Source organism: Oncorhynchus keta, chromosome 37 (assembly GCF_023373465.1).
Source record: "Oncorhynchus keta strain PuntledgeMale-10-30-2019 chromosome 37, Oket_V2, whole genome shotgun sequence".
Classification (NCBI taxonomy): Eukaryota; Metazoa; Chordata; class Actinopteri; order Salmoniformes; family Salmonidae; genus Oncorhynchus; species Oncorhynchus keta.
In genome coordinates, this window is record NC_068457.1 from 7,364,723 (window position 1) to 7,481,238 (window position 116,516).

The 116,516-nt window shown below is 43.2% G+C and overlaps 2 protein-coding genes across 7 annotated transcripts; both read left to right on the forward strand.

Annotated features, from left to right (window-relative positions):
• Positions 1–40,448: 40,448 nt before the first annotated feature.
• Positions 40,449–77,012, forward strand: LOC118370119 (sodium- and chloride-dependent GABA transporter 2-like). Of its 6 annotated transcripts, XM_052498987.1 has the most exons (16): positions 40,454–40,798; positions 41,824–41,993; positions 42,949–43,196; positions 45,727–45,861; positions 50,245–50,385; positions 52,241–52,328; positions 52,675–52,807; positions 57,519–57,653; positions 66,199–66,302; positions 67,351–67,475; positions 69,526–69,638; positions 69,881–70,018; positions 70,959–71,061; positions 74,139–74,239; positions 74,499–74,669; positions 75,022–77,012. In XM_052498987.1, exons 3-16 carry the CDS (start codon positions 42,980–42,982, stop codon positions 75,148–75,150), a joined length of 1,833 nt encoding a protein of 610 aa, XP_052354947.1. In that variant the 5' UTR covers positions 40,454–40,798; positions 41,824–41,993; positions 42,949–42,979; the 3' UTR covers positions 75,151–77,012. The 6 variants fall into 6 exon arrangements, with proteins under 6 accessions (XP_052354946.1, XP_052354943.1, XP_052354949.1 ...); XM_052498983.1 differs by lacking the exon at positions 52,241–52,328 and having other exon boundaries at positions 40,450–40,781; XM_052498989.1 differs by lacking the exon at positions 50,245–50,385 and having other exon boundaries at positions 40,451–40,798.
• Positions 77,013–89,020: 12,008 nt separating this feature from the next.
• LOC118370121 (A disintegrin and metalloproteinase with thrombospondin motifs 5) lies at positions 89,021–112,569 on the forward strand. The gene is made up of 8 exons (XM_035754927.2): positions 89,021–90,516; positions 98,755–98,887; positions 99,474–99,641; positions 100,018–100,301; positions 104,933–105,116; positions 105,366–105,541; positions 108,290–108,465; positions 109,968–112,569. Exons 1-8 carry the CDS (start codon positions 89,422–89,424, stop codon positions 110,635–110,637), a joined length of 2,886 nt encoding a protein of 961 aa, XP_035610820.1. The 5' UTR covers positions 89,021–89,421; the 3' UTR covers positions 110,638–112,569.
• Positions 112,570–116,516: the final 3,947 nt, after the last annotated feature.

Here is a 116,516-nt window from a genome sequence, read left to right on the forward strand (position 1 = left end):
TGTTAAAGAGTTTAACTATTGGCAATTGGAATTTCTGGTCTGTATATTTGATCATTTTATGTAGGATACCATCAACATCACAGGCCTTTTTGGGTTGGAGAGTTTGTATTTTGTCCTATAGTTCATTCAATGAAATTGAGAATCCAGCTGGTTCTGGTAGTCTTAAATAGCTGATTCTAATATTTGTAAATGATCATGTACAGCAGGGGTGTCAAAGTCAAATGGACGGAGGGCCAAATAAAAAATTTAGCTACAAGCCGAGGGCCGGACTGTTCGAATGTTCATTGAAAAATGTTTAAATGACGCATATAGTCTAGTGAACCTAATTGAACCTACTGAAAACCTAACAAATATATTCCAATATGATCAGATAAATAAAGCAATATTTTCTTATGGCTCTGTCAGTAATCTTTAATTTTCAACAGACACAAAAGACAAATTTCCTTTATATAAAAATCCCCATAACATGAACATTAAATGAAAGAAACCGGTATTCAAGGCACCATCAGTAGCCTATATTTTCTATTTTAGCAAAAGTGGGCTAAATTTACTTCAAAGAAAAAAACAATAATAGCAATTTTCTATCATCCACTCAACTGAAATATTTTTAAAATATAATTGGATTGAAATACAATAAAATAAAGTGCAAAAATCTATTAATCAAAAACAACACTTTGTTTAAGGAGAAGTAACATGCAGTGAAAACAAATATTAAGCTTTAACTTTTAAACTTGAACTGAGTAAAAACTCTAAATATGTGATTGCACAGTAATGTTCACTTGTTTGAGGTTGAGGGTGATACTTGGTGGTGTCCCATCTTTTCCACAAGTTCATCAATGTTCGGGGTAAGGCTCTGAGCTGAGGAAATCCTCAGAATTGAGTGGAGGTGTTCAGCAGTAAGTCGACTTCTGTGTGATGTTTTGTTCAAGTTCATCAAAGAAAACAGTTGTTCACACAGGTATGTGCTGCCAAACATAGACAACGTTTGAGCAGCCTGGATGCGCAGCTGGGGCATTGTGTCGGGAGGAAACGGGCGAACTCCGCAGCACCCACTGCCGCATATTTTGCCCTCAGTGCATCATTGCATTGGAGGTCAATCAACTCCATTTGGAGGTTTGGTGGTGAGCTTTCCACGTCAACAGCAAATGGGTTACCGAGCAGTTCCAACCTGCTTTTTTGTGCTTCAAAGTCAGCAAATCGGCGTCGAAAGTCAGCGGCAAGCATACCTATTTTATCAGCCAACTGTGCGCTCGGGAACGCACTGGTAGAGAGCTTCTCTTTCATGGTCTGGCAGCTGGGAAAGTGGCTCAAATTTTCTTTCCGCATCTGCGTCTCCCACAGAGTCAGTTTGGTTTTAAATGCCTTCACTGTACTGTACATATCAGAGATGACACGATCCCGACCCTGCAGCTGCAAGTTCATTGCATTCAGATGACTCATAATGTCACACAGAAAAGCCATTTCACACAGAAACATTTCGTCTCGGAGTTGTGTTGTGTCTTTCCCTTTGCTGTCCAAGAACAGACAAATCTCCTCACGAAGCTCGAAACATCTTTGAAGCACCTTTCCCTGGCTTAGCCATCGCACCTCTGTGTGATAAGGCAAATCACCATGCTCCGTTTCTAACTCCGTCAGAAATGCCTTGAACTGGCGGTGATTCAAACCTTTGGCTCTGATAAAGTTAACTGTGCGCGTGATGATGCTCATTACATGCTCCATTTTCAAGGCTTTACCGCACAACGCTTCCTGGTGTATGATACAATGATAAGCTGTCAGCTCACCTGTCGCGTTTTCCTCTTGCATCTTTTCCCGTATCTTCGCCACCAGTCCGCTCCTGTGTCCACACATCGCAGGTGCTCCGTCGGTTGTCAAACCCACGAGTTTTTCCCAAGGCAGCTCCATCTCATTTACACATCTTGACACCTCTTCATACAAATCATGCCCCGTAGTTGTGCCATGCATAGGACGTAAAGCCAAAAACTCCTCTGTCACGCTTAGGCTGGAGTCCACTCCGCGGATGAAAATTGACAACTGGGCAATGTCAGAAATGTCGGTGCTCTCATCCACAGCCAAGGAATATGCAATGAAATCTTTTCCCTTTTTCACAAGCTGCTCTTTTAGATTGATGGACAACTGGTCTACTCTCTCGGCAATGGTGTTTCTGCTCAGACTCACATTTAAAAAGAGTTGCCTTTTTTCTGGGCAAACTTCGTCACAAACTTTAATCATGCAGTTTTTGATGAAATCCCCCTCCGTAAATGGCCGGGCTGATTTAGCGATCTCTTCTGCCAAAATAAAACTGGCCTTGACAGCAGCCTGGCCTTGTGATTTGGCTTTTTTGAACAGAGCCTGTCGAGATTTGAGGCCTCGTTTTAATTCCTCTGCCTTTGTAGCCTTTGTTCCATGTCCATATTCTTGTTTTTGTCCGCGTGTTTCGTTTCATAATGTCGTCTCAGATTATACTCTTTCAGTACCGCCACACTTTCTCCACACAGAAGACACACAGGTTTTCCAGCTACCTCCGTGAACAAATACTCCGACTCCCACCTTGTTTGAAACCCCGGTTCTCAGTGTCCACCTTCCGTTTTGCCATTTTTGATGGGTATCTGAAAGTTAATTTTACTGTGATGCTGACAACTGCTGTGCCAATAAATATTGAAATGAAGCAGCCTACTGCTCGGTGCGTCACCGTTGCATTGTGGGAAATGTAGTATTGGTGCGTGTAAAAGATCTGCGGGCTGCCGGCTTGCTGCGGTCTGCGGGCCGGTTCTAATAATAAATCAAGATCATCCCAGGGGCCGTAAAAAACCTTCTCGCGGGCCGGATGTGGCCCGCGGGCCTTGACTCTGACATATGTGATGTACAGTATATGTTTTTGCTTTTTCTTCTTTGTTATAGAGCCAAAAATATTAGAGAAGTGGTTTATCTACAAATCTTAGTTTTGGATAGATAATTATTCGTGTTGTCTTTGTGTTCCCATTTTTCCAGTAGTGGTTATATTCTATGGATTATTCAATTACATTGATCTGATTACTGAAATGCTGTGCTCTCTCTCTCCCTCTCCCTCTCCCTCTCCCTCTCCCTCTCTCTCTCTCACACACTCTCTCTGACATAGCCTCTCTCTAGTGGTGGTCGGCGGACAAAGCCTCGCCTTGTAGGCCAATATCTGTCTGTCTCTCTGCCAGGGGGTCTCTGTACATCTGACCTCGATGCTAGTGCCCAGCAGGCCAGTACTTGAGAACCACTCGAAGAGGGGGATTCTAAAGGAAGCATGCCAGGATAAGAAACAAACCATCCCTTCAGTAAGCAACTGAAGCACTCAAAGCACCTATTGTGTTGAAGTTAATATGACTGGTGTTGTTCTCATTCACTGGCAGTGATGACGAATAAACAACGTCTATGATGGGTGATAAAGCACATTGCCCCACTGTGATGTTTCTCACTTGTTTGGGGTGAAGTCATCACTGAATGATGACGATCAGTTTGCTGCAATTGATCTTGTCTCCATCCCAAATGGCACCCTATCCCCTTTATACTGCAGTACTTTTGAACAAGGCCCACAGGTTTCTGGTCAAAAGTAGTACACTTTGTAGGAAATAAGGTGCCATTAGGGATGGAGACAAGATCATTTACAGCCAACCCTTGTTGTCATGGCATACTCTGGGTTGTTAAGTGTTGATGGGCCTTGTCACTGCTGGCAATAGTGAGAGAGAGTGAGAGAGAGTGAGAGAGAGTGAGAGAGAGAGAGTGAGAGAGAGTGAGTGAGAGTGAGTGAGAGAGAGTGAGAGAGAGTGAGAGAGAGTGAGAGAGAGAGAGTGAGAGAATTATAATCATCATCAGGCTAACAGGGTCAACTTTTAGTCAGAGGGTGTAACATAGACCTGGCATAATGTCCACTATCTACCACCATCCATCTCTGTTAAACACTGCATTGATTGGAGCTGTGTTTACAGTATTTAGTATTTATAGAGCACAAGTTGATATCGACTGACTGATAAACACAATCATATGTCATTTTACATGATAGCTACTCCGCATCATTTGTGAAGCAGCAATGACAGCCTGGTAACAGATTTCCGTTTACATGGAGTCATGGACAATAAAGTTGTATTTATTCAACACAAAGTGTAGTTTTACCGCTCAGAAAGTTTGAGGTTTTTTTTAAAGGATTCCCAAAAAACTAAAATTAACTATTTTAACGACACACATAGCATTATCGCTCACGAGCGACATCCCAGTGCTATTTCCTCGCTAATCAAAGTGGTTTGGGGACTTTTTTCCTCTTTTGATGAAAAAGATCATTGATATGCCCCCGGTTTCATTTTGCACCCAATTGTAAACAGCTGTTGTCGTAAATATATTAAAGGGGCATATAAATCCAAACTTGCAGAGCACTCGACTCAGGTAATAACTTCCTTATGTTTTACATCGGGTTCCACACAGAAATAGCATAAACAAGAAAGAAACAAATCTTAGCTAGTTTCACTCAAAAGCACGTTTGACGCAAACCATGCATGTATTCAGCACACAATGGAGTCCTTCGGTGTGTGTCCTTGTAGCCTAGTTTCCTGGTATGTAGGGGGAAAACACACTGTGCCACGGTAACTAGTAATGACTGGCCCGGCTGGAGGGGCTTCACAAGTGTAACACACCTCACATGACATCAGAGCTGTCTGCTGAGCATCTGCTGTGTTTCACTGACCTGTTCTGTCTATTACATTACATTACACTACATGAATGCTTTTGGCTCCTCTTCAGCCAAGTGAGTCAGTGGCCCTATCCAGAAGCCCTTAGCCCTTAGCCACTAGCCCCTAGCCCTCTTTGTGCTTGTGTAGTTCCGAAAGAATGGGATTGGTATAAGCAATAAGGTAGTAGCTACACCTATCCCTCTGATTTAGATCTGACTGGATGGAATTTTCGCCATTTTGTTTAAGCCTAGCGACACAAGTGCTTATAGGGCGTAGCAGCTAGTTTCAAGTATGTAAGCAACTGAGTATCAGGGTTGGGGTCAAGTCAATTTAGAAAGTAAATGAAACTCCATTTCCACATTTTCCTCAATAAAATGCATTGAAGTGAATTGAAATTGGAATTTCAGTGTACTTCCTCAGCTGACTAATTGAAATGGAGTTGACACAAACCCTCTGGTGCTATGGGGAGTGTGTATGGGGTCCAAATGAAACAGTCTGGTTACAGAGAAGAGGCCGGGAATGTCCTTCATGATGGGATCGGGGACAGGAAGCCATACACATGTGTTCTTGGTTCCTCCCCAGCCCTCCTGTAACATGCTTCTTAGAAAGAAGGCTGTGGCCAGGGGTCCTCAAGCTCTGTTTATTGTGTTACAGGGCCTGTATGAAGGGCCTGTAAACAGCTTGCAAAGTGACACATACGGTACTGACAGACACATACGCACACATACATTGTTTCATCAAAAACTCACAGGAACACACACACAGAGACCTACGTTAACATGCATAACAGGCCTACTGGATGAAGTACATTGTTTCTACTGTGCACACACATACACACACTCACATATACACACACGCACACACACACACACGAATGCAAGACCTCTTGAGACATAGTAGGCCCAGCAAATGGAAGTGCACACCCTAAACCAAAACACTGCTGGACGACCGAGAGAATAAAAAAAGAGAAGAACTTTAGAGGGTTAAAAGACGTTCACAGTCTGTCTTCTGATCAGCTGTCTTGAACACACAAAGGCAAGATATACTGTAGCCTATTTCATGATGACTTGTCCTTTGTCCTGCAAACAATATCAATCATAAGTCAGTGATGTGTCACACAAAGATGAGGTCAAGATTCCCCCTTCCACTTGTCATAACTGGACACCGGAGACATAACAAAGGTCAGAGTTAACATGCACCACCCTTGGTAAACCCCAAAAAGAGAGGGACTGGTTACTTTGGCAGAAGACATTTTTCAGTGTGTAAATGTACAAGAATGTGTGATGAAGTGCTACATTTGGAATTCATTTAATTTTCACACTCCACCCAGTTCTTATATAAGAAGCCCTCGTAACTGCAGCGAGGGTTCACTGGATAGAACCAAAAACATCTCGGGATCAGGCCTACTCGAGTTTTCCACTGGCATAAAATGGTTGCAAGCAGTTCGTCTTGCTTTGCTCAGATGTGACATGGGCCAGTCGACATACTGTATCTAGCCTTTGTAATCCTTATGTCAAATGTACACAATTGGAAGAGCATGGTTTGTTATTGCTTCAAGGCACAAGTAGTATTGTTTTTTTGTATTCTGAGCCTTAGTACAAAAGTGTCCAATGTGCAAATGAAGCCACTAGAGGATTTCATCACACAGTATGTCCATGGGTTTCCTTAATTATAATAATTTTATTTAAGGGCTTGGTGGGGGTAGATCTGTAGATTTGTAGCTTCCATCAATGTAATTACCTGCATCATTTCCAATCCCACCATATATGTTTTTGTCAATTATACAGTGCCTTAAAGTATTCAGTCCTGCCACGCCCTGGTCGAAGTATTTTGTGTTTTTCTTTATGTATTTGGTCAGGCCAGGGTGTGACATGGGTTTTTGTATGTGGTGTGTAGCTTAGTGGGATTGTAGCTTAGTGGGGTGTTCTAGGAGAGTCTATGGCTGTCTGAAGTGGTTCTCAATCAGAGGCAGGTGTTTATCATTGTCTCTGATTGGGAGCCATATTTAGGCAGCCATATTCTTTGGTTGTATTGTGGGTGATTGTCCTGAGTGTCTTGATGTCCTTAGTCTGTCTTAGTTTGCACCAGTTAAGGCTGTTTCGGTTTTTACTACGTTTATTGTTTTGTAGAGTTTGTGTTTTGGATTCGTGTTACGTTGTGTGATTAAACATGGATCGCAATATACACGCTGCAGTTTGGTCCGACTCTCCTTCACCACATGACAACTGTAACAGAATCACCCACTGTAAACGGACCAAGCAGCGTGTCAACAGGCAGGAGCAGCCCAAAGAGGAGCTGCGTATTAAGGATTTCTGGACATGGGAGGAAATCCTTGACGGGAGAGGACCCTGGGCTAAACCAGGGGAGTGTAGCCACCCAAAGGTGCAGCAGGAGAAGAGGAAACAGGAGCAGCCCAAAGAGGAGTACAGTATGGACTATACGACGGCGCGGACGGAAGCCCGGGAATCAGCCCCAAAAATTTCTTGGGGGGGGGCTTACAGGGAGTATGGCAACGCCAGGTAGGAGACCTGCGCAAACTCCCTGTGCTTACCGGGGGGCTAGAGAGACCGGGCAGGCACCATGTTATGCAGTGGTGCGCACGGTGTCCCCAGTGCGGGTGCATAGCCCGGTGCAGTATATTCCAGCTCCGCGTATCGGCCGGGCTAGATTGAGCGTCGAGCCAAATGCCATGAAGCCGGCTCTACGCATCTGGTCCCCAGTGCGTCTCCTTGGGCCGGCTTACATGGCACCAGCCTTGCGCTCGGTGTCTCCGGTTCGCCCACATAGCCCAGTACGGGCTATTCCACCTCGCCGCACTGGCAGGGCGACCGAGAGTATTCAACCAGGTAAGGTTGGGCAGGCTCGGTGCTCAAGAGCTCCAGTGCGCCTGCACGGTCCGGTCTATCCAGTACCATCTCCACACCCCAGCCCTCCGGTAGCAGCTCCCCACACCAAGCTTCCTGTGCGTGTCCTCGGCCCAGTACCACCAGTGCCAGCACCACGCATCAGGCCTGCAGTGCGCCTCGCCTCTCCTGCGCTGTCAGAGCCATTCTCCTCTCCTGCGCTGCCGGAGTCTCCCGCCTGTCCGGCGCCGCTGCCGGAGTCTCCCGCCTGTCCGGCGCCAGAGCCCCTCTGCCCAGCGCCGCCAATCTGCCCAGCGCCGCCAGTCTGCCCAGCGCCGCCAGTCTGCCCAGCGTCGCCAGTCTGTCAGGATCAGTTAGATCCACCAGTCAGCCAGGATCCACCAGTCTGCCAGGATCCGCCAGAAGTGCCAGTCAGCCAGGATCCGCCAGAAGTGCCCGTCGGCCAGGATCCGCCAGTCGGCCAGGATCTGCCAGGATCCGCCAGTCAGCCAGGATCCGCCAGTCAGCCAGGATCTGCCAGATCTGCTAGTCAGCCAGGATCCGCCAGTCAGCCAGGATCTGCCGGAACCACCAGCAAGCCAGGATCTGGTAGATCCATCAACCTGCCTGAGCTTCCTCTCACTCCTGAGCTTCCTCTCACTCCCGAGCTTCCTCTCACTCCCGAGCTTCCTCTCACTCCCGAGCTTTCTCTCACTCCCGAGCTTTCTCTCACTCCCGAGCTTTCTCTCACTCCCGAGCTTTCTCTCACTCCCGAGCTTTCTCTCACTCCCGAGCTTTCTCTCACTCCCGAGCTTTCTCTCACTCCCGAGCTTTCTCTCACTCCCGAGCTTTCTCTCACTCCCGAGCTTCCCCTCAGTCCTGAGCTGCCTCAGTCCCGAGCTGTCCTTCAGTCCCGATCTGCTCCTCAGTCCAGTGGGGTTCTGGGTGAGGACTACTAGGCCATGGTCGGCGGCGAGGGTGGTCTATCCAGGGACGCGAGGAGAGGGGACGAAGACAGTTGTGAAGTGGGGTCCACGTCCCCCCCCCCCGGAGCCGCCACCATGGACAGACGCCGTGATTGTCCTGAGTGTCTTGATGTCCTTAGTCTGTGTTAGTTTGCACCAGTTAAGGCTGTTTCAGTTTTCACTACGTTTATTGTTTTGTAGAGTTTGTGTTTTGGATTCGTGTTACGTTGTGTGATTAAACATGGATCACAATATACACGCTGCAGTTTGGTCCGACTCTCCTTCACCACATGAAAACCGTAACAAGTCCCCTTGACATTTTCCACATTTTGTTACATTACAGCCTTATTCTAAAATTGATCAAATAAAAAAAATCTTCAACAATCTACCAAAATACCACATAATGACAAAGAGAAAACAGGTTTTTAGAAATATTTTCAAATGTATTAAACATTAAAAAACAGTATTCAGATCCTTTGCTTATGAGACTCAAAATTGAGCTCACGTGCATCCTGTTCCATTGATCATCCTCAAGATTTTTAGACATCATGATTGGAGTCCACCTGTGGTAAATTAAATTGATTGGCATGATTTGGAAAGGCACACACCTGTCTATATAAGGTCCCACAGTTGACAGTGCATGTCAGAGCAAAAACCAAGCCATGAGTTCGAAGGATTTGTCCGTAGAGCTCCGAGACAGGATTGTGTTGAGACACAGATCTGGGGAAGGGAACCAAAAAATGTTTGCAGCATTGAAAGCCCCCAAGAACACAGTGGCCTCCATCATTCTTAAATGGAAGAAGCTTGGAACCACCAAGACTCTTCCTGAACTGAGCAATCAGGGTAGAAGGGCCTTAGTCAGGGAGGTGACTAAGAACCCAATGGTCACTCTGACAGAACTATAGAGTTCCTCTGTGTAGATGGGAGAGACTTCCAGAAGGACAACCATCTCTGCAGCACTCCACCAATCAGGGCTTTATGGTAGAGTGGCCAGATGGAATCCACTTCTCAGTAAAAAGCACATGACAGCCCACTTGGAGTTTGACAAAGTCAACTAAAGACTCTCAGATCATGAGAAACAAGATTCTCTAGTCTGATTATACCAAGATTGAACACTTTGGCCTGAATGCCAAGCTTCACGTCTGGAGGAACCCTGGCACAATCCTTATGGTGAAGCATGGTGGTGGCTGCATCATGCTGTGGGGAAGTTTGTCAGTGGCAGGAACTGGGAGACTAGTCAGGATTGAGCGAAAGATGAACAGAGCAAAGTACAGAGAGATCCTTGATGAAAACCTGCTCCAGAGCGCTCAGGACCTCAGACTGGGGCGAAGGTTTAACTTCCAACAGGAGAATGATCCTAAGCACATAGCCAAGACAACGCAGGAGTGGCTTCTGAATGTCCTTGAGTGGCCCATCCAGAACCCGGGCTTTAACCCGATCGAATATGTCTGGAGAGACCTGAAAATAGCTGTGCTGCAACGCTCCCCATCCAACCTGACAGCATTTGAGAGGATCTGCAGAGAAGAATGGGAGAAACTCCTCAAATACAGGTGTGCCAAGCTTTTAGTGTCATACCCAATAAGACTCGGCTGTAATCGCTCCAAAGGTACTCTGGTCAGAGGCCACTCAAATTTTGCTTTTTGACCATCAAGGAAAACGCTATGTCTGGCGCAAACCCAACACCTCTCATCACCCCGAGAACATCTTCCCCACAGTGAAGCATGGTGGTGGCAGTATCATACTTTGGGGATGTTTTTCATCGGCAGGGATTGGGAAACTGGTCAGAATGGAAGGAATGATGGATGGCACTAAATACAGGAAAATTCTCAAGGGAAACCTGTTTCAGTCTTCCAGAGATTTGGGACTGGGACAGAGGTTCACCTTCCAGCAGGACAATGACCCTAAGCATACTGCTAAAGCAACACTCAACTGGTTTAAGGGGAAAGATTTAAATGTCTTGGAATGGCCTAGTCAAAGCCCAGACCTCAATCTAATTGAGAATCTCATACCACGACTTGAAGATTGCCAGCGGAACCCATCCAACTTGAAGGAGCTGGAGCAGTTTTGCCTTGAAGAATGGGCAAAAATCCCAGTGGCTAAATGTGCCAAGCTCATAGAGACATACCCCAAAAGACATGCAACTGTGGTATTGCTGCAAAAGGTGGCTCTACAAAGTATTAACTTTAGGGGGGTGAATAGTTATGCAAGTTGAAGTTCTCATTTTTTTAGCCTTATTTCTTGTTTTTTTCACCCCCCAAAATATTTTGCATCTTCAAAGTGGTAGGTATGTTGTGTAAATCAAATGATACAACCCCCCCAAAAAAAAAAAATGAATTCCAGGTTGTAAGGCAACAAAATAGAAAAATGCCAAGGGGGTGAATACTTTCGCAAGCCACTGTTCCGGTTCCATGGCACACGGTTTATGAACTGATACACAAATCAAGACCGGATTCAAAACTTTTTCTTTTAAAATGATTATACAAATTTCTTGCAACCAATAGAATGTTATACACTGCTCAAAAAAATAAAGGGAACACTTAAACAACACAATGTAACTCCAAGTCAATCACACTTCTGTGAAATCAAACTGTCCACTTAGGAAGCAACACTGATTGACAATAAATTTCACATGCTGTTGTGCAAATGGAAGAGACAACAGGTGGAAATTATAGGCAGTAAGCAAGACACCCCCAATAAAGGAGTGGTTCTGCAGGTGGTGACCACAGACCACTTCTCAGTTCCTATGCTTCCTGGCTGATGTTTTTGGTCACTTTTGAATGCTGGCGGTGCTTTCACTCTAGTGGTAGCATGAGACGGAGTCTACAACCCACACAAGTGGCTCAGGTAGTGCAGCTCATTCAGGATGGCACATCAATGCGAGCTGTGGCAAGAAGGTTTGCTGTGTCTGTCAGCGTAGTGTCCAGAGCATGGAGGCGCTACCAGGAGACAGGCCAGTACATCAGGAGACGTGGAGGAGGCCATAGGAGGGCAACAACCCAGCAGCAGGACCGCTACCTCCACCTTTGTGCAAGGGGGAGCAGGGGTCTACTGAAACGGTCAGAAACTGACTCCATGAGGGTGGTATGAGAGCCCAACGTCCACAGGTGGGGGTCGTGCTTACAGCCCAACAGCGTGCAGGACGTTTGGCATTTGCCAGAGAACACCAAGATTGGCAAATTCGCAATTGGCGCCCTGTGCACTTCACAGAGGAAAGCAGGTTCACACTGAGCACGTGACAGACGTGACAGAGTCTGGAGACGCCGTGGAGAACGTTCTGCTGCCTGCAACATCCTCCAGCATGACCGTTTTGGCAGAGGGTCAGTCATGGTGTGGGGTGGCATTCTTTGGGGGGCCGCACAGCCCTCCATGTGCTCGCCAGAGGTAGCCTGACTGCCATTAGGTACCGAGATGAGATCCTCAGACCCCTTGTGAGACCATATGCTGGTGCGGTTGGCCCTGGGTTCCTCCTAATGCAAGACAATGCTAGACCTCATGTGGCTGGAGTGCGTCAGCAGTTCCTGCAAGAGGAAGGCATTGATGCTATGGACTGGCCCGACCGTTCCCCATACCTGAATCCAATTGAGCACATCTGGGACATCATGTCTCGCTCCATCCACCAACTCCACGTTGCACCACAGACTGTCCAGGAGTCGGTGGATGCTTTAGTCCAGATCTGGGAGGAGATCCCTCAGGAGACCATCCGCCACCTCATCAGGAGCATGTCCAGGCGTTGTAGGGAGGTCATACAGGCACGTGGAGGCCACACACACTACTGAGCCTCATTTTGACTTGTTTTAAGGACATTACATCAAAGTTGGATCAGCCTGTAGTGTGGTTTTCCACTTTAATTTTGAGTGTGACTCCAAATCCAGACCTCCATGGGTTGGTAAATTTGATTTCCATTTATCATTTTTGTGTGATTTTGCTGTCAGCACATTCAACTATGTAAAGAAAAAAATATTTAATAAGAATATTTCATTCATTCAGATCTAGGATGTGATATTCTAGTGTTCCCTTTATTTTTTTGAGCAGTGCATATAGAGGTCTCTTTTGCTGCGAAGACACCGAATCACTAGATCACGACAAGTTAAAAATATGTCGTACTGCCCCCGAACAAGGCAGTTAACCCATTGTTCCTAGGCCGTCATTGTAAATAAGAACGTGTTCTTAACTGACCTGCCTAGTTTAATAAAGGTGGTAGGTATGTTGTGTAAAAGAAATGTGAAAGAAAATGTGAAAGAATATGGCATAACAACAAACCTGCCAAAACTCATGTACCAGGCAAGGAGAGCATTAATCAGAGGCAACAAAGAGACCAAAGACAACCCTGAAGGAGCTCGACAGCGGAGATGGGAGTATCTGTCCATAGGACCACTTTAAGCTGTACACTCTACAGAGCTGGGCTTTACGGAAGAGTGGCCAGAAAAAAAGCCACTGCTTTTTATAAGCAAACACGTTTAGTGTTCGCCAAAAGGCATGTGGGAGACTCCTCACACATGTTGAAGAAGGTACATGCTAATAATGGTCCTCTGAGTATATTAAAAAAGGTTTGGTATACCTCCACTGGTATGCCATCCAAACCTGGATTTTTCCCGGACTTAAAGACTTTAATTGCATCAAGAAGTTCCTCCTCTGTAATGTGGCCTTAACAAAGGAAATGGAATGACTAATAGTACAGATGGATAGCAATAAAAACTGTACCATAGAGGCACAGAATAAATTAGAGGAAAAACAGAAAGAAATGGAGGAACTTATTCAAGAAAGATTAAGTGTAATATATTCTTTTTTTTAAATAATGGATGGAATATGGGTAAATATTTGCTAAATAACTGGATGGAATATGGGTAAATATTTGCTAAATAACTGGATGGAATATGGGTAAATATTTGCTAAATAACTGGATGGAATATGGGTAAATATTTGCTAAACAACTGGATGGAATATGGGTAAATATTTGCTAAATAATTTCTTAATTTTCAACTTAACAAAAATAATTGACTGAATTAACTTGTTACAAATGATGGAGTCACCCATGATTCACCAAGCGATATTTTGAAAGGTGGAAGAAAGGATGTGTTTTCGTTTCAGTCTCCTTCATCTCCAATAACCAAAGATAATTGTATGGATTTTTTTCTATTAATAATGTAAAATTAACAGCTGTATAGAAAGTCATGTTAATTCAGGATTGGTGGGTTATCCGGTGGGACGGTTGAGCTAACGTAGGCTATTGCGATTAGTATGACGTTATAAGTAACAACAACATTTACCAGGACATAGACATATCTGATATTGGCAGAAAGCTTAAATTCTTGTTAATCTAACTGCACTGTCCCATTTAGAGTAGCTATTACAGTGAAAGAATACCATGCTATTGTTTGAGGAGAGTGCACAGTTTTGAACATGAAAAGTTATTAATAAGCAAATTAGGCCTATTTGGGCAGTCTTGATGCAAACTTTTGAACAGGAATGCAATAGTTCATTGGATTAGACTAAAATCGACCTAAATTGCACCTGGGCTGGAATAATACACTATGGCCTTTCTCTTGCAAACGGTTGTTTTTTCTTTGTATTATCTTTTACCAGATCTAATGTGTTATATTCTCCTACATTCCTTTGACATTTCCACAAACTTCAAAATGTTTCCTTTCAAATGGTACCAAGAAAATGTATATCCTTGCTCCAGGGCCTGAGCTACAGGCAGTTAGATTTGGGTATGTCATTTTAGGTGGAAAATGAAAAAAAGGGGACGATCCTTAAGAGGATTTAATATGCACTCTTTTGACCTAAATTGCTTTTGTTTTAGAGATGAGTACTGAATTGCATGGCCTCTAAAGGCATGAGTTTTCTTTCCAGTTTGCAATGTTCTTTGCAAGTGGTCAGCAATATTGGGTTATTGTGTATATTGTGTATATTTGGGTTTGTGTACGTACACTGAACAAAAACATTAAAGCAACGTCTAAACTGTTAGTCCCATGTTTCATGTGCTGCAATAAAAGTTCCCAGAAATGTTTCATACACAGAAAGAGCTTACTTCTCTCCATGTGTGCACAAATCTGTTTACATCCCTGTTAGTGAGCATTAATCCTTTGCCAGGATAATCCATCCACCTGAGAGGTGTGGAATATCAAGTAGCTGATTAAACAGTATGATCGTTACACAGGTGCACCTTATGCTGGTTGACAATAAAAGGTCACTCTAAAATGTACAGTTTTCTCACACAATACCACAGATGTCTTGTGGGAGCGTACAATTGGGATGCTGACTGCAGGAATGTCCACCAGAGCTTTTGCCAGAGAATCGAATGTTAATTGCTCTACCATAAGCCGCCTCCAACATTGTTTTAGAGAATTTGGCAGTGCGTTCAACCGGCTTCACAACCACAGACAACATGTAACCACACAAGCCCAGGACCTGCACATCCGGCTTCATCGCCTGTGGGATCATCTGGGGCCAGCCACCCAGACAGCTGATGAAACTGGAGGTTTGCAGAACCAAACCATTTCTGCACAAACTGTCAGAAACCGTCTCAGGGAAGCTAATCTACATGCTCGTCATCCTCATCAGGGCCTTGACCTGACTGTAGTTCGGCATCGTAACTGACTTAAGTGGGCAAATGCCACTTCGATGGCCACTGGAGAAGCTGGAGAAAGAAGTGTGCTCTTCATGGATGAATCCTGGTTTCAACTGTACTGGGCAGATGGCAGACAGCGTGTATGTGTGGGCGAGCAGTTTGCTGATGTCAGTGCCCTATGGTGATGGTGGGGTTGTGGTATGGGCAGGCATAAGCTATGGACAACGAACACGATTGCATTTTATCAATGGCAATTTGAATGCACAGAGATACCGTGACGAGATCCCGAGGCCCATTGTAGTGCCACTCATTTAAAAAAAAAAAAAAAACCTTTATTTAACTAGGTAAGTCAGTTAAGAACAAATTCTTATTTTCAATGACGGCCTAGGAACAGTGGGTTAACTGCCTGTTCAGGGGCAGAACGACAGATTTGTATCTTGTCGGCTCAGGGATTTGAACTTGCAACCTTTCGGTTACTAGTCCAACGCTCTAACCACTAGGCTACCCTGTGACCATCGACGTGTACGACAGCGTGTTCCAGTTCCCGTCAATTTCCAGCAACTTTGCACAGCCATTGAAGAGGAGTGGGACAGCATTCAACAGGCCACAATCAATAGCCTGATCAACTCTACGCAAAGGAGATGTGTCACGCTGCATGAGGCAAATGGTGGTCACACCAGATACTGACTGGTTTTCTTATCCACGCTGATTTTCCTGTCCACGACGTGGATGGCCGGCAGGCGGATGCAGTCGATTGGGACGCAGCTTAAACTGACAGATTTTGATGGGATTTTTTTATTATGCCATTATGTTACTTAGATTGGGTGCGTCAATAGACTCTTACTTTTTCTGATGTTCACAAGGATATTCCCAGAGGGTTTCCCACAGGCAGTAAAGCTGTCCCGAATGGCTGATTGCACATAGGCCTTTTTTACTGTACAACTACTTAATGTATATCAGCTTTACCATTTACTTGCTAGTTGTTGTATATTGTGTATTTCTTGCTGTTTGTATGCTGTTTGTATTATCAGAGCTCTGCTGAGTACTATAAAGCTCTGGTGACTTTCAATATATTTATTTATTACACATGAACCCTTTGCTCCAACACCATAAAAACGCAGTGAACTTAGATATCCAAGATGTCTGGAACCTCAAGTTGGGAAAATGTTGTGCTGACAATTGAATACAAAAAATTATTCTGCTCAGTCTGAGTTGAACTTGAAAAACAATGTTATGTGAAATGAAATATGATTTGCCTTTGCAACACAAATATCTGAGTTATGGATGTCTAGTCCATTAATTGGACCATGACTGAAACTGGAAAGGAGTCAAATGGGACTCTAAGTACAACATTAACATTATTTGTCTCAAGCAAAATAAAAAGACTATGGCAACCATCTTAAAAAACAAAACAATTTCCATAGTTAAAACATCTAACAAAGGGATAGTGTGACATTTTGGCATCTGAGACTTATTTCTACTTACCCATAGTCAGATGAACTCATGGATGCCATTTTTATGTCTGAGTGCAGTTTGAAGGACGTTGGCACTGGCATTAGCACAATGACTGGAAGTCTACAGGAACAGCTAGCATGTTAGTTGTTCCTTTAGACTTCCAGTCATTGCGTTAGTTGAATAAAATATTTATAATAATAATCATAGTTGACTCAACAAATCTTTTTTTACAGTGCACTGGGAGCTGAAAGGAGTAAGTCAACACATGGCAAATGAACTTTAAACTTGATGATGGACTCTATAAAAAAAAAAAAACCAACAGACAACCACACCTTGTAGCTGACTTCAGTAAAAGTGAAAAAGATGTGGCAGGCACTTTATTCAATCTGCACCCTACCCAGTGTAGCTCAGTTGGTAGAGCATGGTTAGATTCCCATGGGGGAACAGAATTTAAAAAGTATACAAATATATGCACGCATTACGGTAAATTGCTCTGATTAAGAGTGTCTGCTAAATCAAAATACCCCAAAAATACATGGGGCCAAACAGTAGCTATTAACCCACAAAAAAAAATACAAAAAAAACTGAAATGATAATTACAGAGAGAGTGTGAATTTCAGATACTTTCTTGTCTTCTGACATCACAGGAAAGTCTGTGAATTATACAGTTGAAGTCGGAAGTTGACATACACCGTAGCCAAATACATTTAAACTCAGTTGCGGTCACGTTCTCCTGCAACAGGGTGCTCAAATTAAGATCTTTATGGAGCATAAGCATGTTTTGATATTTGGATAAGAAGACAGTGCTGTTGTCGAGGAAATTATAATGTGTCACGTTCTGACCTTAGTTCCTTTGTTATGTCTTTGTTTTAGTTTAGTCGGGGCGTGAGTTGGGGTGGGTAGTCTATGTTCTTTTTTCTATGTTGTGGTTTTGTGTTTGGCCTGGTATGGTTCTCAATCAGAGGCAGGTGTCGTTCGTTGTCTCTGATTGAGAATCATACTTAGGTAGCCTTTTCCCACCTGTGTTTTGTGGGTGATTATTTCCTGTTTAGTGTTCTTTCCATTCACCTTACGGGACTGTTCGTTTGCCGTTTATTGTTTTGTTCAGTTATTTTATAAAAAATATGAACACTTACCACGCTGCGCTTTGGTCCTCACCATCTTCCACCACAGACGATCGTTACATAATGATTTTACTGCGGTACCAGGTCATTTATTTAGGGCGTGAACTGTAATTGTAAATAATGTCCATGTCATAACCACACACACACATACCAGGGGTTGGAACCTGTTCAGGGAACAATACTGAAAAACGGAAAATAATACATCTTTTAAGGAACAGATACAGAACCTGGAACGAAAGTGAACCCGTTATTTTAAATGTGGTTAATTGTAATGTTCCCCCATAGAAGCTGCCGCTGTTAGATATAATTCTGAGGACCTAATTCATATAATGTATGTCATAACAAGATGCACAGCCCTTCAAACCTCTTCCTCAACCCTCTCTCGCTATCTCCCCACTCGCAAAATTGAAGTTGTCTCTTGCTTCATAGGCTATACTTGCCTGTCCATATAAACAACTAGCTTGCCTGCTCTATCCACACTGACTGGTGAATTCATTTAATGAGATACATGTAAAAAAACATTTAATTTCACAGGTTAAAAAAGGAATAATTTAAATGATATAAACCGGTGCTTGTTTTGGGTTCGAACCGGCTCAGAGCTGGTCGATTGGGGGATGTGGTTCCAACCCCTGACCCATACACACTCATACTGAGAGAGCACAGACTGTCAGTGAGGCAGGGGCCCCGTAAGGCTGTGGCTTTTTTACTGGAAAACCAAATGTCAGTCGAGGGAGAGTTGGATTAGACCACCGTGGACCTTATTTGATCCCCCAGCATATGACCACCCATCTTATCTAGCCTTATCTTGGGGCTTGACAATCTCCAGATACAACACATCAGCAGCATAGGATTTTTTTGGGGTCACACACAAAGACACAGACACACACACACACACACACACACACGCTCCTTTCATCACTGTCTGGCCAAAGGAGGCCCTTGAACTTGAGGAGTGAGGTGTATTGTATAGCATGTAGTATCGGAGTCTGACAGCCATGTCTCTAAGACGTCTTATCTTGGGTCTTGTGAAACCGAATTACCAGAGGGACGTCAAATGGCTGAGTCATTACCTGGCCCCTCAGCGACCGTTTTGGCTCCAGTTCAGCCCAGTGTGAGATGAACGATGAGGAGATCCCAAGCTCTCTACTGTCTCTGGCCTAGCATGTGGCTCAAGTCTCGTTCCACCTCATTGGGGCGGCAGGTAGCCTAGTGGCTAGAGCGTTGGACTAGTAACCGAAAGGTTGCAAGATCGAATCCCTGAGCTGACATGGTAAAGAATCCCTGAGCTGACAAGGTAAAACAAATCTGTTGTTCTGCCCCTGAACAAGGCACTGTTCCTGGGCTGTCATTGAAATTAAGAATGTCTTATCAACTGACTTGCCTAGTTAAATATAGGTAATTGAAGTTGTGTATCTTAGAGAGGGAAACATGATATCTAGATTATATTCCTTTCTCTATACATTTAACATTTTGTCAATGGATTGTCCGTAGGGAGACAGCTTGGGGGACAAAAGGTGGTAAGTAATGTATAATGTATGCTTAATGTATGTGAAACAAATCAATGTTTTTCCTGCCCTTGTAGAGTGTATGGTGTTCAAAACGTTCAACCTTAGCCTTAGTAAGGGTAAGAAAAAACACTGCAGTAGTACTGGTTTAAGGCATAGAACGAAATGTAATATAATCATGAATACGGGCTGTAACCACAAGCATGGCCGCGGGAACATGTTTTGGGTTGGGGGTGATGTTGATGGTGGGGCTGAGTAGTATTCTTCTCCACTCTGCTAAGGAGTATTTTTCACCGCTCATAGAGGAGTACTAAAGGCCTAGTTCACACATTTTGTGTAAGGAAAAAGGTGTTGCGGTACCCTCAGCACACCTACTTCTCACGGCTGCGATCACAAGCTGGCGTTCCCAACAGTGACCTATGGCTGCTTGCCTATTCCAAATGGCCAATTACCATACACAATACATGTGCATTACACATAAAATCGAATGACTGCATGGATGTGCCAAAGCAGCATTTTCACCCCCCCCCTCCTTCCTCACAGTGCTATTACACAGTGACATAATTTTGTCTTACAGCATGTGTGTTTTATTTGTGGTCCTATTTAAGTTCTCTGAGCCAGGATCGAGAACCAACCACGGATGTTTGGTTAGAGCGACTTTCCATTGGGTTTTATTTCTTCTCTTTCTTCTTCTCTTTCTTAAACCCATACTGCTGATTCAGCTCTTTGGCTTTTGCAGGCACATGCTCCGTGTTGGCTCACTTTGCTATTTAGTGGCCTAGTGTAGTGGGACCCTGGCCAGCAGTGGGCAAGATGCCTCTTGAAACGTTCTCTTTGAGCGTTTATGGCTGAATCGTAAAGTAATAACTGAAAGCGATGGAAGCTGAGCCCTTCAGCTAAAAAATCTGGTCTCCTGTTTGGAAGTGCAACCAGAATGGAAGGGAGGACAATGAATGCGTAGATCTTTTGGAGGCATGGGGTTCCCTTGGGGACCATGTTGAGTCAAATGCTGGAGCTATTTTCAACTTCTATCCTTCCTACTGAATTCAATGGTAACGGTATTATTATGGTTTGGCTGCCTTGAGGGTCATAAACTCAGCAAAAAAAGAAACTGCCCTTTTTTCAGGACCCTGCCTTTCAAATATGATTCATAAAAATCCCAACTTCAAAGATCGTCATTGTAAAGGGTTAAAAACACTGTTTCCCATGCTTGTTCAATGAACCATAAACAATGAATGAACATGTACCTGTGGAAAGGTCGTAAAGGCACTAACAGCTTACAGACAGTAGGCAATTAAGGTCACAGTTATGAAAACTTAGGACACTAAAGAGGCCTTTCTACTGACTCTGAAAAACACCAAAAGAAATATGCTCAGGATCCCTGCTCATCTGTGTGTATGTGCCTTAGAAACTTTTTTTTTTAAACTTTTGATTTTGACTCCCCCCCTTTGTTCAAATCAAATCAAATCAAATCAAATTTATTTATATAGCCCTTCGTACATCAGCTGATATCTCAAAGTGCTGTACAGAAACCCAGCCTAAAACCCCAAACAGCAAACAATGCAGGTGTAAAAGCACGGTGGCTAGGAAAAACTCCCTAGAAAGGCCAAAACCTAGGAAGAAACCTAGAGAGGAACCGGGCTATGTGGGGTGGCCAGTCCTCTTCTGGCTGTGCCGGGTAGAGATTATAACAGAACATGACCAAGATGTTCAAATGTTCATAAATGACCAGCATGGTCGAATAATAATAAGGCAGAACAGTTGAAACTGGAGCAGCAGCACAGTCAGGTGGACTGGGGCATTGTGTCAGGTAGTCCTGGGGCACGGTCCTAGGGCTCAGGTCCTCCGAGAGAGAGAAAGAAAGAGAGAATTAGAGAGAGCATATGTGGGGTGGCCAGTTCAGGGACACATTATTCCATTTCTGTTAGTTTCACATCTGTGGAACTTGTTCAGTTTATGTCTCAGTTGTTGAATCTTGTTATGTTCATACAAATATTTACACATCTTTAAGTTTGCTGAAAATTAACACAGTTCACAGTGAACGGACTTTTATGAGGTTGTGTTTTGTTGCTTTAGACAATATATTTATTTTAGGGTTAAGGTAAGGGTTAAGTTTAGGTGTTAGGTGAAGGTGAGGGTTAGCGGAAGGGTTAGCTAACATTCTAAGTAGCTAAAGAAGTAGTAAGTAGTTCAAAAGTTTCTAATTGGCTAAAATGCTAAAGTTGTCAGTGATTAGATTCAAACTCTCTACCTTTTGGGTTTATAGACGTTTGCATTTAAGGCTAACCCATTCACCTCGACCAACCACCCTACTTTAGCTTTTGACTTAAGTAACCATCTGTCTTGTGTAACCATACCAAACGTAACATATCATATTAATTTTGAGTGTCCCAGATGTTCATTTACCATGTTACGCCTAGTCTATCAGACCAGGCTGCTGGCCCAGCTCCAACTCTGAAGCCGGCTCTGCTTTCACTCGTGCCTTGTTTTTGTTTGTACATTGGGCCGGAGGACGTGTTATTGTATGGCAAGTAAGAAATCTTCTAACGAGACCCAAGTTCTCCAACCCAGCTTGGAATAACAGACAAAGCCCAATTCCTTGTCGTCTCCCACTGCCTTTCCATGACCCCCCTACCTGGTTCCTTTATCCTAGGCCTTAAGCCTCGGGCCTGACACGCTGCTCCATTCACCTCCACTTCCTGGCCCCAACAACAAGGTCTTGTTCGTGTTTTTCTGTCTGGAGGGAGAACTGAGAGTGAAGACATTTTATGTCAGACCCAGGTGTGACTCTCATGAAATCCTAACCCTCCATTCTCTTTCCAAGAAAAGTAATATACTATACGCAGGGTTATTCAACTCTTACCCTACGAGGTCCGGAGCCTGCTGGTTTTCTGTTTTACATGATAATTAATTGCACCTACCTGGTGTCCAAGTCTAAATCAGTTCCTGATTAGAGGGGAACAATGAAAGAAAGGACTGGAACTGGCTTTGAGGTCCAGAGTTGAGTTTGAGGGTACTCTTGGGTGATCACATGGGCAATAATAGTGGAAAGCTCAGGAGGCATGATCATATACTGCAGGCAGGCTTATGGCCACACAATGTTTTGATGTTTTGTTTGCTCTCTAAATCACATGAAGGACACCCCCCCAACACGCACACTGGACTGGGTTGCACACACACATACACATTTGACCAGAGGCCATGACTCAGCCTTTAGCTTTTTTAACAGTCTGAGTGCCCCAACCTCAGCGAACCTCTCAACCTCTGATGAGAGAATGTTATTGTTTCAGCCCCTAGTCAACAAGGCCACAGGGGCTCTCCAAAAAAAAAAAAAAAAAAAACCCATAACTCAATGGGGCGACTCGCCAAAAGCCCTTGACCAAGGTGCTTAGCCTCAGTTAAGGTCCTGGTATCCAGGCATATCAATAGGCTCTGTCTGTGGAATGTTAAAACCAAGGCGAACCTGCAAAGCGAGCCGGAGACGATAGCCACGCAATAATGCAATAACACACTAACGCAGGGTTTCTTAAACTATGGGTCGGGAAAGGTGGGTCACGAATACATCTATAATTACACACTATTTATTCTTAATTTGGGTAGTTGGAGGGCAATTTGGATCATGGGAGGAGCCGTCAATTTCTCATTTGGGTCTTGAAGAAAAAATAATAAATAACCTGCTCTAATGAAAGAAAAGTGACGATAATTAAACTATTTATTTATTATATAGGAACCCCCCACATCTTGTTTACAGTATGGAAACGCGAGGGCCAACAATAGTTCTTATTGAATTAGAATAAGGACGTTAAAAGTATGCAGGTTACCAAACGTTTCTTTGGGAATGGGGATGCTGGTCTGGTTGAACATTGTAGACTCAAATTCCCATGGTCCTCCTTGGTTGCCCTAACACTGGTTCTCACGGCGTCGGTGTTGGCACAATCAGAAGGCTTTATCTACTCTCCATGTTCACCCATTATGAATGACAAACAAACTCTATTCACTGGCGGCGGTGGAAGCTGGCCCGAGAAAGGGATTATTGTTTAATTACTCGAGATAATCAAATTGCGCTCGGAGGAGTAGTTCTGCATTCCTTACCATACCTCCAGACCTAACCTCAAGATCTCTTACAAACCATCATCCAGACCCCCAGAGACCTCCAGTAGGCCTGCACCACATCTTCTGACCCATTCCTGAACAGGTGTTTGGGGGGGGGGGCGTTGTTGAGGCTGTGTGGGTGAATATTGCTAGAGGGATACTGTAACAGCTGTTGGAAGGAGTGGAGGACCAAGGTGCTGCGTGGTACATGTTCATCTTTATTATTTGAACTGAACACTGATTAACCAAAAAAAAAACGAAACCGAAACAATTCTGTCTGGTGCAGAAAGACACAAAACAACGACCCACAAAACACATGTGAGCAAGAGCTTCCTAAGTACGGTTCTCAATCAGAGACAACGATTGACAGCTGCCTCCGATTGAGAACCACACCCGGCCAAACACACAGAAATAGAAACACATAGAAAAAGAACACAGAATGCCCACCCAAATCACACCCTGACCAAACCAAAATAGAGACATAAAAAGCTCTCTACGGTCAGGGCGTGACAGATACAACATGTATTTGGGTGAAACATTCATGTTAGCATTAGCAAATGGGCTTTTGGGACACGTGTGATGTGTTTTTATTGAGGACACAATGTCTCTGGTGGTCGGTTGCGTTGTACAGTACGTGTGTACTGGTGCAGTGAAAGGATATTGGCTGGTCATGTGTAGTAGTATTAGTTCATGGTTGATTTGTATTTGTGTGAAGGGATTATGTGGTTTAATGCACCTGTTGCTTCGTCTTGTGGGCAACAACGGGGAGTTGTGCATTGCTAAACCAAGATACTTGGCCGTGTGTGTTTGGTTTACAAAGAGCAGCCCTCGTTCAGTTTTATTTGTCAAGTACAGTGAAATGCTTAATAACTCGCAAGCAGTATTCAATATCAAAATAGTATAACTAATAAAATATAAAAAAAATAAAACATGAGAAATATGAAATTAAAGAGGAAGCTATATTCAGGGTCAGTGCAACTACCAAAATTACAGTGTGCAGGGATACTGGAGTATCTGAGGTAGATATGTAAACAGTATGGCATGAGCAAAACTAATGGGTGGGTGTATGGTGGTGAGTGTGTGGGTGTTAGTCTAAGTGTGTGGAAGTGAGTGTGTGGGTGTATGTGTGTGTCGGTGTAAGTGTAAGTGTGTGGGTGTTAGTGTGAGCGTGTGGGTGTGAGTGTGAGTGTGAGTGTGAGTGTGAGTGTGAGTGTGTGGGTGTCAGTGTTAGTGTCCGTGTCCGTGTAGGTATGATAGGCGGATATACACTGAACAAAAATATAAATTCAACATGTAAAGTGTTTATTTAATTTCTTTAACCTTTATTTAACTAGGCACGTCAGTTAAGAACAAATATTTACAATGACGGCCTACCAAAAATCAAAAGGCCTCCTGTGGGAATGGGGGCTGGGATTAAAAATAAAAATAAATTAAATAGAAATATAGGACAAAACACACATCACGACAAGAGACAGCACTACATAAACAGAGACTTAAGATAACAACATAGCATGGCAGAAACACATGACAACAAAATGGTAGCAACACAACATGGTAGCAGCACAAAAAATGGTACAAACATTATTGCGTACAGACAACAGCACAAAGGGAAAGAAGATAGAGGCAACAATACATCACACAAAGCAGCCACAACTGTCAGTAAGTGTCCATGAATGAAAATTAGATAAAACTGTCCAGTTTGAGTGTTTGTTGGAGCTCGTTCCAGTCGCTAGCTGCAGCGAACTGAAAAGACGAGCAACCCATGGATGTGTGTGCTTAGTGAGCATTTCTCCTTTGCCAAGATAATCCATCCACCTGACAGGTGTGGGATATCAAGAATCGAATTCAACAGCAAGGTCATTACACAGGTGCACCTTGTGCTAGGGACAATAAAAGACCAATCTAAAATGTGTAGTTTTGTCACACAACACAATGTCACAGATGTGTCATGTTTTGAAGGAACGTGCAATGGGAATGCTGACTGCAGGAATGTCTACCAGAGCTGTTGCCAGAGAATTGAATGTTCATTTCTCTACCATAAGCCACCGCCAACGTCATTTTAGAGAATTTGGCAGTTCGTCCAACAGGCTCACAACCGCAGACCACGTGTTTGACGTTGTGAGCGGTTTGCTGATGTCAATGTTATCAACAGAGTATCCCATGGTGGAGATGGGGTTATAGTGTGGGCAGGCACAAGCTGCAGACAACGAACACAATTGCGTTTTATCAATGGCAAATTGAATGCACAGAGATACTGTGAGGAGATCCGGACACCCATTGTCGTGCAATTCATCCGCCGCCATCACCTCATGTTTCAGTATGATAATGCACAGGCCCATGTCGCAAGGATCTGTACACAATTCCTGGAAGCTGTAAATGTCCCAGTTCTTTCATGGCCTGCATACTCACCAGACATGCCACCCATTGACCTTGTTTGGGATGCTCTGCATCGACGTGTATGACAACGTGTTCCAGTTCCCACCAATATCCAGAAACTTCACACAGCCATTGTTGAGGAGTGGGACAACATTCCACACGGCCAAAATGAACAGCCTGATCAACTCTATGTGTTGGAGATGTGTCGTGCTGCATGAGGAAAATGATGGTCACACCAGATACTGACTGGTTTCCTGATCCACGCCCCTACCTTTTTTAGTAAGGTATCTGTGACCAACAGATGCATATCTGTATTCCCATTCATGTGAAATCTGTACGTTAGGGCCTAATGAATTGATTTAAATTGACTGATTTTCTTTTCTGAACTGTAAAATTGTTGAATGTTGCATTTTATATATTGTTTTCAGTAAATATGTCAACAGGGTTGAAAATTGACTGGTAGCAGGAATGTATGAACACTTATGGTAATATATGAATGGTAATACACACTGAGTGTACAAAACATTAAGAACACCTGCTCTTTCCATGACAGACTGACCAGGTGAATCCAGGTGAAAGCTATGATCCCTTATTGATGTCACTTCAATCAGTGTAGATGAATGGGACGAGACAGGTTTAAAGAAGGATTTTACATGTAAACTGGAGTAATAGTGACCAGCACCAGGATAAATAGATAGATAATCAATGAACAGCAGCGCAGTGGTAGTAATACATCTAATCAATCGTTATTTTAGCAGAATCGTACACTGTAAAAACCATGAAACACGTGACACATTTACAAGCTAAACATCTTTAAAACGTAAACATTTGGCATGTAGATGAGCAAATAAGTGCTCTCGTCTTAGACACAGTGTTTAGAATGTAAGAATAAAACATACTAGTCAGGATTTTCCTGTCCGTTTCAAAGCAGGAGAGCACCTACGGTATACAGTATCTCCTACGTTTTCAGATTTTAAAACCAGTGTTGACTTTCCCATCATCCTGTTGAGAGTGTATTTAGTCGTTACAACTGGATGTGACTTCCCTTACCTTTGATTCAGATCAGTGTTAGGTATGTCTGTCACCTTACCAACATTTCAGCACAACTGAACAGGACATTTGATTCAAGAAATATTTTCAATCGTGTAGTGTTGTTGTTGCTCCTGAGTGGCGCAGCGGTCTAAGGTACTGCATTTTAGTGCTAGACGTGTCACCACAGACCCTGGTTCAATCCTAGGCTGTATCACAACTGGCTGTGATCTGGAGTCCCGGTAGGGCGGTGCACAATTGGCCCAGCATCCTCCGGGTTAGGTGAGGATCATTGTAAAATATGAATTTGTTCTTAACTGACGTGCCTAGTTAAATAAAGGTTCAATAAAAATTAAATACTACTTTCTGTTAACTCAGAGAGAAAACGAAGTGGGAGGGGGAACATTATCATATTTCCCAGCGTGCTTTGTTGCACGTTGCTTTTTAGAATAGTTTGTTATAATACAGTATCTACATTTCCTCATGCTCCTGGATCAGTGGTGTAAACTACTTTAAAGTACTACTTAAGCAGTTTTGGGGGGTATCTGTACTTTACTATTTATATTTTTGACCATTTTTACTTCACTACATTCCTAAAGAAAATAATGTACTTTTTACTCCATACATTTTCCTTGACACTCAAAAGTACTTGTTACAATTTGAATGCTTAGCAGTACAGGAAAAGGGTCCAATTCACGGACTTATCAAGAGAACGTCCCTGGTCATCCCTACTGCCTCTGATCTGTTAGACTCACTAAACACTAATGCTTAGTTTGTAAATGATGTCTGAGTGGTGGAGTATGCCCCTGGCTGTCAAATAATAATAATAAGGAAACCGTGCCATCTGGTTTATATCGAATTTGACTTATAGCTTTTACTTTTTACTTTCACTCAAGTATGACATTTGGTATATTTTCCACCACTGTACTTAAGTTAATTTAAAACCAGATACTTTTAGACTTTTACTCAAGTAGTATTTTACTGGGTGACTTTTACTTTTACTTTTTCTATTTTCTATTAAGGTATCTGTCACGCCCTGACCTTAGTTCCTTTTCATGTCTCTATTTTGGTTTGGTCGGGCGTGAATTGTGGTGTTTCTATGTGTTTGGCCTGGTATGGTTCCCAATCAGAGGCAGCTGTCTATCGTTGTCTCTGATTGAGAACCATACTTAGGTTGCCTGTTCGCACCTGGTGTTTGTGGGTAGTTGTTTCCTGTTTTGTGTTGTGTCACCTTTCAGGACTGTTTTGATTTTCGTTGTTTCACTTTGCTATTGAGTTACATAAAATTTAACATGGACACTTACCACGCTGTGTTTTGGTCCGATCTTTTATGTTCCTCAGATGAAGAAGATCGTTACAGTACCTTTACATTTACTCAAGTATGATAATTTAGTACTTTTTCCACCTCTGACTTTGATTAATTGATCTTATACTATAGAAAGAAAGAAATACAGATAAATAACTTTATAAACGAATCCAATCTGTAAGGGGTTGGCTTTATTACACTCATTACTGAGATGGTTCTTCCAGTTTAGGTGGTTTAGGTAGTCTTAGTTAAGTCCACCGTAGCAGTCATTCTGAGTGCACGTTGTGGGTGATAACATTTAAACATCGATGGATATCTTCCCTCTGGCTTGATTCTGATAGGAATTACTAAGTATCAAAAATAATCTTAAATTTATATAAAGCAAACTAGACGGCACCATTGTGTTGTTTTTAAAATGCACGGATAGCCAGTGGTACACTACAACAGACATCATTTGCAAACAATGCATTTGTGTTCAGTAAGTCTGCCAGACCAGAGGCAGTAGGGATGAACATATGTTCTCTTGATAAGTGCGTGAATTGGCCAGGACCATTTTCCTGTCCTGCTAAGCACTCAACATGTTACGAGTACCTTTGGGTGTCAGGGAAAATGTATGGAGTAAAAAGCACATTATTTTCTTTAGGAATGTAGTGAAGTAAAATGAAAAAGTTGTTTCAGTCTCCTGAAGGAGAAAAGGCACTACCATGCCTTCTTCACAACTGTGCAGGTGGGACAGGACCATGTTAAGCCCTCAGTGATGTGGACACCGAGGAACTTTGTGTGTGTGTGTGTGTGTGCTTGCGCGCATACTTGTGTATGTGTACATGCTTGCGTGCATGCATGTGTATGTGTGTGCGCGCATGTGATGTGTATGTGTGTGCGCGCATATGTGTGTGTGTCAGTTCGTAGCCTGGTCTCGTGGTTAGACCGTTTAGACCTAGGCTCCAGGATCAGTGAGCAGTAGGAATCTATGTTTGTTTGGCTTGTCTGGATCCGTCTCTTCCCAGCTCGGATCACTGGAGCATGGGATGGGAATTTGACCACCAGGTGGGTCTGTGGTCTGTACATGTTGCCCCATCCATGGTCTTCCTGATCACTAGCGTTCCTGAGAATCCTATAGGATTCCATATAATGGGAACTGGGAATGCTGACTCTTGTCCTCATCCATCTTGCTTGTGCAGTGTCTCGACACAAAGTGTTTTTTCAACACAAACACACTTATGTCCACACAGACACATGTACACTAACACGCAAACACATACTGTACACAAATACACACTACACTCATGTACATAGACGTACACACACATGTACACAGACACACATGTACACACTAAAACAAACACACACATACCTCCATCATCCATGTTGATGTTATTGTGTATGGCCCCATTGACTGTGTCAGTATTTGCACTGTGCAATGTATGGTCTTGCTGAAAGCTGTGGCCTTGTGTGCTACAGAAGAGAGTGGAAGAGAGGAGAAGAGATGTTGACATGACTGTACTCCTTGCTTTGACAGTTAGAAGCAACTGGAACCTAAGAGATCAACACCCGTAACTCCTAACTTGAGATCAACACCTGTGACTCCTAAATTGAGTCCGACACTCATGACTCAGACTGTGAATCATGCTTTATGTCAATGGACGATTTGCATGGACATTTGAGTAATGCACACAGATTTTTTTTTAAAGTTAACATCTGGTCCTCTCTCTGTCCCTACCCTATGTACTTCCATAGAGAGAGAGTGCATCATTATTTCCTACTCGCATGTCTCCAGCCTATAGGCCGGCCTGCTTAGTCTCGCCTCATTAAACTAGCTCCTAACCCCAATTAGCCCTCTTGGATGGAGGATGGGGTGTGGGAGTGGGTTTGTCCACTCTAATTCAAGGAGAGAGAGAGAGACCATTGTTTCAGAGGGACTCCAGACTGGGAGTAGTAGTCAGTCCCCCTCCTTCTCAGCCCAGAGCACATAAAATCCCCAGGAAGGATTATTAGCATTAAAGCGCCATTCACAATAAATACAACATTAAATGGCCTCCCTCAATCGCCTCAGGGGAGCCCTGCCCAACGGCAAACTTTTAGGGCAAAATGCTGCAAGGCAATATTAGATTAGTGCTCTCCCCCTGGTGTGTTTGACATGGAGGTCAGGGGGGTTGAGGGTAAGCTGTATTGGCCACATCCGGGAAAGAGGAAATGTGTGAAGGGGTCGTAGACAGGGGCGCAGTGGTGAGGGGAAGAGCACGGGCCTGTATCCACAAAGCATCTCAGAAAAGGTCTTAGGAATCCTGTTTAAAGACTATAAACACTCCCAGCTCAAGAGTATGTTTTAGAGTGATGTTAAGACACTGCCCAGACAAACTCTGAGACAGTAAAATCAACACATAAAAGTTTATCTCGGCTGGTAATCACAACAGTTTGAGATACTGCAAAGGAAAGATAGTGATGACTGCTCATTGACATGGTTGCACATTGAGAATAAACCAGCTAGCATCGTCAGCTGTGAACTCTATAGCACGCTTCAAACAACCACGATGAATGTGATTTTTATTTTTTATTTTTTAACAGTAATCATCATTATTTAGACACACTCGTCTCGGCCAGTTTTAACAACTCTATATCGCTTGCAACTCTAAATCACTTGCCGATAACGTTGCATACAACCTTGCGTAAAATGTTGGAAAGGCAGAGCAGCGGGAAGTATGGGTGCTGCAGTATCACTTGAAAAATCTGAAAAGAAAATACATTGAAATATTTGATTGTTTCACAAATGCGGACCGATATCCGTGCCAAAACTGTTTTTCTTGCCCCCACCCTGTCGGTGATAAAAATCGCATCAAGCCCCACCCCCCAAAACATCTTCCTGCAGCTATGTTGAAAGGTCTATAATTTGAACACAATCAAAGTCAACATAAGCCCCAGATGCCTTTTCAATTGTCCAATTCAGACAGTTTTTAACCACGCGATGTTGCGCTCCAAATGGATAACTTCAAATAACATGATAATTAAATCATCAAAAGAAAAATGTGTTTATTTATTCGCCGAGTGGTTATAAGTATTCATGCATATCCTGTGAAATGGGCCTAATGTGAAGTCATTGTCCAAAGGCGCAAGAGATACTTTTTTGCGTGTAGGTCTAGATCATTTATGGATTGATCATAGGCCTATAGAAATATCAAAACATTATTTGAACAACAAAGCAATTGAATGTGGCGCAAGGGACCCCATGACTTGCTGCATTTTTCTATTATCAGGACACCTGCTGGTAACTCTTAGACTGGTTAGGACAGCTCATGAGCATGGCCGCGTGAAGTAGGGTTGCCGAGGGTGCTGCAGCACCCCTGAAAAATCTGAATCAAAACAAAAGTAGTGTACTGGGCCTTTTCTAGTCCTGTGTCAGCAGAACCGATATAGTCATCTGTAGGCGGTCCAATCGGCATCGGCCATGATTACTTTCAAGGTTTAAATGGTTGGCTAAAATAACTGCCAATCTAAAAACTTGTTCACCGACATGGCTAATTTAGTCCTGTCAGTGACTGACATAACAAGAGGAAAATTGTTGAATAATGGACAACCAAACATCAAAATGGAGTATTCTAGTGTTTTTAGTGTCAATAGTAAGACTGAGTTCCCCCACAAAATAAATCCGATTTTGTCGCTTATGCGTGGTACAGCCTGGTACTCTGCTAATGTCAGTAGTGTCTGCGTAGATCTCAGACCACCAGTACAGTGCCTTCGGAAAGTATTCAGACCCCTTGACTTTTTCCACATTTTGTTACGTTACAGCCTTATTCTAAAATGGATTAAATTAAACATTTTCCTCAGCAATCTACACACAATACCCCATGAAGACAAAGTGAAAAAAATGTTTTTTAGCAATTTTTGCAAGTATATTAAAAATAAAAAACAGATACCTTATATACAAAAGTATTCAGACCCTTTGCTATGAGACTCGAAATTGAGCACAGGTGCATCCTGTTTCCATTGATCATCCTTGAGATGTTTCAACAACTTGATTGGAGTCCACCTGTGGTAAATTCAATTTATTAGATATTATTTGGAAAGGCTCACACCTGTCTATAAAAGGTCCCACCGTTGACAGTGCATGCCAGAGCAAAAACCAAGCCATGAGGTCGAAGGAATTGTCCGTAGAGCTCCGAGAAATTATTCTCTTGAGTCACAGATCTGGAGAAGGGTACCAAAACATTTCTGCAGCATCGAGAGCCCCCAAGAACACATTGGCCTCCATCAGTCTTAAATGGAAGTTTGCAACCACCAAAATTCTTCCTAGAACTGGCTGCCCGGCCAAACTGAGCAATCAGGGGAGAAGGGCCTTGGTCAAGGAGGTGACCAAGAACCCGGTGGTCACTCTGACAGAGCTCCAGAGTTCCTCTGTGGAGATGTGAGAACCTTCCAGAAAGGCAACCATCTTTGCAGCACTCCACCAATCAGGCCTTTATGGTAAAGTGGCCAGACAGAAGCCACTTCTCAGTAAAATGCACAACAGCCCGATGAAACCAAAATGTAACTGTTTGGCCTGAATGCCAAGCGTCACATCTGGAGGAAACTTAGCACCATCCCTAAAGCATGGTGGTGGCAGCATCATGCTGTGGGGATGTTTTTCAGCGGCAGGGACTGGGAGACTAGTCTGGATCGAAGGAAAGATTAACGGAGCAATGTACAGAGAGATCCTTGATGAAAACCTGCTCCAGAGCGAAGGTTCACCTTCCAAGAGGACAACGACCCTAAGGACACAGCCATGACAATGCAGGAGTAGCTTCGGGACAAGTCTCTGAATGTCCTTGAGTAGCGGATTTGAACCCGATCGAACATCTCTAGAGAGACCTGAAAATAGCTGTGCAGCAACGCTCCCCATCCAACCGTACAGAGCTTGAGACGATCTGCAGAGAAGAATGGGAGAAACTCCACAAATACAGGTGTGCCAAGCTTGTAGCGTCATACCCAAGAAGACTCGAGGCTGTAATCGCTGCCAAAGGTGCTTCAATAAATTTGCAAAAAAATATGTTTTTGCACTGTCATTATGGGGTATTGTGTGTAGATTGACGAGGGGGGGAAACATTTTTTTTTTTAAGGCTGTAACATAAAATGTGGAAAAAGTCAAGAGGTTCCGTATGCACTGTATGTAGCAAATGTAACTTAAGCAGATACAGTGGCTCAGTGGGTTGGACAGAACATAGTGCGAGCATCACATGTTGAATCGGGACCAACAAAGAGCAAATACATTATGTCCAGCTGTGACCAACTGTATTCAGTATTTTTGTTGTTGTTATTATACTTTGTTTGTTTGCTTGAGTCTGCCTGGAGTACCAGATGGGCAGGCGTTTGCACTTTTGGGACTATTCCATTGGTTCAATTCATCCAAGCAAACTCAATCAAGCACTGCTACAGTTCGCGCAGAGATTTCAGATACACTTTTTCAGGTCTAGTATTAACACGAAAATCCCTCATACACAGCTACCCCTCCCGACCCCAAAATACCGCAATACCCCAATGACTAGACCTCTGTGGTGATAGGGCTGAATCCAGGCGAATGGTGTGTGGTGTATAAGTGAGTGATGCTGGGGGTCTAGTAGTGTCAACATGGGGAATGTGTGAACCAGTGCCCTGCCTGCCAGACATCAGTTAAAGGCACCATAAAGCATGCTACTGGACACCGACGTCAGTTCAACGTCTAGTTTTGATTTACATTTGGTTGAGTTGTCAACTAATGTGAATTCAACATAAAATCAACAAATAAATTCATCATGTCATTGGATTTAGGTTAAAAGAGAACATTCCTTTGTTGATGACTTTTTGCAAATCCAATTAGTTCTCCACATTGATTCAATATCATCACATTGAATATATTGTTTGAAATGACTTGGAAACAACGTTGATTCAACCAGTTTCTGCCCAGTGGGATGCTAGTAGAGGCCTACGATTGTGCCTATGCTGAATTCTGCAACTAATTTACTGGGACTCCAGGTCTGTTCTGCACAGAACAATGGCCACTGTGTGAAAAGACTCTTACGCTGGTATTTGATTTGTCCCAAGTAACTGAATGGAGTCTGGAGTTGGGTTTGGAATGTGGATATGAAAAAGTGTGTGGGGTGAGGTCAGTGTGTGTTGGGGGGGAGGGGATTTATCTGTGTGTGTGTGTGTGTGTGTGTGTGTGTGTGTGTGTGTGTGTGTGTGTGTGTGTGTGTGTGTGTGTGTGTGTGTGTGTGTGTGTGTGTGTGTGTGTGTGTGTGTGTGTGTGTGTGTCTTTCTGTCAAACAAATGTTTAACAGGTACATAACTATTAACAGAAACGATACATAGTCCCTTCTTTCACTTGCCAACGGAGTCTGAAGAGGATCTTGAATTACCAACCTGTGTGTAAGTGTGTGTGGATTTTTAGACTTCCTTACTCTTGACCCTCAGTGACCAGCCCAGTGCAGACCAGCCTGTGTAGGTCGGTAGTTAGCTTTGCTGTGGATGAATGGCATTGCCACTGAGTCGTGTTATGGTAGTACGTGTTGTTGTGATTTGCTGGTTGACTCACAACTGCAGAGCGGGCAGGTTTAGGGTCATTATATATTGTGGGGATGAAGGACGGGTGGGTTGAATAAAGAGAAAACAATACCTTACAAAATCTTGTAAATAAGAATTTGTTCTTAACTGACTTGCCTAGTTAAATAAAGGTTAAATAAAAATAAATACATGTATAATTTTTGTACAATTTATATCTATAGGCTACATTGAGGTTTTTATTTCATTATTTTAAGCTATCTGGCATTAGTGTGTAAGTCTAAGCTTCAAGGCCTAACTGTACATGCACCAAATAGCCTACACAGCAATCGCCAAATGCTTTGGGGAACAGGCAGAAAAATGTATGCATGGAGGCAAAAAGGACACTGGCAGAGTTGAATTCAATAAGAGAAAAGCTGCGAAATGGATTTGAAAATAAAGAGATAGGAGGGACTGAAAAGTAATATTTGGGAAAGATATGGTGAAGAGGTAATAGAGGATGATAACAGTGCCTAATATGTTAGTATAGTTTATTAGGATCCCCATTAGCTACTGCACATGCAGCAGCTACTCTTCCTGGGTTCCACATAAAACGTACAAATACATGACAAAGTACAGAACAGTAATAGATAAAAAGAACATAAGATAACATAAGATATAACATTCAAAAGTTGTACGTATATGGGAAGGACACCAAGACACAACAAAAATACTATTGGCACACTATTCATATATACATATTCATATATCCAGTACAGTTCAATTTGATCTTTAGAAAGAGGAGAGTTTCTGCGATACTGTAATGTGGTCTGTGTGTAGCTTGTGTAGAGGAGTCAGGCGCAGGACAGCAGATATGAGTAAATAAACGTAATTTACGCAAAATAGACAAATACAATACAATAAAGAGAGCCCACATATAGGGGAGACCGCATTACATACAAACAATTATTCACAAACAAACGTGGGGGAACAGAGGGTTGAATAATGAACAAGTAATTGGGGAATTGAAACCAGGTGTGTAAGACAAAGACAAAACAAATGGAAAATGAAAAGTGGATCGGCGATGGCTAGTAGGTCAGTGACATCGACCGCCGAACGCCGCCCGAACAAGGAGAGGGACCGACTTCGGAGGAAGTCGTGACAGATACAAGATGTTTTTAAAAGCTACACTTGCTTTTTGCCTGAATAACCTCTGGTGGCAGAGCATTCCACCATGACATGACTGTATAAATAACTGAGCGTCGCATTAAATCTGTTTTTGGTTTGGGTACCCTGAAGAAACCCATAGTGGCGTGTCAGGTGGGGTATGTCTGTTTGAAGTGTATGTGAAAAGATTATACAAGTGGTTAGGCATTTTTAACACACAAATGTTTCTTTAACCTGTTGCGACGAGCAATCCCGTATCCAGGATCCTATTTATAGCCTTAAGCTCATTACCATAACACAACGTTAACTATTCATGAAAATCGCAAATGAAATGAAATAAATATATTTGCTCTCAAGCTTAGCCTTTTGTTAACAACACTGTCATCTCAGATTTTCAAAATATGCTTTTGAACCATAGCTAAACAAGCATTTGTGTAAGAGTATTGATAGCCTAGCATAGCATTTAACCTTAGCATTCAGCATGCAACATTTTCACAAAAACAAGAAAAGCATTCAAATAAAATAATTTACCTTTGAAGAACTTCAAATGATTTCAATGAGGAGACTCTCAGTTAGATAGCAAATGTTCAGTTTTTCCAAAAAGATCATTTGTGTAGGACAAATCGCTCCGTTTTGTTCATCACGTTTGGGTAAGAAAAAACCAGAAAATTAAGTCATTACAACGCAATTTTTTTCCAAATTAACTCCATAATATCGACAGAAACATGGCAAACGTTGTTTAGAATCAATCCTCAAGGTGTTTTTCACATATCTATCGATGATAAATCATTCGTGGCAGTTTGGTTTCTCTTCTGAAGAAAATGGAACGCGCATGGACCTGGAGATTACGCAATAATTTCGACGGAGGACACCGGGCGGACACCTGGTAAATGTAGTCTCTTATGGTCAATCTTCCAATGATATGCCTACAAATACGTCACAAATCTGCAGACACCTTGCGGAAACGACAGAAAGTGCAGGCTCATTCCTGGCGCATTCACAGCCATATAAGGAGACATTGGAACACAGGGCATTCAAACTCTGGACCATTTCCTGTATGAAATTTCATCTTGGTTTCGCCTGTAGCATTAGTTCTGGGGCACTCACAGATAATATCTTTGCAGTTTTGGAAACGTCAGAGTTTTTTTCTTTCCAAAGCTGTCAATTACATGCATAGTCGAGCATCTTTTCGTGACAAAATATCTTGTTTAAAACGGGAACGTTTTTTATCCAAAAATTAAAAGAGCGCCCCCTATCTCGAAGAAGTAAAAAAACTAGAAGAGAAGTAGTGAATTTTTCCTCAACCCTCAACTATGAAAGACTATCGTGCATGTTGTTGATGTTGGTTCTGTGTGTGCAGTTAACGGCAAGGCGTTCTGCTTTGTTTTGAGCCAGCTGCAGCTTTGCTAGGTCTTTCTTTGCTGCACCAGACCATATTACCGGACAGTAATCCAGATGAGACCATATCAAAGCCTGAACATTTAGTACAGTTGATCTTTGTGTCAAAACTGCTCTCGTTGCAAGCGATTAGAACCCTTTCTGGTCCTACAAGGATTTTTTTTCTTCTAAGAATGTAGTGTAAACTAACCTGGCCCAGCTCAACCTCAGGAATGTAATTTTCTGAATGGAGACTTGGAGCAGATTATGGGCGGGAGTCTTGGTTTTACGGTGCATATAAAAAGCAGGCTGAATGAGCACAGACAATGACACAGCCTGTTACCTTTTTGAGAATTGCCTGGGATGGCCTAAATGGCAAAAACGCCATTTATAGAACGACAGACTCCACAATAGCCAAAACTAAGAGCAACGTATTATTTATATTTAGTTTATAGCTAGCTTTGTCTTCCCAGATGGATGACTCTTTATTCTCAACCTACCAGATTGGAGATGGTGTTCCTCGCTCATCAATTTGGCTTCTCTGCTGTCCTAATATTTTGCTTTTGAATTATTTAATTTTGGGTCCCCCGAGTGGCGCAGCGGTCTAAGGCACTGCATCTCAATGCCAGAGGGGTCACTACATACCCTGGCTCGATTCCAGACTGTATCACAACCGGCTGTGATTGGGAGTCCCATAGGGCGGCGCACAATTGGCCCAGCGTCGTCCAGGTTAGGGTTTGGCCGGGGTAGGCCGTCATTGTAAATAAGAATTTGTTCTTAACTGACTTGCCCAGTTAAATAAAAATAAATAGGAATGGAGACAGTTTTAGCACTGAGGCAAGCAATTAGCATCCCAGGCAAACTGAAAGCTTGGGATGGTGAGACGATAACAGCTCAGAATGTTAAGGGTCCCATATGACAGATCCCTGTTGTAAACAGCCAATGATCTAACCGAGTATTAAACAGTAGATGACAGACTTGTACCAAGAAGCCGGTGACAGATCAGAATAGTGATGTGTTAATGACAGAATGATGGTGTAACACATCTAAGGTGGTCAGTGTCTTGTCTGTGGGTGCATGTGTACGTGTGTGTGCATGCATGCGTGTGGGTGCATGTGTACGTACGTGTGTGTGCATGCGTGGTTTACAAGCAAGTCTACCCTCACACTACAAGCAAGTCCACAGGCCTGCACTTTGTAAGAGCAGGCAGATGGAATTTATGAAACTATGTGTGCTTTTCCAAAACAAAAACCAACTGACATGGAAATAACAACTGCAATCGAAGGTGGAAGTGCATTTCGGTACATTGGTTCTCACTCTCTCTTATGTTCTTTCAGTCCCAGGAGGAAGGAGGACAGTGTTGACATTGGGGATGGCGGTAAGCAGGAGGCCGTGGCAGCCGCTAAGGTCACCTGTATGTAGCTGTGGCATGTTATGCTAGGTGCACTAGGGATGGAATGTGAGATCACACTGAAGCTAGTATACTGAACACCAGACATGACTCAGCTTAGAATCATCATCAGCCAAAAGCACTTGACAAATTCAGTAGGGAAAGTGTGAATGTAAATTTGGAATGGCAGATATTTATGTTGTTAAAAACAAAGTTGTTTGTTCTACTCAAATGGGTAATGGGTGTCTCGGAAGTCTTACACACGACTGGAGACACCTGGAGGAATGCCGTTGACTCTAAAAATGTCTACCCACTAGCTAACCTACAACACTCTAGTCTAGTCAGAGCCTTATGTTCATTTCTGATGCAGGTGCCCAAAGTGGCACGAACGGGATAAAGCTACAGGAGGCAGCGACCTCACTTCCTTTTAGCCTTAACACTTCGTTCAGCTGTTGCTCAACCTACATCCATCCACCAACAATCTTGTACTTTTTTTGATGGCTTTTGGGTGAGCAATGATTTATTCTGAATTAATAGAGCGGTTGTCGTATACTGTTACTTTAATATTGAATAAACACACTAGATTACATGTGGACTTTGAGTCAAGAAACTAAGTATTCCATTTAAGGTCTTCATCTTGGATGAATAAAATGGGTAAGCTATGCACTGGTCAATACATTTTAGAGCCTGCAAGGCTATAAGCTTTGCCTGCTTGGGCAATGAGGAGGGAGTGCAAACACAGAAATGTTTGAAAGGCTTAGAGTTCAATCCACTCAGTGCACAGTTATTCAGGCCTTTTCACACTGCATTGTTCTTAGCCCCTGGCTTGCCTTAGCCCTTGGCTAAGACTGACCCTGGGCTAGCTTAGCATGTGTTCACATAAGCAGGGCTAACTGAAACTGACTGTCATTTTTCTGGAGTAGAATATTCAAATTAGGGGACTGTGATTGGCTCACCCTGGGCTAAGGTTGGCGCTATCCTAGATTTAATATGTGCAAGTGTAAGCAGTCGCTTAGCCCTGGGTATAAGCTCTCTTAGTCCAGCCCTAGGCTAAGTGCAGTGTGAGCACTATTGACAATTGCATGACAACTAGAATAAAGGGGAACATTTTGAAAATAATATTTGATTATTTAAAAAAAAAAACATTTTGATTACTGGCCGAATACTTTTAACCACTAGGCTACCTGCCTCCCCCTGTAAAAAAAAAAAAAAAAAGTTCGGAAAACCATACACTATACACCGAACAATGCCTCATTTGGATTGCGAAGAGGATCGTGAATTGCCAAAGTACATATTAGGCGACTTAGAGAAGCCTGTAGACGAGAAGGACATTAAAGATGAGGTAGAGTCCCAGTTCCAACAGGGGTTTAATTACAGGGGGGTTCGGTTTTACCAAGAGTAGAGTGATCATAATCTACCTTTGGCATTACATAAACAAGTTCATGCTCAGTCTTGTATCTATTGGGGGTATTATTGTGTGTGTGTGTGTGTGTGTGTGTGTGTGTGTGTGTGTGTGTGTGTGTGTGTGTGTGTGTGTGTGTGTGTGTGTGTGTGTGTGTGTGTGTGTGTGTTCATGTCTACAATAATAGTATCAGACTAGTTGTGTATTCACTTATGGTCCATAGAAAATCACCTGTGCTGTCTACTGCAGTACGTTTGCAAGTCAACTGTACTTCAACTGTGGTCATTTTGCAGATAGACTGCAATACTACTGTAGTCATATTCTGTTACTGTAACTTCATAACTACAATATTTTTTATTTTAGAGGAGAATTGAAAATATAAAAAATATAGCAGGCAAAAGGAACCCCAGCAAGACGCATTATTCCCTGTGTAACACTCAGGCCTTTCGCCTTGAAGGGTTTCTAGCATTGGCGACTGTTCTTTGTGACAGAGGTGTAAGTGCTGTAGGACCCGCTACTGGTGAACGTCTTTCGGCGTCTAATGCTGCGTTCAAGGACCAGTCGGAAACTTGAAAACTCAGACAAACCCGGAATTGTTACTGGTTGAACGCGGCACGCGTATAACTACAACCAGTTAGCAAGTCGGACATTTAAGTGTTTCCTAGTTCCGAATAGCACGTGAACGCGGCAAATGTATAGGCTGCTCTTCGGAATTAGGTAGGCTAAAATAACCGCGGTCGTAATCCTTGTGAAATGCTAAATGTTGACCACGAAAAACGCATTGTTTTTAGGCTATTTATTTGTGTGGTTTCATCTACGCTGTTCTATGGCGTATGAAAGTTTTCGATTAACCGTACCAACTGAAACCTGATTATTATAAATGATTAACCCAGTAATTCTAAAGTTCACCGTTTTACATCCGTCCGCATATGCTCACAACTATTTGTGTTGCCCGTGAGGTGTGTTATGAAAGGCATGTTGTGGAGATCCGTCTCTACATTCATTGTAAGCTATCATACCAGGTACAAGTACGTTTTTTTCACTAACTACTTTTGCACTTGATAGGAAAGCTAAGCAACTGTCCTCGTTGTGTATCGTTAATGGCCAAATGCGAACTGTTACAGATATTAATAGTGTAGCAACAGCGGCCACACTAGTCCAAAAATCATTGCAAACTACGCCTCTAGCCTAATAGTGTAGGTTCAGCGACTACACTGTAGCCCAAAAAATAATTGCAAGCTACGCCTCTATCTAGCTCTGCATCTTGATTGCATAAAAGGATGCAAAAATGGGACTTGTGTCTTCTGACTAGGCTATTGCATATCCGTTGTAAACGGTGAAATTCCTCCTTGTGTTGAACATGTGCCTTTGCTCTCTCTGTCCCTCAACCTATATGAATCCTGGAAAGGTTACATGAGAGACCGTAAAAAGCAGGGTTATATAGGTACTTGACTATCATCACTATCTCACTAGACACACGTAACAACCAAAGGCAGTGGTAACATGACAGTTGCAGTTTGAGTAACCCAGCTGACAACAGAAAAAGCAATGTAATGTCCAAATCAAATGTATTTATATAGCCCTTCGTACATCAGCTGATATCTCAAAGTGCTGTACAGAAACCCAGCCTAAAACCCCAAACAGCAAGCAATGCAAGTGTAGAAGCACGGTGTCTTTCCTAGGCACTAAGTCTAGGCAGTAAATCGGGGAGGCATTATAGCCTAGTGGATCGAATCCTGGAGCTGACGAGCAATGTTGCCAACTCCAACAGTAAGGAAAGTAGCTATTGGTTGTCCTAAAAGTCGCTCGAAGTCGCCAAATGACGTCATTGCCTAATTTGCATAATTGGCCATGTGCATGTAATTGTGATGGACGCTGTAGGAGAGACAAAAAGTGAGTAAAAAACACCCTAAATAGTTTATTTGTAGTTCTAAACATTTCTTCTGTTTTTTTGATGTCACAATTCCAACCCTCCTTTTTTTTATCCTGGCAAAGAGACACTGACGGAGTTACTTCGTTTTTAAATGTTTATTTTATTTACATTTAGGGCGGGGTCAGCCGCAGCGGCTTCCCGCATGCGCGATTCATTTGCAGTCTGGATGTGGAGGGGTGAACATCTCCTGCTCTGACTGCAGCTGGGAGGGACTGGTGCGAGAGGACTGGGCCGCCTGTGATTGCTTTGGGACTCCTGGTAGAACCCGCTGCTCGTTGAGAAGAGTAAGAACGATACATGCTTTCACGTCAGAGTCCCAATAACACCAGAAAAAGTCGCTAGATTTGGCGCTAGTCTCTTTTTTGAAAATGTGTTGCTAGAGGGGTCTGAATACTCGCTAAATATAGCGACAAAGTCGCTAAGTTGGCAACATTGCTGACAAGGTACAAATCTGTCGTTCTGCCATTGAACAAGGCAGTTAACCCACTGTTCCCCGGTAGGCCGTCATTGTAAATAATAATTTGTTCTTAACTGGCTTGCCTAGTTCAATAAAGGTTAAGTAAATCATTTTTTTGAAAGTATGCCATGGTTCGTTAGACAAAGCCTATTGGAAAATGAAGGGCTTTATAATTATTAAAGATCATGTTCTGACTGATATTTTCTCATAAGAACTTATAGGCCTGTGTTAATATTATAATATTTGCCATTTAGCAGACGCTTTTATCAAAAAAGGGACTTACAGTCACAGGTGCATGTACAAACACGTACAAACACCTTCTAGACCTTGTCTGCGTCACAAATGGCACCTTATTTCCTACATAGTGCGCCACTTTTGAATAAGGTGCCATTTGGAACGTAGACCTTGTGTAGCCTGAGGAAGTCAGATAGCAGACACACACCCGACACAGGGCGGGCCATGAGAAGGGAGGTACAGATAAGTTACGCAGGCAGGCCCAACCGTCAGAGAAGCGCCCCACTAATAAGGTTGTTGGTCTCTCCATCGCAGGCCGCAGAGATGTAAGCACTCATGTTAACCCTCTCTCTCTCTCTCTCCCATTCTGTAGCCAAATTTGTATCTTTACTTTGTTTTCCCACTAATGGCTCCTCAATGGTCATTCATCTTCACTGTTAGAGATGCAAGCTCCCTGCCATCTCTCTATCTCACTAACTCTAGCCTAATTCATGTTTTTCCCATCTGTAGGAGTGTGTGCCTTATTATCATCCATCCCCTCTCTGTAGGAGTGTGTGTGTATCTCTACTGGATCCCGTCATGTCGACCCAACCTGCTCCGGAGCAGGGAGGTGTGTTGCTGAACAGTGGCCTGCACATGAAGAGCAAGAAGGGTCTGGAGGCCGGGAAGGTGGAAGGCCTGCAGGCCCGGGGCCAGTGGGCCAGCAAGGCAGAGTTCCTGCTGGCTGTGGCGGGACAGATCATAGGCCTGGGCAACGTGTGGAGATTCCCCTACCTGTGCTACAAGAACGGAGGAGGTGAGAAACTACGTTTTCAAATCAAATGTATTTATATAGCCCTTCGTACATCAGCTGATATCTCAAAGTGCTGTACAGAAACCCAGCCTAAAACCCCAAACAGCAAGCAATGCAGGTGTAGAAGCACGGTGGCTAGGAAAAACTCCCCAGAAAGGCCAAAACATAGGAAGAAACCTAGAGAGGAAGAAACCTAGAGAGGAACCAGGCTATGTGGGGTGGCAGTCCTCTTCTGGCTGTGCCGGGTGGAGATTATAACAGAACATGGCCAAGATGTTTTGAAGGAAAGACGTTACCACAGATGTCAGAGCTAACTGTACTCTTTTTAATCATAACATCAACGGAACAATACAGAAAATGGGCGCCGTAAAATAACCCTAGGGTCAACCACTGTAAGAATGACATCTCACGTGACTTCCTACTGTACAGACATAACACTATGTAGACCTTATCTTGGAACCCAGAGTTAAATGTTAGGGTAAGAGTCTGTCACGAGACTAAAGTAGACCTACATGTACAGTTGGTATGATAAGTGTTCACCCACCTTGGATTTTTTCACATTATGTTGCGTTACAAAGTGGGATGGAAATGGATTTAATTGTGATTTTATTTTTTGCAAGTGATCGACACAAAATATTCCACAATGTTAGTGGAAATAAAATTCCATTGATTTTTTTTTTTACAAATTAATACAAATTAAATAACTAAAATATAGTTGTTGCATAAGTATTCACCCTCTTTTGTTTAGGCAAACCTAAATTAGTTCAGTAGTAAAATTTGACTTAATAAGTTCCATGGACTCACACTGTGTGAAATAATAGGTGTTGACATTATGTTTTTATGACTACCCCTTCCTTCCTTCCTTCCTCTGTCTCCCATACTGTGGGGCAAAAAAGTATTTAGTCAGCCACCAATTGTGCAAGTTCTCCCACTTAAAAAGATGAGAGGCCTGTAATTTTCATCATAGGTACACTTAAACTATGACAGACAAAATGCGAAGAAAAAAATCCAGAAAATCACGTTGTAGGATTTTTAATTAATTTATTTGCAAATTATGGTGGAAAATAAGTATTTGGTCAATAACAAAAGTTTATCTCAATACTTTGTTTTATACCCTTTGTTGGCAATGACAAGAGGTCAAACGTTTTCTGTAAGTCTTCACAAGGTTTTCACAAACTGTTGCTGGTATTTTGGCCCATTCCTCCATGCAGATCTCCTCTAGAGCAGTGATGTTTTGGGGCTGTTGCTGGGCAACACAGACTTTCCACTCCCTCCAAAGATTTTCTATGGGGTTGAGATCTGGAGACTGGCTAGGCCATTCCAGGACCTTGAAATGCTTCTTACGAAGCCACTCCTTTGTTGCCCGGTCGGTGTGTTTGGGATCATTGTCATGCTGAAAGACCCAGCCACGTTTATCTTCAATGCCCTTGCTGATGGAAGGAGGTTTTCACTCAAAATCTCACGATACATGGCCCCATTAATTCTATCTTTTACACGGATCAGTCGTCCTGGTCCCTTTGCAGTAAAACAGCCCCAAAGCTTGATGTTTCCACCCCCATGCTTCACAGTAGGTATGGTGTTCTTTGGATGCAACTCAGCATTCTTTGTCCTCCAAACACGACGAGTTGAGTTTTTACCAAAAGGTTCTATTTTGGTTTCATCTGACCATATGACATTCTCCCAATCTTCTTCTGGATCATCCTAATGCTCTCTAGCAAACTTCAGACGGGCCTGGACATGTACTGGCTTAAGCAGGGGGACACGTCTGGCACTGCAGGATTTGAGTCCCTGGCGGCATAGTGTGTTACTGATGGTAAGCTTTGTTACTTTGGTCCCAGCTCTCTGCAGGTCATTCACTAGGTCCCCCCGTGTGGTTCTGGGATTTTTGCTCACCGTTCTTGTGATCATTTTGACCCCACATGGGTGAGATCTTGCGTGGAGCCCCAGATCGAGGGAGATTATCAGTGGTCTTGTATGTCTTCCATTTCCTAATAATTGCTCCCACAGTTGATTTCTTCAAACCAAGCTGCTTACCTATTGCAGATTCAGTCTTCCCAGCCTGGTGCAGGTCTACAATTTTGTTTCTGGTGTCCTTTGACAGCTCGTTGGTCTTGGCCATAGTGGAGTTTGGAGTGTGACTGTTTGAGGTTGTGGACAGGTGTCTTTTATACTGATAACAAGTTCAAACAGGTGCCATTAATACAGGTAACGAGTGGAGGACAGAGGAGCCTCTTAAAGAAGTTGTTACAGGTCTGTGAGAGCTAGAAATCTTGTTTGTAGGTGACCAAATATTTATTTTCCACCATAATTTGCAAATCAATTCATAAAAAATCCTACAATGTGATTTTTCTGGATTTTTTTTCTCATTTTGTCTGTCATAGTTGAAGTCTACCTTTGATGAAAATTACAGGCCTCTCATATTTTTAAGTGGGAGAACTTGCACAATTGGTGGCTGACTAAATACTTTTTTGATCACTGTATATTATATGTCTCTTTATCTCTGTTCATCCATCCCCCTCTCTCTCTCTCTAAGGTGTGTTCTTTGTGCCCTACCTGTTGTTTCTGGTTCTGTGTGGTGTTCCTCTCTTCCTGATGGAGACCTCTCTGGGTCAGTATACCAGCCTGGGAGGGGTCAGTGCCTGGAGGAGCATCTGCCCACTGTTCGGAGGTACAAACACACACCACCCCAAGGTATACATCCACGCACAAATAGGGCTGTTGCAGTGACCGTATTACCTTCACAACAGCGGTCACGAATCACGACTGCAGTCAAATTCCATGTGACTATTTAGTCACTGTAATTAGGCTTCTCCGAGCTCTGATGCTGCTGATGGACATTAGTAACCTACCAAAGTTGCTAACTGCTGGGTATTCAGCACTCTATTGTCCCTCTAATCACTCTGACAGCAATGCAAATGTCATTGCAAATCGAATCAAACATAATGAGAGCCAATGAGCTGATGTTGCGCAACATTTTTATAGGCTATGCAATTGTGTGAGAAAACAGAGTGATGGCCTCTATTAAAAAGAGGAGGCTCCCATCAGCTTTCTAATGGCTTGGCCTACTATATTTATTTCTCAACTTTCCTAATATTAAGCACATTGCTTCTCTTCACAACAGGAGTATAGCCTACCTGGCTGGCATGAAAATGAACCATGGGAAATGCATCCTCCATTCACTATTTAATTGGATAGATGACATGTATTTTTTCCCCCTGCCCCTGTTTCAAGACAGGTGGATGATAATGGTCCATTCTAAAGAAAAAGCGTATATTATTTAGTATATGTAAAGATAAGATTAAATCATGACTAGTCTGATGGGTGACAATATTAGCCTATCACTTGTGAATGATGCCCAGGCAAGAAACAGCGCATTCCTTTTAATTTGTGACGTTTTGTTCAAATCATAGTCACACACCTCATGTAGCCTATCCCATAGCCTATCCCCCTATATATTTTAATAAGGTTTGTATCACAACTAAAGTGGCCAAATAAATTAAGCACACTAATGCGATTTACAAGAGGTGTAGAGTAGAGGTCGACCGATTATGATTTTTCAACGCTAATACCGATTATTGGAGGGCCAAAAAAAGGCGATACTGATTAATCGGCCGATTTAAAAAAAATAAAAAAAATAAAATAAAAAAAAATTATAATAAAAAAAAAAAATTATACATTTTTTTAATATATGTATTTATTTGTAATAATGACAATTCCGACAATACTGAATGAACACTTATTTTAACTTAATATAATACATCAATAAAAATCAATTTAGCCTCAAATAAATTATGAAACATGTTCAATTTGGTTTAAATAATGCAAAAACAAAGTGTTGGAGAAGTAAAAGTGCAATATGTGCCATGTAAAAAAAAAGCTAAAACAAAGTGTTGGAGAAGTAAAAGTGCAATATGTGCCATGTAAAAAAAAAAAAGCTAACGTTTGAGTTCCTTGCTCAGAACATGAGAACATATGAAAGCTGGTGGTTCCTTTTAACATGATACCTCAATATTCCAAGGTACGAGGTTTTAGGTTGTAGTTAATATAGTATTTTATAGGACTATTTCTCTCTATACCATCTGTATTTCATATACCTTTGACTATTGGATGTTCTTATAGGCACTTTAGTATTGCCAGTGTAACAGTATAACTTCCGTCCCTCTCCTCACCGCTACCTGGGCTCGAACCAGGAACACATCCACAACAGCCACCCTCAAAGCAGCGTTACCCATCGCTCCACAAAAGCCGAGGCCCTTGCAGAGCAAGGGGAATAACTACTCCAAGACTCAGAGCGAGTGACGTTTGAAACGCTATTAGCGCGCACCCTGCTAACTAGCTAGCCATTTCACATCGGTTACACCAGCCATTAGGCTGATAGGCTTGAAGTCATAAACAGCACTGTGCTTGCGAAGAGCTGCTTGAAAAACGCACAAAAGTGCTGTTTGAATGAATGCTTACAAGCCTGCTGCTGCCTAACATCGCTCAGTCAGACTGCTCTGTCAAATCATAGACTTAATTATAACATAATAACACAGAAATACGAGCCGTTGGTCATTAATATGGTGGAATCCGGAAACTATCATTTCGAAAAAGAAAAAAAACGTTTATTATTTCAGTGAAATACGGAACCGTTCCATATTTTATCTAACGGATGGCATCCGTAAGTCTAAATATTACTGTTACATTGTACAACCTTCAATGTTATGTCATAATTAGGTAAAATTCTGACAATTTAGTTCGCAATGAGCCAGGCTGCCCAAACTGTTGCATACACCCTGACTCTGCGTGCAATGAACGCAAGAGAAGTGACACAATTTCACCTGGTTAATATTGCTTGCTAACCTGGATTTCTTTTAGCTAAATATGCAGGTTTAAAAATATATACTTCTGTGTATTGATTTTAAGAAAGGCATTGGTGTTTATGGTTAGGTACAGTCGTGCAACAATTGTGCTTTTTTAACAAATGCGCTTTTGTTAAATCATCCCCCAGCGTTGCATCGATTATATACAACGCAGGACACGCTAGATAAACTAGTAATATCATCAACCATGTGTAGTTAATACATGCAAGTATTATGTAGAAATTAGTTTAAGATCTTCAATTAATCCATTTTAGTTTGTGACCCCCTACAACCCCCGTTCTCCAATGGGAATGGCGCCTCACCAAATGATTTTGTTTTACAAAAGTTGTTCCCTCTTAAATATTAGTGACTAACACTGGTCTAAACTGTTCCACCTGGGGCATGTTCATGAGGGAACACCATAGTGAAACTTTTTTTTTGTGCCGTTCTGTCCCGTTTCGTAACCTGGGTACTAGTCTGTTTGTGCCATCATGCCACGCCTTGCCACTCCTTGTCATGCCAAACATGTTTTACATGACAGGGAGGGGCATGATGGCTCAAATAGACTGGTACCCCGGCTCTGCCTACTGAACACAACCTGGGTGTGGTACTTTCTACAGGTGCAGCCAGATGACTAGCTTCTTAGCAAAGCCACCTGGTCGACACATTGTAAACGTAATCTATCTTGTAAACGAGCTGGTGTTAGAACTCTCTGCCTCTGGATAGCTTTCCGGTTCACGTAAACATGCCTCTTCCTCCTCCTCCTCTCCCCCTCATACAGACAGCTGCTGTTCTCTGTCCATATGGCCAACAGCTGCACAGACACACTTACATGCTCGTACACACACACACACACACACACATACAGTGCATTCGGAAGGTTTTCACACCCCTTCCCTTTTTCCACATTTTGTTACGTTACAGCCTTATTCTAAAATGTATTAAATAAATAAAAATCCTCATCAATCTACACACAATACCTCATAATGATGAAGCAAAAACAGGTTATTAGACATTTTTACTAATGTATGGAAAAAAAACCAATAGTAATACTTTATATACATAAGTATTCAGACCCTTTGCTATGAGACTCGAAATTGAGCCCAGGTGCATCCTGTTTCCATTGATCATCCTAGAGATGTTTCTACAATTTGATTGGAGTCCACCTGTGGTACATTTAGTTGAATGGACATGTGGAAAGGCACACACCTCTCTATATAAGGTCCCACAGTTGACAGTGCATGTCAGAGCAAAAACCAAGCCATGAGGTCGAAGCAACTGTCCGTAGAGCTCAGAGACAGGATTGTGTCAAGGAACACATCTGGGGAAGGGTACCAAAACATTTCTGCAACATTGAAGGTCCCCAAGAACACAGTGGCTTCCATCATTCTTAAATGGAAGAAGTGTGGAACCACCAAGACTCTTCCTAGAGCTGGCCGCCCAGCCAAACTGAGCAATCAGGGGAGAAGGGCCTTGGTCATGGAGGTGACCAAGAACCAGATGCTGTGCAGTGCTGCTCTCCATCCAACCTGGACTCCACAAATACAGGTGTGCCAAGCTTGTAGCGTCATACCCAAGAAGACTCAAGGCTGTAATTTTCATGCTCTTTTAGTGTGTCCTAAATATTAAGGGTGAAATCTTATCTTAAAAGCTATGCAAATGTATGTGCCCGTTTACCTGTACCCTTGTAAATCCATGATCTACATGGGAGTTAAAGTTTTGTGTGTCTGTTTTTAGCGTTTTTATCAAGCGGTTAGTAACGACCACTCAAGGTGATTGGTTAAAAGCCAAGTTGAGCGTTGTTCACGAAATAGCACAGGGAATGCACACCTAACGGTTTTATTTGAATCATAGCTGCGTATCCATTAGAATGTATTAGTGTTTTTTTCCCCCTGTGCCTGCGTGTTGTCTGTGTGCCTCTGCCTGTGTTTGAGTGTGTAGGTTTTGTTTGTCTGTGTGTGTGTGTTTTGTTTTCTTAGTGCCTGTGGGTGTGTAACTACATTTATTCATGCAGTAAAGGTCTGACAAAGTTTTAGACACTTTTGGTACTTTTGTATCCATGAGAGTCCATGTGACTTTAAAAAAAAAAAGTTTTAATCCTTGATTGTAATGTTTTATTCATTTATTTAACCAGGTTAGTTTCAAGAGAGACCTGGACCTGGAATGTGATTTGTAGATCTAAATAAAGTATTTGGAATGTGTTTCCACAGGTCTGGGCTTTGCCAGTCAGGTGATGATCCTCCACGGGTGTGTGTATTACATTGTGGTCCTGGCCTGGGCTCTCTTCTACCTGGTCCACAGCTTCCAGTCAGAGCTGCCCTGGGCCCACTGCAACAACACCTGGAACACAGGTACACCATGTACCGATACCATTTTCACACTACTGAGTCAAACTGAGCCAAGCTGTACTCGGCTGGCCTGTTTATGCATACAAAAATATTTGCTGGAACCATACTGGAAGATGGGGATGTTGATGGGGATGTTGATGGGTTATCTTATTTTCAGAGGTAATATCAAATAGGCCTACATATATCAAATAGGCCTACATATGTCAAATAGGCCTACATATGTCAAATAGGCCTACATATGTCAACTAGTGTCAAATATTTGAACGCATTGGAGATGTGTTTGATTAGGTTGGTGTTTGCATTTTTGGGACTATTCCAATGGTTCCATTGTACCAGAAAAACTAAATCAGCTCAATCAGCTCATGGCCAAGACTAAAGAGCCCTCCAATGATGTCAGGGAAAAGATTGTAGACCTACACAATGGGCTTTGCTGCAGGAGGGCCTGGTGCCCTTCACAAATAGGGAAAAACTGTAAACCAGTTTTTTTTTTTTTTTTTTTGGAAGAGAAAGAGGTATGGGATGATTATGAGTCGAGTTGAGCTAAGGTGAGTTTAGTTGAGCCTCTAGTGACTCCCCATCCCGCATGCGGGAGCATAATCATCGCCTGACACTAATTAGCATAACGCAACGGACATAAATATCCCTAGAAAATATTCCTATTCATGAAAATCACAAATTAAATATATTGAGACACAGCTTAGCCTTTTGTTAATCACCCTGTCATCTCAGATTTTCAAAATATGCTTTCCAGCCAAAGCTAGGCAAGCATTTGTGTAAGTTTATCAATAGCATAGCATTTTGTCCAGCTAGCAGCAGGTAACTTGGTCACTGAAATCAGAAAAGTGTAACGGATGTGAAACGGCTAGCTTAGTTGGCGGTGCGCACTAAATAGCGTTTCAATCGGTGACGTCACTTGCTCTGAGACCTTGAAGTAGTGGTTCCCCTTGATCTGCAAAGGCCGCAGCTTTTGTGGAGTGATGGGTAACGATGCTTCGTGGGTGTCAGTTGTTGATGTGTGAAGAGGGTCCCTGGTTCGCGCCCGGGTATGGGCGAGGGGACGGTCTAAAGTTATACTGTTACAAAAGCAATCAAATTAAATCGTTTACCTTTGATGAGCTTTGGATGTTTTCACTCACGAGACTCCCAGTTAGATAGCAAATGTTACTTTTTTCCCCAAAAAAATATTTTTGTAGGCGAAATAGCTCCGTTTGTTCTTCACGTTTGGCTGAGAAATCGCCAGGAAATTGCAGTCACGAAAACAGCGAAGAATATTCCAAATTAGCTCCAGAATATCGACAGAAACATGGCAAACGTTGTTTATAATCAATCCTCAAGGTGTTTTTCAAGTATCCATTCGATAATATATCCATCGGGACAATTAGTTTTTCAGTAGGACCGATTGGAGTAATGGCTACCTCTTGTTTTTTACACGAGAATCTCTGGCAGCATCAGGTGACCACTTGCGCAATGTAGCCGCTTACGGGTATTCTTCAACGTAAATGCGTAAAACTACGTCACAATGCTGTAGACACCTTCCGGAATACGGAGAAAGAGTAATCTGGTTGATAGCCCATTCATTGGAACGCAGCGCTTTCAAAACATGGGGCACTTCCGGATTGGAATTTTCTCTGGCTTTTGCCTGCAACATCAGTTCTGTTATACTCACAGACAATATGTTTACAGTTTTGGAAACGTTAGACTGTTTTCTATCCTAAACTGTCAATTATATGCATATTCTAGCATTTCGTCCTGACAAAATATCCCGTTTACTACGGGAACGTTTAAAAAAAAATGAAAATACTGCCCCCTAGTCACATCATTAAGGTGACCGTGTGTTGAAGTTCTGTCTGTCTTGTAGATACCTGTGTGTTGTTTGACTGTCAGAACCTAACCTCTGGGACCGGCCTACCAGAGAACGCTACCTCGCCTGTCATCGAGTTCTGGGAGTGAGTCTCGCCCACGTTCCTTACAACACGACTGCATTTTGTTTCCTTAGAAATGAAGTAAAGGGGCATTATATGCAGCTTTTTGGCTGGCATTTTAAAATGTGAGGTATTAACAATGTCGTGTCCGTGACTTGCCAAAGTCCGTATTAGGGGACATAGAGAAGACTGGAGATAATGTAGATGAGGTAGGGCCACATTTCCAACAGGGGTTTGGGTTTAAGGGGGTTCAGTTTTACCAAGAGTAGAGTGATCATAATCTACCTTTGGCATTACAGTGGCTTTAAACAGGTTCATGTTTAGCCTTGTATCTATTTGGGGGTATTATTAATTGTGTGTGTCCGTCCAGGCGGGAGGTCCTGCAGCTGTCCAGTGGACCAGATGAGCTGGGGCCAGTCAGCTGGAGGCTGGCTCTGTGTCTGCTGCTAGTCTGGGTCGTCTGCTACTTCTGTGTGTGGAAGGGGGTCAAATCCACTGGCAAGGTGAGCACAAATACACATACATACCGTGGGGTCTGAAATTATTGACACCCTTGACAGAGATTAGCAAAAAAAATGATGTATAGAATAAATAATTAAAATACTGATCTATATTGTATTACATTTTTTGGGGGGGAATTATAATATTTTATACTAACTTAATTGCTGAGAGGAAAACTATTTTGTTTACCAAGTAATATTTTCTCTGCAAAAAGGTAGCAAAACCATTCAATACCTCACCTGGCGAAAGGATACCACCAATGGGGATTTTTCTAAAATGTTTTATGAGATTGGAGAATACATTGGGAGGGATCTGAGACCATTCCTTCATACAGAATCTTTCCAGACACTTGATGTCCTTTGTGTGCTCTTATTGACTGCCGTCTTCCATTGAAACCACAGGTATTCAATGGTGTTCAAGTCCTGAGACCATTGCAAAATGTTAATTTTGTGGTCAATGAACCATTTCTTCGTGGATTGATGTGTGCTTATATATACAGTACCAGTCAAAAGTTTAGACACACCTACTCATTGAAGGGTTTTTCTTTATTTGTACTATTTTCTACATTGTAGAATAATAGTGAAGACATCAAAACTATGAAATAACACATGGAATCATGTAGTAACCCAAAAAGTGTTTTATTATGTATTTGAGATTCTTCAAAGTAGCCACCCTTTGCCTTGATGACAGCGTTGCACACTCTTAGCATTCTCTCAACCAGCTTCACCTGGAATGCTTTTCCAGCAGTCTTGAAGGAGTTCCCACATATGCTGAGCATTTGTTGGCTGCTTTTCCTTCACTCTGCAGTCCAACTCATTCCTAAACATCTCAATTGGTTTGAGGTTGGGTGATTGTGGAGGTCAGGTCATCTGATGCAACACTCCATCACTCTCCGTTCTTTGTCAAATAGCCCTTACACACCCTGGAGGTGGGTTGGGTCATTGTCCTGTTGAAAACGAATGATAGTCCTACTAAGCGCAAACCAGATGGGATGGCGAATCGCCGCAGAATGCTGTGGTAGCCATGCTGGTTAAGTGTGCCTTGAATTCAAAATAAATGAATGACAGTGTCACCAACAAAGCACCCCCACACCATCGCTCCTCCTGCTCCATGCTTCACGGTGGCTACCACACATGCGCAGAACCTCCGTTCACCTACTCTGCAACTCTGAAAGACACAGCGGTTGGAACCAAAAATCGCAAATTTGGACTCATCAGACGAAAGGACTGAATTGATTGCAAATAAATTCATTAAAAATCCTACAATGTGATTTTCTGGATTTTTTTCTAATTTTGTCTGTCATTGTTGAAGTGTACCTATGATGAAAATGACAGGCCTCTCTCATCTTTTAAGTGGGAGAACTTGCACAATATATATATATATATATACGCCTCCCACACCAACCCTCAAACACACCCCTCAGCAATTCCAGACTCAGATACCGCATAGAAAGGCTTGACCAAACTGATTTTCAGCAACCACCTCAAGAAAACACTCACCAATGAGCTTGACCAAAAGCCATCACACACAACACCCATTCTGGCTAAATTGTATGGTTTTCATCCACTCCTTCTAATCAGGGACTGATTCAGACCTGGAACACCAGGTGAGTGCAATTAACTACCAGGTGGAAACCAAAATCAGAAGTGTTTCAGCCCTCCAGAACCGAAATTGAACAACCCTGCTCGACCAACAGTAATCATAGCCTCAATTTTGAATATAGTTGCAGAGAGACCCTGTAACCCTAGATACAGATCATTCAGGTGAGAAAAAATATCACCCAGATAGGCCAGTCATGTGAGAAACTCGTCATCATGCAAGAGGTCAGACAAGTGAAAATTAGGGTCAGTAAAGTGAACTTTAAGCTCGTCTCACAATTCAAAATAACGTGTCAATACTTTTCCCCTTGATAACCAGCGCACTTCTTTATGTTGTAAAAGCGTTTACATGGTCGCTGCCCATATCATTGCATAATGCAGAAAATACACGAGAGTTCAGGGGCCTGGCTTGAACAAAGTTAGTCATTTTCACTGTAGTGTCCAAAACGTCTTTCAAGCTGTCAGGCATTCCCTTGTCAGCAAGAGCCTTTCGGTGGATGCAGCAGTGTACCCAAGTGGCGTCGGGACCAACTGCTTGCATGTTTATTACCACTCTACTATGTCTCCCTGTCATGGCTTTTGCACCATCAGTACAGATACCAACATGTCTTGACCACCGAAGTCCATTTGATGTCACAAACTATCCAGTACTTAGAAATATCCTCTGTTGTCCTGGTTTCCAGTGGTTTGCAGAAGAGGATGTCTTCCTTAATTGACCCCCCCATAAACGTAACGGACATATACCAGAAGCTGTGCCAGGCCCGCCACGTCTGACTCATTCAGCTGTAGTGCATATAATTCACTGGCTTGTATGCGAAGCAATAATAGTTTCAAAACATCTCCTACCATGTTACTGATGCATTTTGAAAAAGGTGTTGTTTGATGAAATCATTGTCTGTATAATTTTTTGGGCCTTTTCCCCCAGCATTGTCCCAGCCATATGCGCAGCAGCAGGAATAATGAAGTTCTCCGCAACAGGGCTTGCCTGTCCAAGCCACTCGGGTAGATCACCTTACAAGATGCTTTTAGCCCCTTCTTATTAATGGTATCTGGTGCTTTTACTACTCGAAAGTCATCTTTATTCTCGCTCAAACTCCAGTGGCTTATTTTTTTTAAATTGTCATGTTTCATTTCTAAACGTCTTCGCAAGAGTGAACGTTTCCCTTGAGAGGGTTAATGTGATTGGATGTTAATTATTTGACTAGGCTACCTGTATTTGACATTGTGTTGTTATTTCACTGAACACTAGATGGTTTAATTTTATATTTGGCAGTGCAACGAGGCTACTCAGGCGAGAAAAAATCCTCACACAAAATGTATAGCCCCGTCGGAAGAAATGTGCTGTTTGAAAATGCGAATCACATTTTTATTTGGCGTACCCCCGACGGCATTGCGTGTGCCCCTGGGGGTACCCCAGTTTGGGAATACCTGGGTATACCCCAGTTTGGGTATACCTGATATAGAAGATGAACTTGGCAAAAAAATAAACGTCATCTCACTGTCAACTGCATTTATTTTCAGCAACTTAACATGTTATGTTCATACAAATACTAAAACAAGATTCAACAACTGAGATACAAACTCAACAAGTTCCACAGACATGTGACAATCAGAAATGGAATAATGTGTCCCTGAACAAAGGGGGGGTCAAAAATAAAAGTAACAGTCAGTATCTGGTGTGGCCACCAGCTGCATTAAGTACTGCAGTGCATCTCCTCATGGACTGCACCAGATTTACCAGTTCTTACTGTGAGATGTTACCCCACTCTTCCACCAAGGCACCTGCCAAGTTCCCAGACATTTCTGGGGGGAATGGCCCTAGCCCTCACCCTCCGATCCAACAGGTCCCAGGTGTGCTCAATGGGATTGAGATCCGGGCTCTTCACTGGCCATGGCAGAACACTGACATTCCTGTCTCGCAGAGAACGAGCAGTATGGCTGGTGACATTGTCATGTCAGGATGAACCTGCAGGAAGGGTACCACATGAGGGAGGAGGATGTCTCCTTGTAACGCACAGCGTTGAGATTGCCTGCAATGACAACAAGCTCAGTCCGGTGATGCTGTGACACACTGCCCCAGACCATGACGGACCCTCCACCTCTAAATCGATCCCGCTCCAGAGTACAGACCTCGGTGTAACCTTCATTTCTTCAACGTTGAACGCAAATCCTGCCATCACACCTGAGAGAAAACCGCCACTCATCAGTAAAGAGCACTTTTTGCCAGTCCTGTCTGGTCCAGCGACGGTGGGTTTGTGCCCACCGGCAATGTTGTTGCCAGTGATGTCTGGTGAGGACCTGCCTTACAACAGGCCTACAAGCCAACAGTCCAGCCTCTCTCAGCCTACTGCGGACAGTCTGAGCACTGATGGCGGGATTGTGCGTTCATGGTGCATCTCGGGCAGTTGTTGTTGCCACCCTGTACCTGTCCCACAGGTGTGATGTTCGGATGTACCGATCCTGTTGATACACGTGGTCTGCCACTGCGAGGATGATCAGCTGTCCGTCCTGTGTCCCTGTAGCGCTGTCTTAGGTGTCTCACTGTACAGACAATACAATTTATTGCCCTGGTCACATCTGCAGTCCTCATGCCTCCTTGCAGCATGCCTAAGGCACATTCACACAGATGAGCAGGGACCCTGGGCATCTTTCTTTTGGTGTTTTTCAGAGTCAGTAGAAAGACCTCTTTTTAGTTTCCTAAGTTTTAATAACTGTGACCTTAATTGCGTACCGTCTGTAAGCTGTTAGTGTCTTCACCACCGTTCCACAGGTGCATGTTTCATTAATTGTTTGTGGTTCATTGAACAAGCATGGGAAACCATATTTAAACCCTTTACAATGAAAATCTTTGAAGTTATTTGGATTTTTACGAATTATCTTTGAATGACAGGGTCCTGAAAAGGGGACATTTATTTTTTTTGCTTAGTTTAGAAGGTATTATAGCATTTTCGAATGAATTGAAATGTACAGTATAGATGTGGTTGACATAAGGTATCATAGATGTACAGTTACATATATGTGATTGATATAGAATCTAGATTCTAGAACTTATCACGCCATTTTCGGTTGGATTTCAGATATTATTGATCTAGAAGCTATCCTACTGTTGTTCCAGGTGGTCTACCTTACCGCCACGTTCCCCTACTTGATGCTGGCCATCCTGCTGGTACGTGGCATCACCCTGCCTGGAGCTGCCCAGGGGATCATCTACTATCTCAATCCCAACATCACCCGCCTGGCAGACCCACAGGTATGTGCGACCCACCCTCCTACCCGCCCACTACCCACACCCATACCCGCCAACATACTGGGTCTTTTTTTGATTAGGCACAAAACTGAACAAAACTGACTGAAACAGGGAGAGACTACCAGACCTTGTCCCATAAGAAAAGTTTACATTGTGAAACGTTTTAGAACGTTTTTCAATGTGTGCCCTAATAAACATGACCCTGGTAATTTCTGAGAGGATACTGATTGGACTGGCTGCTTTTTAGCCAGTCCCAAGCGCCCCTCTATTGGAGTAGGTCTAGTCTGAATCAGTCTATGTAGGGTGTCAACCCACTCGACCCAGAGTGGTTGAAAACCACTTTGGTGTTGACATTTCTCTTCCTTATGTTATAAACACATTTTACGAAGACAAATATGATTATTCGGCTTGGGCGACATACCAGTTGCGGTCGGTGCCATTTAAGATTAGGGAGGACGATTTAGTTCTTCTTTGAGCATGGCCTTATTTCTATTACAGCATATTGGATGACTGATGTTCCATTTACTCAACTCAATGTAACATAGGTTTAGGCTACTATATGAGACTTAAATTTGCTCTATACCCATCATGAGGTTGCTACAACCTAGCCTACAAGTGAAAGTTTATAACGTAGGTGCACAGGTTGAGAGTAATCAAGGTGACAGACAGTGACACATTCAATACCATCTTGCACCCTCTTGCCTGCATCAAGCTGATCTTGTGTGTAATCATTTGTCCAAACGGTTGCAAAACCTTCCACTTTGCAACTGAAACAAATTCAGCTCGGTTCATCCCTGTTTCATTGCGTTTTCTTCCATTTAGGAAACATTTTGCAACAGAATCTGCGGAATAAATATACCCCTGATCACCCGCGCAAACAGTTCACTTTCTTAGCAGCCATATACAGCATCATCACTTTCCTCATTGTATAAATCCTTCTCGCATCTATGCGCTCTCCTCCTCTCACTTTTTCCCTTTGCTAGTGGACTTCAGTGCACAACACAACAGCTGTCTGTGACCAAGTGAAAAAACCTCTCCAACCTTCATACCATAACCATTAACCACTACACTGCCTACATCGTTGTCACCATATTATCTAATGTCATAGTCAACATAGCTACTAGAACTGACTCATTAGTAAACCCACAATCGAATCCATATGTACAATCACACAGTACAGTGTACAGCAAGCTGTTTAGCAGTTACGCTGGCCAGCTCCGTTGGCAATAAATGAATATGACTAAAAGCTTACTTTCACTTGGAAGAGTTGCCGTGTTGGATAGCCTTAGCCAGCTAGCTAACATAAATTGCATTCGTCTCACTGTTTGATTCACGTTGTTGAGTATGCTAAATTAGCTGCATTAGCTAGCTAAGTAAGTGAAAGGTAAACTAAAGAGAAACCAATACAACAAAACATAGCTAGCTCTCCCTCTGCTGTGTCTCCTTTTAAATTTTGGGAATAAAGTGTTTTTTCAAAACTGTACAACTATTGTCGTTCTCTCTTTGAGTCAACTACTCACCACACACTATGTACAGCAGTGCTAGCTAGCTGTAGTTTATGCTTTCGGTACTAGATTCATTCTCTGATCCTTTGAGTGGATGGACATGTCAGTTCATGCTGCAAGAGCTCTGATAAGTTGAAGGACGTCCTCATAATTAGGGCTGTGGCGGTCATGAAATTTCGTCAGCCCGTGAATGTCAAGAAACTAATTGTCGGTCTCATGGTTATTGACCGTTAATTAACATCAACACATTTAGCATCTCCTGATTTCCCCTACAAGCCACTGATGCAGGCCTTTGGAACATCTACATTTTAATAACTCTAATAGATCCATGTAAAATAGCCTAAACCTTAACAATAAATTTATTGTATTTATTATTTATTTATTTAAAAAAATCGACAGGTCTAAAGAAACATGATATGAAGAAAACGTTGTCTATTTCAGAAGAAAATAATAGCACACTTGTCCATATGTTAGGTCCTCATTTTTATAAATGTATTTAACTACGCAAGTCAAATAAGAACAAATTCTTATTTACAATGTTGTCCAAGGAACAGTGTGTTAACTGCCTTGTTCAGGGGCAGAACAACAGATGTTTACCTTGTCAGCTCGGGGGATACAACCTTTCGGTTACCGGCCCAACACACTAACCACTAGGCTACCTCACCCTGATCGGGCTATGCCATATGGCTGTGGGCTACACTAGTTCATTTAGCACACAAGTTTTGGTTAGAATTCCATGCCATTATTTTATGGTATGAAGAATACAATTGAACATAGCTGAATAAAATAGAAAGGATATTTTCTCCAAATGATTTGAGTGCACACATGCGGCTATTCTGTGTTGTGCGGTTAGCAAAGAAACAGGTACTCCTATATGCTTAATTTAAGTTATCAATATAACTTTAGTTGTTCTACAAACACTGGGCTCTATGTTTTGGGTTTTTAATACATTGTAAGGCTACATGAAGCGTCTCTAATGATGATTTGAAAAAAGTAGCTTGAAGGCATGAGCTCTGCTTTGTTTTCTTTTGCGCAGGCTGTACACACTTCATCTGTCTCTCATTTTCAATTTGACAAGCACTTGATAATGTCTCGAATTTCCCGGCGGCAATTTTCCTATGAGAAAGGTTCAGAACTTTTGTGAAACAGTACAGTTGAAAAATATATGGCAAGTGGAAAACTGGATTGTGTTAAGAGGTAGATGGGAGGGGTTGAAGGATGGGAGTAAACCAAATTACTATTGTAAAATGCATTGTGTCCGTAAAATTCATATAGTATGTATAAGCTGGAAGTAGAATCCTAAGTGTTGTCCATTATTTGACTCCAATTAGGGGAGGGGTGTAAGGGTTAGGGGAATATAATAAAGGAAAGATATATACACAGTACCAGTCAAGAGTTTGAGTAGGTGTCCATTCAACAGTTTTCTTTATTTGTATTATATTCTACATTGTAGAATAATAGGGAAGACATACACTACCGTTCAAAAGTTTGGGGTCACTTAGAAATGTCTTTGTTTTCCATGAAAACATAAATGAAATTTAGTTGCAAAATGAATAGAGAATATAGTCGTTGACAAGGTTATAAATATTGATTTAAAAAAAAATTGAAATAGTAATTGTGTCCTTCAAACTTTGCCTTCGTCAAATAATCCTCCTTTTGCAGCAATTACAGCCTTGCAGACTTTAGGCATTCTAGTTGTCAATTTGTTGAGGTAATCTGAAGAGATTTCACCCCATGCTTCCCGAAGCACCTCCCACAAGTTGGATTGGCTTGATGGGCACTTATGTACCATACGGTCAAACTGCTCCCACAACAGCTCGATAGGGTTGAGATCCTGTGACTGTGCTGTCCACTCCATTATAGACAGAATACCAGCTACCTGCTTCTTCCCTAAATAGTTCTTGCATAGTTTGGATCTGTGCTTTGGGTCATTGTCCTGTTGTAGGAGGAAATTGGATCCAATTAAGTGCATTGCGTTGCAAAATGAAGTGACTTCTTCAAGATCTCTTTTACCCTGTACGAATCTCCCACTTTACCACCAGCAAAGCAGATGGCGTCAAGCACTCCTCCCGCATCTTTTCATTTTTTTTTCTGCGTCTCACAAATGTTCTTCTTTTGATCCGAGCACCTCAAACTTAGATTTGTCTGTCCATAACACTTTTTTTCCAATCTTTCTCTGTCCAGTGTCTGTTCTTTTGCCCATGTTAATATTTTATTTTTATTAGCCAGCCATGTAGCTTTTTCTTTGCAACTCTGCCTAGAAGGGCAGCATCCCGGAGTCGCCTCTTCACTGTTGACGTTGAGACGGGTAGTTTGTGGGTACAATTTAATGAAGCTGCCAGTTGAAGACTTGTGAGGCATCTGTTTCTCAAGCTAGAAACTATATTGTACTTGTCCTCTTGCTCAGGGCCTCCCACTCCTCTTTCTATTCTGGTTAGTGCCGGTTTGCGATGTTCTGTGAGGGGAGTAGTACACAGCGTTGTACGAGATCTAAAGTTTCTTGGCAATTTCTCGCATGGAATAGCATTCATTTTTCACAACAAGTATAGACTGACGAGTTTCACAAGAAAGGTCTTTGTTTCTGGCCATTTTGAGCCTGTACCGTTATTGCTGGACTATTAAGCGCACCTGAATATAAACCGCACCCACTGAATTATTAAAAAATATGTATTTTGTACATAAATAAGCCGATAAGCCGCAGATTCCTACCGGTACATTGAAACAAATGAACTTTACACAGCCTTTAAATGAAACACGGCTTGTAACAAAAATAAATGGGCTTTAACGAAACACGGATTGTAACAAAAATTAAAACAGTAGCCTACCAAGAAAGTCATTGGTCACTAACTTCCTCCTGTGCACTGAAACCGCTGAAGTTATCTCCTTCGGTGTCGGAGTTGAATAGCCTCAATTGCTTCATCCGATGTTGGTTCGTTTTCATTGTCGCTCTCGTCACTTTCATCCGGAGGCAAATACCCCGCTGAGCTCATGCTGCCCCTTCAACACGCAGTAGTCCAGCCTTTCGAAACCCGTTGATGATAGTGGATTTTTTGAACAATGCTCCACGCTGTCAGGACCCACTGGCAGACTTGACCATAATATGCTCTTCGCCTGCGGCCCGTTTTAGTGAAGGATTTCTCCCCACTTGTCATCCAAGCCTCCCACTGAACAAGGAGCGCCACCTTAAATGCACGATTTGCAAATACTTTGGGCCATCTGCTTTTCTTCCCTCTGAAAGCTTTTGTTGTCTTTCTGCACTGAGTCAGTTCCCCACGCTGCAGTTTCCAACGTCTTATCATCGACTCATTAAGGCCAAGCTCCCATGCAGCTGCTCTATTTCCTTTTCCAACAGCCAGATTTATCGCCTTCAACTTGAAAGCTGCATCATATGCATTTCTCTGTGTCTTTGCCATGATGAGGGTGACAAAATGACTACCGTAATCAGAATGATGAAGTTTGAGCGCGCTCGATTTACGTCACATTATGTGACGGTGCTCAGTTTTTTGGCGGCATGAATCTTGTGAAAGCGGGAAAAATCCATAAATTAGCTGCGTCATTGTATAAACCGCAAGGTTCAAAGTGTGGGAATAAAGTAGCGGCTTATAGTCTGGAATTTACGGTAATCGAACCCACAAATGCTGATGCTCCAAATACTCAACTAGTCTAAAGAAGGCCATTTTTATTGCTTCTTTAGTCAGGACAACAGTTTTCAGCTGTGCTAAGATAATTGCAAAAGGGTTTTCTAATGATCAATTAGCCTTTTAAAATTATAAACTTGGATTAGCTAACACAACGTGCCATAGGGACACAGGAGTGATGGTTGCTGATAATGGGCTTCTGTACGCCAATGTAGGTATTCCATAAAAATCTGCCGTTTCGAGCTACAATAACAACATTAATAATGTCTACACTGTATTTCTGATCAATTTGATATTATTTTAATGGACAAAACAAGGAGCTTTTCTTTAAAAAACAAGGACATTTCTAAGTGACCCCAAACTTTTGAATGGTAGTGCATGTGTTTCCTTTTTTTCCAGTCCCAGCTCTGCTCAAAGAAAAACATGCAGGAGGGGGGAAAAAGATGTTCATTTTTGTTTAACACTTCTTTGATTAATACATGATTCCATATGTTCTTTCATAGTTTTGATGTCTTTCCTATTATTCTACAATGAAGAACATAGTAAAAATAAAGAAACTCTTGAATGAGTAGGTGTGTCTAAAATTTTGACTAGTACTATACAGTTGAAGTCGGAAGTGTACATACACCTTAGCCAAATACATTAAAACTCAGTTTTTCACAATTCCTGAGATGTTTATCCCAGTAAAAATTCCCTGTCTTAGGTCAGTTAGGATCACCACTTTATTTTAAGAATGTGAAATGTCAGAATAATAGTAGAGGGAATGATTTATTTCCGCTTTTATTTCTTTCTTCACATTCCCAGTGTGTCAGAACTTTACATACACTCAATTAGTATTTGGTAGCATTGCCTTTAAATTATTTAACTTGGATCATACATTTTGGGTAGCCTTCCACAAGCTTCCCACAATAAGTTGGGTGAATATTGGCCCATTCCTCCTGACAGAGCTGGTGTAACTGAGTAAGGTTTGTAAGGCCTCCTAGCTGGCACATGCTTTTTCTGTTCTGCCCACAAATTTTTGATAGGCTTGAGGTCAGGGCTTTGATGGCCACTCCAATACCTTGACTTTGTTGTCCTTAAGCTATTTTGCCACAACTTTGGAAGTATGCTTAGGGTCACTGTCCATTTGGGAGACCCATTTGCGACCAAGCTTTAACTTCCTGACTAATGTCTTGAGATGTTGATGCTGCCACCGCTGTGCTTCACGGTTGGGATGGTGTTCTTCGGATTGCAAGCCTCCCCCTTTTTCCTCCAAACATAAAGATTGTCATTATGGGCAAGCAGTTCTATTTTTGTTTCATCAGACCAGAGGACATTTCTCCAAAAAGTATGATCTTTGTCCCCATGCGCAGTTGCAAACCGTAGTCTGGGTTTTTTATGGCGTTTTTGGAGCAGTGGCTTCTTCCTTGCTGAGCGGCCTTTCAGGTTATGTCGATATAGGACTTGTTTTACTGTGGATATAGATACTTTTGTACCTGTTTCCTCCAGCATCTTCGCACCAAAGTACGTTAATTTCTAGGAAACAGAATGCGTCTCCTTCCTGAGCGGTATGACTGCTGAGTGGTCCCATGATGTTTATACTTGCGTACTATTGTCTGTACAGATGAACGTGGTACCTTCAGGCGTTTGGAAATTGCTCCCAAGGATGAACCAGACCTGTGGAGGTCTACAATTTTTTTTCTGAGGTCTTGGCTGTTTTCTTTTGTTTTTCCCATAATGTCAAGCAAAGAGGCACTGAGTTTGAAGGTAGGCCTTGAAATTCATCCACAGGTACACCTCCAATTGACTCTAATGTCAATTAGCCAATCAGAAGCTTCTAATGCCATGACATTTTATGGAATTTTCCAAGCTGTTTAAAGGCACAGTCAACTTACTGTATGTAAATGTCCTAAGTGACTTGCCAAAACTATAGTTTGTTAACAAGAAATGTGTGGAGTGGTTGAAAAATGAGTTTTAATGAATCCAACTTAAGTGTATGTAAACTACTTATTCAACTAGATCTTCTTATAATTCTTCTGAAGATGAGTGTATGTAAACTAAGTGTATGTAAACCTCTGACTTCCACTGTGTGTATGTGTGTATATATATATATATATATATATATCTCTATATCAGTGCCTTGCAAAAGTATTCACCCCCTTGGTGTTTTTCCTATTGTGTTGCATTATAACCTGTAATTTAAATGGATTTTTACTTGGATTTCATGTCCAAATCAAAAGCACCATTAAATCCATTATAAAACATGGAAAGAATATGGCACAACCACAAACTGCCCACCAAAACTCATGGACCAGGCAAAGAGAGCTGCAAAGCTCCACAGTGGAGATTGGAGGATCTGTCCATAAGACCACTTTAAGCCGTACACTCCACAGAGCTGGGCTTTACGGAATAGTGGCCAGAAAAAAATAAGCAAACACGTTTGGTGTTCGCCAAAAGGCATGTGGGAGACTCCCCAAACATATGGAAGAAGGTACTTTGGTCAGCTATTTGACCATCGAGGAAAACGCTATGTCTGGCGCAAACCCAACACCTCTCATCTCCCTGAGAACACCATCTCCACAGTGAAGCATGGTGGCAGCATCATGCTGTGGGGATGTTTTTCATCGGCAGGAAATGGGAAACTGGTCAGAATTGATGGAATGATGGATGGCACTAAATACAGGGAAATTCTTGAGGGGAAACCTGTTTCAGAGGTTCACCTTCTAGTAAGCATACTGCTAAAGCAACACTCGAGTGGTTTAAGGGGAAACATTTAAATATCTTGGAATGGCCTAGTCAAAGCCCAGACCTCAATCCAATTGAGAATCTGTAGCATGACTAAAAGATTGATGTACACCAGCGCAACCCATCCAACTTGAAGGAGCTGGAGCAGTTTTGCCTTGAAGAATGGGCAGAAATCCCAGATTCTAGATGGCCGACGCTTATAGAGACATACTCGAATAGACTTACAGCTGCAAAAGTTGGCTCTACAAACTATTGATTTTGGGAGGGTGAATAGTTATGCACGCTGAAGTTCTGGTTTTTAGTCTTATTTCTTGTTTGTTTGCATCTTCAAAGTGGTAGGCATGTTGTGTATCAAATACTTGTTCTCCCCACTGTACATACATACAATATGTGTGTGTATTTACAAAAATGATATATGGGGGATTGGAAATGATGCAGACAATTACATTTATGGAAGCTACAATCTATCTGCAATATTAAAGTTGATCTTCCCCCTAAATAAAGAAATATAATTTTACCCATTGGTAAAAATATGCAGTCTATCTATGCAGCCATGCTCTCTCTGTCTTTGTCTTTCTTCTCTTTCTTTCTCTCTTTTTGACTTGCGTGCTCTCTCTCTCTTTTTTTTTCCCTTTCTCTTTCCCTCATTTGTACTTTTTCTATCTGTCCATCTCTGTTTAGGTATGGATGGATGCGGGGACTCAGATCTTCTTCTCTTATGGCATCTGTCTGGGGAGCCTTACCGCCCTGGGCAGCTACAACAAATACAACAACGACTGCTATAAGTGAGCCACACACACACACACACACACACACACACACACACACACACACACACACACACAGTAGATGATAGAAACCAAATACACACACAGTGGTAATAATTTCATCAACTTAGCTCACCAAGACAAATAAAGCAAAGGGAGAATTTCACCTTTCAGTTTTCATCTCATGAATTGGCAGATTTATCCGTAGAACTTTTGCTTTCTTAAGGTACTCCCTGCCTTTGTTCCAAATGGCACCCAATTCCCTATGTAGTGCACTACTTTTGACCCGGGGAATAGGTAATAGGGATTCATTTAGGATGCATCCCCCAACTCCCAGTCCCCAGATATTTTACAAAAAGAATGCCAGGAATGACAGGGAAAACACTGACACCGTACCCCACCTAGAACAAAATCCCACACTGTCTGTTTCCCACACTGACATGCAGGTCCTGGCAATTACAAACCCAGGGTCGTGTTCATTAGGGAACATAATGGAAACGTTTTAAAGCACTTTGCAACGGAAAAACAAAAATGTGCGTTTCTTATTGGACAGGGCCAAGTAGTCCCTCCCTGTTTGTCTTTTTTTTGGGGGGGGTGCACAATAAACATGACCCAGGCTCCTTTTGTAGCTGGACAGCTCTTTGAAAGTTGAAGCTGGCGCCAGACCATAAAGATAATTGATTACTCTTTTGAACACGATCCCTTCTTTTTATGCCACTGGAATGACTCATGTTTTGATTTGATTGATCTGTCTTGATTGATTGATCAACCCAATTGTATGAGGCTGTATAGTATTGTTTGAAAGATTCATTTATTCAGATGTATTGACTGACGGACAGTCTTCTTGCCATTGTGCTTTTTAACATTGTCTCGTTAATCAATTTATCGATTTTATTTAGCGGATCAGATTTTTTGATTAACTGACTGATTGTGTTTCTTTTATTTATTGATTGTTTTATTGATTAATTGTTATTTTTTTAGTAGTTTGAAGTCAGTGATTGCTTGAGATTGTCTGTTCCCTATATTTACTCAGTGATTGATTGTGATTGTCTGTGTGGTTTGCCAGGGACTGTTTATCCCTGTGCCTGCTGAACAGTGGCACCAGCTTCCTGGCAGGCTTTGCCATCTTCTCTGTGCTAGGCTTCATGGCTCAGGAGCAGGGCGTGGACATTGCAGATGTGGCCCAGTCAGGTACATTATGGGGGGGATCTTGGGTCAATACGTATTCAACTCTTTTGTTGTGCAAACTTAAGGAGTAAATATGTGCTTAACGAGTCACATAAGTTGCATGGACTCGTTCTGTGTTCAATAACAGTGGTTAACATGATTTTTAATGACTGCCCCATCTCTGTACCACACACATACATTGTGTAAGGTCCCTCAATCGAGTAATGAATTTAAAGCACAGATTCAACCATAAAGACCAGGGAGGTTTTCCAATGCCTTGCAAAGAAGGGCATCGATTGGTAGATGTGTAAAAAAAGTATGCTTGGGGTCATTTTCCATTTGGAAGACCCATTTACGACCAAGCTTTAACTTCCTGACTGATGTCTTGAGATGTTGCTTCAATATATCCGCACAATTTTCCTTCCTCATGAAGCCATCTATTTTGTGAAGTGCACCATTCTCTCCTGCAGCAAAGCACCCTCACAACACGATGCTGCCACCCCCGTGCTTCACGGTTGGCATGGTGTTCTTCGGCTTGCAAGTCTCTCCCTTTTTCCTCCAAACATAACGATTATTAAGACCCATTATGGCCAAACAGTTCTATTTTTGTTTCATCAGACCATTGGACATTTTCCCAAAAAGTAAGATCTTTGTTCCCATGTGCAATTGCAAATCGTAGTCTGGCTTTTTTATGGCAGTTTTGGAGCAGTGGCTTCTTCCTTGCTGAGCGGCCTTTCAGGTTATGTTGATTTATAGGACCAGTTTTGCTGTGGATATAGATACTTTTGTACCTGTTTCCTCCAGCATCTTCACAAGGTCCTTGTCTTTACGTATACTAAATAATGTGTGACATTCGTTTGATTGAGAATGGACCAGTATCATGCACCTGTATTGAACCAGGGGCAGAGGAAGAAATACATGTCATCTATGCACTTATATAGCGAATGGAGGATGCTTTCCCCCGTGGTTTATTTTTATGCCAGCCAGGTAGGCTATACTCCTGTTGTAAATATAAGCGATGAGCTTAATATTAGGAAAGTTGAGAAATAAATATATTAGGCCTAGCTGGTGGAGGCGATTTAATACGGTCACCTCAACATCCCTAGTTGTGATATGAGAATTGAAGATGGATCAACAACATTGTAGTTATTCTACAATACTAACCTAAATGACAGTGTGGATGAAGGAAGCCTGTACAGGATAACACATATTCCAAAGAATGCATCCTGTTTGCAACAAGGCACTTAAGTAATAGTTCAAAAATTGTGGTAAAGAAATGTACTTTTTGTCCTGAATACAAAGCGTTATGTTTGGGGAAAATTCAACACAACACATCACTGAATTGAACACATTTCTTCAAATTTTCAAGCATGGTGGTGGCTGCATCATGTTATGGGTATGCATGTCATGGGCGAGGACTAAAGTTTTTTAGGATAAAAAAGAAATACAGGAGTACAGCTAAGTACAGGCAAAATCCTACAGGAAACCCTGTTTCTGTCTGCTTTCCAACAGACACTGGGAGATTTAATTCACATTTCAGCAGGAGAAATAAATCACATCTTCACTGGAGTTGCTAACCAAGGTGACATTGAATGTTCCTGAGTGGCCGAGTTACAGTTTTGACTTAAATCGGCTTGAAAATATTTTGCAAGACTTGAAAGTTGCTGTTTAGCAATGATCAACAACTAACTTGACAGAGCAAAGAATAATAGGCAACGATTGTACAATCCAGGTGTGCAAAGCTCTTAGAGACTTACCCCAAAAGACTCACAGCTGTAATTGCTGCCAAAGGTGTTTATAACATGTATTGACTCAGGGGGTTGAATACTTATATTATCAAGATATAGTAGTGTTTTATTTTTTATAATTGTTTTACAAATGCTTTTTTAAATTCCTCCACTTTGACATTACAGCGTATTTTTGTGACAAAAAAAATACAATTAAATCCATTTTAATCCCACTTTGTAACAGAACAAAATGTGGAAAAAGTCTAGGGGTTTGAATACTTTCTATATGTGTATGACTCTGTGTTGTATGGCTGTGTTTGTCTGACTGTGTGTGTGTTTCTCTCCAGGCCCTGGGCTGGCCTTTATAGCTTACCCTCGGGCTGTAGCCATGATGCCTTTCCCTCAGCTCTGGGCTGTGTGCTTCTTCCTCATGATCATCATGCTGGGGCTGGACACACAGGTGTGTGTATGGCACACACACACACACACACACACACACACACACACACACACACACACACACAGGGGCTCTTCGACACATGCATCCAGGGTGTAAACAAATAATAATTACACTGTAACAAGCATCGTATCCACATGCACACACAGACAACACCCACACAGTATGCAACAGACAAGCATTGCAATGTAACAGCCATCTTACACACACCAACCTACCCTGTTCCCCTTCCACCCCCTGTCCAGTTTGTAAGCCTGGAGGCCCTGATGACCTCTGTGACTGACCTCTACCCTACGGTGATCCGGCGGGGTTATCGACGAGAGCTGCTGCTGCTGATGGTGTGTGTCGTCTGCTTCCTGGTTGGCCTGGTCATGGTCACCCCGGTGAGTCTGGTTGGATGGATGCACGGGTAGATGATTTCTTGGCTCCCCAGACTCCTTGCTCCGGCCAAGTGCTACCCCACGCCCTTGGAAGTTAGTTTCTTCTCTGGGAGTCTGAATCTTGAGTGCCTCCCCAACCCTTCACCAAATGCGAACACATTCAGGGCCGTCTGATTGGTCAAGAATCTGATGGGTTGGGCCACAGCCAAAGCACACGTGGGTAAAGCCAGGACAGCGGAGTCAATCACCACCTTTCGGAGACACCTGAAACCCCACCTCTTTAAGGAATACCTAGGATAGGATAAAGTAATCCTTCTCACCCCCCTTAAAAGATTTAGATGCACTATTGTAAAGTGGCTGTTCCACTGGATGTCATAAGGTGAATGCACCAATTTGTAAGTCGCTCTGGATAAGAGCGTCTGCTAAATGACTTAAATGTAATGTAAATGTAAAGCGGAAGTTTGAAAATTCATCTTTGGCTTTGATACCCCGATTGGTTAGAGAAGATCCAATCGCTGATTACTTTGTTTTATAAAGTGCCCCTTGTGCCCCTAAAGTCTGTAGCGAATGACAGAGCAGCAGAAGAATTTAGTGTGAGTTGTCAGGCTAGATGGATGGATGGTTGTCTGTTTTACTGGCCACATGACTGGTTGGTTAGCTTGGGTGGCTGTCTACGTGACTGGCTACATGGCTGGCTAGCTGACTGTCTGTCTGTCTCAGTCTGCTTGCCTGTCTGTCTACATGATTGGTTGTCTGTCTGTCTATTTGACCTAATGCCCGACTCGTTGACATATCCACCTACTGTTAGACACTCTGTTACAATTAGTACATTATCCAAATGTCTTCTCCCAATGAAATGATCTCCCTCTGTCTTTACAATTGTGTAGATCTATGATGTGGTGATAAATCTGTGATGTCATGTTCTCTCAATCTCTTTGGATAGGGTGGTCTCTATGTGTTCCAGATCTATGACCACTACTCCTGTAGTGGGGCCAGTCTGCTGCTCCTGTCCATCTTCCAGTCGGTGGCCGTGGGCTGGGTTTACGGTGAGTCCAGAGGTTGTGCACAATTAAAAACCTTATCACAACCTTAACACAACATCTTTCAACCTAATGTAGACTTAACACTGTACACTGAACACATGTGTGCCTCGAAACACTGTACTTTCTGTTAGCCATAGCAAGATGTATAGATATCTCTCAATTGTGCAAATGTGGTGTTGTTTAACTATGCACAAATCTTGTATGTCCTCTCACCGTACCTTTCACATTCCTATTCAGGTCAACACTATATGAATCTGGAGTAGTCTATTGCGGGTGTGAGCTGTAGTGTAGTGGAGACCGAGCCAGCGCCAGATCTATTCATGAGTCACTGTCTTCCCAGACCCTAAATCTTCCCGCTGAATGTGTCGCCACACAGTCTCAGCTATGGGGCCCTGGGGAGCCCACAGTAGCTGCCTCGGATACTAACACACAAAAAGCATAGGCAAAGAAAAGCTCAGGCATGAATCTCCCTTAGATGATAACATGCTAGCGCTAAGTCACTAAGGCAGGAAAAACTCCGGTGATAGAAAAACCTGAGCATAAATCTTCTTAGAAACGCTAACATCCCAAAAAGTTCCAGACACAGAAAAGCTTGGGCATAGATCTGCCTCAAATGCTAACACGGAGTCTCTAACATAGACAAGCTCAGACACAGGAAAGCCAGAGTGAAAATCTGCAGAGTCTACAGTGGAACTGCAGAGGGATTTTGGGTGATCTACTTTAATTTGTTTCCATGTAAGTTGAGAGTGTAAGATAGGATTGTTGTTTTACGCTAAGAGCCCTAGCCAGAAGGTAGAGACTCGGGCTGTAGATAGGAATGATGATGGGGATTGGAGCAGTCTGTGTGAGGTGGGAACCTCTCTGCTCTGGTGGATTCCTAAGGTGTGTGTACGTGTGCGTGCGTGTGTAACTTCATACATGCATGCCTACAGTGCACTCGGAAAGTATTCAGACCCCTTCACTATTTTTTTTACGTTAAAGCCTTATTCTAAAATGGATTGAAAAAAAACATTTTCACATCTATCTCCACACAATACCACATAGTGGCGAAGTAAAAACAGGTTTTTAGAACATTTTGCTAATATATATAAAACATGTTAAACTGAAATATTACATTTAAGTATTCAGACCCTTTACTCAGTACTTTGTTTGGAAGCGATTACAGCCTACAGCAATTACGCTACAAGCTTGGCACACCTGTATTTGGAGAGTTTCTCCCATTCTTCTCTGCAGATCCTCTCAAGCTCTGTCAGGTTGGATGGGGAGCGTGTCTGCACAGCTATTTTCAGGAACCTTTATTTAAGTAGGCAAGTCGGTTAAGAACAAATTCTTACATACAATGACGGCCTACCCCGGCCAAACCCTGAAGACGCTGGGCCCATTTTCCGGCACCCAATGGGTCTCCCAATCACGGCCGGATGTGAAACAGCCCAGGATCGAACCAGAGTCTGTAGTGACACCTCTAGCACTGGAATGCAGTACATTAGACCGCTGCGCCACTCGGGAGCCCGGTCTCTCCAGAGGTGTTCGATGGGGTTCAAGTCCGGGCTCTGGCTGGGCCCCTCAAGGACATTCAGAGACTTGTCCCGAAGCTTCTCCTGAGTTGTATTGGCTGTGTGCTTAGGGTCATTGTCCTGTTGGAAGGTGAACCTTCGCCCCAGTCGGAGGTCCTGAGCGCTCTGGAGCAGGTTTTCATCAAGGATCTCTGTCTACTTTGCTCTATTCATCTTCCCTTGATCCTGACTAGTCTTCCAGTCCCTGCCACTGAAAAACATCCCCACAGCATGATGCTGCCACCACCATGCTTCACCGTAGGGATGGTGCCAAGTTTCCTCCAGACGTGACGCTTGGCATTCAGGCCATATCTTGGTTCTTCAGACCAGAGAATCTTGTTTCTCATGGTATGAGAGTTCTTTAGGTGCCTTTTGGCAAACTCTAAGCAGGCTGTCATGTGCCATTTACTGAGGAGTGGCTTCCGTCTGGCCATTCTACCATAAAGGCCTGATTGGTGGAGTGCTGCAGAGATGGTTGTCCTTCTGGAAGGTTCTCCCATCTCAACAGACTAACTCTGGAGCTCTGTCAGTGACCATTGGGTTGTTGGTCACCACCCTGACCAAAGCTCTTCTCCCCCTGATTGCTCAGTTTGTCTGGGCGGCCAGATCTAGCAAGAGTCATGGTGGTTCCAAGTTTTTTCCATTTAAGAATGATGGAGGCCACTGTGTTCTTGGGGACCTTCAATGCTACAGACATTTTTTCGTACCGTTCCCCAGATCTGTTCCTCGACACAATCCTGTCTCTGTGCTCTACGGACATTTCCTTCGACCTCATGGCTTGGTTTTTGCTCTGACATGCACTGTCAACTGTAGGACCTTGTATAGACAAGTGTGTGCCATTCCCAAATCATGTCCAATCAATTGAATTTATCACAGTTGGACTCCAATCAAGTTGTAGAAACATCTCAAGGATGATCAATGGTAACAGGATGCACCTGAGCTCAATTTCGAGTCTCATAGCAAAGGATCTGAATACTTATGTAAATGTAGAAGCATTTCTAAAAACCTGTTTTCGCTTTGTCATTATTGTGTGTAGATTGATGAGAACAAAAAAGTGAATTCAATTTTAGAATTAGGCTGTAACGTAACAAAATGTGGAAAAAGGGGAAGGGGTCTGAATGCTGAATACTTTCCGAATGCACTTGCGGTAGCCATGCTTTACTACTCTCTGAGCATCCCCGTGGAGATGGAATTTGTCCGTGGTCGTTTAGACTGCGGTCAGGTCTCCAGTAGTTCCTCTATGGTCATTACGACCATGGGATTTAAAGGTGGTCTGTTCAGGACCTTAGACAATATCCTGTGCTATAGTTCTACCGTCTTATATGGGTCTCGGATTTAAGTGGTTTGGGGCCTCGAAGACCATTTTCTAGTTTTCAATTACTGGTCTTTACGATTGTGCCTGGACTTCAGATTGACCTGGTTTGGTCCTTACAATTCAGAACCATGGTTAAACCACTGTTGTGGTCAGAACCCAGCCTTGACCACAGAGCCATGTAATAACCCCTGACCCCTCGCCCTGTTCCTTAGGGCCTGACAGGTTCAATGACAACATTAAGCACATGATTGGCTACAGCCCGCTGCCCTTCTTCAAGCTGTGCTGGCGCTATCTGACGCCAGCCATGTGCACGGTGAGTGACCTTTAACCCTTGACCCCTGTGTGTGGGATCTTCATATATCCCAATTGTGTCTGCCATTATATCCATGTACACATTTGAGTAATTATGTGAATTATTTGGTTACCTTTTTTTGCAGAATCTAGTTAGGACTTTTCTCTGTACATTTCTTACCCTACAAAGGGATCAGACTGATACACTGGTTCAAGATGAATCCATTGGGTCCTATTCAGACAAGCAATGTGTGTGCAACTCTTTCTCTCTCTCTCACCAGGCGACGTTTGTGTTCTCCTTGGTGTGCTGGTCCCCTCTGTCCCTGGGCAAGGGCATAGTAGCCCCGGGGTGGGCCACAACTCTGGGATGGCTCCTCACCCTCTCCTCTGTCTCCCTGCTGCCCCTCTGTGCACTTTACGCCCTTGCCACCACCCCCGGCAGCCTAACACAGGTCAGTCACACATTTTTACACCAACAGCAAACTACCACACTTGGCCCTACCATAACCCTGACTCCCACATTAACTGTTACTCTTACCCCTACCGTCCAACACTGCACAATGTGGACTGACTCCAACACTTAATTACCTCCATTTCCCCTGTGACTTACCCTCTTGATTACACAAGACATTAGTTAGTGTGTCTTGAAAATAACTTGTACCTTCCCATCATGCTATAGTGAATAGGTTGGCCAGTAATTCCGTGCACAAGACTGTACTGAGCATATAAGACATACTGTACAGTGCATTAAGGCATCGGTTGTGTGTGACTAACATCTTGTCCATCTCTCCTGTTGACCCGTAGCGTTTCCGCCGGCTGTGTCGTCCTGCCCCCGACTCCAATTTGGCCATGGACCACCGGACCACCTCTCTCACCTTTGAACCCTGTCTGGCTCTCACCGCCGGAAATCCAATGAGCCAATCGCAGACGTGATCTAGGGATGTCCACCCTGGGTTTAGCCAATGATATGGTTTCTGCGCACCAAATGGGACAGATCAGAATCGGGGGTCATGGGATGTTTCTGTGGAGATGGGAAGGCCTCTGCCCCTCTGTTGTGTTCTCACTGGTAAATGGAGACAGGATGGTGGTTTAACTGTGATGGGCCTGGGATATGTGGACCGGATTTAGTGACATGCCCATGGGGGAGGGGGAAATTACCTCATCATAATTTCAGTCAGACTAGTCAATGGTTTCTGACTGGACTATTTTGATCAGACTGATTGGGTCTGAAATAGTACCCTATTCCCTCCCTATATAGTACACTATTACCTTTAACCAGGGCCGCTAGGGCTCTGGTCAAAAGTAGTGCACTATGTAGGAAATATGGTGCCATTTCAGTCTGTGATTGGATTAAGGCATTAAGTGAAACTGTTTACAGAAAATGAGAAATCTCCTCTGGGATTGGAAGTAGTGAAGAAAATCAGACCGTAAAATATATCTTTCTCCTTTGTGCTATTTATTGTGTTGTATAATGAATTGAGTAAAGTGAATGCAGTACCATGTTGAAAACATAAGTAATAATCAGAGAGACATACTATACACTGAGTGTACGAAACGTTAGGAACACCTGCTCTTTCCATGACACAGACTGACCAGGTGAATCCAGGTGAACGCTATGCTCCCTTATTGATGTCACTTGTTAAGTCATTGTACCTAAACTGTATGTGTACACATGTATACGCAGGGCCCAGCTGTAAAAGAGACCGTGGTCTCAGTCTGTGTTCCTTGTTGAAATAAAGGTATAATAATGATAACAGTAAGTTCACGTCAATCAGCGTAGATGAAGGGGAGGAGACGGGTTAAAGAAGGATTTTTAAGCCTTGAGACAATTGAGACATGGATTGTGTATTTGTGCCATTCAGAAGGTGAGTGGGCAAGACAAAATATTTAAGTGCCTATGTACTGGGTAGGGTACTAGTTGGTGCCAGGCACACCGGTTTGAGTCTGTCAAGAACTGCAACGCTGCTGGGTTTTTCACACTCAATAGTTTCTCGAGTGTATCAAGAATGGTCCACCACCCAAAGGACATCCAGCCGACTTGACACAACTATGGGAAGCATTTGAGTCAACATAGGCCAGCATCCATGTGCAATGCTTTTGACACCTTGTAGAGTTCATGCCCTGGCGATCTTGACTGTTCTGAGGGCAAAAGGGGGTGCAACTCAATATTCAGGAATGTGTTTTGTACTCTGTGTATAGTAGGAACTCCGACATACGAACATGTCTGGACTGGAGGTCCTTCAGACTGAAATGTCCGTAACTTTGAAATTCACTTTAAAATTCACTTTAAAAACTCATCAAACCTTTATTGAATATATTGATTAAATATATTTTTATATAAATGATTTGTTATAGAAAATGTATACATATATATATTTATTGTTTTACATGTGTTTTCTAATCATTTATCTAGATACCGTAATAATATCTGATTTTGTTTTTAAGACCATGTAAACAACATTTACACTTGACAGAAGTTCCGTTTCATATTGCCCGTTCGGTTGACTGGTCAATCTGTAACTCTTGAGGCTCGTGTCTTTGAGGTTCTACTTTATACAATCTAATGGCATGTTGTAAGGTTTTCAATCATGTGAAAATCCCTGTAACTATTTTCTTGTTCTACAGTATGTGAAAACTGTGGCTAATCATGATCCAATGTGTTCAATTTTACTTCTCAAAGCTGCTGGAAATGTACACCGTCATCTCGGTTTACAAATTGCCAGCCATGGATATGACTCTTTATAGTCTTTGATTACTTTCTCATTGAAAATATAAAAGAAGAAACATGCTGTGTTGTATTGAACAAGGGTGTGCATATGTATGTGTCTGCGTGTGTTCCTGTGTGTGTGTGTGTGTGTGTGTGCGCGCGCAGAGGACTGTGTTCGTCCACAGAGTTTCAATTTGTAATGTCATAAATAGCATAAGGTAGAACATAAACAGGGTCAGTCAGTTCCAGTACCATATGAACAATGTGCAGGGATACTGGAGGGGTAGATATGTATAGGGAAAGAGAAAGGGGGATACCTAGTCAGTTGTACAACTGAATGCATTCAAGTGCAATGTGTCTTCCGCATTTAACCCGACCTCTCTGAATCAGAGGTGCTGGAGGCTCAGGATATATGATAAACAGAAAATATGATAATTATATGTGTGTGTGTGTGAGCAAATTATGAAGTGTGTGTTGGAGTGTCGGTGAGTGTGTAGGGCCATCTGAGTTTGTATAGAGACTGCAAAAAAGGGTCAACTCAGTGTGTGTAATTATTTTGTTAATAACACTGTTAGCAGTGTTATGTCTTGGAGATAGAAGCTGTTCAGGAGACATGGTGTCAGATTTGATGCACCGGTTCCATTTGCCATGCGGAAGCAGAGAGAACCGTCTGTGGCTGGAGTCTTTAACGATTTCCCAGGCCTTCCGTTCACACCACCTGATATAGAGGTCCTGGATGGAGGAAGGGAGGAAGGGCCCCAGTGAGTCCTATATTGCTGGCGTAGGTACGTTACCTCTGTGACCTAGGTCCTAGGGGACACCCTGTACTTGTCACCTAACCCCACCCCCCTCCCTGGCTGCCACGGTAACGGATGACAGAAGAGAGAGCGCCTCTGAAACAGGCACACCACACTTTAGAGCGAGAGATAGCGATGAAGGGATGGATGAAGAGAGGGTGGGGCCTCTTTAGAAAGGATCAAAAAGCCAACTTGTCATCCATCACTCGAGAACAAATGTTGTGGGTTCTCGTTATTATGCTAACGTTCTTTATCGGATGCATTTCGATCCCAGCGGGCATTCAGTGGCCTGTTATGGGTGAGGGAGGGAGAGCATGTGAGTGAAAGAGTGTAATGCATCCCAAATGGCGCCCTATTCCCTACATAGTGCACTATATAGGGTATAGGGTGCCATTTGGGACACGAGCCGAAAGTCGTTGAGATTCATTCTGGAACCATCCACCATCACTGAGCCAGTTGGTTGTGTAAAAGGGTCCGGGGTGTCAATTAGCTGTGTTAGATTCCCCCCACAGCGGATGATATATAGAACCGGGTTGTCCCTGCTCCACACGTGTCTGTGCACGCGTTTGTTATGCACACGTTGTTTTGGTGATGAGTATTTTAGATACCATGGGACTCCTTTGCAGAACGTGCGATCTATCATTGTACTGTGTATGTGGAGATGAGTGGGTGGTTAGTTCAGGCCCATATGGTTCCCTGGCATACATCCTCTGTTTCAGAGGAACAGGATTAGAAATGATGCCGTGTGTGTGTGAGAGAGAGAGAGGGGGAATGAAAGACAGAAACGTATTGGAGGATGTGTTGGCAGATGCAGTTTGTCCCAAGCTCTACACCGTATAATTGTTTAGGTTGTCTGTAGCCCACCCACCTCCTTTTCCTCTTTCTATGCCATCTAGGCTTCTCTTTCTATCCCTTTCCTACCCTCTCTCCCCGTTCTATATAGTTTTTTTTGTTGCCATCATCACCAATTGCTTTATAAGTTGTTCTTTGTGTAGCAAATCGCATGATTTGGTGTAAGCAAACACAAAATTTACCGGCTGTAGCATTGACTGTCATTGGTTTACATGTAGATGTAAAACTTCACATGTATTCTGAATTCACCTTAGTGGTTTACAATGTATTTATACTTTTTTTGTGTCTTTTTTTTGGTCAAATGTGTTGCTTGTGAAATTGACTTAAATATTTTAGTAATTTAGCAGACACTCTTATCCAGAGTGAGCAATTAGGGAAAGTACATTGCTCAAGGGCACATCGGCAGATTTTTCTCCTGCTCGGCTCTAGGATTCAAGCCAACAGCCTTTCGATGTTACTTGCCCAGCGCTCTTAACCGCTAGAGTACCTGCCACAATCCAGGGTTTATACACATCATTGGGTCTGACACAAACCTCCGCTATCAGGGGAGGAGAAAGTTACGATTTCCGCTTGATGGGCCAGCTGCAAAGTCAAAATGTGTAAAAATTCATGAAAACGAACATTTTCTTTTTATTTAAGGCTAGGGTTATGCATTAGGGTTAGCAGTGTGGTTAAGGTTAGGTTTAAAATCAGATTTGATGACTTTGTGACTGTGCCAGCTAGTGACCACTCTGCAGAACTGCCTCCAGAACAAGATTCATGAGGAAGAAACACTAACCTGCTGTAATGTGCGGGGCATTGGTTGTGTAGGTCATGCATGTGGAGCTGTGAGAGGTGGAGAGTCTTAGGGTGGCAGTCAGCACATGGTGTTCTGTTTTGGCCATGCTAAGAAGTCCACCCGCTCTCTCGCTCTCTCGCTCTCATATATATATATACTAGGCCACAATATTACTAGATTATTACGACAAGGGACATCTCATTGTTTTAGAGGGGGAGGATGTGCGCTCGGTAGAGGAGAGTAGGGTTCACCCACACAAAATAATGCACATTTATCAATAACCTAATGTTTTAGCTAGGCATTTCTCAAGGGGACAAATGGGGACTGGTGGGTTGGAAGGAGGGTGGATCTGTTTAACTATACTTGTGGGGACCAGAAGAAGACACAAGAATAGAAAACAAACAACAATTTGACCAACGGGACATTTTGTTGGTCTCCACAAGCAGTGGTGTAAAGTACTTAAGTAGTACTTTAAAGTATTTTTACTTAAGTAGTTTTGGGGGGTATCTGTACTTTACTATTTCTATTTTTGCCAAATTATACTTTTACATTCCTAAAGAAAATAATGAACTTTTTACTCCATACATTTTCTCTGACACCCAAAAGTACTCGTTACATTTTGACAATTCAGACACTTATCAAGAGAACATCCCTGGTCATTCCTACTGCCTCTGATCTGACGGACTCACTAAACACAAATGTCACGTTTTGCAAATTATGTCTGAGTGTTGGAGTGTGCCCCTGGCAAAAATAGATGTCGTCTGGTTGTTTAATATAAGGAATTTACTTTTGATACTTATGAATCTTGTTCTGGGGGCAGTTCTGCAGAAAACCAAAGACTTTTAGACTTTTACTCAAGTAGTATTTTACTGGATGACTTTCATTTTACTTGAGTCATTTTTTATTATTAAGGTATCTTTAGTTTTACTCAAGTATGACAAAAAAGATTTATTTTTAATTATTGGGATAACATCTCTTTTTCAAGAGAGACCTGGTCCAATAGCAGCAGGGGGAACGATGTTTCAGGAAAACCAACTTATATACACTAACACTACATTAAAACAAAACTATAGACACACACACATACAGCACAACAATGACATATTACAAAAAAAAACACTGCCACGACTAAAAAACAGCTGTCCTAAAGACAATTACACCCTTCTATGATATTTACATTGATCAAGTGTTTAAACTCCACCAACGTGACTCGATCATCAAATTTGTAAATGTTCAGGAGAGAAATCCAGGACCAGGGAGCTGAGTAACTAAAACTATTTCTACCATGATCTGTTCTAATTCTTGGGACTGTTAAAAACAAATGAGAATGGGACCATAATTTATATTTATTTACTGACCTGATTAAAAAAAGTGACATTTGACCCAATATGGCCTTATAAATCAGTGTATACCGATGTTTTATGCCTACCCAAGGTCAATGACGACCAGCCAACCGTGCTGTAAAGATCACAGTGATGTGTTGAACATTTTTGATTGGTAACGAACCTGAGGGCCTCGTGATATACTGAATCAAGTCCTCTCAGGGTAGTGGTTGAGGCTTGCATATACAGTTGAAGTCGGAAGTTTACATACACTTAGGTTGGACTCATTAAAACTTGTTTTTCAACCACTCCACAAATTTCTTGTTAACAAACTATAGTTTTGGCAAGTCTGTTATTACATCTACTTTGTGCATGTTTTCCAACAATTGTTTACAGACAGATTATTTCACTTATAATTCACTGTATCACAATTCCAGTGGGTCAGAAGGTTACATACACTAAGTTGACTGTGCCTTTAAACAGCTTGGAAAATTCCAGGAAATGATGTCATGGCTTTAGAAGCTTCTGACAAATGATGTCAATTAGCCTGAATCCATTGGAGGTGTATGTATTTCAAGACCTACCTTCAAACTCAGTGCCTCTTTGCTTGACATCATGGGAAAATCAAAAGAAATCAGCCAAGACCTCAGAAAAACAATTGTAGACCTCAACAAGTCTGGTTCATCCTTGGGAGCAATTTCCAAATGCCTGAAGATACCACGTTCCTCTATACAAACAAAAGTACGTAAGTATAAACACCATGGGACCACGCAGCCGTCATACCGCTCAGGAAGGAGACGCATTCTGTATCCTAGAGATGAACGAAACCGGTACAAAAGTATCTATATCCACAGTCAAACGAGTCCTATATCAACATAACCTGAAAGTGTAAAGGGTGCGTAATCGGTGGCAGGGAAGTCAGACGCAGGAGAGCAGAACCTGGTAATAGCCGGAGCAGTTAAATAGCAAAACCCACGGCGTAAAAATAACAAGACATTTGGGTACCAAAACCCATCGCGCACCAATCAACATGTGCCACTTAGAATAAAAAATCCCACACAAAGACATTGGGGGAACATAGGGTTAAATACACAACAAATGATTGAGGGAATTGAAACCAGGTGTGAGGAAAAATAAGACAAAACACATGGAAAATGAAAAGTGGATCGATGATGGCTAGATGACCGGCAACGCCGAGCGCCGCCCGAACAAGGAAAGGACCCGACTTCAGCGGAAGTCGTGACAGAAAGGTTGCTCAGCAAGGAAGAAGCCATTGCTCCAAAACCACCATAAAAAAGCCAGACTACAGTTTGCAACGGCACATGGGAACAAAGATTGCACTTTTTGGAGAAATGTCCTCTAGTCTGATGAAACAGAAATAGAACTGTTTGGCCATAATGACCATCATTATGTTTGGAGGAAAAAGGGGGAGGCTTGCAAGCTGAAGAACACCATCACAACCGTGAAGCACAGGGGTGGCAGCATCATGTTGTGGGGGTGCTTTGCTGCAGGAGGGACTGGTGCACTTCACAAAATAGATGGCATCATGAGGAAGTAAAATTATGTGGATATATGGAAGCAACATCTGAAGACATCTGTCAGAAAGTTGAAGCTTGGTTGCAAATGGGTCTTCCAAATGGACAATAACCCCAAGCATACTTCAAAAGTTGTAGCAAAATGGCTTAAGGACAACAAGGTCAAGGTATTGGAGTGGCCATCACAAAGCCCTGACCTCAATCATATAGACAATTTGTGGGCAGAACTGAAAAAGCATGTGCGAGCAAGGAGGCCTACAAATCTGACTCAATTACACCAGCTCTGTCAGGAGGAATAGGCCACAATTTCCAGAACTTACTGTGGGAAGCTTGTGGAAGGCTAACCGAAACGTTTGAGCCAAGTTAAACAATTTAAAGGCAATTCTACCAAATACTAATTGAGTGTATGTTAACTTCTGACCCACTGGGAATGTGATGAAGGAAATAAACCCTAAAATAAATAATTGGCTCTACTAATATTCTGACATTTCACATTCTTAAAATAAAGTGGTGATCCTAACTGACCTAAAACAGGGAATTTTTACGAGGATTAAATGTCAGGAATTGTGAAAAACTGAGTTTGAATGCATTCAGCTAAGCTAAACGTCAGCCTTAAACTGTATATAACATCACTAAAATATAAAACTGCCAGTAATGTACATCGTACCAGCTTCTTCCTGGTCTCCAGGGAAAAACAAGCCTTTTGCTGGTAATAAAAACCTATTCTCAGCTTGAGCTTCCTTATCAAGTTCTCCACATGAACAGTGAAGCTCAGCTTGTCATCAACCCACACACCCAAATATTTGTACACTTTGACTTGCTCTACAGCATGTCCAGCCAATGTAGCAATGACATTAGTAACATACCTGGCATTTGAAAATACCATGCATTTTATTTTACCCAAATTCAGAACCAGCTTCTAATCATACAGATTCTGTTGTATAATGTTAAATGCTCCGGGGATTTTCAAAAGCTAAAGATAAACTACTACCACTTCAATAACGAACATTATCATCTGCATAAAAATGAACATCCACTGTTTCAATATTTATTTTTATTTTTTTATTTCACCTTTATTTAACCAGGTAGGCTAGTTGAGAACAAGTTCTCATTTGCAAACCTGGCCAAGATAAAGCATAGCAGTGTGAACAGACAACACAGAGTTACACATGGAGTAAACAATTAGCAAGTCAATAACACAGTAGAAAAAAATGGGCAGTCTATATACAATGTGTGCAAAAGGCATGAGGAGGTAGGCGAATAATACAATTTTGCAGATTAACACTGGAGTGATAAATGATCAGATGGGCATGTACAGGTAGAGATATTGGTGTGCAAAAGAGCAGAAAAGTAAATAAATAAAAATTGCAGTATAAAAAACAGTATAAAAACAGTATGGGAATGAGGTAGGTGAAAAAGGGTGAGCTATTTACCTATAGACTATGTACAGCTGCAGCGATCGGTTAGCTGCTCGGATAGCTGATGTTTGAAGTTGGTGAGGAGATAAAGTCTCCACTTCAGCGATTTTGCAATTCGTTCCAGTCACAGGCAGCAGAGTACTGGAACAAAAGGCGGCCAAATGAGGTGTTGGCTTTAGGATGATCAGTGAGATACACCTGCTGGAGCGCGTGCTACGGATGGGTGTTGCCATCGTGACCAGTGAACTGAGATAAGGCGGAGCTTTACCTAGCATGGACTTGTAAATGACCTGGAGCCAGTGGGTCTGACGAATATGTGTGAGGGCCAGCCGACTAGAGCATACAAGTCGCAGTGGTGGGTGGTATAAGGTGCTTTAGTGACAAAACGGATGGCACTGTGATAGACTGCATCCAGTTTGCTGAGTGTTGGAAGCCATTTTGTAGATGACATGTACATCGCCGAAGTCGAGGATCAGGGTAGGATAGTCAGTTTTACTAGGTAAGCTTGGCAGCGTGAGTGAAGGAGGCTTTGTTGCGGAATAGAAAGCCGACTCTGGATTTGATTTTTGATTGGAGATGTTTGATGTGAGTCTGGAAGGAGAGTTTGCAGTCTAGCCAGACACCTAGGTACTTATAGATGTCCACATATTCAAGGTTGGAACCATCCAGGGTGGTGATGCTAGTCGGGCATGCGGGTGCAGGCAGCGATCGGTTGAAAAGCATGCATTTGGTTTTTTGATCCCCAATGTTGTTGATAAACAAAATGAACAGCAGTGGGCCCAAAATAGAACCTTGCGGAAAACCTGAGTACAACTCTATGGACTTTTCAACCATCCGCCATTACACATTGTGTTCGATTTAATAGGTCATTTATAAACCAATCTAGAGCATGACAAGTAATTCCACCACATTTTAACCTTTGCAGCAACACAGCATGGTCCACGGTGTCAAATGCCTTCGACAAATCAATAAAGACAGACACATTTAAAACATTCAATGTTTCTGAAACAGTGCTGTGGCCAGACCTAAAGCCTGATTGCATTCCATTTAAGATGTTGTTTTCGTGGAGGTAGGCCTTCAGCTGCGAACCAACTAAGGACTCCAGTACCTTTTGATAGTACAGCCAATTTTGATATGGGACAATAGTTGTCGAGTAGCGAAGGATCTCCACTTTTCAGGAGAGGCAGTACAAAAGCAGATTTCAATAAATTGGGGGATTTCCTTAACGTCAAGCGTAAGGTTACAAATGCATGTTTAAGGGGGAGCAATGATGTCTGCAACTAGGTGTAGAAAGCAAGGGTCTAGTTCATCAGGGCCAGGAGATTTTATTCAGGGCTTTATGCACTTCTGAAACAGAGAAGGTTGAAAAGGAGAACCTAGCGAAGGAGTGCACAGGGGTGTCAGCTAATTCCTAGGGGGGTTCATTTATACCTTTGACCTTTTCAAATAATCTTCCTGCAGGCAGGATAGCCTAGTGGTTAGAGTGTTGGACTAGTAACCAGAAGGTTGCAAGTTCAAACCCCTGAGCTGACAAGGTACAAATCTGTCATTCTTCCCCTGAACAGGCAGTTAACCCTCTGTTCCTAGGCCGTCATTGAAAATAAGAATTTGTTCTTAACTAACTATGCCTAGTTAAATAACAGTAAAATAAACATCTAAAATGCTGATTTAAGGCTTTCAGAATGGAGATTCTCTCAGTTACAATCTGTGTGTCGACCAACAATTGTTTGGGAAGCTGTGTATCTTTTTTTGCACTCCAAACCTTTCACTACTTGACAAAATTTGGAAGGATTATTTAAATTAGCCAAAGTAGATTTCAATTTTCAGATCATAGCCACACCCATATTTCAAAGACGTTTAAAAGCCATCCAATCATCCGCCGAACCAGACCCTATTGAACCAGTACTTTTTCCACCAATGCCCACAAGGTCAAATGCTATTTCTAGGGGATTTGGGATTAAGGTTAGAATGAATGTTAACGTTAGAATTAGGGTTAGGAGCTAGGGTTCTGATTAGGGTTAAGGTTAGGGTTAAGTTTAAGGTTAGGAGTAAGGGGAAAATAGGATTTTGAATGGGACTGAATTGTGTGTCCCCACAAGGTTAGTTGTACAACACTGTGTGTGCGTGTGTGTGTATGGGTGCGTGCTTGCGTGGGTGTTTACAGCAAAACAGAAGGAAGTTTCCATATCTCCCTCCCTCTCTGTGTATTTGGATGGCTCCTATGGGAAAACACTGTTCTGTGACTCAGCCACCAGTAAACTAGCAAATAAACACAGTGCTGGAGACGCATGAAGAGTCACACTTCCCCTCTGAGAGTTTGGCCCTAGACTGCTATGTATGCCTCAGCTCTCTCCAAACACACAGGCATGACACCGCTGGCACACACACTCTTCCCTGAAGACACAATCAATTGCCAAGACACACACACTGACAGTCCCAAAACAGTCCCTCCTCACAGACCTGGGACTGAACTCCTCCCTATGCAACTGGGTCCTAGACTTCATGGAGGGCCGCTCCCAGATGGTGAAGGTTAGCAACATAATCTCTTCAACCTTTCCTTACCTGTCAGGCCTAGACCCACTTCAATTCGCTTACCGCACCAAAAGGTCCACAAACGATACAATCGCCATCACACTGCCCTATCCCATCTGGACAAGAGGAATACCTATGTAAGAATGCAGTTCATTTACTATAGCTCAGCATTCAACATCATAGTACCCTCCAAGCTCATCATTAAGCTCGAGGCCCTGGGTCTGAACCCCCGCCCTGTACAACTGGGTCCTGGACTTCCTGACGTGTCGCCCCCAGATGGTGAAGGTAGGAAACAACACCTCCACTTCGCTGATCCTCAACACTTTGGCCCACAAGGGTGTGTGCTCAGCCCCCTCCTGTTCTCCCTGTTCACCCATGACTGTGTGGTCAAGAACGCCTCCAACTCAATCATCAAGTTTGCAGATGACACAAAAGCAGTAGGCTTGATTACCAACATCGACGAGACAGCCTACAGAGAGGAGGTGAGGGCTCAGGGGGTGTGGTGCCAGGAAAATAACCTCTGACTCAACGTCAACAAAACAAAGGCGATGATCGTGGACTTCAGGAAACAGCAGAGGGAGCACCCTCCGATCCACATCATCGGGACAGCAGTGGAGAAGGTGGAAAGTTTTAAGTTCCTCAGTGTACACATTACTGACAAACTGAAATGTTCCACCAACACAGACAGTGTGGTGAAGAAGGCACAACAGCGCATCTTCAACCTCAGGAGGCTGAAGAAATGTGGCTTATTACATAAAACCCTCACAAACTTTTATAGATGCACAATTGAGAGCATCCTGTCGGGCTGTATCACCGCCTGGTACGGCAACTGCACCGCCCACAACCGCAGGGCTCTCCAGAGGGTGGTGCAGTCTGCATAACGCATCACCGGGGGCAAACTACCTACCCTCCAGGACACCTACAGCACCAGATGTCACAGGAAGGCCATAAAGATCATCAAGGACCACAACCACCTGAGCCACTGCCCGTTCTCACCGTTATCATAGAGAAGGTGAGGTCAGTACAGGTGAGTCAAAGCTGGGACCAAGAGACTGAAAAACAGCTTCTCAAGGCCATCAGACTGTTAAAACAGTCATCACTAGCACAGAGAGACTGCTGTCTATATACACAGACTTGAAATCATTGGCCACTTTAATAACTGGAACACTAGTCACACAATAATTTAACTTTAATAATGTTTACATATCTTGCATTACTCATCTCATATGTATATACTGTGTTCTATACTCTTCTACTGTATTTTAGTCTATGCCGCTCTAACATTGTTCGTCCATATATTTAGATATTATTAATTCCATTCCTTTACTTAGATTTGTGTGTATAGGGTATATGTTGTGAAATTGCTAGATATTACATGTTAGATATTGCTGCACTGTCGGAACTAGAAGCACAAGCATTTCGCTACACCCGCAATAACATCTGCTAAACACGTGTATGTGACCAATACAATTTGATTTGATTTTGACTCTGATTCTCCACAAGGGTGCCCCACAAGAGTGCATCTTCAGTCCCCTCCTGTACTCCCTGTATACCCACGACTGCGTGGCCTCACACAGTTCCCACTCCATTATCAAGTTCGCCGACGACACGAGAGTAGTAGGCCTGACTAACAAAAAAACGACGAGACGTCCTACAGGGAGGAGGTAGGCATTTTGATGGCGTGGTGCCAGGTAAACCACCTCTCCCTCAACACCCAGTATTATAAAGGAACTGATCGTGGACTTCAGGAAGGAACCAAGCTGGCCACGCCCCCCATCAACGGGGCTGCCGTGGAGGCCGGTCAAAAACATCAAGTTCCTCAGTGTACACATCTCGGAGGAGTGGAAATGGTCAAGCCACATGGACACCGTGGTGAAGAAGACACGACAGCGACTATTCAACGTCCGGATGCTGAAGGAATTCCTCCCGCACACAAAGAGAAAGACGTGTCCTCAGCACTGTGAATACAGGACACACCACACACACACGCTTTTTGAGACAGTTGAACTGTGAGAACTTCTATTCTGAAAAATGCCATCAATTATCCATCTCTACAGTTGTACAATAAAGACTTCAGACACTCTCCAGGCCACTGTTACAGTTGCCCCTTCAATTATTAAAAGAGCCACACTTAGGAACTTTAAAAATAACAGGCAAGTGTTAAATACACCCATTTGAATGCTGAGCTAAAGAGTGCTGTTTTCTCTTTGGCCTACTGTAAAAAAAATAAAAAATAAATGTAACCTTTTATTTAACTATAAGAAGAGCGGAAGCTTATGAGTTGTGGTGGTGGCTGGTGTTGTTGTTATTGTTGACGTTGTGTGACTGCTAGTAGTGATGATGTCACGCTTGAGTGAAATGAGCTCCAGCAGAGCCACACATCACCAGAGTGAATGCCCCTGCTCCGAGCACACAATAGCCGTTATTCTGTACAGAGTAGGCTAAACCCGCGGGCGACTGGGGTAGCTGGAGCGTTGTAGCACAGCGCTGGTTTTCCATAGCAGTCCATAGAGTGACTGCAAATGACATAGCACTCCATGTGACTGTAAATGACGGCACGTTTTGTTATATCTCCAGCCAAAACACGAGTGTCTTTTTTTTATCTCACAAAGGAAGAAGATTTTGAGGGATGACCCCTTCGAATTGAACCCTTGCGCGCGCTCATATTTAGACTACACACACGCTCAAGCGCTTAAAAACGCACACAGACAGACTGCCACGCTCTTTCTGTCCCAACTAGTGGGAATACTGAAGATATGGGTGACTATTGAAAAATGCATTGTTCTAGTTCTCCTTTACTCTCCTGTTTGCGTCTCGGCGCCGGGGACAGGACCAAAAAGGGGAGTTGGGTGGGGCGGCAGACTCGGAAGCCTCCAGCACTTGACTTTGCTTTGATTTCGGCAGACACGAGAACACAGCAGGGAGAGAGACGAGGGGGGTGGAGTGGCGAGTCAGTGCAAAGGGGCAGGACTTTTTCTCTCTCCTCTATTAAGAGGAAACTTTTGTGTTTTGTTCTCCAAGTTCAGCTCGGTCCTCAAGCCGTGTTCTCCGCTGCGCTTTTCTTCAATCTTCGCTCTTTTCTTCCATTCCCTCCGATGCCTTCATTTTTCTGCGTTTTTTTCCACTTTTCATTGCAATTCTGGATATCGAGATCATGCGCATTCAAAGGGGACCTGTTCTGAAAATTGTTTGTTCTTCGTTTCCATTACTGTTTTAGTTGGAATATAAATGTTTCGCCGTGCACTACTTGTTTTGGGGTAAAGATGACTCGTGTCTTTTGCGCTTTTGCTGGAGTCATGATGGTGTTTCGCATTATTTTGCTGTGCATCATGGAGTTGCATACTGGCTGCGATGCCGTGCTCGCCGCCGGTCTCACCACTTTCAGGGCTTTCGCTCCACCTGCACAAGAGGGTGTTGTACGGACTGTCGATCGGATTTACCATGGTGGTGGGAAGGTTGGTTACCTACTCTACATGGACGGGAGAAGGTTTCAGTTAGATATGGAGAGGGATGAGTCAATTTTGTCACATCACTTCAGTCCGAAATATGTGATGGCCCTGATGGGGGCGGGAGAAGGCGCCGCGCCTCTGCACCGGGAGTGTGTTTACAGGGGAACCGTGGACTCCAACCCCGAGTCCCTGGCGGTTTTCAGCCTCTGTGGTGGGGGTCTAGAGGGATTTTTCGCTTTGAAATACGCACGCTACACAATCACACTTCTCATCCGAACCAAGGGACACGATAACGACGTGCGTTCGCTGGATGACAAGGATGCGAAGAGCGCGCTCCACTACTTCACGCGGGAGCGCTTCAGCTTCGAAGCCATGCCTGTGAGCGAGAGCTGTGGGACCAAGGAAGGGCGCGGGCGCATGGATGCATCGAGGAAGCACCGGCGTAAGGGTCGAGGGAAGGGGAAACGCGACCGGCATGGTGTCACCCTGGACAGGGTCGAGGAGCGCAGCAGAGCGCACGGCAGAAGATGGTGGACGCGGTTGTCCAAACCTGCCTCTCCACCCTCACTGGGAATTCGGCGCAAGAGGTCGGTTTCGCGCGCCAGGCACGTGGAGCTCCTGCTAGTCGCAGATGAGTCCATGTCCAAGAAGTACGGCAAGGACCTGCACCACTACCTGCTCACGCTGGCCTCCATCGCTTCCAAGTTGTACGGCCATGCCAGCATCGAGAACCCCATCCGTCTGTCCGTTGTGAAGGTGACCATGGTCACGGAGAAGGAGAAGGGGCTGGATGTGTCCAAGAACGCAGCCGCCACGCTCAAGAGCTTCTGCAAGTGGCAGAACCAGCAGAACCCACTGGACGACGACAACCAGCACCACCACGACGCCGCTATCCTCTTCACCAGGCAGGTAAACAAACAAACCAAACCAGAGTCCGACCCCCCCCAGGTCAATCCCTTCCCACTCACTGGACTAGAGCGCATTTTACACTGAGGTGTTACCCCAGGCATGACGTCAGTGTTTGTTGTTGTTATGGTACTGCTTGCGTGACAGACCGTTTCTGTACTCGTACCTGTTATTCGGGGGAGTCATTTGGCCCTAAATATGTTATTTACATTTTTGTTATCAAGCAGAAATCTGCTTCGGTTTAGTGTTTCCAATTTGAGTGATTTTGCGTCACTCTCGCTTTTATTTATCTCTGTCTGTCTTGCACAGCCTCCCTCCTCTGTGTGGGCTCCTGCGTGTGTCTTATAACAACCCTAAAAAAATAGCGTTTCCTCCGCTGGTGTTTTTATGGGCAGCCTCCTCCGTCTGACTCTCCCAGTCCCCTGACAACCAATGTCTCGAGCCTGTGTGATCTATCGCACCCGCTGCGCACGCACATTCTTCCACGGTTGAAGGGATGTAGTTGAAATCAGCTGCTGGTTAGAGTTCAGAATGTTACTCTCAACCAGAAACCGCAGCCAGCCTTCAGCCTTAATTTTTTTCCCTTAATTTTTCCCTTCCAGTTTTCTTTTTCTTTTTTCCCCCTCCTACATGTTTTTCTCTGAGCAGAGCTGGGACTGGAAAAAAAGGAAACACATGCACTACCATTCAAACGTTTGGGGTCACTTAGAAATGTCCTTGTTTTTTAAAGAAAAAATATTTTTGTCCATTAAAATAACATCAAATTGATCAGAAATACAGTGTAGACATTGTTAATGTTGTAAATGACTATTGTAGCTGGAAATGGAAGATTTATTTTATGGAATACCAACGTAGACTTACAGAGGTGCCCGTAATCGAACCCACAAATGCTGATGCTCCAGATACTCAACTAGTCTAAAGAAGGCCAGTTTTATTGCTTCTTTAATCAGAACAACAGTTTTCAGCTGTGCTAACATAGTTGCAAAATAGATTTCTAATGATCAATTAGCCTTTTAAAATGATATACTTGGATTAGCTAACACAACGTGCCATTGGAACACAGGAGTGACGGTTGCTGATAATGGGCTTCTGTACACCTATGTAGATGTTCCATTAAAAATCAACCGTTTCCAGCTACAATAGTACCTGCCAGCTGTATGTTGATAATGTCGTCATTTAGCCAGCATAAGATATTACAGTTTTTAATGTCCCGTTGAGAGTTTAATCTTCATTGTAGGTCATCAATTTTATTTTCCAATGATTGCACTTTAGCTAGTAGAACGGAACGCAGGGGGGTGTTTATGTTTATTCGATCGCCTACGAATTCTCAGAAGGCAGCCCAACCTCCCGTCCTCTTTTTCTCCATCGTCTCTTCACGCGAATGACGGGGATTTAGGCTCGTCGGACTCGTTAAAGGAAAAAAAAAGCTTCTGCCAGTGCGTGGTGAGTAGTTGCTGTTCTGATGTCCAGAGGTTATTTTCGATCATAAGAGACGGTAGCATCGACATTATGTACAAAATAAGTTACGAACAACACAACAACAAAAAAAACATAAAAACACAATCGGTTAGGAGAATGTAAAATGTCAGACATCTTCTCCAGCGCCGTCTTCTCAACATTTTATGTTACCCCTCTGAAAACCAATAGCCTACATTGACCAAGACCACACTCGTTTACACAAGATCTCATGGTTTTGCCAATTTGACTTCAGATTCTGACCTATATTCTCATTTCTCCAAACTTCGAAGTTGCTCCAAATGTCAAATTTCAAATTGTTTTTGGCACACTGGGTTGACTCCTCCCGCTCAGCATCTTTCCATTTCTGCAAACATAAAATTTGAAGTTAAGGGTTAAGGTTTTGGATAGGGTTAAAACATAAAGTTTAGGCCTTTATTCCGAATGGTTAAGGGTTAAAAGTAAATAAAAACATTTACATTTTTATTTTATTTTTTTAACTAGCATCTACCACAGGGATTGAATATATGACCTACGGATCCAAATCATGGTATTATGATGGTAATAGTGCTCACTGTTACCCCTAGTGGCCGGGTTGTGAAGGTATTTACGGATGTCCTCAGGACATGGACAGACCTCCAATTTCTATGTCAATCTTGAGCGATCTGCCTGCGTTTAAGATACACGCACACACACACATCTCAAACCCACTAAACTCTGCATTTTTCACCCCTCTGCTGTGGTTTCTTGGTCCGTCGGCTGTGGTTGAGGTGCCAGGTATCTTTCTTGCCTCAGGATTGTGGTACGCGTAACTAAGTCATGCAAGGTTTTTTGTGCTGGAGATGGCTCCCACTACCAGGGAAAACCGAGGTAACTTTTTTTGGCCCCGGCGCCCGGGTGGATCCTGTTGGCAGTGCCACGTGAGCATACCTGGGCTTGGTAGGTTGGCAGAACAACGGTGCGCCAACTATTACCACCACCACCTGCATGGCTATGGACTTCCCACCCACTTGGCAGTGCTTTCCCTCTGTGTCACCTGCAGGGGGGGTAGGGTGGCATGGCTGGCACAGTGGCTGGCACACCGGGCACGGAGATACTTGGCGCTGGCACTACCCAGGGGCAAGTGACAGGTCATAACAACAGTAACAACTCTATAGCATAACAACATGATAACACCTGCAAGGTGTTTGGAGTGGGTCATGACTTATCAAAAGGTTAAAGGTCAGTGAACCCCCTCAGCCGATAGGATTTGAACTCTGATTTCATGATTGGCTGTAGTGTCAGATCGCTGTGTCTTTAACCCTTCCATTCATTTGTCTCTTATTGCTGTAGCTTGTCATCAAGGAAGTTAATGTCGTAGCTTGGGTGAGTCGCGCTCATTCAATGGAAGTCAAATCCATCAGCAGACTGCATTCTCACAGTCAGAGACGAGACCCATCCATTCTTTGGCGATATGGGGGGGTTATTGGAACATGCGGTTATTCATGCATGGGTCCAATTACTCCGGTCCCAACACCCCCTCACCTCCTGAGTGAGCTGACCCATGTGCCAGTGTCACCGGGCTCTGTGCATGCAGCACCGCGACAGAACAAGAGACACATTGAGGGGACTCGGTGTGTGTATGCATTTGTCATTTGTATGTGTGTGCAGTTGTGGGTGTGTGCATGCGCGTGTGTATGTGCGTGCCTGTGTGTGATTATTAGGTGTTACGTCACAGTGTGACCGGACGCATGACTGCTCTCGCCAGGGGACCGGGACATTAAACAAAGCCTCACTGTGAGGAGAGGAGCTCTCTACTGACAGAACATAGAGCAGGGATCATGGACTAGATTCAGCCGCGGGCCTATTTTCTTCTGGAGCAGATGTTCAGGGGGCCGGGACATAATTACAAATCATTTGTGGCCTGCAAATTAGCCGCAAGAAGCCCAAACATATATATATAATAATATTTGACTAAAACATAATCATTCCCAACCTTGCTCACATTTGTACACGATCACATAGGTTTCTCTATTATGTGTGAGAATACTTCGAAACAAATGTCCAAAATTGAAATCACTTGGAGTTGATTTACTTGTGTCCAACAATAACAAAAGTAATTCATTTTCTTTTAAAACACTAAGAGTTTTTTTGCTCAGATAACTTGGGAGGCCAAATAAAAATTGTCCCATGGGCCTCCAGTGAAGGAGCCCTGACATAATGAGAGACAGACAGAGCCCAGAAATAATCAACTTGAAATAGCCAAGAAAACACCACTAATGACATGAATATGCAGCATGGAAATATTCACCGTAGATATTGCATCCTTCGGGATGATCATGTTTATTGTAGCCTCTTACTTTGATTGTTCCCTCGTGCACTAGGACATACGTGTTTTACGGTTTCCTTGTTGCCAGAGAGAGAGGTAGAGAGAGAAAGATAGCGGGGGGGGGGGGGTAGAGTGATAGAGGGAGGACACAGAGAGAGAGAGGGAGCAAGATTGTGTGTTTACTCTGAGAAAAGAGAGAGAGGGAGAGAGAGAGAGAGAGAGCGAGGACTCTGAGAAAGAGAGAGCGTGACTGCAGGGGGCAGAGAAAGCATAGAAACGTTAGGCTACATCGTCGTTTTTGTTGACGGTTACGCATCTGTTTGAAGGTTAAGGGCACGTATTCGCCACACGTCCCAAAGTAGGACTAGACTGCTGATCTAGGATCAGATCCGCCCTCTTATTCATAATGAGAAGTTCAATTATTGTTGTCTCTATGTTAAAGTACAGTGCCCTGCAGATGTCCCTGTCGGTTTCACCAGACAAAGGCTTTGCTCCAACCAATAACACCTAGGTCATTTTCACCTCATACACAAAACACACAATCACCTTATGCAGTTGCTGGGTCTGAAAAGTGAATTCATAATCTGTGAGGCAGAGTAGCCTATCACACACTCTTACTAGGCAGCTATGGCATGTAACAAGATGTTCCTTACCAGTCACGTGGACCGAGTGATGGGTCGAAAGTTGAATGGCAGAGTTTATATAGGCATGAAATACAGGACCTATGAAATACCCCAGTCTTATAACAAATAGAGGAGATATAGTCCTACCTATGGGAGTAGAGGACCGGGAAACACACACCTTAAACACATATACACACACACACACACTGTAAGCAGAAACACTGTAAGCAGACACATGCACGCACACATACACACACACACATACACACATACACACATGAGCGAGGAGAAGAAGCGACGGGAGAGAGAACATAGGACATACTCTGCTCAAATCAAATCAAACACGTGTGTACATACTCAGTTCTCTGCGGCACATGATAGAATGTGCGCATGTGCACTGGAGTTGGAATGATAAGAGTATGGACATATGGACGTTTTGGAAGGGGGTCCGTCTGTTGCTGTCTGATTCGTTTTAGTAGACAAAACAACGCCATGAACTGAAATGATCCGCTAGCAGTTAAGGTCTGGGATGATATTCACCAAGCATCTCAGTGTAGAATTGCTGCTCTAGGATCAAACCTTTTTTTAAATTCTACCCCTGGAATGACGATCACCGTCTCTCTGATATGGTTGAATATGAAGGATACCACCAGGTTATTGGATGAAGGTAGCCTCTTAGATGTGTGACACAGGTCACAGGAGGTTTGTCAGGGCCTGACCAAGAAAAAACTTTTAGGGAGGGGTGGGCTCTAGCCTCGTACGATTGCCATTTAATAGGCTAATGTCATTCTCACCGATGACTGGCAAGCCATTCATTTCACAGTTAGTTGATACTTACATTGTTGACACTGATTTTTGAGTGACAAGTTGTTGTGGTTAGTCTCTCTGGACTCTCTCCACGATACAGTAATTGCGGTGTTTGGTGTGTGTGTGTGCATGCGCGCTAATGCCACAGACTGACAGTGTGTGTGTCTGTGATTGACGCGCTCCTTTACTCAGAGCGGCAGTGTGTTTTTCGAACGCAGCTAGAGTGTGTTCCCCCGGTTGACCCGAGACACACACAAACGCACATACACGTACACATGTACATGTACACGCAAACACAAACACACCCTGGCTCTCTTTCTCACACACACACACACACACACACACACACACACACACACACACACACACACACACACACACACACACACACACACACACACACACACACACACACACACACACACACACACACACTCAGTCTTCTTATATGATCGTCTACTGACCTAAATACCACCGACACTGAGGTTGTTTTTCTCAATATTTCCATAACGGCCCTTTCCCTCCCTTCTTTCCTCCATCCTCCCGTCCCCTTTCCCCAGGTGTCTGATTCCATAACTTTATTTCTTTTGCTCTCTCCTTCTCACCCGCCTGCTTTCTTTCTCTCGCTCACCCTCCCATATGATCTGTGAAAGCCCCTTGGGATAAAAGGAAAATAGCAAGCTGGAAACACACTGGAGAGCGGGAGGGAGGGGAGAAAAAAAGAGAGATTGGACAGAGAGTGAAAGTGAGAGAGGGGGACGCAGAGGGAACATGAGAGGGACAGGGACAGAGTGTAAGGGGCAGTGGGAGGCAGAGAGAGTCGGGGACAACAAGTTCAAGTGAACAAAAGAGAGTGAAGGTGAGAGAGAAAGAGAAACCGGGACAGCTAGTAAGTAAGACATAGGAAAACCAGCACATCTATGGTGAATATGTTGGTTTCTACAATGTCCCTCCCGATTGGCTAGGGAGATTAGCCCTTTCTTCATTGTCCCTCCCGATTGGCTCGTTCATCTGATAGTGACAACAAGGAGTTGAAAACATGTCATGTCTATTCTCTCCATCTACACCCACATCAGGGGGCAAAATCTTAACAATGACCAACACAACGCATTTAGTGGAATGGAATCAGACTGGACTGTATTTGACTTTGTTTTTATCTCTCCTTTAGTATGTAGGGGACTTTCTCTTTGCAGAGTCTCTGTCTAAAGAAAAGGGGTGTCCAAAATGGCACCCTATTCCCTACATAGTGCATTATTTTTGACCAGAGCCCTAAGTAGTTCACTATATAGGGTAAATCGGGTACCACACTAGGGCTACGGCCGAAATGGCACTGATGGCCCTATGGACCCTGGTCAAAAGTAGTGCACTATGTAGGGAATAGGGTGTCATTTCGGACACCGCCAGCGTTTGTGTCTGGAGTGAGTGTATGAGGCGTTCCCCCCTGTTGGTCATGTGTTGGAGAGCCCAGAACGGAACATAGACAGGTTTGTTCCTAAAGTGTTTCATCCGAGACGAGTAAATACACAGCCCAGAGAGTCTCTCACACACGGCACAGCGGGCCTGTCAACACCACTTAACAAGGAATTCATCCTGTCCCCAGGGTTTTTATTTTTTATTTCACCTTTATTTAACCCAGGTAGGCTAGTTGAGAACAAGTTCTCATTTACAACTGAGACCTGGCCAAGGTAAAGCATAGCGGTGTGAACAGACAACAACACAGAGTTACACATGGAGTAAACAATAAGCAAGTCAATAACACAGTAGGAAAAAAAAGAGTCTATATACATTGTGTGCAAAAGGCATGAGGAGGTAGGCGAATAATTACAATTTAGCAGATCAACACTGGAGTGATAAATTATCAGATGGTCATGTGCAGGTACAGATACTGGTGTGCAAAAGAGCAGAATAGTAAATAAATAAATGGGGATGAGGCAGGTAAATTGGGTGGGCTATTTACCGATGGACTATGTACAGCTGCAGCGATCGGTTAGCTGCTCAGATAGCAGATGTTTCAAGTTGGTGAGGGAGATAAAAGTCTCCAACTTCAACGATTCTTGCAATTCGTTCCAGTCACAGGCAGCAGAGAACTGGAAGGAAAGGTGGCCAAATGAGGTGTTGGCTTTAGGGATGATCAGTGAGATGATCAGGGGAGCCTGGGGTGGTGGGTGGAGTGGAGAGGAGTGTGTGTGTGTGTGTGTGTGCCCTTATCTCATTCATAGATGACACGTGCACTTTTACAGTTAATAACGTATGTATGTATACTGTGAGAGTGTGTGTGCATGCTTGCATGCCTATGTGTGTCTGTGTGTGCGTGCATGCTTGTGTCAAATCAAATCAAATTTATTTATATAGCCCTTCGTACATCAGCTGATATCTCAAAGTGCTGTACAGAAACCCAGCCTAAAACCCCAAACAGCAAGCAATGCCAGTGTCACCGTGTATGCGTGTGTGTGTTTCGGAGAACGAGACAGTCGATGGCAATAGGGACACAGTGTTTGATTGACTGATTGATTCCTTTACACAGCAGAGTAGCTTCAAGGCCTCTGGGCATCATCTGTATAGATCTGTGTGGGAGCTGGAACACTGGGCAATACACAGTGCTGTATCTAGAGAGAGAGAGAGAGAGAGAGAGAGAGAGAGAGAGAGAGAGAAACCAGGATTGGCGAGAGAAAGAGAACAGAGAGAGGAAAAAGAGGGCAGAAACAGGGAACTCAATAGCATCAACAAAATATGGGTCAAATAATGTCTGATTTTCTCTCATTTCTCATCTCTAAACTATTCTGGCTTGTCCTTGCATTGTCTGTGTTTTGATGTGTATGTGTGAGTTCTACAGTATATGTGTCTGCCCTAACTTGACACTAACTTAAAATCAACATTTAACATGATACATACATTCAATCTAAGGCGATCGCCAAAGTAAAGCAATATTTATAATGTAATATAAGGTATTTATATATATAATGTAATATAATATATAATGTAATATAAGGTATTTTTTATGTCATTTCTCCCTTTCCACCAACCCGTTTGCTTGTGCCCCCTGTATAGGACCTGTGTGGGCACCACTCGTGTGACACACTGGGCATGGCCGACGTTGGCACCATCTGTTCACCAGAGAGGAGCTGTGCCGTCATAGAGGACGACGGACTCCATGCCGCCTTCACCGTGGCACACGAGATAGGTGGGCACCGCTCACACACCTGCATACAAACACACACACACACACACACACTCGATTACCTGCCAATACATGCATACACACTCACATTCCCACACATTTGTTTTATGTACGTAAACACATCCAAACTCTATTGCTATCACTGTCACCTGAGGTCTCTTCATTGTCCCCAAATCCAGAGCATACTCTGGAAAACACACAGTACTACATAGACCCATGGCTACATGTAACTCTATTCCAGTAAGATCTGATTTAAATAACAGATACAACTACAGGTTAAGGAACGAAGCTGACTGAAGAGACACGAACACAGGCACACGCTAACACACGTACATTGTAATGTTGTAACATTGTTGTATTGTGGTATGATACATTTTGTATTGTAGATATGTAATGGTAGAGTAGTGGTGTAATAATGTGTTGTATGTTGTACTTGCCTTGGCAGCAGCTAATGGGGATTCTTCATAAATACAAACACACACTCTCAAGAACACAATACTCACTGTATAACACCCCCCTACCCCCCAAAAATGATTTGTATTTCTCTCTGCCTGCCTGCCTGTCCCGTCTCTCTGTCTGTGAACCAAAGGTCACTTGCTGGGCCTGTCTCACGACGACTCCAAGTTCTGCGAAGAGCGTTTCGGCGCCAGCGCGGACAAGCGTCTCATGTCGTCCATCCTGACCTCCATCGACGCCTCCAAACCCTGGAGCCGCTGCACCTCAGCTACCATCACGGACTTCTTTGACGATGGCAACGGTAAGACATGAAGAGGGGGAGGAAAGCAGGGAGGAGAGCAGGGAAGAATGTCAGGGTAGGATTGAGGAGGATGAGAAGAGGAGAGAGGAAGAGGAGAGAATGAAATCCAGAAGTATTTTGGCACTCCAGGCCAACCAGGTAACCAAGTCTTTATTGTAAAAGTCAGGAGAATAACCTCAATGACTTACTTGGTTAAACAATGAGCGTTGGGCTCACCTACTGTGCATATTTAATGTGCTGTTGTCTTTGTCCAAATTGAATCCAATGTCCCTTCACACCTATCGAGTGGCAGATTAGAATGATCGGAGGATTGACAAACCAGACAGACAAACAGCCTTTGGCATTGGCCCACGTCCACCCCTCTCTCCCTCTACAGCCGAGTGTCTCCTGGACTCCCCCCGCCTGCCCCTGCTCGGCTCAGAGGAGCTTCCCGGCCAGAGCTACGACGCTGTGCGCCAATGCCGCCTGGCGTTTGGACCCGAGTACACGGTCTGCCCGGGCATGGACGTGTGCGCCCGCCTGTGGTGCGCAGTGATACGCCAGGGGCAGATGGTGTGCCTGACCAAGAAGCTGCCCGCCGTGGAGGGCACGCCGTGTGGCAAGGGTCGCATCTGCCTCCAGGGAAAGTGTGTGGACAAGACCCGCAAGAGACACTACTCGGTAAGGACAGGGGAGAGGGAGGGAGGGGAGGAGAGGGAATGGGAAGCAACAACGCAATAGGCTGACAGCATAGACGGAGTGGAAGACAGTGGAAGAGCAGAGTACGACTTTATTATTATGTATTAGGGAGGGAGGGAGGAAAAAACACAAATAAATATCATGTATTGTCACAAACACAGGATAGGTGCAGGGAAATGTGCTCATCCATAGTAGTACTGCACCCCTGGAGGACATTAGGGTTAAGTAGCTTGCTCAAGGGCACATCGACAGATGTTTCACTTTGTCGGCTCAGGTATTCAAACCAGCGACCTTTCGGTTACTCACCCAACGCTATAACCACTAGGCTACCTCCTGCCCAATAGGGTGACAACATAGACAAGTCTCTCAAATTATACTACTTGGTCAGAGGAATGGTGGGAGAGAGGTAGTAGGGGGAGGGGGGGGGGGAGTACGGTGAGAGTGCCAACAATAGCGATGAGAGACACTATAAAACAAGGAGAGAAGGAATGATGGGAGGGAGTGTAGAGAGAGGGACAGAGAGAATGGGAGGCTGGGATGGAGTTAGGTGAACGTGTGGACAAGAGTCACAGGAGATATATACTGAGTGTACAGAACATTAAGGGCACCTGCCCTTTCAATGACATAGACTGACCAGGTGAAAAGGTAGGATCCTTTATTGATGTCACTTGTTAAATCCACGTCAATCCGTGTAGATGAAGGGGAGGAGACAGGTTAAAGAAGGATTTTTAAGCCTTGAGACAATTGAGACATGGATTGTGGACATGTGTCATTCAGAGGGCGACTGGGCAAGACGAAATCATTTTGAACGGGGTATGGCCAGGCGTAGGGCTGTGGTGGTCATGAAATTCTATAGTCCCCTAACTAGAATATAGTTCTAGACCAACTAGGCATCTATATTCAGTGTTGGGGAGTAGTGAACTGCATGCAATGCAACTTGTAATTTAACCAGATTTTAAAGTAGCTTGTTAGTGTTTTCGGGAGTTAATTACCTTTTTTACCATGTAGTGGTGTAGCTAACTACTGGAAATATACACTACTTAAAAAAATTGTTGGTTGTTGGCAAGAATTTCCTTTCTTTTTCAGCAGCAGACCTGCCTAATTCTCACTTGAAACACATTTATTTTTTGTGTTTAATAGGTGATATTACACACTCTGTTAAAGTATGACTCCAGAGTGATCTGTTCTTGCAGTTTCAGATTTAATAACTTGAGTTAAGTAAACTATATTTTTTATTAAGGGTAGATTTAGTGTATCTTAACTTCGTCCAGTGTGCAGTTATTTGGTAGCTTGGTAAACTATATCTTCAGAGTAGACTCCCAAACACTGTCTATATTGTATATCTAGACCAACTTACTTACTAGAATATACAGTAGATCTTGTCTAGACCAACCATCTATTTCAAAGTAATTGCAAACAAAATGTTCAATGAAAATATGCATGTTTATTTTAGATGGGGAGAGGGGAGGGGGGGAGGGGAGGGGAGGGGAGGAGAGGGGAGGAGGGAGGGGAGGATAGGTGAAGAGAGCATAGGAGAGGACAGGAGGTTTCACACCTGCTGGAGGGGGCCCCCTAGGGGTCCTAAGGGTGAAGAGGGGGGTACAACGACCCATTGAGAGCTGCAACAAAATAAAAACAGGACATAAGGGGGTTAGGTTAATCCTAGGATCAAAGGTGAGGGGTTACAGTCCATTGTTAGTTTATTGGTTATGTGTTGGGTTAGGGCTATACAATGTTCTACTCCTCACCTTAATGCTACATAGCAACCTCCCCTGTGGGATTTAATCTCTCTTTCATTCTCGACCATCCTACTCACCAGCCTCTTGTCTCTCATTCACCAATGCCTCTTGCTCCTCCTTCCTCCTCTCCAACTCCTTCCTCCATCCACTCCTTGTCTGCGATGTCATTTGCTCTCTTCTCTATCTCTCTGTTCTTTATGTCGAGGAGACTCCTACCCCAGTCTATTCATTTCCATCCTCTCTCTCTCTTTCTCCATCCGCACTCTTTCTTTCCACCTCTTCTCTCTCCTTCCTCAGCCTCTCCTTCTCCATCTTCCTTACCTTTCCCTCTGTCAACTCTTTGTCTTTTGCCAGCTGCGCTCTCACCCTCTCCACCTCCTCTCCCCTTCACCTTCACTTCATCTGCCCAGTTCTGAACATTCTCCCTCTCCTCCCAGACAGCCATCCTCTCTTCCGTCAGCCACTCGCTTTTCAGAACCATCTACCGCCTCTCTCTTCTCAGAATCGTCCCTTCTCTCCCTGCAGTCTTCTCCACCTTCTCCACCCGCACCTCCCTCTTCTCCACTTCCCTCCTTGCCACCTCCACCTCCTTCCTCTCCTCCGCCACCCCCTTCCGCTCCTCCCCCACCTTCTTCCTCTCCTCCTTCACCCCCTTTTTTCTCCTCCGCTACCTCCCTCCTTTCCACCATCACCTGCTCCTCTCTTCACCTGCAGCTCCCTCTTCTCCACCTCCTTCCTCTCCACCTGCTCCTCCCTCTTCTCCGTTACCTCCTCCCTCCTCTTAAACTCCTCCTCCTTCTTCTGGTTGGACTCTGCCCTTTTCTTACCCTCCTCCATGGCTTTGAGCTGAAGGACAGTCTGTAAGAATGACACTCCGTAAGTCAGTAAGAGAGGACATGTTCATTTTACAGCCTATCTCAGCCCAAAAGTCAGTCGCTGGTCATGATGACCCACTCAGACCTGGGTTCAAATACTATTTGAAATCTTTCAAATACTTTGAGTGTTGCTCTTTACTGCTTGGAGTGCCAGATGGGTTGGGTTTACCGTTTTGGGACTATTCTATTGGTCTATTGAGCCAGGAAAGCTCAATCGAGCACAAGGTCCTGAACCCAGGTCTGAACCCACTACAACTAACAACCCATAGAATAAATAGAACCCATAGAAAAAAACAAGAGGCTGAAGTGTAGTGTGATAGAATATAGAATTAAAATTAATTATTGTAGTTATATAGGTTGTTAGTTGTAGTGTTATAAAATTAGAATGAATAGAACCCATAGAATGAATCATTCTAATTCTATGGGTTGGTAGTTGTAGTAAGATAGAATTCAGAATCAGAATGAAGAGAACCTGTAGAATGAATCATTCTTATTCTATCTAACACCTCGACCTGAGTTTAAATCTGTGCTTGATTGAGCTTGCCTGGCGCAATGGAATACTCCCAAAAGTGTGAACCCTGTCCATCCGGCACCTCAGACAGGCTTAAGCAAACGCTCAAAGTATTCTATATTTTCTTTGAAGATTTCAAATACTAGGCCTATTTGAACCCAGATCTACTAACAACATTATACCTTCCCGTGATGAGGGACTTGTTACCATTAGTCGAATAATTTCATGGATGTGTATAAACTGTCAAATACACAAAGTACATAAAATACATGAAGTAAAATACAGAAACTTGACACTCACTTTAGAGACTGCCAGCCTCCGTGACCTCCCCTTCATCGTCAAGACCAAAAACAATACAAAATACTGTACAAACAATATATAGAAAAAAAGTAAGAAATCAACAAAGTCAAAGCAACAAATAAAACAAAAAAGAAATATATGATGTACAAAAAATAAGAGTACAATAAAATAGAAATAGAGTAGGCTAAATAGTAGGTTGAATATTTCGCAGGTGTTTGCAGCTAGTTGCAGATAGTGTTGGTAGCGGTCTAAAAATAAATGGAATCTGATTTGTGCCTGGATGGCGTAACACTGGAATGTTTACACCATCCGTTGCCATGGCAAATGGCCATGTCATAGAGGTAAATCAGGATCGATGTATCTTTGTGATGTCATCACAAATATCAACGTTCTAGATGATGTAATAATGATATCAACATCTGTGGCCTCTAGCAATTAAGACAAAATAATAATGCAAATGAAAAATAAAAAACACAGAACAAATAAACAAAGACGAATAGAGACAATACGTAAAAAATTCAAGACAGTTCAGATCAGCTTTCTCTCCCCCAATCCTAACCTTAACCATTAGTTGGGAAAATGCTAAAATGACCCAAGATCAGCATCTAGGGGCAACTTGTTGTAGGCTAGCATAGCACATTGCTACAGTCTGACTTTGCCTTGATGTACTGGGTTGCCTTTGAACATTACTTTCATTTCTATCATCATGCCGCCCCACACTCCTCTCAATGTATTCCACTTGCACAGACAACCACGTGCATGCAGATACACAAATGGATCAAACACACACACACACACACATAACACATGCATCACACACACACAGACAACTGCATCACACACAGACACACACACACATAAACACATGCATCACACACACACAGACAACTGCATCACACACACAGACACACACACACATAAACACATGCATCACGCACACACAGACAAATGCATCACACACACAGACACACACACACATTTTACACGTGGCTTGGCTGCCGGCCAATCCAACTTTTAACGTGCTCACTAGGCAACTTTAACAGCACTCTCTTATCTCTCCCCTTCCTCTATCCCTCTCCTCCTCTGATCTCTCTTTCTCTCTCTATCTCTCTCTCTCAATCTCTTTCATATCGCCTCCCGCTCTCCTATCTCCTCTTTCTCTTTCATCTTCCCATTCTCCTCTCCAAGGCATCTAACCATGGTAGTTGGAGTTCATGGGGTCCGTGGGGGGCATGTTCGAGGACGTGTGGTGGAGGGGTGCAGTTTGCCCAGCGTCTGTGTAACAACCCGCCGCCCCGAAACAATGGGCGCTACTGCACCGGCAAGAGGGCCATCTACAAGTCCTGCAGCGTCACCCCGTGCCCCTCGCTCAGTGAGTGTAGTACTGCAGATTGACTGGCTGACGTGTGTGATCACATAGTGCTATAGACACACATAAGCACACACAAGTATACATTTGCTCATGCAAATACACAGGCTTACAATAGATCAATGAATGGTAAATATTTTGACTCTCTCTCTTTCTCTCTCTTGCTCTCTCTCTCTCTCTCTCACACACACACACACAGTCTGAAATTCTAATATTCCCACTCTAACATGTGGTGGAACTTACCTCCCGCAGGTAAGAGTTTCCGCCAGGAGCAGTGTGAGTTGCGGAACGGCCCCCAGACAGACCCTAAGGGGGTGAAGACCTTTGTGGAGTGGGTACCCAAGTTCGCAGGGGTGCTACCTAAAGATGTGTGCAAGCTGACCTGCCGGGCCAAGGGCACAGGCTACTATGTGGTGTTCTCGCAGAGGGTGAGTGAATAAGAGAAGGGCACTGGGGAGTGAAAGAGTGCGAGTGAGGGTACAGTACTTTGGAGTGCTGTCTTCCACTACCACTCGTCCACGACCTTTGGTTTGCACGACTTGTAGTGTCCGTTCTGCTAGTATGATAATGATAAAGATGATGATGATGATGATATTGATATACCCATGATAATGATATATACAGGGCCTTCAGAACGTATTCGCGCCCCTTGACTTTTCCCACATTTTGTTGTGTTACAAAGTGGGATTAAAATGGATTAAATTGTCATTTTTGGTCAAAATAGTCAGTAATGTCAAAGTGGAGGAGAAATTTGAGCATGTATAAAATATAAAACAAAAACACTAATATATCTTGATTAGATACGTTTTCACCCCCTCGAGACAACACATGTTAGAAACACCTTTGGCAGCATTTACAGCTGTGAGTCTGTGAGTCTTTTTGGGCTCTAAGAGCTTTGCACACCTGAATTGTACAGTATTTGCCAATTTTTCTTATTCTGTAACAGGATTCAATGTCGTCTTGGAAAGCAACTCCAGTGTAGATTTGGCCTTGTGTTTTAGGTTATTGTTCTGCTGAAAGGTGAATTCATCTCTGTCTGTTGGAAAGAAGACTGAACCAGGTTTTCCGCTAGGATTTTTCCTGTGCTTAGCTGTATTCTGTTTCTTTTTACCCCCCCCCACCCCCCCCAAAAAAAACCTCCCTTGTCCTTGCCGATGACAAGCATACCCATAACATGATGCAGCCACAACCATGCTTGAAAATATGAAGAGTGGTACTAAGTGATGTGTTGTGTTGGATTTTCCCCAAACATAACGCTTTGTATTCAGGACAAAAAGTACATTTCTTTGCCACCTTTTTTGCAGTATTACTTAAGTGCCTTGTTGCAAACAGGATGCATGTTTTGGAATATTTTTTTATTCTGTACATGCTTGGTATACAGGCATGGTGAAATCCTTCCTCTCCGGACAACTGAGTTGGGAAGGATGCCTAGATCTAGTGTATCTTTGTAGTGACCGGGTGTAATTGATACACCATCCAAAGTGTAATTAATGACTTCACCATGCTCAAAAGGCTATTCAACATCTGTTTTTTTTTTTTTTTGTTACACATCTACCAATCGGTGCCTTTTCTTTTGCTTGAAATTCTTTACTCGATTGAAGGACCTTAACAGACAATTGTATGTGTGGGTTACAGAGATGGGGTAGTCGTTCAAAAATCGTGTTAACCACTAATTGTCGAACACAGAGTGAGTCCATGCAAACTCATTATATTGTTTGTACATGATAATATACCCACGATGACTGTGTGAATACTTTCTGAAGGCACTGTACATGATAATATACCCACGATGACTGTGTGAATACTTTCTGAAGGCACTGTACATGATAATATACCCACGATGACTGTGTGAATACTTTCTGAGGGCACTGTACATGATAATATACAAAACGATGACTGTGTGAATACTTTCTGAAGGCACTGTACATGATAATATACCCACGATGACTGTGTGAATACTTTCTGAGGGCACTGTACATGATAATATACCCACGATGACTGTGTGAATACTTTCTGAAGGCACTGTACATGATAATATACCCACGATGACTGTGTGAATACTTTCTGAAGGCACTGTACATGATAATATACCCACGATGACTGTGTGAATACTTTCTGAAGGCACTGTACATGATAATATACCCACGATGACTGTGTGAATACTTTCTGAAGGCACTGTACATGATAATATACCCACGATGACTGTGTGAATACTTTCTGAGGGCACTGTACATGATAATATACCCACGATGACTGTGTGAATACTTTCTGAAGGCACTGTACATGATAATATACCCACGATGACTGTGTGAATACTTTCTGAAGGCACTGTACATGATAATATACCCACGATGACTGTGTGAATACTTTCTGAAGGCACTGTACGTGATAATATACCCATGATGACTGTGAGAATACTTTCTGAAGGCACTGTACATGATAATATACCCACGATGACTGTGTGAATACTTTCTGAGGGCACTGTACATGATAATATACCCACGATGACTGTGTGAATACTTTCTGAAGGCACTGTACATGATAATATACCCACGATGACTGTGTGAATACTTTCTGAAGGCACTGTACATGATAATATACCCACAATGACTGTGTGAATACTTTCTGAAGGCACTGTACATGATAATATACCCACGATGACTGTGTGAATACTTTCTGAAGGCACTGTACATGATAATATACCCACGATGACTGTGAGAATACTGATGATGATAGATTTATTTTATATACGGTTATTCATACGGGAATCTCACAGTCGCTTTAAAAAACTATGTATTTCAGGGAGATGGTCTTCCACAGATAAATGATGATGCAGTTCAGTAAAGTGGAGTTGAGTGCAGGTGGTGTCGATAGTTCATCATACAGCCAGCGAGGGAAACAAATACCAGTCAGGCAGTCGGTTAGCTCTTCATCAGGCACCTCTGTCTTTGAAGTTCACGGAGACTCTTCCTTTGTGTAGGTAAGGCGAGAACATCTACCACCGACTCTGTAGCACCCACCTGGGTAATGCTTCGGCAGCTATAAGCGCCCGGGAGACCGCCACACCTCGGCAGCAATCGGCAACCATCTCCTACGAGGCGAGCCTCTACGATGAGGACGACGAAGACTGCAACCACAGCAAAGATGATAATATCTCCTTATGTCTCCGTCTCCAGGTGGCGGACGGGACAGAATGTCGGCCGTACAGCAGCTCAGTGTGTGTGAAGGGCAAGTGTGTACGTACCGGCTGTGACGGCATCATCGGCTCCAAGCTGCAGTTTGACAAGTGTGGCATCTGTGGAGGGGACAGCACCGGCTGCATCCGGGTGATAGGGAACTTCACCAAGAAGAGGTAAGGGAACCCACATACACATAGACACGCCTGCAGTTGAAAGAACATTTGGTGTTTCCATGTGTATTTTGTCCCGTGCACAGCACCAAGAAAAGACAAAACTGAAATTGAGATTTTATCACTTCAAAGTAAAAAAAAAATGGGCTTCGCTTAATTATTCAAAATTCTTATAATATTTGGTTGGAGGCTAATTCTTGTTTATTGTGTCATTTATCTCACATGTAGTAAGTTGCAGGTGCCAAATGGGAAAAATACCCGTTAAAACTATTTTGAAAAATAAAAATGGAACCTTCTGCTCTGTTGCACTCGATTGTAGAGTGAAAGGGTGCGAGTAAACGGAATGTTCACGTATATGTACATCTTGAGTGCATTTGAAGGAATGGTCTATAGATTGTCTTCCTCTTGACACATTCTTCTTTAAGATATCAATGTCTCACACTCACTCTTTCACTCCCTCTAACATCCACCCTTCTCCCTCATCTCTAAATACGTCATGAGTTTGTAATTCGAAGTGGTAGTCCACACAAGCTCACATAACGGGACGGCCGAGTGCTGAAGTGCGTAGTACGCAAAAATTGTCCGTCTTTGGTTGCAACACTCACCACCTTGTTCCAAAATGTCTCTGGAAGTAGCGTCAGCACAATAACTGTTTGTCGGGAGCTTCATGACATGGGTTTCTATGGCTGAGCAGCCGCACACAAGCCTAAGATCCCCATGTGAATTGTCAAGTGTTGGCTGGAGTGGTGTAAAGCTCGCCGCCATTGGACTCTGGAGCAGCGGAAAAGCGTTCTCTGGAGTGATCACGCTTTCACATCTGGCAGTCCAACGGACAAATCTGGGTTTGGCGGATGCCAGGAGAACAATACCTGCCCCAATGCATAGTGCCAACTGTAAAGTTTGGTGGAGGAAGAATCATGGTCTGGGGCTGTTTTTCATGGTTCGGGCTAGGCCCCTTAGTTCCAGTGAAGGGAAATCTTAACGCTACAGCATACAATGACATTCTAGACAATTCTGTGCTTTCAACAAGTTTGGGGAAGTCCCTTTCCTGTTTCAGCATGATAATTCCCCCATGCGCAAAGCGAAGTCCATACAGAAATGGTTTGTCGAGATTGGTGTGGAAGAACTTGACTGGCCTGCAAAGAGCCCTGACCTCAAAACCATCTAACACCTTTGGGATGAATTGGAACGCCAATTGCGAGCCAGGCTTAAATCGCCCAATATCAGTGCCCAGTCTCACTAATGCTCTTGTGGCTTAATGGAAGCAATTCCACGCAGCAATGTTCCAACATCTAGTGGAAAGCCTTCACAAAAGAGTGGAGTCTGTTATAGCAGTAAAGGGAAGACCAACTCCATATTAATGCCCATGATTTTGGAATGAGATGTTTGACAGGCAGGTGTCCACGTACTTTTGGCCATGTAGTTTACAACATACCGGGGAACAAACACACACACTCCTCACTCTCCTGTAACTGCTTTCTCCCCTCTCTCCCTCCCCCATGCAGTAAGGGCTACACAGACGTCGTGAAGATCCCAGCGGGCTCCACCCACATCAAGGTCCGCCAGCACAAGCCCAAGGACCAGCCCCGCTACACAGCCTACCTGGCCCTGCGTCGTCCCGGTGGCGACTACCTCCTCAACGGCAAGTTCATGATCTCTACCTCAGAGACGGTCATCCCCCTCAACGGCTCGGTGCTCAACTACAGTGGCTGGAGCCAGCGGGACGAGTGGCTACACAGCATGGGCCCTGGGGCCCTCAGAGAGGCCCTTACAGTTCAGATTCTGGCCACGGACGCCAAGAGGCCCCTGGATATCCGCTACAGCTTCTTCATGCCCCGTCGTGTTTCGGCTCCACCGCCACCACCTCCCCCGCACACCTCCACAACTACACCCACCACTACTACTACAACAACCACCTCTACTAGATCAAGCAGTAGAACCATATCGGCCCCGTTTTTGGCCCTGGCTCTCTCTACAGCCCCAGGGGTGTCGACGGCGGCGGCCTCTGGGCCCCAGTGGGTGACTGGCCCCTGGATGATCTGCTCCAGGACTTGTGACATAGGCTGGCAGAGCCGCACGGTGCAGTGCAAGGACCCGCAGGCCAAGCTGGCCAAGGGCTGCCCTCTGGGCGACCGCCTCTCCGCCTTCAAACAATGCCTGGTGAAAAAGTGTTGAGAGGACCAGAAACAAGACTCCCCTGAAAGTAGGGGGTACACACAGACAGAGAGACTGGCTATTGACAGTCAACCCCTCCTCTTCCTTACCCCCCTCCACCCTACTATGCCAGGCCCTGCTTGGCACAGCTACAGACATACGACGGACACATGTGAACACTTCCGAATAGTGCAGCCGCCCAATCAGCAACCACCCACTTGTCACATCCCTCCTCTATCGGAAGGTTTTGTTTGTATTCCCCTGTTAATGACATGTTTTGTTTGCTTCTCTGTATGTTCTTGCTACTGTGGGTTTTTCATGATTTGTCCGCTTTGTCTCTTTGTCTTGCGTGACTGCACACCTCCGGACAATGGGCCTCCGTGCTAGTCTGTCGAGGGGCAGTTTTTCTCCACTTCCTTTCGGGGTCCCCGTTTTTCTTCTTGCTCTACCCACTGCCGATTCTCCACATACGTTTGGTCTATCCAACTTCCTGTTTGGATTGCGGACCAGGAAGTAGGCCGGGGGCACAACCAAGAGCAAACGATCCGTACTGTAACCAGTCCAGAAATGGGGTTGAACCGCACTGCAAACATTCCAGGTCAGAAAATGGACATACAGTGATAGACTGAGTTGGGGCAGAGTTGTGCCCAACAGCTAGTGCTGAGCGATTTTAAACCTACATTTTGTTTATTATTTTGGTTTTTAAACAACTAATTGACAGACTTTGTTTCAATTATTTGGATCCCATGTAGTTTTGTTTTTTTTCTGTGAACTCAATGTGCACGTTGGGGCAGTTTCTCTAGAAATAAATCAGATCAAGCCCAAACTAACTATGCGATGGAGTTGGGAGTTGTAGTTTACATCAGGCCAATATTCTAAATAGTTTAGTGCAGAAAATGTGCTAATTAACTACAATGATCATAATGGATTGCGTGCGTACTTGTCCGATCTGTGTGTTTATTTTATGCCTGCTACATCAGGTTAGTACAGAAGAAGGCGCATTCGAGAGGGAAAGAGAGCAGTTACTTTGCGAAGTATCTCTACCTGAAAATGCATAATCTAAGGGGTTGAGAGTTGGTATTCAGTAGTCATAAAAGTATGCCTTATTTACTTCGAAGAACTACTAAAATACTGATTTTGTCAGACCGCATAGGCAGCAGCTCTATATGAAGGACTTGGAATGAAATAATAAAATCATAAAATTAAACAAATGTAATATACACAACTGAAATATTTTAGTAAGTGATAAGTACTACTGAGCAGTCGCTATCATTATTACTTGTTTTATTCTGTGTTACAGCATTCAAACCACATAATGCATAGTGCATTTCATATTTTCAAAAATGGTTTGAAATCGAAAACCATGATTATATTTTAATGATCGAACCGAAACCGAACCGACCTCAAAAAGCACTAATCGCTCAGCACTACCAACTGCCAATTCCCAGTGACACCTATAGAGTGACACTGGGCCAAGAGACCACGGTGAACCTTCAACTCTGACCTTTGTGGAGGTTAAAGGTTGTAATTATATAAGATTACATAATGTGTGGGGCTAAGCTTGACATTTGAGTGTTTTGTCTTTGTGTGTATGGTTTTGTTTATATTGTGAACATACAAGTGTGAACATACAGTGTTTTTGTCATACTCCGAGTCCTAAACTCTTTTAATGGACTTTAACCCTCAGTTCCATTTGTATCACTATGCGGGTGCTAGAGGGTCGCTACCATTTTGTCACTGTGTTTATCTGTCTGTCTTTCTGTCTGTTTGTCTGATTAGGAAAAAAAGCAATTCTTGCTAGTATGACAATGTGTGCACTGGATACTCGCAAATACAGCAAGGGGGAAACTAACCCAGTCATACCTGACCAAATACACTTCTACAGCTCTCTCTCTCTCTCTCTCTCTCTCTCTCTCTCTCTCTCTCTCTCTCTCTCTCTCTCTCTCTCTCTCTCTCTCTCTCTCAACATATTGACACGTTCTTGTTTAAGCTATCCATTTCTCACACTCAAGTCTTTCTCTCACTCTGACATCCACTACCATCCATTCTCTGTCATCCCTCTGTCCCTCATGAGCTTGTAATGCGAAACCACACACCCTTTGACGGGTGGTGATAGACATGCAATATACTGGATACATATGGGATCTTGCAACATAGGCACAACTCACTGTTTGTCATACACAGACACACATTCACATAAAGAATACACAGCACCCCCAAATGACTTAATTACGAGTATTTTCACTGTATTAGGCCCACATTAACGCATAATACACACATATGTACACACACATTTTAACTCGCACAATACACGTTTGGATAGAAGCAACAGTATCACATATGTACAGAATACATTTTGCACACACACAAAAATATGTTTTAAAAAATTCCACCGCACGCATGCAAACGCACACACACACACACACACACACACACGCACACACACGCACACACACACACACCAATATAGTGTATCTGTATTACTGTTTGACACTTCCCATGGGAAAAGACCCTTTCGTTGAACGACAGAAACACAGCACTGAACTTGTAATTTATTGTTTGTACAACTGGTATGTGAAAAAAAGAACCATGTGATGAATTTATTTATTATTATGGTAATGTTGTATCATGTTTACTATTTAACTAAGAATATGACTGTGCAGAATAATTCATTTTGACGAAAATTGTGTTTTCTAGTCATCTACATGAATATATGTACATAAAATGTATATATTTAAAAGCTCTGTGTCGGTTTCATTCATTTATTGGACGTGTTCAGAACTTTTTTTATTTTTTTTACATTTTACTAGGAAAGACCCTTGGGGTACGAAACCTCTTTTGAAAGGGCGACTTGAACTAACGTAGCAAAGTATCCTCTCTCTCTCTCTCTCTCTCTCTCTCTCTCTCTCTCTCTCTCTCTCTCTCTCTCTCTCTCTCTCTCTCTCTCTCTCTCTCACTCACTCACTCACTCACTCACTCACTCACTCACTCACTCACTCACTCACTCACTCACTCACTCACTCACTCACTCACTCACTCACTCACCACCACTCACTCTCACTCACTCACTCACTCACTCACTCACTCACTCACTCACCACTCACTCACTCACTCAGACTTTGTACCTTACATACAAGAGGTTAAAGCTTAGTTCCCAGATCTTGTCAGATGATGGCATACGGTCCTGCAACCACGCATACAGCGGCTACAGTGGAAGTAGTGCCCCGTCACCATGTGGTCAGAACTACTCCTGTTCGATCGCGTGACAATGCACTCATGTCAAATGGAACATACGGTAATCAGTCCCTTCGTGGACTGATATAAAATCCCAGTTCAATCATTTAAAAAAAATCATTATTGACAATGAATGGCGTTTTTTCGTTTTGTCAATCGGAATTTCGAGCACGATGGCGACGGGACAGCCAGACTACACCGGTCTACAGCAGTATAACAGCCAGGAGAGAAGAACGCAAAGACCATTTCCACTCTTTATGAAGAAGAGCGCAAACAACTGATGGGGGATACATGTATAACCATTATAAATCACAGCATAAGTCACAGTTAAGAAAGGCAACATAAAAACCTAGTTGGTTGCTGTTTAGTGTCACCCTCGCCTCATGGAGTTCAGGGAAGACAATACACTTGTTCTTCCCTTCTCTCTATTCAATGGCTGTACCTCATATATAGTGGCAAGAAAAAGTATGTGAACCCCTTGGAATTACCTGGATTTCGGCATAAATGTGATATCAAATTTGATCTGATCTTCATCCAAGTCGCAACACTAGACAAACACAGTGTGCTTAAACTAATAACACAAATGACTGTATTTTTCTTGTCTATATTGAATACGTCATTTAAACATTCACATTGTAGGTTGGGAAAAGTACGTGAACCCCTAGTCTAATGACTTCTCCAAAAGAAGTCATTAGATTTTGGTTAGAGCTGCCCTGCCCCATAAAAAACACTCACAAAATCTGAGTTTGCTATTCACAAGAAGCATTGCCTGATGTGAACCATACCTCGAACAAAAGAGATCTCAGAAGACCTAAGATTAAGAATTGTTGCCTTGCATAAAGCTGGAAAGGGTTACAAAAGTATCTCTAAAAGTCAGTCCATGGTAAGTCAAATGCAGAAATTTCAGCATTGTTGCTATTCTCCTTAGGAGTGGCCGTCCTGCAAAGATGACTGCAAGAGCACAGTGCAGAATGCACAATGAGGTTAAGAAGAATCCTAGAGTCTCAGCTAAAGACTTCCAAACATCTCTGTTGACGAGTCTACGATACGTAAAACATTAAAACAAGAAAGGTGTTCATGGGAGGACACCACGGAAGAAGCCACTGCTGTCCATAAAAAACATTGCTACACGTCTGAAGTTTGCAAAAGAGCACCTGGATGTTCCACAACGCTACTGGCAAAATATTCTGTGGACAGATTAAACTAAAGCTGTGTTGTTTGGAAGGAACACACAACACTATGTGTGGAGAATAAAAGGCACAGCACACCAACATCAAAACCTCATCTCAACCGGCTGTTTTGATGCCTCTGCTTGCTATCATCGACGGAAAAATTAATTCCCAAGTTTATCAAGACATTTTGCAGGAGAATGTAAGGCTTTCTGTCCGCGAATTGAAGCTCAACAGAAGTTGGGTGATGCAACAGGACAACAACCCAAAACACAGAAGTAAATCAACAACAGAATGGCTTCAACAGAAGAAAATACACCTTCTGGAGTGACCCAGTCAGAGTCCTGACCTCAACCCGATTGAGATGCTGTGGCATGACCTCAAAGAGAGCAGTTCACACCAGACATCCCAATAATATTGCGGAACTGAAACAGTTTTGTAAAGAGGAATGGTCCAAAATTCCTCCTGACCGTTGTACAGGTCTGATCCGCAACCACAGAAAACGTTTGGTTGAGGTTATTGCTGCCAAAGGTGGGTCAACCTGTTATTAAATCCAAGGGTTCACATACTTTTCCCACCCTGCACTGTGAATGTTTACACAGTGTGTTCAATAAAGACATACAAAATTGTAATTGTTTGTGTGTTATTAGTTTAAGCAGACTGTGTGTGTCTATTGTTGTGACTTAGATGAAGATCAGATCAAATGTTGTGACCAATTTTTGTTGAAATCCAGGTAATTCTAAAGGGTTCACATACCTTTTCTTCCCACTGTACCTGCATTTACTAAGGTGTTGTCTTTCACTACAAGATTGATGACGACGATGATAGATCATTTTACCACAATCCCATGTCAGATGAGAGTAGAAGTGTGTGCGTGTGTGCAGTGCTGGCATCCGTGCATGCGTTTTCCCTGTTGCTATTTAAAAAGACATCGAAAGAGCATAGGGCATACGGTATGATCCACTCCATGATAAGAAGGGGCGGATGGAGTGTGGTATGCCAAAGTGCAGACGCCACATTAGACACACACGCACACACACACACACGCCTACACACACCCACACACACTCTAGAATGTGGTCACATTCATTCTTTTTTTTTATAGCCAATGGGGATGGAGTGTACTTATTAATCTTCACGCCCTCATATAAATGAATATGTGTGATAAATGTGGTGTAGTGGACTCCCATCTCTCCGTATGACACGTCCACAAAGATAGAGCAGTAACTGTTACTCCCTTAAGAAACTGACGTGTGTACAAGAGTCAGGGTGTAGCTGCATATGATATTATAGAATAGCCCTGACTCCCTTTACAGAGGCACTATGGGGTTCAGTGATCGCTCATTTCAAGGTTTACAAAATGGATGTAGCAATCCCAGATTGACATGTTCACTATGTTCTAGTGTGTTGCTCCTCTCTAGGGACTAGCAAGAATGCTGTGGAGTCACCGTACGTCCCTATGGGGCCCTTGTAGAGTGTACAAATTGATGGAAGTTC

What these genes read in the sequence shown, in the direction of transcription:
- LOC118370121 (XM_035754927.2), top strand. Translation starts at nt 89,422, where the DNA reads ATGACTCGTGTCTTTTGCGCTTTTGCTGGAGTCATGATGGTGTTTCGC. An exon ending in CACCGTGGCACACGAGATAG is followed by an intron (nt 98,888 to 99,473) that starts GTGGGCACCGCT and finishes TGTGAACCAAAG; the next exon opens with GTCACTTGCTGGGCCTGTCT. An exon ending in GGGAACTTCACCAAGAAGAG is followed by an intron (nt 108,466 to 109,967) that starts GTAAGGGAACCC and finishes TCCCCCATGCAG; the next exon opens with TAAGGGCTACACAGACGTCG.
- LOC118370119 (XM_052498983.1), top strand. Translation starts at nt 40,706, where the DNA reads ATGCTCACAACTATTTGTGTTGCCCGTGAGGTGTGTTATGAAAGGCAT. An exon ending in GGGTCAAATCCACTGGCAAG is followed by an intron (nt 52,808 to 57,518) that starts GTGAGCACAAAT and finishes CTGTTGTTCCAG; the next exon opens with GTGGTCTACCTTACCGCCAC. An exon ending in CCCGCCTGGCAGACCCACAG is followed by an intron (nt 57,654 to 66,198) that starts GTATGTGCGACC and finishes ATCTCTGTTTAG; the next exon opens with GTATGGATGGATGCGGGGAC.